The 118,368-nt window shown below is 35.0% G+C and overlaps 4 protein-coding genes and 1 long non-coding RNA gene across 8 annotated transcripts; 3 read left to right on the forward strand and 2 right to left on the reverse strand.

Annotated features, from left to right (window-relative positions):
• Positions 1 to 16,141: 16,141 nt before the first annotated feature.
• Positions 16,142 to 51,545, forward strand: LOC145589467 (succinate-semialdehyde dehydrogenase, mitochondrial-like). Its single transcript, XM_081646045.1, has 23 exons — positions 16,142 to 16,296; positions 17,066 to 17,197; positions 17,392 to 17,523; positions 17,700 to 17,813; positions 19,704 to 19,803; positions 25,642 to 25,690; positions 32,131 to 32,218; positions 33,142 to 33,252; positions 34,310 to 34,372; positions 34,527 to 34,637; positions 39,448 to 39,513; positions 39,597 to 39,674; positions 39,751 to 39,828; positions 45,267 to 45,333; positions 46,281 to 46,366; positions 46,657 to 46,689; positions 46,786 to 46,818; positions 46,971 to 47,071; positions 49,810 to 49,895; positions 50,080 to 50,186; positions 50,269 to 50,346; positions 51,021 to 51,088; positions 51,203 to 51,545. Exons 2-22 carry the CDS (start codon positions 17,066 to 17,068, stop codon positions 51,054 to 51,056), a joined length of 1,749 nt encoding a protein of 582 aa, XP_081502171.1. The 5' UTR covers positions 16,142 to 16,296; the 3' UTR covers positions 51,057 to 51,088; positions 51,203 to 51,545.
• A 2,760-nt stretch (positions 51,546 to 54,305) lies between these two features.
• On the reverse strand, positions 54,306 to 67,901 carry LOC145589468 (ribonuclease E/G-like protein, chloroplastic). Of its 2 annotated transcripts, XM_081646046.1 has the most exons (12): positions 67,728 to 67,901; positions 66,368 to 66,605; positions 64,965 to 66,280; positions 64,492 to 64,809; positions 64,267 to 64,308; positions 63,556 to 63,680; positions 61,992 to 62,139; positions 60,105 to 60,177; positions 59,010 to 59,122; positions 58,078 to 58,197; positions 57,662 to 57,817; positions 54,306 to 55,098 (listed from the first exon to the last, which is right to left on the reverse strand). In XM_081646046.1, the coding sequence occupies exons 2-12, from the start codon at positions 66,603 to 66,605 to the stop codon at positions 54,919 to 54,921; spliced, it is 2,829 nt and encodes a 942-aa protein (XP_081502172.1). In that variant the 5' UTR covers positions 67,728 to 67,901; the 3' UTR covers positions 54,306 to 54,918. The 2 variants fall into 2 exon arrangements, with proteins under 2 accessions (XP_081502172.1, XP_081502173.1); XM_081646047.1 differs by lacking the exon at positions 67,728 to 67,901 and having other exon boundaries at positions 64,965 to 66,291; positions 66,368 to 66,504.
• A 3,026-nt stretch (positions 67,902 to 70,927) lies between these two features.
• LOC145589470 (uncharacterized) lies at positions 70,928 to 77,257 on the forward strand. Of its 3 annotated transcripts, none has more exons than XR_014101684.1 (5): positions 70,928 to 70,996; positions 71,085 to 71,156; positions 71,948 to 72,066; positions 76,184 to 76,271; positions 76,373 to 77,257. It is a non-coding gene; the product is annotated as an uncharacterized LOC145589470 (long non-coding RNA). The 3 variants fall into 3 exon arrangements; XR_014101686.1 differs by having other exon boundaries at positions 76,830 to 77,257; XR_014101685.1 differs by having other exon boundaries at positions 76,191 to 76,271.
• A 4,700-nt stretch (positions 77,258 to 81,957) lies between these two features.
• On the forward strand, positions 81,958 to 93,749 carry LOC145589471 (ABC transporter A family member 7-like). Its single transcript, XM_081646048.1, has 18 exons — positions 81,958 to 82,140; positions 82,915 to 83,278; positions 83,366 to 83,442; positions 83,522 to 83,666; positions 84,486 to 84,605; positions 84,679 to 84,803; positions 85,847 to 86,005; positions 87,044 to 87,206; positions 87,305 to 87,430; positions 87,526 to 87,609; positions 88,472 to 88,839; positions 89,369 to 89,569; positions 90,048 to 90,157; positions 90,259 to 90,343; positions 91,505 to 91,633; positions 91,725 to 91,830; positions 92,081 to 92,169; positions 93,338 to 93,749. The coding sequence occupies exons 1-18, from the start codon at positions 82,063 to 82,065 to the stop codon at positions 93,635 to 93,637; spliced, it is 2,829 nt and encodes a 942-aa protein (XP_081502174.1). The 5' UTR covers positions 81,958 to 82,062; the 3' UTR covers positions 93,638 to 93,749.
• Positions 93,750 to 93,852: 103 nt separating this feature from the next.
• Positions 93,853 to 105,649, reverse strand: LOC145589472 (4-hydroxy-3-methylbut-2-en-1-yl diphosphate synthase (ferredoxin), chloroplastic-like). The gene is made up of 20 exons (XM_081646050.1): positions 105,438 to 105,649; positions 104,639 to 104,869; positions 103,830 to 103,987; positions 102,612 to 102,718; positions 102,382 to 102,482; positions 102,213 to 102,289; positions 100,809 to 100,928; positions 100,433 to 100,663; positions 99,801 to 99,917; positions 99,629 to 99,703; positions 99,462 to 99,539; positions 98,844 to 98,903; positions 98,661 to 98,723; positions 98,382 to 98,526; positions 98,125 to 98,263; positions 95,766 to 95,843; positions 95,513 to 95,672; positions 95,309 to 95,407; positions 95,096 to 95,200; positions 93,853 to 94,210 (listed from the first exon to the last, which is right to left on the reverse strand). The coding sequence occupies exons 2-20, from the start codon at positions 104,844 to 104,846 to the stop codon at positions 94,109 to 94,111; spliced, it is 2,223 nt and encodes a 740-aa protein (XP_081502176.1). The 5' UTR covers positions 104,847 to 104,869; positions 105,438 to 105,649; the 3' UTR covers positions 93,853 to 94,108.
• Between the last annotated feature and the right edge of the window lie 12,719 nt (positions 105,650 to 118,368).

Genomic DNA, 118,368 nt, shown 5'->3' on the forward strand with positions numbered 1-118,368 from the left:
ATTAGTTCTAACTATTATCATGATAGATTTTGATTGGAATTTATTGCTTGGTTGATGTTGGTGATTGAATTATGAAGCATGGGTTATCTATGATGGATTAATGATTGGAAATATTTAATTTGACATGTATATGAACCACACTTTTATTATTGGCATGATAGTGAGCATGTTTAATTAAACTAAAGGATTATTTTGGTTTGAAATATTGAAAATTAATTTTATTATGGTTCATATAATTTTTATTGATGTTATAAGCATGAGGCATGAGGAAAGAGCTATTTAAGTGTCCATGTACACGAGGAATAAATTATATATTGGTGCCGTAGTGTACTTAAGGTGTTTTTAACACCGAGAGATAGGAATTTTGGCGCATCATGCGTTTAAGGTGTCTTTGACACCGAGGTAGATTAAAAAGGGCTCAACATTAAATATTATGTGGTCACTAATTATTCAAGAATTAAATTGGTATGTTGAATTGTTTAAATAATTATAATGATTGAATTGTGTTATGGTTTGAGAGTCATCACCAAGTCTAATAATATGTAAATAACGTAAAGTGAAAGAGATTACGCACCAAAACTCTTGTAACGTATATACCTTGAGTATGAACATATGGGGGGAGTTATGGAGTTTTATATTTAACCATAACTTCTACTGGGAGTGCAGGACGCTGTATATTTCTTTTTATTATTATGTGCTGGAATTCCGCCACTTACGAGTGGTTCTTTTATACTGGCACGGTTAGCTCCCGTGTTAGTATCCCTTTATTGGGGTAGGTTGGGGGGAAAACCCGTTCGATGCGTAATCAATGCTAAATGAATAAATATTTATTTATTTGAGGGTCATGTTGTATGTTGTATGCTTGTAACAGGTGCAACAAGGTAAGTTGTGTGATGATAGGTGAAAGCATGTTAGTGTGTTTTATTTACGCTTATGTACTCAACATTGCTGATTGTGTGTTTGTATGTTTGTTTGGCATTGTCTTTACTTTGACCCTACGATGACGCATTTCTAATGGAGAGTAGTGGGGAAAAGTAGAAGGAGTTTTTCAAATGATGAAGCATATTCATGATTGGCATGAATGAAGAGCGAATCATGCTTAGTTTCCATAAGTTTATGATGTGGTTTATTGCTTTGATTATTTTATTATATTATGCTTGTGAGACTAACGCAAAGGTTTTAAATTGTTTGTGTAGACACCAAATTTTGATCCCCTATTTTCCATACTTTTTTTTTTACTTTCAATTAACTAATAAATTTTGTGTAATTTCATAATTATAATAACAAATTTAATTTTGCTAACAACAACCGCAATAATTAGACATAAGAGACAAATTCAAGTAGTGTTTATTTATAATTTCAGAGTATACAAAACCCTTACAATTTGTACTCCTAATTTACGAACAAAACATGATGTTAATTTGAAGCATAACTCGAACCTTGTACACTCCACGCCGGAAACTTCAAGTCGCCATTTATTCATGATTATGAAAATCATCAACGCCATCAGTAGCACCACTAACGCCATGATCAAAGCTAAATATAAATTAAGCATTCAAAAATGCTCCTCAAACGGAGAAAGGGCTTGACGGTTTTGGTTGCTGAGAGCCATGGAAAACGAAGAAGAAAAGGCAAGGGGTGTGTTTTTTGGGAAGATAAGGGGTGAATGGTGATTTTGGATAAGGGAAATCTCCCTTTTATAGGGAGTAAATCTTATCCGTATTTTTATTATATCCCAATCGTGTAATTGTTTAGTCTAATAATAGCAGTAAGTTTATCTTTTAAAAATAAAATAAAAACAATGTTATTACTACTGTTATATGTAAAAATTATTTCGTTTGGCATATCATGGTCAGAAGTATTAAATATTGACCCTCTAATCCGTATAATTTTAAAACCGCGACCCTTTCTATATTATCACTTTCTAACCCCAGACAAAAGTTTAGTACTACTGATTTTATGTATCCTATTGTTATTATTATTGTTCTAATATTTTCAATCATCTTTTAATAAAAAAAAAAGGAAATTAGTTCAAAACAATAACCACAAAGGACAAATGAGCATACTTTGATAATGCAAAAGCATGCATTACATTATCAAAGCATGCATGTAATGCATGCATACAAAATCAATTACCAAGGCAAGTAAGTCACGGCTCCCCCTTTCGTATTTTATTTTTATTTTATTTTTTTTTTGTTGTTTAAGTTCCTTAATTTCAACTTGTTTTAATCCCACCAATTTTACTTTGTTAATAATGTAATGATACTCCATTTTTCATCTTCTTCCTTCCTTTCAAATCCTCACCAAAACACCATTATAGCTATACCTTTATGACTCATCTCTTCTCTGTTCCATACACTCAGAAATAACAAGTGTAAGGTATACATGCTATTTCTCTTCCTGATTATTGCAATGATGACAATATTCGATAGTGGAAGAGTGGCTCTAAGCAAAGATACCTCTGTCATTACCACTCATTTGATATGTCAAATCCACGCAAAGGAAGAAAATGGTAAGCCATGGTTGTAATTTAGCAACAAAAATCAGAAAATGGTGTGATATGACAATACGTTGTATCACTGAGCCGTGTTTCTTCCCTAATGGTAAGATGATATGACTATCCACAATCAATGGCAAACAACAGTTTTCTCCTTGTTATTTTTTGATAAGTGGGTTTTGTAATAGTCTGATCTTGCTATGGTAAGTTTGAAATACGAAGAGTAAGTACAAGGAAATACACTCTTCAAAGGAAAGTAGTACCAATTAAAAATTGTATTAAAATTATATTAGTAATTTTAATTATTTTTTAATAATATTGTCATTTGTTTAGTCAAATTAGTAATTAAGTTTTGCATGAAGTGGTAGGCTAATGCTATTTGTCCTCTACCTCATTAAGACGAATTTTGGATACAATTTCTACCTAACTCTTGTATTCGTACGTATTTATTTCGTATATGCAATATATTATTTGTATTTTGTATTTTAGCTCCCATTTGCTCCTATATATATACCACCCACTCTTCACGAAATAGAAAAAAAGGATCGAAGAGAACTGCTAAAAAAAAAACTCATAAAAGAAGTCTAAATTATTTTGGCACTATAATTAGATATAAAAAAAAAAATTAATCAAAAATTTTTATTTTCAGTAAAAAAAAATATAGTAGAAGGACTTGGCCTCAAATTAAATCGGTCATATTTGACACTACTTTTACTAATTCCTCGGAATAGCTACTCAAAGTCAAAGGTAATATTTTCTTTCTTTTTATTTGTGATTTCATATTATTTTTTTACATAAATTTACTAACTTTTCTACTTTTGTATGTTCCATTACCTCCTAGGGCACTATACGTGCCGGTTTCCTAATTTGGAAATCAAATAGAATTTGACCGACCGCGAGCGAGTTTGAGAGTGAGTATACATGGTTTGTTTGATTGTTCCCCTTTTATGTATCATCATTATGTAGAGTACGAAATGGGAGCAATGATAATTGTGCAAAATGCATAAGGAAGCTCTAAAGAATGAATGATGGAATTCTTGCAAAGTACCATTTTCGACCACTTTATATTTTTATTATGTAAAAAATCGTTTTTCATAATAAAAATAAGAAATAAAATTTTCACAATAAGCTTATGTATTTAGGAGTGTATGAGACTTGGAATTTTATAAAAATAAATTTTACCCAATCCACAAAAAATCAGACATTAAGGCTTAATAACACCATAAGTTTCTTACTACAGGTCCATCCATTTTCCAATTTCGACCAATATCCTTTTTTTAATAATAAAATTTGAATTTACTACCTAGAAAGTAGAGTTCTTAAGCTTTGTAAATTGGGGTCACAAGTTTTCATAGGATAAATATTCTATTTTCTATGATTTTTACAAAATAAGGTATTAAAATATTAAACTGGTTTGAGGCTGTTCTTCCCAACCAAGAATACCTTTTTTATTTGGCATATCAAATGACTTCTAAAAAAGGAGAATTTCCTACAGAGCGTCTAAATGTTTGTTCTTAACATACCATTAAAAGGATCATGCCAATTTCGAAGTACTTTGACCATTATCACCCGATTCCCCATGAACATCCCAAATTGGAGTGATTCTAAAGAAAATTCATTATCTTTTTATTCAACAGTTGGATGGACCCCAATTTTTGATATGTTATAGAAGATATGTAGACCTTTCCAAAGACTTATCATATTCTCAAATCCAACCGTTATAACATAAGTTATGGTGTCCGAAAGATTAGGGAAATTTGAAACCCTTAAGAACTTTAAGGAAGTAAAGAATGAACATTATTATATAATTTTTGTCACCCTATTATATAAACCTCTGGTAAATATTCTCTCAAAATATTTTAAGTTAAGTCATTTGAGGAAGCTATAAATTACTCATGCCTCAAGTTAACATTAATCCAAAAAAAGAGACACATATGTATCATCTTAAGACTAAACCTTTTTTTTTTTCCTTCAAGTCTTCTTCATATCCTATATATGGCTATATAAAAGGAGCACTATAAATAATTTATTTATTTTGGAATAGAATGCCTTATACTTTTTAAAGAACTTTTGTTTAAGTTTTAATTCCATAACCGTTCGCAAGAGCAAAATTTCCTAATGCATTTCTCAATAAAGAGACAACTAACTTTTAATTAAGTAAAATATGGCTTTGCATGCTTGTATCATTTTATTAATAAAATAAATCTTTCGAGTTATGGTTTATGGCTTATATTTAAATAAGAGGGTAAAATTGAATATTCAATCATGACAGGTTACAAGATGATCTATTTGCCATAGAGAATTATACTTTTAAAGTTTTATTATCTCTGACAGATTGCTTACATAATCTAACATGATTAAGGTTTACAATTCACTACCTATCATTTAGATTTAAGCCATATAGAATGTCCATTTTGCATAAGTCAATTTCATACAATCAAAATACATTTCCTTCGTATTCTTCTCGATTCATACCAAATAAAAAGCCCTTTTAGCACACTCAAATAAGCCCATACAATCTCTTTTTGGAAGTTGGTCAACCCTAAATAAAGTCGTTAATTGAAACGCATTTTACAAACAAAAAAATCATTCTCCTCAAAGAAACTCCTATGGTGTCGCTGATTCTAGTGACTTCCTCAACCTTGAAAAATTGACCTCCATCTTGAAAGCAAGATTGCTCAGCCTCATTCAAATGACCCTACACGGATCGACCACCCCTCCCAAAAAAAATAAACCTCCTTGAAACCTCGTATGAAATTTTTGACCATGTATAAATGGACGTTAGTAAGAACTACGTAGGGTTTTAATCCAGGAGTGGATTCAAATCCCACAATGAACGGTACGTAGGGCAACTTTAATGCTCAAACCCACCATATATCGTAAGGTTTAATTCACTTTTATTTTACATTTGAGTGTGATTGTCAATGTGGAAACTTTCGTGTTTTTATGCATTAGTTTAAGGAAAAGCATGTGAATAACCATAACCAATTAACGTACTAGTAAGAGCCTGTTCATTAGAACAGAGGAAGAGACGAGTTCCAAACGTTCAATCTTCCTAACTTATACCCCGTACCTAGATCTCTAATTTCCTAAGACCATACTCATATAGTGCCTCACCTAATGGAGTCAATGTCGTTTTCTATTTGAAAACGATCATAAAAAAAGACTGTCTCTATTGGGCAAAAATAGAGTGGCGACTATAATTTCTTTTTCAGTCAAATTATCGACTTACGTGGGATTTTGACTTCTAATTCTAATTAGTCAAAAAATGGGTACCACAGTTTGGTTTTAATAAGGGCCTACGATGGTTCCAAGTTGTAGGTTGACTTCGTTTTACTTTGGTTTGACTTTACTTGCGTTTGGTTGACTTTTAAAGTCGAATTGTTTTGAATGTTTTTAAAGATAGTCTTCCGCTGTGTGTATTTGATAGTTACCTTAGCCGTTTTCACGGTGCCGATAATGTCTTAGATTTTCCTATTTTAAGTTTTAAAAAGAGCAAAACAGGTATTTTAAAGGAAATGAATTTTTAGGGTGTTACAGCTCAGCAAAAAAAGTCCTACCTATTAGTGCAAAACCAAATAACACACCAGGAGCAACACAATATTATCATGTAGCACGGAAATAAGAAACATAATATATATATATATATATATATATATATATATATATATATATATATATATATATATATATATATAATCATATACGAACACATTCTTTTTGCAATCATATCCATAAAAAACTAAATGACTTGGAAAATCCTTTTACATTTTCACAAGTACTGCAGAACAAAACTTTTAATTCTAATTTAATAACAACACTGCTATCACACAATGCAATCAAAATAAAATCACAATAGCATATTTATAGGACAACAACCATAAATGAATAAAGTTTCCAAAGTCTTTGACATAAATGCTAAAACAAAAAACAGGATAGACCATTCAAGAAAACACTTTGATTCAACTCTTTGGATTATTCTTTTTCTTGTTTGTGTTTTTTCCTAGACACCTATTACTGATTCAACCCCAACAATATACAAAAAAAAAGATCCTTTCACACCTTTAAACCTTATCTTCCTACCCTTAGACACTTATAAATAGACCCTTAATTCTCCTCACTCATTCACACCAAAAAAATCAGATAACTCTCTCTATCTCTTTAACCTCACGGCTGTCTCCTTCTCCCTATCTTTCTTTCTTTCATGCTTAAAACCAACATCGCAACCTAAAGCTAGTTGCTGCCACCAATCTCTGCTGTCCAATTATTACTGCTGCCACCAATCTCTGTTGTCCAATTAGTGCTGCTGCCTACCACTTACTGTCGTACCGCCGCTGCCTTTCCGCCACCTCGTTATTGCCATGTCTTGTTGCCAGCAAGGTGCAGTAGCACTTTGTTTCTTTCACCCTACTTTTGCCGCAAGAAACTAAAACAACAAAAATAATACCTTTTCCTTTTATTCCTAATCTTTTTTTTTTTTTTTTTTTTTTTTGAAACCCCTTTTATTCCTCATCATATTATCATTATGAGTTTCAATACTAATTTTATCAATATATTATACTTGTAACACCCTAGAAATTCCTTACTCTAGAAATACCTGTTTTGCTCTGTTTAAAACTCGAAATAGGAAAATCTAAGATATTATTGCCAACGTGAAAACGGCTAAGGTAACTATCAAAGACACATAGCAGAAGACTATCTTTAAAAACATTCAAAACGACTTAACTTAAAAGACAACCAACGAAAGTAAAGTCAAACCAAGGTAAAACAAAGTTAACCTACAACTTGAAACCATTGTAGGCCCTTAACAAAAACTGAACCAAATTAAAACCTTTGCCTTTGCGTTAGTCTCACAACAATAATATCATAAAATAATTAAAGCAATAAACATATCATAAACTTATGGAAACTAGCATGATTCGCTCTTCACTCATGCCCATCATGAATATGCTTCATCACCTGACAAACTTCTCTCTACTTGTTTCCACTACTCTCCATTAAAAATGGGTCATCATAGGACCAAGGTAAAGACAAGGCCAACAAACACACAAACACACGATCAGCAAAGCTGAATCTATATATTAACTGCAGATTTTTTTTTTTCAACATAAGCGTATTTAAACACACTAACATGCTTTCACCTATCAACACACAACTTACCTCGTTGCACCTGTTTGCAAGCACACAACATACAACAAGACTTCTCAATTAAGGAACTAATTAATTTATTTAGTATTGATTACGCATCGAACGGGTTTCCCCCTAACTTACCCCAATAAAGGGGTACTAACACGGGAGCTAACCGTGCCAGTATAAAAGAACCACTCGTAAGTGGCGGAATTCCTGCGCATAATAATAAAAGGAAAATACTGCGTCCTGTACTCCTAGTAGAAGTTATGGTCAAATATAAAGTCGCATAACTCCCCCCATATGTTCATACTCAAGGTATATACGTTCCAAGAGTTGTGGTGCGTAATCTCTTTCACTTTACGTTATTTACATATTATTAGACTTGGTGATAACTCTCAAACCATAATCATTCAATCATAATAATTATTCAAACAATCAAACAATACCAATTTAATTCTTGAATTATTAGTGACCACATAACATTTAGTGTTGAACCCTTTTTAAATCTACCTCGGTGTCAAAGATACCTTAAACGCATAATGCGCCACAAATCCTATCCCTCGGTGTTGAAAACACCTTAAGTGCACTAAAGCACCAACATACAATTTATTTCTCGTGTACATAGACAATTACATAGCTCCTTTTCCATGCTTAAAGCATCAATAAAAATTATATGAACCATAATAAAATTTCCTTTTATTATTCCAAACCAAATTAAACATATAGTTTAATAAAACATACTTTCTATCATGCCATAAATAAAAGTGTGGTTCATATTCACATGCCAAACGAATATTTTCCAAACATTAATCCACCACAAATAAATCATGCTTCACAATTCAATCACTATTATCAACCAAATCCAACTTTCCAATCATAATCTAGCATAATACTACTTGGGATTAAATAATCAAGCCTAGCATGTTACTATATCATCAAAAATATGCTAAGTACGCGAACGTACCTTGAATACGATCTTAACATCGCCACAACTAATAGAAATCACTCACTTCAAAGTCTCCTACAAACCAAAATTATCATATGGCATTAAAAATTTACTCCACACAAATTTCCAGCAATATATACTCTTATTAAACCACTCATAATTTAATTAAAACAAGCTGAAATTTTATTTAAAACCTCATACTTTAATCCCAATTAATGAGTAATTAAAATTCTTTAAAGAAACTTGTTTTTTTAAGCATACTACCCAAAATTCCAGCAATATATATATCAACAAAAACTTGTTGTAATTATGTTTTAAAACCCTTAAATTAAAGGTTTACACCACCCTAAATCATAATCCTTTAATAATCAATTATTTATGAATCTAGGGTTTCAAAATTGGGGCTTTTTAATTAGAATTAAAATCTGAAAATTAATTTGCACCACACTTAATATCAATCATCATAAAATTAGCACAAAACCCATAATTTATAATTAGATCTAAGGTTTAAACAAAAAAATAAAAACAAAAGATTAATTTTTTTTTCGAAGAAAAGGTGGTTGGACAGCAGGCCGGCGCCACTGCCGGCTGCTACCAGACTGTTGGTGGTCGCCGCTGTTGTCGGCTGGTGCTGGTGGTGGCTGGCGGCCCACTGTAGGTGGTGGTGGCCGGCGGTGGTGAACCGAAAAAAAGGGAAGGGGAAAAGAAAGAAAAAGAGAGAAAAATAAAGGAGAATGGAGAGATAGTTTACCTTGGGTTTTCTTCACTCTAGGCAAAGTTTAATTTGCCCAAGTGTTGAATATTTATACCCCTTTCTCTAGAAACCCTTCTTACCTAAACTTTCCCTTTTTACTCTTTCCTAATCCCTTTTCTAATTAAACTTTACTAAAATAAAACTTTTCTAAATTAAATTCCAACTTAATAAAATAATTAATTAAGTAAAACTTTCCTTTTATAAAATATTTTCAAACTTAATTAAAATACATAATTAAAATATCATAAATAATTCATTTCAAATTATTTAAATAACCCACAAAATACTTATTTTAAATAAAATACGTATAAAAATATGGGGTATTACATTACTACTCTTCACTCCAAAAAAAAAAAAAAATTATACTACTACTTTTTTTTTTTAATACTAACGTGATAATGTTAATACTAGCTAATATCACTATTTTTTATACGAACATAAATTATTGATAAGGTTAATGGTTTTGGTAGTTCATACACAAGTAGAGTAGAGTTTATAGTTTTTGTGATTACTTGTTGATCTTATATTAATTAAGATTATTTTAATTGTGTAGGAGGAGTCTCTCGATCATGGTCAAGTGTAATCGTACCTAATAAGTTTTTCGTGTTCAAGGTACGTATAGGTGACAAGCTAAGGTTCTTGATACAAGTATTTAATGCGAATGTTTCATTTTGAATGTTGAATTAAGGCTGCGTATGGAAGGTTTGAAATAATGATTTTCATGATGAATTAAAATATAATTTTACGATTTAAAGGTTTGATCTTTAAAAGTGTTAATTTTTTTAATAAAAGTTGTTTTATAAATCATTTGATTACAAATTATTGAATTAAAGGAATTAATTTAAAATTTGTAGCTCATTATATAACCGGGACTGGTTAAGTAGGACCATGAACTTTGTATGATCTGGTCTTTTCTCAAGTATAGTTTGACTTACTTGGGGGGGGGGGGGGAGGAGGGTTGTGTGCACACTTAGGTGAGGAAAATTGGTTTTGGAAATTTGTCTAAAGTTGGAAAGTTTACAAATTTGGAAATCTGTTGATTTGGAAAGTTTCTATTGATGGACATTACTAAACTTAAACGGTTTAATATTGGAAATCTAAATTTGGAATGTCTAATTTTGGAAAGTGATATTTGTCATGTTTAAATTAAAGTAATTATTTCGAAAGCATGTCTGCCTGATGAAAGTGTTTACATATCTTGCACTTATATGTACTTAGGGCCTGTTCACATTTACTTAATTTTAGTTCAGTTTAGTTCAGCTCCAATAAATTAAGTTCATTTCAGCTCCTAATTTCCCTCTCTCATAAAATATTCATTTCAGCTCAGTTTAGTTCTGTTCAGTTCAGCTCCAATCAGTTCAGTTCAGTTCAGTTCAGTTCAGCTCAGTTTAGTATATGTGAACAGGCCCTTAGTGTTTTTGCTAATCTGTTTTTCCTTTTGTGTTGGTTCGCCCTATTTGCCATTATTGATAAGCAGTCTTAATTTCAGGTGTGGAGTTGATCATGTGTGTTAGAATATATGGCAATATATTCTGGTTTGACTTTGTATATAACTAATTTGGTTAGTGTATATTTCATAGCCCAGTTTACAGCCTAATTTGTAGCTAGTCAATAACCAAGATTATCTCTTGTAATTGTATATTTAGACCCAAAGATAATCAATGCAAAGGCAACGATCAAATCACTTTCATGGTATCAGCTTAGGGTTCCGATCCTAGCATCCTCTTTCCCTCTCAAACGGCCCATCATCTCCTTCCTATTCCCCAAATTTATCTTTCTTCCGCTGCAAATTCTCCATTGCTGAAACTCCAAAATATCACCCTGCCTTTACGATTACAAACGTAAAGTCTCTTATACCGATTACCTTGGAATCCGACCATGGATTATACCACTCTTGGGCTGCTCTTTTAAAAGTACTGTGTCGGGTACATGATCTCACCTCTCACATCATTCCCCCTATGGATCCAACTGAACTCGCTGCATATGAAGAATCCAAGAAGGCAGACCCTGCTTATTGGAAACGGTTAGATGCCGCGGTCCTTAACTGGATTTATGGGTCCATTTCTCCCTCTCTTCTCACTGCCATCCTACTCAAGGATGATACCGCTCATGGTGCTTGGACTCGACTCGAGTCAATGTTCCAAGACAATAAAGCTTTACGGGCTTCTCATCTCGAACAAGAACTTGCTGCCCTTAATTTCGAGAATTTCTCCGACATTAGCGGATATTGCAATCACATCAAATCCCTTGCCGATCGTCTTGCGGATGTTGATGCTCCGATTCCCGAAACCCGTCTCATTCTCAAACTGACAGCCGGTCTTCCAGAAGCTTATGCCGGAACGGTTGATTTTATACAAAATCAGGAACCTCTTCCTTCTTTCGAAAGTTGTCGTTCCCGCCTTAATCTAGCCGAGCGTACCATCAAGAACCGCCTCGCCAAGGAGGGTGGCACCACCAGTCGTCCATCGACGGCTCTAGTGTCCTCCACCGGAAGTCAGCAGCAGACTGAATCCTTTGGGAACTCGACTCGGTCGAACAACAAAAATAGCAAGCAAAAGAAACCTTCTTCTAAGACTTCTAACAAAGGGCGCACTTCAGGTCCGGCCCAGCAGCAATCCGGCCCAACTCAAGGGCAGCCTTGGTTTCAGTAGGGCCCGTACGCCTGGCCACCATGGATGGGCCAATGGCCCAGTCCTCCTTGTCCATATCCAGCTCAAAATTGGACACCACGGACTGCTGCATCTTCAACTGGTTCAAGGCCGAATGGGCCCGGGATTCTTGGTCCACCTCCTCAAGCATACAATGCTCATGACAATGGTCCAAATCTTACACCCACTCACATTGAAGCTGCTATGCAAATGCTTGCCAATCTCAACCGTCTAGATAACAATTATTATATGGACATTGGTGCCACATCTCATATGACGGCCGATCAAGGTATTCTCTCTACCTATGTCAATTCGAGTAATAAAAATCATAACATTGTTGTTGGTAGTGGTGATTTAGTTCCAATTATTGGTCATGGTAGTGCTACTTTGCCCTCCCCGTACCCTCCATTTACCCTAAACCATGTTTTGCATGCTCCCAAAATAATAAAGAACTTGATATCCGTCCGTAAATTTACAACTGACAATATGGTTTCTATTTCCTTTGATCCTTATGGCTTTTTTGTGAATGATTTACAGACGGGGGCCCACCTAATGAGATGTGACAGTACCGGTGACCTATATCCAATCTTTCCAACCAGTCAAGCCAACTCCTCAGTCATACATTCAAATTTTTCTGCTCTTTCTTCCGATCTTTGGCATAATCGATTAGGACACCCCGGCGATGTTGTTCTTAGATCTTTAAGTAATCCAAAATTTATTGAATGTAATAAGGCTTGTAATTCTTTTTGTTCATCGTGTCCTTTAGGGAAACACGTTAAACTTCCTTTTTCTGATTCTATGTCACACACTGTTTTTCCTTTTGATATTATTCATAGTGATCTATGGACTTCCCCTATTGTTAGTTCTTCTAGTCATTGTTATTATCTATTGTTTCTTGATGACTACAACAAATTTTTATGGACTTATCCTATTGCAAAGAAATCTTAAGTCAAACATCTTTTCCAATCTTTTCATAAGATAGTCCAAACTCAATTTGAACGTAACATTAAGACTTTTCAATGTGATAATGGCACCGAGTATGTTAATGGTATCCTTAAAATTTTTTTTGAAAATCATGGCATGCTCTACCGTCTTTCTTGTCCTCACACTTCTCAACAAAATGGAAAAGCTGAACGTCACATAAAATCAATCAATAATATTATTCGGACCCTTCTTGCTCATGCTTCCTTGCCACATTCCTTTTGGCATCATGCTCTAGCCATGGCTACTTATCTTCTGAACATTCTACCAACCAAGGTCTTAGGTTATAATCTCCTACTCAAGTTTTATACCAACGTGATCCAATTTATTCGGCTTTACGAGTCTTTGGTTGCTTGTGTTTTCCTCTATTCCCTTCCACTACTATAAACAAGTTGCAAGAACAGTCCACCCCTTGTGTCTATCTTGGCCCTGCGCCAAATTATCGTGGTTCGAAGTGCTACAATTTATCAAATCATCATTTGTAGGCATGTGAAATATATTGAAAACGAATTTTCGTTCTCAAAATTTCACAAACCTAAAATTGTTGATTATGATTTTTTGGACTACAATCCATTAAATCATCTACACCATTTGCGCACCACTCAACCCAACATTCCTCCTTCTCCGGCCTAGTCCGCGTCATCCCATAGGCAGCCTGGTCCTCCTCTCTCTTCTAGGCCTTCATCCAACTCCAGCCCACCTTCTACCCCCCTGTCACACCTCAGTTTGTGGGCTCCCAGCAGTTCGCCCAATACACCCCAGTTTTACAACCTCCCCTTTTCGACAACCCACTCCTCACTTCCTCACTTCGTGAGGATCCCTCCTCCCCCCGACTGCCAGCGACCACTCCGACCCCACGGCCACCAACAGTCCCGCCTCCACCACTCACACTTTCGACCAGCCAGCTACCCATACCCATCCTATGACTGCCCGAGCCAAAGATGGCATTATAAAACCTAACCCAAAATATTTTTCCAACCTAAACACGATGACCACTACCACCATATCTCCTATCCCAAAGGACCCGGTAAGTGCTATCCGTGACCCTAATTGGAAAAATGCAATGTTAGAGGAATATAATGCTCTCATTGATAATCATACATGGGATTTGGTTCCTCGGCCTTCTAATGTGAATGTCATTTGTTCGATGTGGATATTTCGTCATAAACGAAGTTCTGATGGTTCTTTTGAGCGGTATAAGGCTCGTCTTGTGGGTGATGGCAAAACTCAGCAGCAGGGTATTGACTGTGATGAGACTTTTACTCCGGTTGTAAAACCGGCCACCATTCGTACTGTTCTAGCATTGCTATATCTCATTCTTGGCCGATCCATCAGTTGGATGTCAAGAATGCTTTTCTGCATGGTTATCTCAATGAAACAGTTTATATGCATCAGCTCATGGGTTTCCGCGATAAAAGTCGCCCTGATCATGTGTGTCTATTGCGGAAATCTCTCTATGGTCTCAAACAGGCCCCTCGTGCCTGGTATCAGCGATTTGCAGACTTTGTCACCTCTATTGGATTTACTAACAGTAAATCTGATAATTAACTGTTTATTTACAGACAGGGAACTGATATTGCTTATATTCTGTTATATGTTGATGATATCATTCTTACATCATCTTCTGACCGTCTCCGGACATATATTATGGATCTTTAGAGCTCCGAATTTGCAATGAAGGATTTAGGTCCTTTGAGTTTCTTTTTGGGCATTGCTGTGACTCGTGATGCTAATGGTATGTTCTTGTCTTAGAAACAGTATGCTACTTCTATCATTGACAAGGCAGGCATGTCAAACTGCAGTCCTTGTCCAACACATGTTGACACGAAATCCAAACTTAGTGCTTCTCATGATGCTCCATTTGAGGATCCTACTAAGTACAGGAGTCTTGCATGTGCTCTACAGTATCTGACTTTTACTAGACCTGACATTTCTTATGCAGTTCAGCAGGTGTGTCTCCATATGCATGATCCGCGCAATGCGCACATGGGAGCTTTGAAGCGTATCATACGCTACTTACAGGGTACTTTATCCTTTTGGTTTGCATCTGTATAAGCCCTCTATTAACAAACTTGTTGCTTATACTAATGCGGATTGTGGGGGGATGCCCCGACACCAGGTGATCTACTTCCGGTTATTGTGTATTTTTAGGGGACAATTTGATTTCCTGGTCTTCTAAACGGCAGCCTACATTATCTAAGTCTAGTGTAGAGGCCGAATATCGTGGGGTTGCTAATGTGGTATCTGATTCTTGTTCGATCAGAAATTTGTTGCTTGAGCTCTATTTTCCTATTCGAAAAGCAACTATTGTTTATTGTGACAATGTGAGTGCCATCTACCTCTCTGGAAATCCGGTGCAATATCAACGCACTAAACACATTGAGATGGACATTCATTTTGTTCGTGAAAAAGTCTCTAAGGGCGAGGTACGCGTGTTACATGTTCCTTCTCGTTATCAAATTGCAGATATTTTTACGAAGGGCCTTCCTCGGGTTTTATTTGATGACTTTTGTGCCAGTCTTAGCGTCCGTGATGCTCCCGCTCCGACTGTGGGGGAGTGTTAGAATATATGGCAATATATTCTGGTTTGACTTTGTATATAACTAATTTGGTTAGTGTATATTTCATAGCCTAGTTTACAGCCTAATTTGTAGCTAGTCAGTAACCAAGATTATCTCTTGTAATTGTATATTTATACCCAAAGATAATCAATGCAAAGGCAACGATCAAATCGCTTTCAATGTGCATACTTGATTTAGGATTGGGATCACCTAGTTAGGAGTTAATTTATTTATGAGTTAGACAAGTTTTTCATTGGAGTATATTGGAACAATTTTTAAGGTTATTATTATTATTAATAAAAGTCCGTTATTTTCCACTGTCATATTGAGTAGTTAAATAAGCTTTACGTTTTCACATTGCGGTAATACGTCCAAGTTTATCTCTATAATATTTGAATACATATAAATATAATATTTACGTAGAGGTGATTTAGGAGTGCCACAGAATAACTAGCCGAAGTTAGCTGGTCAAGGGACCAACCAATCACGATTGTAATTTTAAATCATTATAAAGTGCGATTCGGTCCATTAATGTCCCTAGATCGTATAAAGACCCAATTCATTTATTTATTGGACTTATCTGACCCATTTATAACTTGGGCATGCCTTTGAAAAAAAAAAAAAAAAAAAAAAAAAAACAAAAACAAAAACAAAAACAAAATAAATTAACACGAATGAAACGGATCCCCTCTCTCTCAGTTCTCCGTTGAAGCACACTCAACATCGTACTTGACGTTCTCCAACGAATACTTGTATCCTCCATTGAAGCAGCTTTTGAGGTAAGATATTTGTTTTTGTGATCATCATATCATATCAATTGGTTCTAAATAATAAAGATTAAGAAAGATCATAACCAGCGATTATGTTGCTAGAAAACAAAATTATGAGCCTAATTTGATAATTAAATCACTAAAATTATGTGATTTTTCGGGTTTTGTTTGATAATTGAATCAAATTTTGTTGCTAATGTATTGCACAACCCTTTAATATTAGGATTCAACTATGAAGTTAGTGAATTACACCTCTTCATCTGCATTATGGCTGATTATGATATATTATGGTATTTTACAAGAAAATCAGTATTTTACCGGCATTGCGAAATCGGTAATATGGGTTATGTGACTTATTTCTTACCTTACGCATTTCATTTTGGACTTGAGTCATGAATTGTTGATCATAAATTAGCCATTTTTCAATGATACTTGAAACATAATTGTGCTGTCATTTCTAGATGCAGGGTAAGATTTTGTTGATGAAATTCAAGAGAGTTATTGTGAAAATTCTATAGTGGTCGTTTAAAATATGACTACCATAATGTTTTTAATGATTAGTTCATAATTGATGTATTTTTCTCCAAGTAATTTATTAGAAGTTATGGTTTGCTATTGGAATACTTTGGTCATATTGATGGTTTTTTTTTTTTTTTTTTTTTGGTTGTTGTTGTTGTTGTTGTTGTTGTATGTGGGTGCTGGAAAATTGATATATCCTTGTACTTTTTGTTGGCATTGTATTATTGAATGCTAATATGAGGATGGCTTGTTTGTTTAGATGAGCGCTATAGGTAAAATTGTTGCTACGAGACTTAAAAGTTCAGGACTAATAAGAAGTCAAGCTCTGATTGCTGGAAAATGGACTGAAGCTTATAACGCACATACCCGTGCTGTCATTTCTAGATGCAGGGTAAGTTTTTCTTAATAAAATCAGGAGATATGGGAGAGTTATGGTCTGCTTTTGGAATATTTGGTCATTTTGATGTTCTCTCATTGCTTTTCATGAGTTAAAGTTTGTGGGTGCTGCAATAGTTGATATGTCCTTGTAATTTCTGTTGGCATTGTATTATTGAATGCTAATGTGATGACGACTTGTTTCTTTAGATGAGGACTAAAGCTGAAAGTGTCGCTATGAGGCTTAAAAGTTCAGGACTATTCAGAAGTCAAGCTCTGATTGCTGGAAAATGGACTGAAGCTTATGGTGGGCATACCCGTGCCGTCGTTTCTAGATGCAGGGTAAATTTTTGTTGATGAAATTCAGGAGGGTTATGGTTGCTATTGGAATACTTTGGTCATTTTGATGTTTTTCATTGCTTTTCATGTTTTAAGTTTGTGGGTGCTGGGAAAGTTGATATACTCTCTGTTGGCATTATATTATTGAATGCTAATATGATGACGACTTGTTCCTTTAGATGAGCACTAAAGCTGAAAATGTTTCTACGAGGCTTAAAAGTTCAGGGCTGTTAAGAAGTCAAGGTCTGATTGCTGGAAAATGGACTGAAGCTTATGATGGGAAGGTTATTGAGGTATGATTATCTTGATTTAGTGATTTCAAAAATTGTTGGTCTCTCAGATACTTGTGGTTTGTGAATAGGTAAGGTGGGTTAAGTATATGTTAATATAGAGTTAGTATGTTAGAATAACACTCAATTTTCTTTTGAAAAAAATATGCACATTGTTACCGTACTTATAGCTGAAAGTAAACATTCTGTTTTGACTGCCTTAATACAGATTTGGGAATAATCCTTTTTTGGGATAGAGATATACCAGTGAACACCACCTCCTCTGGCACTCTATAGGAATGTGTTATGTTACTTAAAAAATTAAAGAATTGCCAAACACAACACTAATAAATTCAGATTTTGATAATGCACAAACTAAAAGATCATTTGCACTACAAGTGGCTGGTTATGAAGTGGCTGAACACGAACACAGACCGTCCCTTTTCTCATTTAGGTAATTAACTTTGCCCACTCAGCACCTAACTTTGGTCACCTAGTACCAAAAGATCAATAGCACTATTAGAGCATCTCCAATGGTATACAAATAGGGACTTGCTTGCAAATTAATTAAAATTACAAGCATGTAGTTTACCATTGGAGTGGAAAATTGATGTAGCTAGATTAAGCAACGTTGCTCAAACAAGCTACGTTGCTTGATTTTTCAATGATAATATCACCCATTAAACATATGACATGTTTATAATAAAAACTATTTAAATTATTTATATTTCTTCCAAGCTACAATATGCTACAATTAACCATTGGAGCACCTTGTAGCTACAAAATATATTAGCTCCAATATTTGATGTGGCAAGGTAAGCTACAAAGTATTGTAGCTTACCATTGGAGATGCTCTTAGTGGCTGGTAAATATTAGTTGAACATAGAATATTCTTCTTTCCATCTCGGTACATTTTTTTTCTTAAATCAAAATGCTTGTCAAGTTAGTGTTGCTAGCCAGTATTATCCTTGACCTTTGTTGTTCCTTTGACGAGGCCACCTCATATTTCATTTTCCTTAATTAAGAAGCCGTGAAGGAGAATGGTGAAGATTATGGAGAAGTCACCCCATAGCCAAGTTTCTATGCAACTTGTGTGCTCTTACAGATTGGTTCTCATCTATCTGCCATATGAAGATAGTAAAGAAAGCATGGGAGTTTTCAAGCTGCATTTTGTCACTGTGGAACATGTAACTCAGCTGCCGGCGAATCAACTGGGTTCTTCGAATCCCGTGCGAATTTAAATGAAGGTTTCAAATGGTGGGTAGGACTAACAGTTGTCAAAATGCTCCATAAACTAACATGCATGTGAAATCATATATGGAGCAACCCAACAACCATGCTGAAGCACAAAAGCCAAGGTGTTGTAGACATTTACAAGTCAATGAATCACAATGGGGTGTGAACAAAATGGAGGATAAGATCTTTACGTACAAAGTAACAGTGATTTAAAAAAAAAAAAAAAAAAAGGAAAAAAAAGGAAAAAAAAGAAAAAGAAGTTAGGCAAAGATTTCATTAGAATCTCCAGGAATTAGCAAGCTTTGAGTCAAATTTGGACAACATTAATCTAGAAATGAGCAACTGTTGCCATGAACAGGGCAATATCCTCCCCCTAGAAGAAAAAATGTGCTGGATATCTCTAATGGTTTCATTTTTTTGTTATACGGTGCCATCTGAGTGGAATTTAGCTAAAAAATTGCCTATTCTTAATTGATAATTTTGCTATGAGTGCTGTCAGGCGGTCATTTTAGTGGAATTTTCGGATGGCAAGATAGTAGGAATCTTGTACCTATGTCATATTAGTTGTACTTTACTTGATTATCATTTAAGGAAGCAATATTTTTTAGTCTTTTATGTTGACTTGTATGGGCTTCATGAACTTTTCTCACAGCTAAAGTTTACACAATGTGATGACAGGTGACCAATCCTGCCACTGGTGATGTTGTAGCAAATGTTCCATGCATGGGAGGAAGGGAGACAAATGATGCAATATCTGCAGCTTATGAAACATTCAGTTGTATGTGACTTGAGTCTAATCAATCTTGCATTTTGTAACATTCTGAAATAGTCTTTAACTCTTTATATTTACAATTCTCATCTTTTAGAGGCACAGTGTGGTGTCTCTAAAACTAGTTTAACCGAGGTTGGGTATGGCTGTTTTGGATGTAGACTACATAGACATTTATAATAATTAAAAATTCCTGTGCTTTTTGTATTGTTATTGGTAAAATAAAAAGTATATAACAGTCCAAATGGCTTTTTGTCGTTTCATTGGTGCGGCAGTGTGTTAGAATCCGCCTCTTTCTCTATGTATCCCCTTCCCTTTTCCTTGTATTTTCCCTTATGTACTGTCTTTTAGGTCTTTCTTTTTACTTTCTAGACTCTAGGGAGAATTATTGTGTTACTGTCGTTTCAGCGTTCACTTGTAATCTCTACTTATTCAATATAAAGCTCTTTAGGGAGTGATGGTTAATGAATCAAAGCTCCCTACCCCGTTGCTATTGCTTTAAGACTTGTGTGTTGTTTTAAGCCTTTATAGATATTGTGCTTGACTTATTTTAAAGCATCCCCACCAAACCAAGAGACCCTCAAAAGACGCCTTCATCTCGTCGGTTCCGCTTGTGCCCGCTTCGAAATATCGGTCGTCACAAGCCCCGACTCCGCACTCGTTGTTGACGAGTACTTCCTTAAGATACTTTAGGTCCGTGTTGCTGTGTGCTCACGAACCTCTTTCATTGTAGGCTTGCGTCCTTGTCGCCAAAAGACAAGAGCACGCCGCACGATCCGGTGTCAAAACTCTCGGACCGTGACAGTTGGTATCAGAGCAAGGTTGCTCGAAAAATGGCGCATGACGAGATGCCAGAATATTTGTGGGAAGAACGACTTGCTTGGCTTGAAGGCAAGTCGGAAGAGTGGGCTATATTGGGAGAAAGGTTGCCAAAGCTCGAAGATATTATGATAAAACAAGCCGAGCAAATAGAGAGGCTTGCTTCGACAGTAGATGGGTTGACGGAGCAGCTTAACTTTGTGCAAGGCGTAGCTGATGAGGCATAAGATAAATGTGCAACCTTGATGCATGCCCAAAGAGGGCTCGGGGGAAGTGGAGGTGCCAGAATAAAACCTCCCAAACCTCAGACTTTTAGTGGCACGAGAGATTCGAAGGAAGTTGATAACTTCATCTTCGACATGGAGCAATACTTCCGCATATGTCAGTTGGAGGACGGACTAAAAGTAGATACTGCCACGATGTATTTAGTGGACGACGCTAAACTTTGGTGGCGCACCAAGTACGCCGACATCCAAGCTAAGAGGACGTCGGTAGACACTTGGGAAGATCTAAAGAAAGAATTGATGGCTCAATTCTACCCGGAGAACACGGAGTTCGTTGCTCGCACCAAGCTTGCAACCTTGCAACATAAGACCTCCATTTGAGAGTATGTGAAAAAGTATTCGGCGTGCATGTTGGAGATTTATGACATGTCGGAGAAAGACCGTCTATTCAACTTCGTGCGAGGTCTGAAAGATTGGGCCCAAAGGGAAATATGGCGCCAGAAAATTGATACCTTGTCAAGTACTCCGAAGAGCACTAGTGGTAATTCTCAGGCTAGCTCGAACAGTGTAGGGAACAGATATAGGAGTGGGGGAGAGGACTCGCGGAAGAGCGGAGTCGCCGCATCCACAAACAGAGGTGGGTCCTCCGGCTCATCATCATGGAACAAACCTCTCACTTGCATACTCTGTCGTGGACCGCATAAATGGTTCGAGTGCCAGTACAAGTCGGAAATAGACAACCTCTAGAAGAAACTCTACTCAATGTCCTTAGAACCTACCAAGGGGGATGACAAAGAGGAGGAGGTAGTCAGTGAAGAAGAACCCTCTAAGTTGGGGCAGTGTACTATATGTGTGCAATGGGAAAAGAGACGCCAAGAGATAAGAGTCGAGCCACTAGCCTGATGTACGTAGATGTCTTTATCAATGGGAAGAAAGCCCGGGCGATGGTTGATACGGGAGCTACTCATAATTTCGTCACAAAGCGTGAGGCAAACAGATTAGGCCTGAAAGCCGTGCATAGTGGAGGTCGAATGAAGACCGTGAACTCTGAAGCACAACCGACTTGCGGGGTGGCAAGGAATGTGAACACGAAGATTGGGGAATGGAGTGGGACTCTAGACTTCACGGTGGCAACAATGGATGATTTTGAACTGGTTATCGGGATGGACTTCCTACACACTAGTAAGGCTGTCCCGATGCCCCACCTAGGGTCCTTACTTGTGATAAGCCACCGACCATGCCTCTTGAGGACACACGCTCGAGCTGAAGAAGGAAAAGAACTGAAAGGTCCCCTCCTCCCGGCGATGCAACTCAAAAAGGGGATTAGGAGAAATGAGCCTACATTCCTCGCTACTCTCTCGATGAAGGATGAAGAGGATGAGGGGGACATCCCTAAAGTCATAAGAGAGTTACTTGGGGAGTACTCTGATATCCTTCCAAGGAGCTCCCAAAATCTCTTCCCCCTCGAAGGGCCATCGATCATAGCATTGAGTTGGTGCCTGGTGCTAAACCACTCGCGAGAAGTCCTTATCGGATGGCCCCTCCGGAGCTCGCAGAGTTGCGCAGACAATTGGATGGGTTGTTGGAAGCTGGATTTATCCGACCTTCCGGAGCTCCCTATGGTGCACCGGCCCTTTTCTAGAAGAAACAGGATGGAAGTTTGAGATTGTGCATCGACTACAGGGCCTTGAACAAGCTAACGGTGAGAAATCACTATCCGATTCCCTTGGTGGCAGACTTGTTCGACCAGCTAGGAGACGTTGTATACTTCACCAAGCTTGATCTAAGGTCCGGCTACCATCAGGTTCGAATTGCTCAAGGAGATGAACCAAGACGGCTTGTGTCACCAGAGCGTTCGAGTGGTTGGTCATGCCATTTGGGCAAACGAATGCTCCTGCGACATTTTGTACCTTGATGAATCAAGTATTCCACGACTATCTAGACAAGTTTGTGGTTGTTTACTTAGACGACATCGTAATCTTCAGCAACACCCTCGAAGATCACTTAGAACACTTGAGGAAGGTGTTCGAGAAATTGAGACAGCATCATTTGTTCGTGAAGCGAGAGAAATGTGTTTTTGCGAAGAAAAAAGTAAGCTTTCTTGGACATTTCGTAGGAGGCCGCATAAAAATGGATCCCAAGAAAATCCAAGCCATTAGTGATTGGCAAGCTCCAAAGAACGTCTCGGAATTGGGGTTAGCCAATTACTATCGTCGCTTCATTCAAGGGTACTCTGATATAGCAAGCCCCTTCACAGAGTTGTTAAAGAAAGACAACAAATGGGATTGGTTAGAGAAACAACTAGGGGATTTCCTCAAGCTCAAAGAAGCAGTAATGAAGGAGTCGGTTTTAGCGCTCCCTAACATCAACAAACCGTTTGAAGTTGAGACGGACGCATCCGATTATGCTTTGGGGGGGTCTTACTCCAAGGACACCCAATCGCTTACGAAAGCCGGAAGTTGAGTAATGCAGAAAGGAGATATGCAGCACAAGAAAAAGAGCTTTTAGCTATTGTTCACTGCTTGAAGGAGTGGAGACACTACTTGTTGGGCTCGAAGTTTATTGTTCGCACCGATAACACGGCAGCTAGCTACTTCCTCACCCAACCAAAATTAACGGGAAAGCAGGTTCGTTGGCAGGAGGCACTTGCCGACTTTGATGTGGAGTTCACTTATAGACCGGGAGCAGCAACAGAGTTGCTGATGTTCTGAGTAGGCGTGCTGATCTTGCCGCGATGTACAAGCTAGCACCCATGACCGCAAGTAGTATCGCCACATCTGTTAGGGATCAAGTACGAGCTTACCTACCAGATGAAAACAACAATTATGAAGATGATTGAAGAAAGGAAGACAAGACGCTTTTGGATGGAAGATGGCCTCATCTTCACCAAAGGTACGAAGCTGTTCATCCCTAAAGTAGGGGGATTAAGGAAAATGTTGTTGAAGGAATGCCACGATACACTATGGGCGAGACATCCAGGTTGGCAGAGGACTTTAAGCTTACTCTCCATGGGGTATTATTGGACCGGGATGAAGGAAGATGTCATGAGCTACACCCGGACCTGCTTGGTTTGTCAGCAAGACAAGGTGGATCGTCAGAAACCTGGAGGCCTCTTAGATCCTCTCCCTGTGCCGTCACGTTCATGGGAAAGCATATCTATGGATTTCATCAGTGGTCTCCCCAAAGTAGATCAGTATTCAGCGGTAATGGTGGTGATCGACAGATTCTCAAAATATGCCACCTTTGTTCCCTTGCAGAAGGCCTGCGGTGCAGTGCTGAGGAGACGGCGTCATTGTTCTTCAAACACATTGTGAAGTATTGGGGTTTGCCGCAAAGCATCGTCAGCGACCGAGACACAAGATTCACGAGCATATTCAGAATTGTTCAAGCTAATGGGGTCCGACTTGAACATGTCTTCAAGCCACCATCCCCAATCTGATGGGCAACCAAAGAGATTCAACGGTCTCTTAGAGGAATACGTGAGACAATTTGTTAGCGCCAATTAGAAGGATTGGGTGAAACTCCTTGATGTTGCCCAACTTTGCTTCAACGCCGAGAAGAGTACCGCATCCAATAGAAGCCCATTTGAATGGGTGATGGCCCAACAATGTCTCCTGCCTCACACCATAGCAACATCCGAAGATGGGAGAAGCCGCGAAGCACGAGAGTTCAAGCGAGAATGGCAGCAAAACATGGAAGTTGCTCGTGCTTACTTAGAGCGAGCATCGAAGAGAATGAAAATGTGGGCTCACCAGAACAGAAGGCCGTTGGAATTCAGTGCAGGGGACATGGTGATGGTGAAAGTCGAGCAACTCAAGTTTCTTAGAGGAAGGGATCGTCGACTGATCAGAAAATATGAAGGCCCCATCTGCATCACCAAATGGATTGGGAATAATGCTTACAAGGTTGAACGCCTACGTGGATGAGGATACACCCCGTTTTCCACGTTAGTCGCCTCAAACCATATCATCCAGATGCAGAAGATGACAGCCGCAACACCAGCAACCGCGCCAACATCAGAACCAGGACGAGAACATCCCCGGCAATCGAAGAGTGAAGCTGCTATTTCTTTTTCTTTTAAGTGTAAGTTTGTTTGTAAGTCGACGAGGTCGTCGACAGCTTAAGTGGGGGGAGGATGTTAGAATCCGCCTCTTTCTCTATGTATCCCCTTCCCTTTTCCTTGTATTTTCCCTTATGTAATGTCTTTTAGGTCTTTCTTTTTACTTTCTAGACTCTAGGGAGAATTATTGTGTTACTGTCATTTCAGCGTTCACTTGTAATTCTCTTCTTATTCAATATAAAGCTCTTTAGGGAGTGATGGTTAATGAATCAAAGCTCCCTACCCCGTTGCTATTGCTTTTAGACTTGTGTGTTGTTTTAAGCCTTTATAGATATTGTGCTTGCCTTGTTTTAAAGCATCCCCACCAAACCAAGAGACCCTCAAAAGACGCCTTTATCTCGTCGGTTCCGCTTGTGCCCGCTTCGAAATATCGGTCGTCACAAGCCCCGACTCCGCACTCGTTGTTGACTAGTACTTCCTTAAGATACTTTAGGTCCGTGTTGCTGTGTGCTCACGAACCTCTTTCATTGTAGGCTTGCGTCCATGTCGCCAAAAGACAAGAGCGCGCCGCACGATCCAGTGTCAAAACACTCGGACCGTGACATAGTGCCTTTTATGTTGTACTTCAGTTCCCCTGGTCTATTTGCCTATAAAAAACTGAATTAGTTCTTGCTCACTTTTTGTTGATGTCATGTCTTTGCTTAATCCCCTCTTTGATTTCTCTTTTGTTTGTTTTTCCTTTAGCATGGAGCAAAACCACAGCAGCTGAAAGGAGCAAATGCCTACGGAAATGGTATCAAATTGTTTTCTATCTCTTTCATGTTTGATGTTCTTCAATCAATGTCTATGAAAATAGTACCAGACTGTTTTCTGCTTTCATTTATGAAGCCACATTTTGTATAGTTTTGTTTTGAATTGATATTATAAAAAGTTTCCAGATCTAGGTATGCCTTGGCTTTATGCACAACAATTAAATATGTCCAATGGTCAGACATAAAGTTGGATACTAAAGTCAGGTATGGACAAGGGTTTTGGATTAAAGAGTATTCTTTCCCTAATTGTTTTCTTTGCCTCTATCATAAGTTTACAATTTATGATTTTATTTCTATATTTTTTTTTCCTAGACTTCCAAGTGGAAGAATGTAATCTAGTTTCTTGATTTTCTTCTTTGGGAGAGACCCTAAAGAGTTGGAGCTATTATAATCGACAATTTAGAGCTATTGGAAAATGTTACTGTTTCAGAATTTTGGATAAGATGGTGAGATTATGGGCACTCCGCTGGTCTTTTCATAAATCTTTTTGTTCTCATTAGCAAAAGCTTCTGCATGCCTTGCCATTTTCTTAAGTGCTTACGCAGCTTAAAGCCTTTGTTTGGAAAGATTGTTTGGGTAGGCTTAACACCAATGATGTTTGCAATTTGTTGGCCAGTCAGGAAGATTACCTTGATGTGTTTGTTACTGTGTTATGGTTGCACTTCTATCACTTCCTGCATTGTGATGTGCATGTCGATTGTTGGAGTTCATGGGTGTTTAGTGGGATCTTCCTCAGTAATTTGGGAGTTGTTTTGGTAAGACATTGGAAGCTGGGAGTCTGGGAGGAAATTCCATTTGAGATCAGCATATGAAGCTAATTATTTGTGTTGCTAACTATTTTGCACTTAGTACAGGCAGTCGAGTTTTGCAGGTTATACTTACTTGCCTTGCTTCACTTTGATGCTACTGTAGTTTTATTTTTTATATTTTTGGGAGGGTGGGGGGGGGGGGGGGGTGGGTTGGATTTTGGGCCTCTTCTTTCAGTTCTTTGATAATGTCATGCATAGCTGGCATGTTCTCATGCTATACTGCTGTTAAAGGATACCTATAAATCATTTACTTGAAAGATTCTTCTTACAGTTCTAATGAATTTTCCTTTATTTGGAAATAATAAGCCACCATTGTAGAAACTAGAAAGATTGTCACATCATTTTTTTGATGTTCAGATTCTTTCATGGGCCTACTTAGGAACTGATGCTTGGATGTGTTCTTTGGGAGCCTAAATTGGGTAGTTAATTATAGTCTGTCAACATTTTGATAATTCTGAAATAGAGTTTGTAATTTTGTATGCAATATTCATAGTTGATATTTGGTGATCTATATACTTTTTATTCTGGAAATTTTTTGTTGTCTCAAAAAAAAAAAAAAAAAAAAAAAAAAAAAAAAAAAATGATTCTGTGAAATTAGTAGTCCAATGTAATCCGATGTAATCAGGTATAAAAGATTGTTTTATCAAAAAAATTTTAGGACAAGGGCAAAAGAAGATTGCGTGAAATTAAAAGTTGGAATCAGTTTTATTAAGTAAAAGTCGATTTTAAATACTTCCATCGTTCCTTCAATATTGCTAAATGAGGGAGTGTGCAGAATTTGAAAAGAGGGATAGGGGAAAAGTCACAAACTTGTCCATGTGATCGAAACCATTATCCAAAACAAGTATTAATGAGGGTATATTGGGTATTTGTAGTGGGAAATGTTATATTTATTTTCCTTAAATGGGTATGTTGTAATATTTGTGAAATTTCCTTTGTAGGTAAACTTTCTCGTATGTTCTAAATTTTAAATCTGATGTTCTAAACTTTTACTCAGGGGTTCTAAATTAAATCAAATGTTCTAGATTAGTACTCACATGTTCTAAACCATAAATTAGTTAAGCTTAATGTTATAAATTTTAAATAACTTGTTCCAAAATTTTAACTTATATGTTCTAAATTTTAAAACGGTGTGATCTAAAATTTTTAATTATATGTTCCAGATTTTAAAGCGTATGTTCTAAATTTTTACTTACATTTTCTATATTTTATACCAGGTGTTCTAAATTTTTATTCACATGTTCAAAATGTTAAATCAATCAATCAATCAATCAATCAATCAATCAATCAAAGCCTTAATCCCAAAAGTGGGGTCGGCTAACATGAACCAAATTTGATTATTCCGTGTAGTCATCAACATAAATCTTTCTCCTCCATCCCTTACGATCCAAAACTTCATCCTCACGTAAATCCATGCACTTCATATCCTTCCTCACTCCTTCCAACCAAGTCATCTTTGGTCTCCCTCTTCCTCGTTTAATCCCTCCATGGTCCCACTCTTCCACTCTTCGCACCGGTGCACCCTCGGGTCTCCGTCTTACATGTCCAAACCAACGCAGACGATTTTCCCTTAATTTATCTACAATGCCCGCCACACCTACTTTCTTGCGAATAACCTCATTTCTGATTCTATCTCTTAAAGTGTTTCCACACATCCACCTTAACATGCGCATTTCCGTAACCTCCATCTTTTTAATATGCTCTTTCTTAGAAGCCCAACATTCTGTACCATAGAGCAACACTGGTCTTATGGCAGTCCTGTAGAATTTTCCCTTCAACTTTAAGGGAATGCTGCGGTCGCATAGCACTCCCGTGGCCGCTCTCCATTTAAGCCACCCTGACTTAATCCTGTGGGTCACGTCTTGATCAATGTCACCATTCTTCTGGATGATCGACCCTAGGTACTTAAAACATTCACTCATGGTCAAATCCTTTCCATCCAAACTCACCACTTCATTGCTTGTCCCCCTCTGAGTGCCAAAACGACATACCAAATATTCAGTCTTACTCCGACTTAGCTTAAACCCTCTAGATTCCAACCTTTGCCTCCATTGCTCCAACTTGACATTAACCCCATCCTTAGTCTCATCCACCAAAACGATATCATCTGCGAACAGCATACACCATGGAACCTCATCTTGAATTGGTCTAGTTAATTCGTCTAGAACCGTTGCAAAAAGAAAAGGGCTTAATGCAGACCCTTGATGCAATCCGATTGTAATAGGGAAATCTTTTGTCAACCCTCCGCATGTCCTCACATTTGTTGACACATCCCGATACATATCCTTAACTAGGTCTACATACCTTCGTGGGATACCTTTCTTCAACATTGCCCACCAAAGTATCTCTCTTGGCACCTTGTCATATGCCTTCTCTAAATCAATAAAGACCATATGAAGATCTTTCTTCTTTACCCTATAAAACTCCATCATTTGTCTTATCAAATGGATTGCCTCCATAGTAGATCTCCCAGGCATAAAACCAAATTGGTTATCTGAAATGCTTGTGCATGCCCTCAACCTTTGTTCAATCACCCTTTCCCACAACTTCATAGTATGGCTCATAAGCTTAATTCCTCGATAGTTAGAACAATCTTGAGCGTCTCCTTTGTTTTTATAAACCGGGACCAAGGTGCTCTTCCTCCAATCTTGTGGGATCCTTGTAGCCGTCCATATCTTGTTGAAAAGGTTTGTTAACCAATCAATACCAATCTTACCCAAACACCTCCACACCTCTATCGGTACCCCATCAGGGCCAACCGCCTTCTTAGGTTTCATCTTCCTCAGTGCAATCTCCACCTCTACTCTCCTAATCCTTCGCACATACTCCATGTTGATTTCTTCATCACTCATAGAGGTATCTCCTATCACAACTCCATTACTTCCATTAAATAATTCATCGAAGTACCCCTTCCACCTGTCCTTGATGCCCTCCTCTTGCACTAGGACCATTTGGTTCTTATCTTTGACACACTTCACCATGCCAATATCCTTCCTTGCCTCTTGTCTTCTCTTTGCCATCTTATAAATGATCCTTTCTCCCTCCTTGGAATCAAGCTTTTCATAAACCTCCTGATATGCCTTTTCTTTTGCTTGGCGAACAGCTGCCTTTGCCTTACTCTTAGCCTCCTTATACGCTGCAAAGGTTTCATCACTCCTACATTTTCCTAAGGCTTGATAGCATTCCCTTTTTTGCTTAATTACTGCTTTCACCTCTTCATTCCACCACGAAGTATCTCTCTGTACCGAAGTTCTTCCCCTTACTTCCCCTAAGACCTCTTTGGCCACTCTTAGGAAACAGTTCTTCATTCGTAACCAGGTCATGTCCGGATCCACCTCTCCATCCCAATCCGCTTCTTCAATTACCTTTTCTGTAAAAACCTTAGCTTTTGCATCCCTTAGGGTCCACCATCTTATCCTTGGTTCTTCTTGTCTAACTTTTTTCTTCGCCTTCTCTTTCAGACGAATAGTCATTACCAATAGCCGGTGTTGGGTGACCACACTCTCCCCTGGGATAACCTTACAGTTTATGCAACTTTGTCTATCTATGCTCCTTGTGAGCAGGAAGTCTATTTGAGTTGCATTTGCTCCATTCCGAAAAGTTATCAAGTGTGAATCCCTCTTCTTAAACCAAGTATTAGCCAAAATTAAATCATATGATTGGGCAAAATCCATAATAGCTTCACCACCGGCGTCCCTCTGCCCATACCCAAAGCCTCCATGGACACTCTCATAGCCATCTCGGCTCGCCCCAACGTGCCCATTTAGATCCCCTCCAATATATAACTTCTCTGAGTGGTGGACACCCTGCACCACCTCGTCTAGGTCCTCCCAAAATTGTCGTTTCTCTTCTGCATCTAAACCCACTTGGGGAGCATAAGCACTGATAACATTCACAATCTCCTTGCCACATAGCAACTTCAGCCTTATCAACCTATCGTTCTTCCGATAGACCTCGATCACCTCTTTTGCCAACCTCTCATCGAGAACCACACCAACTCCGTTCCTAGCTCCACCATTCCTTGTTCTGTGGCTCGTTTCTTGCCCAACATACCATACCTTATACCCCAAAACCAAGCCTCGAGCTCCTTCTCCTGTCCATCTTGTCTCTTGGAGGCACATGATGTTCACGCGTCGTCTTTTCATTACTTCTACCAATTCTGCTGATTTTCCCGTAAGAGACCCCACATTCCAAGAACCAATCCGCAAACTAAATTCTTTTCTCCCACGCTCCCTCCTGATCCCAACTCCAAGTCCTTGATTATTTGACACCACAATTGGGCAATATGGCGCGTCGCTTCTGGGCGACGACCTAGCAACCCTTACATACTTATCACTGCACCCGGGTCTGGGAAGTGCAGCGCGTCGCTCAGTAGGGAACGCCCCAATGGCACGCCCTTGCTCATTTGACACCACACTCGGGCAATGTGGCGCGTCGCTTCTGGGCGACGACCTAGCAACCCTTGCATACTTATCACTACACCCGGGTCTAGGAAGTGCAGCGCGTCGCTGAGTAGGGAACGCCCCCACGAAAATATCTGTTTGGCTCATGTCATGGGATGTGACGAAGTTTTATACTGGCTGTCACTGGCCTACCGTAACCCTCCTCCTTTATCCAGGCTTGGGACTGGCAGCGGGAAACCCACTGGCGGAGTTATATTTCATATAGCAGATTTTCAAAATGTTAAATCAGATGTTCTAAATTTTACTCATATGTTTTATATTTCATATAGCAGATTTTCTAAATTTTTACTCACATGTTCTAATTTTTAAATCAGATGTTCTAAATTATTACTCATATGTTCTAAATTTTAATTTGAGTCACATGTTCTAAATTTTAGATCAGTTCCCATATAAGTCTGAATTCTCACATATGGACCTATTCTCACCGGATCCCTCCCATATATATATATATATATATATATATATATATATATATATATATATATATATATATATATATATATATAACAAACACTATGTAATAGTAATTAAGTAAAAATAATTTAATTATTAATATAAACCAGGTGAAAAGAATAAGGTTCTACATAACCATTGACTTGAAACTTGTTAATTAAATTATTATCTCAATCTATTTAAATTATGCCATTTTGAATTACTTTATGTAGACTCTTGTTTCTAGGAAAGTTGGAAAAATAAGTGGTGAAAGAAACAAGGTGTATAGAGTAAGAGGGATGGAGTAAAAGGTGTGAGTGTAAAAAAAAAAAAAAGGTGGATAAAGTTAGAGACTGTATAAAGGTGTAACTAGTGAGGGGGTAAATAGTGAAAGGATTTTACAGAAATTGGATCAAGCAGAAGTAAGTCGAACTTCTAGAAACACCCTAAAGCAGATAGTGTATCAAACTTTCTGGAATAGGGATATATTTTTTTTTATTCTGGTGCATAAATAGTGTATGATGGATTATTGCATTATATCTACTTCCAAATTGTTCGTGAATTTTTAAGTTAATATGGCATTATGTTTATTGAATTGGTATTTGTGCCAGGCTATGTTTTCAAACAGGGTCTGAAAATAACACTTATTATTTTGTTTATGGCAAATTTATATCTTTTGTGGCATTGTTTAGTTTTCTTAACAATTATTTCATTCAGGTATGATTTGCTGATTGCTCATAAGGAGGAGCTTGGACAACTCATTACATTAGAGCAAGGAAAACCCTTAAAAGAAGCAATTGGTGAGGTAATATTTTTTTTCCAACTTTTGAATACTTCTGTAATCTTTTCCAACTCACAATACAAGAAGAAAACACCTTCTAACTTTTTTTACCCAAATTGTGCACACTACCACCCCTTTTACCTCACTAACTAGTTGCTCCCCCAAGCCAAGCTTGGGACTAGTAATAGATGGGGCTAAATTAGGCCAATAATGTGGTTAAAAAAAAAAACATTATAAGGGAATAGGCAACAACATAGCCACATAGGTAGCCAGTAGGAACAAATATATCTAAAATCATATAACGGCTCCTTAATATAACAAATGCCTTTGTCTTCAATGTGCATATAAGTGTGTCATGGAACATTACTAATAGACAAACCAATATCTAAATTTATTGCCATATCAGGAACTAACACACAATTCCTCACAAATCAAATATTAGTCAAGCACGAAATCACAAATAGTTGGATAAAAGTTGGCGCATGTTAGAGTGTCAAAGCTACCATATATCAATTCATGGTCAACTAGTTCATGGTCATCCCTCCAACCATAACCATGTTGGTTCTTATTTGATCATCTCAATGATTAGTTTATCAATATTCAACCGTTATATTTTTTTTATTAATATGCAACTATAGATACTTATGGTGAAAGTAATGCCTAACAAACATGCACAGTCAAAATAGAAATAACATTTAAGATCGGAGGAAGTAGTATTTTTTAAATTGTACTACATTCTTTGAAAACGGTGTCTATAGTATGTCAGTTTGTGACAATAACCAATCAAAGGGTATTTTTTAAAATTGCTATTAGTTCAAATAGGAACTCCAAGCTCTACTCGGGGATTTTTGTAGAAAATTTTATTCAATTTCTTTTTCCAATAACATTAACTTGATTACATTGGGTGTATTATAATTTTGTAGCAACCACTTAATTTCTCATTGCAGGTTGCTTATGGGGCTTCCTTTATTGAATTCTTTTCTGAGGAGGCAAAACGTGTATATGGTGAAATCATTCCTACTCCACTATCTGATCGACGGTTGTTTGTTCTAAAACAGGTATGTCTATGAAGTCTAAATAAATTATGCCACTTTTTTTTTTTTTAACAAAATATCAGATAATATAAATATGTGTTGTAGTTTAATGTTATTTGCTTGTAGTGGAATTTTCCTTTCAGAAAGTAAGCACATAATAGGTTATGAAGTCTTTAGAAATAGGAACAAAATTGGTACAAATGCCTTACAGGCCATATAAAAGTGAATCCTTTCTTCAATATATTTGTAAGATTAAGATTAAGGGACTAGATAAGATCTAGAATTGTTTTTGAAGAATCAACAATTAACACTCTTGATAGTTTGTACTTTGTAGATTTGAAGATATTGAAACCATTATTGTGAGATATGTACCAATATTTGGTAGAGGATTTTTGCATATGGATTGTACAACTTATCCCACATTGTTTTACATCTGTTGCAAGTTTGTTTTTTGAGCTTTAGGAGGCAAAGGAGAAGAAGATGTTGTGGCGTAAGCAAAATGCTTTTATGGCAGTTCTATGGTGTTTATGGTTAGAACAGAATGCACTAGTTTTCAAGGGAATCACTTGTTGGATAGGATAAGTTATTAGTTTTTTTATGGGCTAAAGCGGTAGGGGAATATCAGTGTTACCCTGTGAGGAAAATATTAGAATGGTTCTAATATATTGCCCTGTTATTGTACTTACTGCTATTTGCAATTTTATTTTATTTTATTTTTTTAAAAAAAAAAATAAATAAATAAATTATTTTTTCTGTTAGAGAAATAACAGTGGAGTCATTATCATATAGGTTCCAGTCTGTGTTTCTATTGTATCTCATTGTATATTGCATCCTGAGCTCTTCCTTTGTCCCATGTAAAGAGTCTCATTTAAGTGTCTCTTTCCAGTAGGAATTCATTTCACTAGTACACTGTTTTTCCTTTACTGGTCTTAGTGGGATAGGGGAAGTATGAAGTTATCTTGTGTGATTAGGTCTGAGAGTTGGATATCGCTGTGCTGCTGTTGGATTGTTTATACCCTTCTACATTGAAATTTTCATTTGATGCTGTTTCCTAACGAATCGCTGAAAATCTTCTCTGCAGCCTGTTGGTGTTGTTGGAGTCATAACTCCTTGGAATTTCCCACTGGCAATGATTACCAGAAAGGTCTCAAACTCTCTCATGATTTATTAGATGCCTCTAAGCAATTACTATGAAGTCTGGGGAAAGCCACCTTTAAGCAACTAATTGTTGATCAATTTGTTCATTTTTATTTTTGATTGATCTGTGATAAAGTAACATGTTCTTTTAACATTATCAGGTAGGTCCTGCTCTTGCTAGTGGTTGCACAGTAGTGATTAAACCATCAGAGCTTACTCCATTGACAGCTTTGGCAGCAGCAGAGCTCTCCATTCAGGCTGGGATACCTCCGGTAATTACTTTGGATTGGGTGTTTTGTTTACTCTCCCAGCATCTTAATCATTCACTCCCTTATTTTATAAAAATAGTCAATGTACTGTAAAATCAAACAAAAGGATACGAGGACTTGCACTTGCACTTGCAGTTTCAATTAATACTAATAATAATTGGCACTTCCTGAAAAGTGAAAGCTGAAATCACCAATCTAGTCAAGTATGTTATGCACTCATACTGCAAACAAGAAATAGTCAAGTATGTTGTGCACTCATACTGCAAACACGAAATTAAAAACATTATGCAGAGATACTCCCTCGACCCAAAATTATTTTAACACTTTTCATCTATTCTGAATCAGTTTTCATAAATACACTTCTAGTTTGGGATAGAGCCCACCATAATTTATTACTCTCTTAGTCTTTCTTATCCACTCCGTACTCTCTCTGTTAGATTTAAAAAGTACACCCCAAATTCCCAATATCTCGTGTCACATCTACCTTTTCAATAAGATAACAATAGATAACCAAACAATTTATCACCTAAATTTATGCCCCATGATAAGTGCAAGGACTATGAGAAAAAAAAAGATAGTAATTGGTTTCTATTTCAAAGTCTAAAAATTTGAACATTCAAGACGAAAACTTGTCAGTTATGATGATTTCCCAAATTGCAGACAACAGCACTCAGCTTGAGGAACAAATTCACGATAGAAGAATGTGAGCAGTAAGAGGGAAGTTGATACACGGTACCGGAGTTAGATGAGTCCAAGCCTCCAGAAAATCATGGTCAAATTGGAGTGCATACATATGTGACTCCTCTGCTCTCTTGTACCCGCTGATTGATGATAAGGACAGTCCCTAATGATATGATACTTAAGCCAGTCACCAAGAGGAGGAAGAAGACAGACATGCATACAATTTCTTGTGATCCAACATCCACATTGTAAAATGAGAAACCCACCAAATAAGTGTATGCAGATTTATTACCCTCATCAAGCTGACACATGTAAAAAGGTCTTTCACAGCTAAACCAAAATCCTTAAACTTGTAATAACAATACCTGAACAGAAAACATAAATTTACGTCAGAAACTGCCTGCCAAAAAAGTGCTGGGTTATTAAACTAAGCATTGATGAGTGCAACACCAGTTAGAAAATCATCCATGTACCTGATCAAAATCAGATTCATGACAACTGCATTTCAGTAAAATAAATTTGCATATGAAGGTTTTAAACAAAAAAAAAGGTTATCGTAAATAAAAAATAACTTATGTGCTTCAAATTCCGTAATTTCTAGTTCTTCAAGGGCTAAACCTCCAAGTAAAAGTAACCTTCAAAAGAAAAGTCTTCCCAAAAAAATATTTAAAAGACTCAGCCAGAATCTAGGAACTGGTAGTTTAGCATCTAGTCAAGACTAGCAGCCATGATGGAAAATACAAAAAAAAAAAAAAAAAAAAAAAAAAAAAAAAAAAAAAAAAAAAAAGAAGGCCTAAGTTTTAGCCAGGATTATACTCACTCTACCTACTATGATTATCATAGCAGGAGCATCATCACTTGATGACAAGAATAGTCAATTAGTCATTATTGATTGGAAAGGACTAATCAAATTATGGAGAAGAGGTCTCAACTTAGAAGAGATTAGCTTGTTTATTAATTTGTAAATTGTATTACACAAGCCTGTAGGACGGAATTAGACCGGCTTATTCATTTTCTGAATATAAGAGATAAAAGATTTATTATTTATTTCTTCCATAAATGAGTTTGTCCTCTATATGTTGTTTTTATGATTTTTGAGAATTTTATATCGTCTGGTATATGGTTTCTTCCTGTAATTTAATCATTTTTCCTTGCTTTAAAAGTAACATTTTATGTTTTACTTGTTTGGTATATAAAATAATTTTCTTATAATGAAGCTAGTAACAGGGTAAATTCATAGTTAGAGGTTCTTGCAATAAATTACATATTTAATTTTATAGATTATCCCAACTTCCAAGAAAAAGAAAAAGAAAAAATATCCCAAACTTTTTGTAGTCTTCTTTGTTGAATTTTCAAAACACTCAAAAGATCAAACCCATATCGACTTAAATGTGCAAGAAAGAGGCAAAAATAGATTGATTGAATTTTTGGTGCTTACAAAAAATAAAAAATAAAAAAATAAAAATAAAAAAACATGTAGGGGGTTTCAGATTTTCCCTAGAAGGTGTTTTCACGTTTGATTTTCATAAAACATCTTAAATTTGGCTGATGAACACTTGATATGGCAAATAGTTGCTCCAGGATGAACTGTTCTAAGTTCCCTATGTTTCTGTTTGAATACAAATTCAGGAAACTGGAATAAAAGTGTTGATGTGGTGAGTAAATATAAGAAATAAGTGGATAATGTAAGGAAGGGAATAAAGGTAGCTGAGTGTAAGAAAAATGTGGAAAAAGTAGGAAATTTTTTTATTAAAAATTCATGAATTCATTCCTCAAATACATATAAATCTTATCGATTTTGTGATTTTGTGCAGCCAAATTAATCCCTTGGAAAGGAAAGTCAATGGAGAAAAGATTTAGTCATATTATTTTGTAGGAAATTTTGACTTTTGCTACCTCTGAAACACATGCATTTCACTTTTGCTACTTGGGAAAATTTTTATTTTATTTTACTACCAATCAATGACACTTTGTTAAAAATCGCTACCACTTAACGGAATCAGTTAGAGTTCCGTTAAGTTAATTTTTTTTAAAAAAATAATAATAAAACAAAAATTAAAAATTAAAAAAATAATAATAAAAAACCAACCACCCCTTAAAAAAGCCCAGCCACCCTCCCCCTGGCGGCCGGCGCCGGTGACCACACCTACCCCATTTTCCACACCTACTCCCTTTCCCCCACCTACGAATCTCATCCCCCCACCTACCAGCTATGTTGCACCAATACGGGTACGGGGACATATATGGGTACGGGGACGGAAAACGGCAAATCTAAAAATTCCAGGTACGGGGACGGCGATTTTTTAATTTAAAAATATAAAAAAAATATGGAGCATTGTAAACATTTTAATGCAACAAAATAAAATGTAAAAAAAAAAAAAAAAAAAAAAAAAACAGATCTCCCACAAAAATGTTAACAATTTTTATTTTAAAATAGACTATTTAATTGTACTCCGTATGATGCAGTACTACACTACTAATACTCTTTGTTATTTTATTTTTTTTTACGAAAACTAAGTACTACTGTACTACTAGTACCTTTTTTTTTTTTTTTTTTTTTTGGAGGAATAGAACTACTAGTACCTAATAGAGTAATAGAGTAATACTGAGATATTGACAAATTTAAAAAGCATGCATTGAATTTTTTAAAAAAGAGAAAATGGAGCGGGTCCAATAAAATACTCCATTCATTTTTTTATTTCTCTCTCCTTTCTCCTCTCTTCTTTCTCCATCCTTTGTTGAATATGTTGAGGTTCACCATTTTTAAAGCTCCAAGACTCCACCTTCAACCTTTTCACCGTTTGCCATTTTTGAATTTTGAAGCTCTAAGACTCCACTCATGGGGACGGTGTTAAGCCTCACGCGCGTCCCCAAAAACGTCCTCAAATAGTCAACCCGTCCCCAAAAAGTCAACACGTCCCGAGGACGTCCAAGCCGTCCCCGAGGCATATCCGTACCCGTAACGTCCCTGGGATGGGGGACACCGGCCAGAAGGCGTCCCCGTGCAACCTAGCCTACCAGCCACACCCACCACACGCACCACCAGCACCACTACCCAAAAAATTAAAAAAAAAAATCCCCACCCTAACCCTAAACCCGCCTAAGTCCACAGCCACCACTAACCCAGCGCCACCCACCACACGCACAAACATCACACACGCACAGCCACACCCACCACACCCACCACACGCACCACCAACACCACTACCTCCACACACGCACAGCCACACCCACCACACGCACCACCACACGCACCACCACCACCACCATCACACACGCACAGCCACACCCACCACACGCACAACCACACGCACCACCACCAGCACCATCACACACGCACAGCCACACCCACCACACGCACCACCAGACCACCACTACCCAAAAAATTAAAAAAAAATTTATAATAAATTGATGGAAAAAGGTAAACATACCTTATGAAACTTTTGGTTTATATGGTTAAATTTGACCATGAAACCCCCAAATTTGGAGTTTTCATGGTCGAATTCGACCTAAAAAACCATTAATTGGTTGTGCCGTGGTCGAATCCGATCAAAAGCCCTAGGGGTGGGTGGCGCTGGACTTCAAAAACCGAGGAGAGAGAATGAGAAGGGAGGAAGGAGGTGGAGATGAGAGAGAAAGAGGAGGGAGGAGGGAGGCGGAGATGAGAGAGACCGGAGGGAGGAGGGAGGTGGAGATGAGAGAGAAAGAGAAGGAGGAGATTCAGAGGAGAGAGAATGAAGAGGAGGCTGGGTTTTTAAAAAGAAAAAATTTATTTATTTATTTTTTTTTTTTTTGGTGGCTGACGGGGAGGTAGTTAGGGTGGCTAAGGAGGGAGTGGTGGCCGAAAGGTGTTAGTGAGGGTGGCTAGATCTCACTAACGGAAATACTAACTGATTCCGTTAACTGGTAGCAATTTTTATAAAAATGGCATTTGATAGGTAGTAAAATAAAATAAAAATTTTCCCAGGTAGCAAAAGTGAAACGCATGTGTTTCACAGGTAGCAAAAGTCAAAATTTCGTATTTTGTATTCTATAATAAACGTTCTCGTGTTGTAGAGTTGAATGTTTCTACTGAAGATATCATATAATGTTGGATCACTTCTGTAAGGGTGCTTTTCTTTCTACGTTTCAGGGTGTAGTGAATGTTGTCATGGGAAACGCTAAAGAAATTGGGGATGCTTTACTGGCCAGCACGCAGGTTGGAATTCTGATAAAGGATTTTTGTGTCTTTCTCAGTATTTGTTGTTACTGAATGTATGATAATGCTTGTAATTTTGTAAGGTGAGAAAAATCACTTTCACAGGTTCAACTGCTGTGGGAAAGAAATTAATGGCTGGTTCAGCCAATACTGTAAAAAGGGTATGGTTAAATTTTTATTTTTGTCTGTTTTGGATTTGTAGGTTGATATCCTAATAATCTCCATTATTTATGTTAGCTATCCCTGGAACTTGGTGGCAATGCACCCTGCATAGTGTTTGATGATGCAGACTTGGATGTGGCAGTGAAAGGAGCTGTAAGAATAAATTTTGCTTTATGTCATTTTAATTTTTATTTTACAGAAGTTGCAAATTTTATCCAAACAGTAAAGATACATCTATCTCTTTTCTGCTGGAATTAGTTACTGATTTTGAGGCCTTTTTAGATTCCTAGAAACTTGGAAAGAGTGATCTACATGTGTTGCAAGGAGTACAAAAGGGGTTAAAGTGGGTCCATTAGGTGCTTTAACTCAATATGTTGTAGGGTTTTGAAGCAGCTGTTTAGCCAACCAATGAGTGCCACAGAATTCATTCTTCGATCTGAACCAAGCAGAACTTGACTCACTGGATTAAGTAGATTCTCTATAATCTAGGTCTCAGTAGACAGAATTAGTCTGGTAAAGCTCTAGGAGTTTTGTTTTCGAATTAGGTTTTCTGAATTTTATTATGTTTTGCTCTGGTGGGCCTCTTGTTTGTCTAATCTACTCACTCCGTTTCCGAAAGTTCTTAACATATACTATTTGCGTACAAATTAATGTAATTGAAGAGAGTTTTGATGTGGTAAGTGGATGTTAAAAAAAGGTTAATAAAGTAAGAGAGTTTGTTAAAACGTGGGTCTAGGTAAGAAAAATTAAGAGAGAAATCGGAAATGTGTAAATACTGTGGGAAAGTGGAATTTTGTTAATTAAGAGAGATATGGTAGATAAATTTAGAGAGAAAGTGGAAATGTGTAGATATTATGGGGTAAGAGGGGTGAAATAATAAAAGGTAATAATTACCTGCTCTCTCTCTCTTGTTGTTAATAATTGTCCTCGGACTCCTCACCCATGTGCAAAATTTTGCCTTCTTAAATAAGTGAAAACTTAGGGCCTTGGAGCATTCGTTTAGGGCTGGAGGGAGTACAATATTGGTGTTCAGATGTGATTGGCTAAACAATCCCAAGTCCTTAACCAAAGCAACTTCCTTCTTTGTCTCTCTCGGTCCATCCAATTCTCCCTTCCTCTTTTACAGTATTAGGATAGGAGGAAAGTACTAAAGATCTCTCTCAATGCTAATTTCAATATCAAAACGTAGTATATTTTCCCCTTCCTTTTTTAATTAGGCACTGAAAATTGTAGATCTAGGTGAGAAGAGGGGATGAAGTATGGAATTCAACATTGAAAATACATAACTTGATTTTTGCTTTAGGTATAAGGGTGAGAAAGGAGAGGGAAAAAAAAATAAATAAAAATAAATAAAATAAATAAAAAAAGAGTACATGTTTGGCTAATGATTTGTCTAAAGGGTTGTGAGGTGTGTAGCAAAATTGTTTCTTTCATGTTTTAAGGCTTCAACATCATCACAATAGCTTCTCCAAGCACCAAAGGAAATAAATCACAATAGAGAAGTCATGGGATGTGATTTGAATTTAAGCAAAGATTACTTGCCACGGTTTTAGTATTGGGAAAAGGCGAAGTAAGGATGCTTTAACATTAAATGGTAAGAAGTTTTCGTGCACATAAGACTCTCGATTTGCAAATCGCCGATCGTTTGGAGGAAAGTTTAGATTTCCTATTTCTGGGAAATTGTTGTTACTCTGTGAATTATCATCACAATCCACTTTCTTTAAATCAATGTCCCAATCTCGCTCCTCTAAATCATGACTCTCACTCTTAGTCCCACAAAGTTAGCGTTCTTTCGAAAAATTCTTCTACTAAATAACTATAGAAAAATGGTGAAATTTTCTGAAGAAATCAAGGTCTCTTTGGCCAAGATCGAGAAGTACTTATTTTTTAAAATGATGATCTTCCTCCTAGTACGGTGCGAGAGTTGGTTCTGTTGTAAAATAAGTGTTTCAAAGGCTACAAACAATAGAATGAATAATGTAATTGTTTGATCAAAAGCAAGATGGTGTGGCAGTGACTTTGTCACTGCCTTCGAAAACGAATTCCAGTGCAACCGAGGTGCACATTGTATTGCCGGTACGTTCCCTAAGGTTACACACCACTCTCACTCAAAGGCACTTTTGGATGAGAGGTGGAGTCATATAAACTTATGCCCAAAGAACAAATGTGTTTAGATAGATTTTTTTTTTTTTTTTTTTTTCTAGGTATGATGTGTATCTAAGAAGAAGATAATCAAGTTTCCTCAAAAAAAAAAAAAAAAAGAAGAAGATAACCAAGCCAAATTTATAAGGATGGAGTTTCAGAGGATGAATCTAGACATCAAAAGGTGATAAAATCACCATAAACATCCACTTCAATGGGAGGTTAATAGAGAATCTAAGAGATGAAGGAAGAATGCCAAAAGGTGAATGTATGTAGACATGAAAAAGCCTACTCCACAATCCACTTGTGGGCAATCGTTGTTGGCCACAACCTACTTGTGGAGTAGGCTGATTTATCTTGTAAAATAGATATAAAAAGTCTACTCCACTACCCACTTGTGGGAAAATGTTGTAGGCCACAAGCTCCTTGTGGAGTAAATTAATCAACTACCAAAAAACATGGTTTTTACTCTCTTTAATCCAACAGGTTCAAACGAAATGAATGGAATGATTCAAAGTCTTGTGGGAAAACAAGGGAAAATGGTTAGTCCTAATGGAACTCCTTTATACAAGGAGAAGGAATTTAAGATGGATGTAGAGTTGAAGTATTTGAGGGAAGAACTCACTCTTCTCCGTAAGACGATTGAAGAGAAGACATCTCCATACTTATCAGGAGATCGTACGAAGGTCCCTGAACCGAAATCATTCGATGGATCTAGGGATTCAAAGACCCTAGAGAGTTTCATTTGGGATTTAGAGCAATATTTGAAAGTGACCAATCGGGGAGATGGCGGTAAAGTTGATTTGGCTGCAGTGTATCTTTTCAGGGATGCAAAGCTATGGCAGAGGTCTTGTCATGAAGCAGATAAGGTGGTTAGAAAGGATCCCATATCCTCATGGGATGTGATGACAGACGAGTTTATAAAGCAATTCCTACCTAACAACACATCTTGGGTTGCAAGGGATAAGTTGAAGGACCTTAAGCATACTAGTATGATTCGTGAGTATGTTAAGGAGTTTATGTCATTGGTATCAGCAATATGTCCGAAGAGGACAAGTTATTCGAGTTCATGTTGGATTTGAAGCCATGGGCTTAAACCGAATTAAGAAGACAAAAGGTACAAGATTTTAATTATGCGATAGTTGTCGTGGAAGCGTTGGTTGATTGGAACCATCAAACGTTTCTGATAACAAAGGCCGAAAAGATAGAAGCAATGATCATGGAAAGAAGAGAAAGTTTGGAAAGAAGAAAGGTTTCCAAAGTGGTGAAAAGTCGGGTCAAAAATCCGACAACAAAAAGGAGAAATACTCTTTGAACACGAAGTCGCGTTTTAGCGATGGGTGTTTTATTTGCAAAGGGCCACACATAGCCAGAAACTGCCCAACGACAACAACTTTTTACATTGTTGGGCGAGTCTAGTGACGACGACGAGTCCATGGTTAAAGAGCGGGAAGATGATATTGCATTTAGGATGAACACCATGAAATTATTGAGTGCAATCAAGGAAGAGCAAAAAGAACCCGTTGATGGTTTTATGTATTGTAGGGTCACTATAAACGGTAGAGATATCTGGGCTATGATTCATACTGGGGCTACCCATAATTTTCTTAAGGTGGGTTAATGCAGAAGACGGGTTTGAAAGTTTAGCCATCGTTAAAGGTGGCTACCCATTATTGATGATATTAATAAAAGCATGATGTTGTGTTAAATATTGAGTGTTCTATTGTGTTCTTTATGTTGTGCTTTCATATAGAAGTTAAGTGTGAAAGTTAGGCTGGTTAGTTGATCTAACGCGATCATAGTGAAACGAAAATTCGCTATGACAATTTGGTATCAGCACCAAGCAACGCACCGCTTCACAAGCGTCGTGTCGAAGAAAAAATTGTCACAATGGGTGTTTTATTTTATAACAAATCATCTGTCCTCGAGATGATTGCAAAGCGGTGCGTTGCTTGGTGTTGTTACCAAATTGTCAGAGCAAAATTTTGTTTCGCTGTGATGGCATTAGATCAACTAACCAGCCTAACTTTCACACCTAACCTATATATGAAAGCACAATATAAAGAACACATTAGAATACTCGATATTTAACACAACATGTTTTTATTAACATCATCAATAATGGGTAGCCACCTTTAACGATGGCTGAACTTTCTAACCCATCTTCCGGACTAACCCACCTTAAAATTATGGGTAGCCCCAGTATCAATCATAGCCCACATATCGCTTCCGTTTATAGAGACCCTACAATAAATAAGACCATTCTTGTTGTTCATCCTAGGTGCAACATCATCTTCCTGCTCTTTCTCCATGAACTCCTCGTCGTCACTGAACTCGCCTAACAATGCAAAATGTTGTTTGTGTTTGGGGCAGTTTCTGGCTACGTGTGGCCCCTTGCAAATAAAACACCCATCCCTGAAACGCGACTTCTTGTTCGAAATGTTTTTTTCCTTCGGATTTTTTATCCGACTTTTCACCACTTTGGAAACCTTTCTTCTTTCCACGATCCTAGTTCTATCTGTTCCGCCTTTATTATCAGAAATGTTTGACAGTTTCCAATCAACCAATGCTTTTGCGGTAACTGTCATAGAATTCAAATCTTACTTTTTGTCTTCTTAATTTTGGTTTGAGCCCATGGCTTCAAACCCGTCATGAACTGGAATAACTTATCCTTTTCGATTTGTTTTAAAAAAAAAAAAAAAAAAGATACCACATTGATTTTACAAGAAAGATGGGGATATTCACCATGATGCTCCTCATAGAATTTAGTTTAGGTGGCCCAAATACAGATTTTCCCTAATTTTTTCTAGTTTAGTGACTGTTTATAATGTGTTCCTAGAATAATTTCCTGCCCTTTCTTCTTGGCCTTTGGTGAATGTGTATTTTTATACGTAATAATGTATAGAAATAATACTTCTAATATTTTTATAATTTTTTTTTTTTTTTTTGCCTCTGTTGGTATGGGCGCAAGATTTAGAGAGAGTAAAATGTGGACTTTAAAAAAAAGTCCATGTAACTACAAACAAAGGAGAGAGAAAAATGTGGGTAACAATGGTTAGTATCAAATTTCTATGCCGCGAAAATGAGTATATGATGTGTGAACACATGCAAAGAGTGTAGAAACTTACCAAAAATGGAAATGTTGTTGTTAACTTGGAACTTCTCAAAAAGGGAAACACTGCAATAAAAAATGAAAACAAAGAAAGTATGAAGTATAACTCATCTATTATTTTGTTCGCAACTTTGCATGTTATGTCTTGTATGGCTGCAATGTTATGATATGTTCATCTACGTAACATCTTTTTTTTTTGTTTAACTACCATGTAAATTTATTATAAAGCATATGAAATTGTTTTGAAAGAAAATGTACCCAAATGCATGATCTAATTTGCACTTTTGTCATATGCTCTCTTGGTCATGCTAACGAATGTTTTGGTTATCTTTCGCAGCTAGGGACTAAGTTCCGTAATAGTGGACAAACATGTGTATGTGCTAATAGAATCCTTGTTCAAGAAGGTATGGTGGAATTTATCCTAAAGTCTTGGCTTTGTAGTGTGGTGAGACTAATCTTGTTTTGTTGTTGATATTAATGATAATATATGCCAATGGAAAACATAAATTAATAAAAACTTAAAAAACACAATCTCCTTAATCAGCGAACTTTTGTTTAATGTTAGGGGTGATATTAATTCTATGTGTGGGATTTTTTAAGATCTTAGAGTTGGGACAAGCACTAAGGCTATCTAAGAAACTATTAATTACTATCATGGTGATTAGAATTTCAACATTTCAAAAGGGCAAGGGGCATTGTTACAAGGGCAAGCCCCTCATAACTTATTTTTAGTCCTGGATGTCTGTGGCAGTCTATACCACCATGCTTTAATTTTGATGTCCTCATATTGCAACATTAGTATGTGACATTTTACTGTGACATTGATGAAGCAACAATTTCGGCAATCTAGTGTGGTAATTTATGGCTGTTCATCGTGCATGACCCTTTTCCTCGAGAGAATAGTAAAGTTTCAAGGGATAATAGTTTCTCTGTATAAGCTTTTTGACTTGTACCTTGTTCATGTGGTTGAATGGCCTAAATATATTTGAAGCGTGACCAAAACATGAAAAAGTCCCATTGAAAACAGCTGATTGTACCAAATAGCTTTGTTAACAGCTAATGCTATCAATTAACTAAAGCAACCAGAATATATCCAGCTGTAAAACAAGTTTTTTAAACTAATGGCCAACAACTGCTTACTTGACAAGACCTTAATTTTTTGATAAAAAATGTAATCTAACCAAGTAAGCAAAGCCCGAAGCATCTTGAAAGTAGAGAGTGAATGAATTGTAACATCTTTTTTTTTTTTTTTTTTTTTATTTGGTTGCTACTATAAATACTCATCAATCAAGTTAAGGCTTGTCGCTCAATCCTTTGTGTCAAAGCCTAAAATTTTCATCAAAAACTGCAGGTATTTATGATAAATTTGCTAGCGCTTTTTCAAATGCTGTCCAGAAACTTCAAGTAGGGGATGGATTTGTTGATGGTGTTGCTCAGGTGATGTATTATCTTACTTTGTGTTGAAAACTTGAAATTGATTGTTAGGTTTATTTGTTATAATTTCTAGAGAAAATGTGTGGTTCTTTGACAGATGTGTTATTTATTTATGTTGCATTATATATGAGTTAGTTTGAGGTCCACTAGGATTTTACTTGTAAGATGACCATGCTGAAATACATGCAAATATTCATTTTGTTTTTATAATGGCAATCTATCTTAGAAGCTTGGTAAGCATATAATTAGATTTTAACCAACTATTGTTAATTAAGTGTGCCTAAATGTTGCAGGGACCTCTCATTAATGAAGCTGCCGTTCAGAAGGTAATTTTGCTATCAGGGTTCTAGAAATGGTTGTTGGACCTTATGGAAGATTACAAGGTCACTTACAATTTTTTTTTTCATGACATTGGGGTATAGGTTGAAAAATTTGTTCAAGATGCCATCTCAAAGGTAAACCATTCGCTTTTTATACACGCTAGCATACTTCCCTTCCCCTCTTTGTTCTTTGTTCTGAAGTGTATCCCCCCTCCCCTGGGTACCCAAACCTAACTGTACTTTGTATAGCTTCAGTAACTGAAAAGTATCTTATCTTACTTTTGAAGGGAGCCAAAGTTCTTCTTGGTGGTAGAAGACATCATCTTGGAATGACCTTTTATGAACCCACAGTAATGGCAGACATCAACAATGAGATGCTTATATCTAGGTACTTGCTGAATCCTTGTGGTTATTATGCTCTCGTTCAATTCATGTGTGTGGGGAGTTGGTTGGGCAAGACAACGATTGGACATCTAGGCTTCAAGAGAACAATCATTTCTTGTGAGCGATAATGTTATGTGTACCCTAAGTGTCCACTTTGAGGAAAGTTGCACAAGTAGTCTATTCCTGCCCTGAAATCCTGGTAACTTATATTACATTGATTTTATGACCATATATTTATCTTATTTATTTTTGTACTTGCAATACTTTCATAAAACGAAAATGTCATGTTACTTGCAACCAAGCCAACTTTAGTAAGTTTTATATGGAGAAAAGGGAAAATTGCCCTTGCTTGAACGCCCTTTCTACTTCCACTGTCCTCCACCCTTCTTCATTCCACATTCCAGGTCCTACCTCCCACTTACGTGATCCACCAGCCATTACCAGTTGGTTAAACCAGCTAGCCCTCTTCCCCTATGTTAGCTAACTCACCAGTCAGTCAGTCTAGTCCATCACCACTCTCCTCTTTTTAACTTCCCAGAATTCGAATTACCTCCCTTGATGCCCACTTAATAGGACAATTAAGGCTAAGTCAACAGACCTCTACCTTACCTTATGTTGGCGCGTGACAGTTAGCATGTAACATGAACTATGAGGGAGATAGAGGAAGTAGCCTATTTACCAACATTGTTACCACCTTCAAGGCTTCAACCTTATCACATCCACAACAGAGATGAGGAGAAAGAGAGAAGGGGGTAAGTGAGGGAAGGGGAGAGAGAGAGAGAGAGAGAGAGAGAGAGAGAGAGAGAAAGAGGGGGGGGGGGGGGGACCACGTGATATCTCTTTAATGAGCCAAACTACTAACTTGGGTAGAGGAGGGTGTGGTTTGACTACCAAGAAAGAAAGATGACATCAACCTACCCTTTCCACTTTCTCTTTGGTTTGGCTACAAGCAAATATATGAGATGTAGCTTTTATATTATTATGAGTATATTTCGTTTAAATTCGAAAATCGCTCTTGTATTGCAGCTACTAGAGTAAACAATATAGGACAAACGTTCGCTTAGACAAAAAATTTAAATACCATGATTATATTTTTCCTCTCCCATTGCATATCTTTTCGCTTTTGTGGTTACAGCTCGTTTTCCAGAGATCGATGTGAAAGGATAGGCAGAGCGAGCAAAAATATTAATATCCTTTTGGTTTTCACTTATACATAGGATTTAAAAAACAAAGGGATTGTTCGGAAATGTTTACTTACCAATGTGTTTGGATTGAAAATTAGGAAGGTGAGGGATGAGGAAGGGAAGGGGAGGGTAAGAAAGAGAGGATAATTACTAGCTCCTTTTTTTGAATGAGGAGAAGAGAAGGGAAGTAGAGGTATCACCTCCGCTAGATTCTTAAAGACCCTTCTTTCTCCCAACCCCAATTACCACCTCCTCTTCTGCCTCTTTCGTCGCCATATAGAGAGCATCATTTGCTGCCTCTGCAAATTCCTTTGTTTGGCTCTTTTTGTCTTAGAAGAGGCCACAATGGAGAATTACAAGGGAGCAAACCAAGAACTTGTCAATGAGTGACTCAACAAAATAAATCATAGTTTCAAAAGGGAAAATGATTGCGTTGTGGAGCAAGAAATAATATGGTTAATTTACATTTTCACCCTAAGTGGTTTTTATGTGTCCCTATCCCTTCCAAATCATTCCAATTTTCTGGAGATTATATTTATTGCACAATAAAAGAAATAGATTTCTTCCATCCTCATTCCCTCCATTTCAAACATTCTCATACCTTGCTATCTAAACAATGGAAAATGTTTCTCTCCCTTTCCCTTCTTTTTCTCTCTTTCCAAATCCCTTTATCCAAACAGTGTACAAGAGTCTTTATTTTAGTTTCATCAAATTCATGGAACAAGATTTGAAGAAAAGGTGTCTTTATAAATTTGTTTCATTTTACTTAGATAAATAGGGAAATTTATTTATAACTTCATCGTGGCAAAGGTGGCTGATACTTCTAAGACTTCAACCAAGTCTGTCGCAATTATTATGAGGCCCTATGCAATTGAGATAAAACTAGGCCCTCTCTTTAATGAAATGGAAGAGAAACTAACGATGTATAAATATCTCGTAATTAAATTTATATTCTCAAATAAGTTAATAATCAATCGAGTCATAACTTTAATAGCATTCTATTTATGAAAAATTACAAACTGAATAGTGCATTTATACTTTATAACAATTTTGAAAAAAAAAAAAAAAAAAAAAAGAGAGAGAGAGAGAGAGAAACATAAGAAAAAAATACAAACTGTATGTGTCTTGTGAGGATAAAAATTCAAAAGCAAGAAAGAAAGAAAAATAATTAAAGTGTATTGTGGGAATTGAACAAGAAATCTACAAGACTTTTATTGTACCATTGAACCAAAGCACCTCAACTTATTATATTGCACAACAAATTTAATACAATAGTTTACTTATTTGAGGCCCCAAACAAATTTGGGCCCTGTGCGGTTGCATAGACTAAGAGTACTCCAACAGTGGCACCTAGATAATAAGATATCCAAGAATATTTTATACTATCTACATATTTTGTGGCAACCTAGATATGAGGATAGCTAGTTGTTGTGAGGTTTAAGATTTAGACATTGTTTTTACACTATTGGTCCACTTTAAATCTTGATATGCAAATATGATGAGTAGATTGGACTCTGGAGTAGACTATCACATTCCAATCCTTTGGTTAAAATTGCAGGGAGGAAATCTTTGGGCCTGTTGCTCCTCTTCTTCCCTTTAAAACAGAGGAAGATGCTATTCGCTTGGCAAATGACACCAATGCAGGTTTGTTTATTGATTATAGTCTTGTAGCTTAGACAGCACATCAAATTACTCTGCAATATGTGTGCATTATTTATACAGAAATCATAATCTATGTACAGAAACCTAACCCTGAATGTCTTTTCATAGTTCAGTGGTGTAGACTGATGTTATTTCTTTCATTTGTGGTGTGGATTCCTCCATTCAGGATTAGCTGCATATTTATTCACAACAAATATTCAACGTTCTTGGCGTGTTAGTGAAGCCCTTGAATATGGAATTGTTGGTGTTAACGAGGGATTAGTTTCCACGGAGGTCTGTATGCATTTTCAAAGTATTCAAAAGATAATAGCTAGTTTTTTTTTTTTTAATTCAAAGAGCAGCTAATGTGCAACAGGTGGCTCCATTTGGAGGATTTAAGCAGTCTGGTATTGGACGAGAGGGTTCTAAGTATGGCATGGATGAATATGTTGAAGTAAGTTACATGGTTTAGCTTTCCTTATGGAATCAAATTTAACAAGTTGATTGTGATTAATGATTATATGGCATTTTTTGTCCGTTAATGTGGTGTTAATCCCGATAAAGAATGTTAAGCGAAATAGATAAGTTACGCATAGAGACTTTGATCTCAAAAATCTATTGCAAGAATTCAGTGCTTTGTGGACCAAAGAATGTTTCAACTGTGCTACTCAGCTGAAAGAACTTAATAAGAGGTTATTTCTGATTAAATTGATTAAAAACAGTTGCATGGGTATCTCTGCATATTAGTTTAGTTAATGAATCTACATTTTGATTTTGAACGAGTTCACATTTATAATTGCAGCCTGAAATGGGGATTCAGATCAGATAGTAGGCTCTTCATGATCACTCAATGAGATGAGAGTTTGTCAGCAAATATGCTCTAATAAAATTTATTATTTTAGGCTTCATGATGATCAGACACATGATAAGAGACCAACTACGTAGATCATTGTTCCGCGTAGCTTAGGTCAAGGTTTAGTTACAGATGTTGCAGAATTTTATAATGTGGCTTTCAGTCACACTTTCTCTCTGTTCTCGATGTTTAATATTGCAGATAGAAACATAGAATTTGTTTAATTGATCATTGATACTATCCAATTGACACCTTTTCTATGCATAATTTTTCAGGTTAAATACGTATGTTTGGGTAACATGCATGGTTAAATTAATTGGGACAAATGCACCTATCATTAATGGTAAGCTCTAGAAACTTATTTGAAATGTATCAGTCTTTGAACTATTTTGTCTTCTGTGCGAAACTTCTATATTTACTCTGTTGGAGTTCATGACGTTTTCATAATTTTATGCAGGTTCACACACCTTGGTTATTTATATATCTGGGGAATCATGCAATTTGGTTTGGAACGTACAAAATGAGCATCAGTAGAATGACGTAGATAGTACAAAATGAGCATCGTGGGCCTAGTGTGGACTTCAAGTTCTCCAACTTGGCTCGAATAAAGTTTGCTCGCACCTGTCTCTTTAGTGTTTTTTTTTTTTTTTTTTTTTTTGACATTGGAAAAAGCAGACTCTTGTGTTTTTTTTGTAGTGTAGTTGGTTGTTTTTGTTTTCTGTATTTCTTTAATTATACTCTTTGTCAAAAAGAATGACATAGATATTTGTTGAGTAATTGTTATTTTTAGTTTCTTTTGAGTGACTTGTATATTTTGGGAATGATTCTAGGGTGGCGTAATCAAAGAAACTTGGATTACGGAGTACCATAAGCCAAAAGTGGGTCTGATCCTCGGCCACACAAAAAAAAAAAAAAAAAAAAAATTGTCCTTTATTTTCTTTTTAGCAAAAAATCATATTCATACTTTTACAAAATGTTAAAAATCTAATTAAAATCATATACTACCTCCGTTAACAGTTATTTGCAACATTTGCCATAAACAGATGTTATCTATTATGTGTAACTAATGTTTTTTTTTTCCTCTTTTAGTAAGTTTTTTTGTAAAAAATGACCAAACTACCCTCACTTAACCAACTTACTCCCTTAATCATTTCACTAACTATACTCTATTATAACCTACTTAACTCATCTAATCTTAAAAATAAAAAAAATAAAAAAATAATAATAATCAAATCAATTCAAATCTCTCAACATTCATCGTCATCATCAAATTTCTTTCTCCTCCTCCATCATCAAAATCTCACTCCTCCTTCATTTTCCCCATCTTTTGTCCAGATGTGGAGGTGGTCGCCTAAGGATTTCGTGGGTGTGGTGGTTGTGGGTGACACGAGTTTCGTGGATGGTGGTCTAGGTTTTGTGGGTTTCGTGGATGGATATAGGTATTGTGGGTCGTGGGTCTGGGTCTAGGTCTAGGATTTGTTGTGGTTGATTTCCTAGGGTGGTAGGTGGTGCAGTGTTGGGTTTCGTAGGGTAGTGGGTGGCGTGGTGGTGGATTAATAAGTGGGTCTAAGTTTCATGGTGGTGGTGGATTAGTTGGTGGGTTCTGGGTTTCGTGGTGGTGGGTTCGGCGGGTTCTGGGTTTTATTATGGTGGGTTCGGCGGGTTCTGGGTTCGTGGTGGTGGGTTCGGTGGGTTCTGGGTTTCAGTGGTGGTGGTGGTTTAATTGGTGGGTTCTGGGTTTCATGGTGGTGGTGGATTAATTGGTGGATTCTGGGTTTCGTGGTGGTGGGTTCATCAGTTTTTGGGTTTCGTGGTGGTGGGTTCGCTGGGTTCTGGGTTTCGGTGGTGGTGGTGGTTTTCGGTGGCTTTTGGGTTTCAGTGGTGGTGGTGGTGGTGGTGGTGATTCTAGGTGCTGGGTTTGGTGGTTTATTTTGGTTAAATATGGGATTTTTTAAAAAAAAAATTGGATTAACACTTAAGTAATGACCTTATATTTCAATAATCATGATTAAAACTTTTGCCTAGGAGTCCGTGCTACCCCCTTTGTTGCAAATAATTGTTAACGGATGTAGTATTATTATTTATGATAATCAGAATATGAAATAATTAGAAATTTTTTAAGAGAATTAATTAGCAATTAAAATTGTTGATGCTAATTACTCTCTCTTAGGGTTTACTTAACCCCTTTCTATCTCCTCTCCATCTTTTCTACCGGTCACCGGAAATGGTCGCCGATAGGTTTTCGAAAACATCAAAATCCGTGGTGAATATCACCATAGTCTTTTATAAACATCTGAATGGTATTCGTATTCATGGATACTATCAAAATTTCTCTATCTTATTGTTAGATTTACCCCCTTTCTCCCTCCTCTAAACCACTGGGATTCGTACTCTGGAAACGGTAGAAATCACTGGAATTCACTTTCTGGAAACAGATAGCCCTTGTATAGAGTTCATCATATTCATTGTGTTTTGGGTTTGTGTAAAATTTCGACAGATAGATTTTTACATCTTAAAAATTGTAAGATTTGATATGTTCTATCTAATTAGATTTTTTCAAAGAGGTGAATTGGATTAACTATGGCGTTTTTTGTGCAATTTTAGATATTCCAGTAATGGTGGTCAAATCACCTGAAGGGGATGATGAACAGTAACGAGATGGAATAAGGCATGGAGTTCATGGAACCTTCCACCTCCTAACTAGGATAATACTAACACCCTACGATATAGGGGATATATACAATTAAGTAACAAAATATAACAGTCTTCAAAAAAAAAAGTAACAAAATATAACACGGTCAAAGAAGTGTCCTGATGGGACTCCAGTCTCGCTTAAAACTCTAAAGCTGCACACTTGGTTCAAAAAAAAAATGGTATAGTGAAGTAACATATTTGGTAGGTACCATGTAACATTCTCTCCCTTATCTCTAAGAAAAAGTAGGAACTACGTTTTAAAAAAAAATAAAAAAGATTAAATATTAAGTTAAATTTACCTAAACAAGTGCCATTTCCCTTCTATATTCCTTCTGAGTGAGTGATTATAATCGACAACAAGTGTATGTAACAATTTAAAGTTCCTCTTTACAAAAATTCTAAGTAGAATCACCTCTGCTCTATTTTCAGTCACTGAAGTTCGAGCAACACCTATTGCATCTTTTGGTATGGTTGTGAAAAACTCGGCTGGAAATCCTCCATAGTTTAGACTTAAGAGTAGGGCCAACCAAGTACTTTGACAAATGATTTCGTAGGTCGACGACTAGGATTCAGGAGAATGAAGTTTAAACCGGGAAAAATTCCCAGAAAAATAATCCCTAAGACTAACATAAAAACCAACAATCGCAATTAATTTATATATAAGCATATAATCACACAAGAAGGAGCTACAGGGAATTGAAACGGGATATATATGTGTGTATAATCAATTAAGTGAATATGTCAGTGAAGTGCTTATGGTAAACTCTTATATGTTATGTGTCATCACGTGTCCATATCATGTTAGCCCACATTTTTCGAAGTAGTAACAATTTAAAGCAAGAACAAAGCTTCACTCCACATTAGATTAGGTGTAACATTTCTAATAGCTGAAGTATTATGTTACAGTTCATACTTAGGCAAGTCACAAACTAATGAAAGAATTCTTAGGCAAGCCGAAATTAGTCATCTACAAAACCAGATATTCTTTAGACCAAAATCTAAACCCTAACTATTGTTTTTAGTTTGAAAATTACATTAATTTACACGTAAATAACAAAATCAAGGCAACCAGTGAGCCACTCTATACATGCCATTTATTACATGGTTTCAGTACATAACTCAAAATTCAAGCTTTAGCTTGGACTTGTAGCAGTTATTTAAGAATTATTGGCTGCTCTGATCTTCGCGAAGCTACAAATTCAAATATGTTGGCTTAAATCCCATATAAACCCTGAAAGGGCAGACAAGTACAACGACAGGAGAGGTTTTAATTTCCTCAGGTTTTTCACTTGTCTTGCCTGCTTGAGTTCATCACACCTGCATAGCTACCCATCATTTGCAAAATCTTCTTTCACCAAAATTTGATGTTCTTTGATGTTCATTGGATATTATTTTAATCTTAAGTTATTTCGCGTAGGCTTTTTTTTCCTTCTCATCTTTCATCTTTTAACAGAGAACAGCTTCGATAAAAATTCATGGTCATAATTTTCTTCCTGCCTTCCATCTCTTCACAGGGAACAACTTAGTTCTCTTGGTGGGTATAATTGTAGCAGCTTCAGCTGATTGAGTGGCCACACCAACTTGTTGCTGGTTAGTAATTCCCTTTTCATCAGCAAGTAATCGGACCTCAAATGCACCCCTCGCAAAATTTCTTGCTACCTGGTAAAGTGATGCATGCAGCAGATGGTCAAATTAAGAACAAATTATTTGTAGTATAACTAGTTTATCCTTAGTAATGTTAAAAAAAATAATACTATAGTAAAAATAAACTCTCAGAAAAAATTTATATTCCAGTTTCATATACGAAGTATATTTCAATTTAGGTTCAAAGATGTGAAAATTATGGACAACATATAAAGTTGACTGTAAAATATTTCAAGATCCATGGACTTATCACTAATGGATGATAACTACAGCAACGAATATGCAGCATATTGAATAGATTGGAGATATGGGACTCATTTTTAAATCAGTCAGTCAAGTTTAGCATTGGTTTAGTTGAGGTGGGTCATAGCTACTGTTTTGCTGCACTTCCTGGTTCACTCATTAACATACAGAATGGGAAAAATTCGAATCTACGCTAACACATACATATGACCTACATAGTTAAGAACACGCATACACTATGCTTCAGCATTAAGGGGAGGGGCACTTTAGGTGGAATCATCATAATGATGTTATCGGTAGCTGTAGAAGAAAAAATATAGTTAGTGAGTTGAACATTGATGAGAGTGCACGGAGAAATTGCTGGGCAGAGAGAACCAACCTCCTGAATGTGCAATTGGTGATTTCCACCATGACTATCATCAATACGATCATGTCTTTCAAGCTTTCACCTAATCTAATTACCAAATTATTAATCAATTTTTCTTAACCTTCTCCCTATAATCTACTGATATAAGTGGTTATCGGGTTTTCCATTAATAAAATTAATGCGCAAGAACAACCTTTTTCCTGGATCTATGTAATTTGTGAATGACATATTTGGGCTTTCAACCCAATTCGCCTATTGATTCAATGCATGATATAGGTGTGACACAATAGGTTCAGTTAAGAGAGTAGACTTAGCTGACTCTAATAGTTGATTATTCTCATTAATTAAAAGCAGCCTCAAGCTAGACATTCCATGCTTTCTATTATAGTGTAGAATATTAAACTTGGCTGCAGAACACATTTGCTTCATGGAGAGTATGTAACCACAGGATTGATGGTTTAGATTTGTACCCGTCATGGGGAGCAGTTAGGGGGTGGCATGAAATATTTAGGTGGGAAGGATATTTCAGTAGAAACAGACTCCTGTCCTGCTCTCCTTCATTGTCATCTCTAAATTTCCTTCCATCATATGTGGCTTATTGTTTAGAGACAGACTGAAGGAAACCTTATTACAGAGTGTAATAAATCAAGTATGAAGACTGCATGCAAGTGAGTAACAGGGTGTCAAATGTATAAAGTAGGGGGGTAAAAGTAGTTTTATCAAAGGAAATATCAGGAGACTATAGAGCAAATTGCTGCCCCAAGTTCAGATATAATAACCAAGGATGAGATCATGCCTCTAATCTTGATTGCTAAGTAAATGGAAACCTAATAGGAAAGCCTCCTACATAATGGCTATGCAGAGTAAGTGTCAGATTTTTTTCGTTATGATCACTGCACTGTGTCACTCAGCCATCACAAATTCACAATTTGACATGGATGTCTTTAGCTCTGAATTGTTGTTTACAATAGTTTTTAAGATTATATTGTAAAATAATACTTCCTCTACTTACAACACACCTTCTTGGCATGCTATTTGAGGAAGAGATTAGAAAAGGTAAACGGACAAAGTAAACTTAATAAATTAAACCGCAACAATTTAACACTTTCTGTTTATTGGTGATAATATTTATTTAATTAATTTGTTCGTTCACTGTGATGGACTCGGTGCACCTGGTGGCCACACCCAAACCTCCAATATGGGTCTACACTCGAAGGAGTAAATAACTTGAGATACAAGACAAAGGGGGAAGAGACAAGCAGCAGCATGCCAGCAGCAAGGGGAAAAGGTGGACAACATGGCAGATGTGGTAAAAATAATCAATGAAACACTAACACTTTGTTAGGATAGATGGAAATGGAAGGAAAAGAAGAGAAGAGAAATGGAGGACAAAAATTTAGTTTGGGTAAAGAATTGGGAGGAGGAAGGGGAAGGAGAGGGAGAGATCCATTTTTCCTCTCTTTTATTAAGCATAATCCCTCCAAAATTGGAGAGATTTGGAGGGAAAATAGAGCATAGTAGTGACCAATATAATTGATGTTAGGTTAACTTGTAAAAGTGCTTAATTATAAATAGGATGTGGAATAGTAGTAGAAACCTCAAGTTGCTAAACTAGAGATTAATAGCCTCAAAATATCTTATGGCCCTTTTTAATCAAGTATCAAGCTTCTATCTTTATTTATTCTCTTGATAATTTTCAATTACATAGTCTGAAATATCAGTCCATTACCTATTCTAATATCGTTGTTAAGTTGCGTGCCAAAATTGTTTGTTGCAAGTAAAAAGAAATCAAGTATATGTATTTAATGAAGTTTCATCTCAAACATGTGTATATTTGCAGCTTAAGATATTTAGTTCCTGGTATGCATTTATAAATTTGAACAAGTTCCTCTGCAAACAGTCAGGTGACAATGACAAATCTATCTTTCCAACAGTCAGTATGACCAAATAATAGGAAATCAGCCATACCTTTAAAAGAATCCAAACTTTCAAAGAGCTACTCAAAGTTGCTAGTCTTGTCCTTTTCCCTGATGTCAAATAGTCGGACATGTAACTATCAACTCTCAACAGCAATCTGGGCCAGGACTTCGGGTTCTCAGGATCAGCTTTCTGGCCTACTGTTGCCTGATAGAAAGAAAGGCGACGAATTAGATTAAAATGGATATAAGAAAATATTGCAAATGAAAGTAGATGAAAGGAATTAAAGTTTATCCTCTCCTCCGAACAGCCTAATGAGGATGTGAATTAACAGCTTCGACAATCCTTTGTAGCAAGTTATATGAAGGAAAAAGCAGATTCGAATCCTACGCCAAATAGACCTACTTGGATGTTTTCCTATACAGGTGAAGCAAAGGAAGAAATCTTTAACGAAAAACTTTACTTACTAGCAAGCGGCATATTTCATGCTCAATCTTTGAGAAGGAAGTTTCTAGAGCCTCAATTCTCCCAGTACCATGACAGCAAGTGCATGGTTCACTTACCATAAATGTCACACTTGGGCGTACCTGTTTAAATTATGTTAAGAGTATAACAGTTAGATAATAAAGTAACTTATAAACTACAGCATTTGCGACTGAATTTTGAGCTGCATTCATTGTACAAATAATAAATTTTGTTTCACTAATCTTACAAGATCACAACCACATTGACCTTTTTTGATTAAACTTTCAACAGTTGTTTACCAGCGAGAAAAAAATCATGGGAACTCTATCAACACCTACTTTATATACAGCAATTTTTTTCCTTTTTTCTTTTTGGAAAGAAAGAACCTCCTAAAAAGATTTCTTGTATACAATTGACTTCATGACTTTTTTTCCCTACAATTCAGTATACAGTATACACCTTGAAATACCTGATTAGACCCTTCACTAGTCGCTTACAGTATACACCTTGAAGTACCTGATTAGACCCTTCACTAGTCACTATACAGTATACACCTTAAAATTGACCACTAAATATAGTAACCATCTTGCTCTTGATTGACAAACTGATATTCAACTTAAGGTCAAATTTTATGGCAGTGATTTACAACACAATAATAGTAGTTCTAAGTTTTTGTGATAAAAGATCCTTGAATAAAATTCTATAAGACAATGTTATAAAGCTATTTACCTAGACAAGGCTAAATAAATAACTCCATTTAGGTTTTACAAAATGTTTCATTCAAAAAGTCAAATTTACAAAAAGATTAAAAAAAAAAAGACACAATGGAGTAATAAGATAAAGAGCCTACGCTGAACCTTTAACACAAAGCCAACCTAACACATTTTTGGATCAGGGATATATGAGGAATGAAGCATTAACATTCAATACATACCCTCTTTCTGGTAATCTCCATAAGTCCATGCTTGGACAATTCAGAAACCTTAACGATTGAGCGGTCCCTCTCGACTGCTTTCTTCACTTCTTCATAGACTAATCTTTTGTTTGCTGGAAAGAAGGCATCAGCCAGAAAAAAGAAAAAATCAAGGGAAAAATATATTGGCAAGTTCTGATTCTCAAACAGGATTCCCTTTATATAAAGTCCTATTGTCTAACCATGTTTTCCAGGACTTCAGAGAGGTGATATTTTGTCTAATTATTATAATGGAGGGATAAGCAGAGCAAAAAACCGGCCACCAGAACTGAAAAGTAATTATAACGCCAGGCTCAAATTTGTAAATTTTGCAAACACATCACCAATGTGTGTAGTTTACTTGTGTTTTTACATTATAAAGTAAAGTAAGAACAATAATCAAAAGTAATGATGTTTAACTATCAGCTCAATCAATAATTTACAAAATAAAAAAAAATAAAATAAAAGGTTGACAAACATATTTATATAATAAAAATAAACACTACTATTTCGTTTACCCTGCATTTAGGAGTGGGATGATCAACAAGTTGTAATGAAAACAACAAAAATTGATTCTCAAGAGTTCAAAGAATAAGGAATAGAGGGCAGAGGATCTCAATGATTCAATAGTTTATGTAAATTGGTGTCAGGAATAAAGTGTCTTGACTCTCCTAAGTTCAGAGCTGAAAGGGTTCCTTCAGAAGACAAACAAGTTCCATTAAGATTGCTACTATTTCACCCCTCTTGTGAAAAGCATTGCTATTTAGATGACAAAGAGCTGCCACAGAAGTAGGATTCTCATTTTCTGCTGGTCTCGTTACAGTCAGTTGGAAAAGTGTAAGACAACGTGATTATACTTTTCAAGAACTGAGGCTAACAACTTGATATTGCCTATCGAGAAAGTCGACTTAATCAACAAAGAATATAGTAAACAATATGTTTATCCATCCCTGCATTCTGAATCTGCTTAAAGTTTGCATAATTTCATACCATTATCCTATTGCCAAGAAAATTACAAAATGACAACACACATCAAGAATTTATGGAGAGAAAGAATCATAGCAGAGGTTTACTCACAATCATCCATCATATCAATAAAATCTACCACGATGATGCCACCAATATCCCTGAGACGTAATTCCCTAGCAATCTAGGGAAAAAAAATGCTGTTAGAAGTATTCTTACAGAGAATAGTATTTTTTACATCTAAGTGGTTCTCTTCCCTTTCACCAATGAAACAAAAGAAGATGATTGAATATTTTAATATGATGCAGTTTTCAGTCTAACAGTGTACAGTAACTAATTCTCTGAAGGTATTCTATAGCACTATTGATAAAGGAAAACTAATTCTAGTATCCCTTTCACCAGTGAAACAAAAGAAGATGATTGAATAGTTTAGGTATTTTGTAACACTATCGATGAATTAAAATTGATTCTAGTTTAGTTATGCAAACATGAATAACATTTAAACTTCAAGAGCTTTAAAAATAGAAAATGAAACATCTGGAGACAGAAAACTGTCACATAAAAATAAGAATATATATGCAGCCCTTAAGCTAAAAGAAGAAAGAATAAAAATATATAAAAACAAAAAAAGAAGTTAAAACAAGAAAGATACAAGAATTATCAAACAAACACCAGTCGACGTGTAATTTTTTCATAGATGTCTAAACTAATACAAATACATGAAACATATTTAATGCTTATGCTTACAGTAAATACTGTAAACTTAATCAACAAAAGGAAAAGTTAGCTAATCACTAGACCTGGTTATTGGGTAGGGTAGCCAATGATAATAGAATCAGGGCCAAGCTTAAAGGGTTTATAATGGACAGAGCCTTAAATGGACAAGACCCTTATTGGGTACGGGCAATATAGGGCCAAAATGTTTTTCCAATTTAATAGACAAATAAAATAGATGATATGAAAATAATTACATAGATAAATTTGTATTCAAATATACTTAATAATGGCTTTGTTCAATATTTATTTTAATAGTTATTTTGTTGGCCCGCCCATTACCGACCCGCTATTGACCAACGATCGGCATTGGCCACACCCATTATTGACCTTGTAAAATATGACCCTCTTTGACCCCACCCGCCCCGCCCTGCCCAATAACAGGTCTACTAATCACACTATGATTAAGAGTCCCACACTCACATAAACACATTGATGTATAAGATACCATCACAAATTTAGAATTTACATAGGGGGGTGTTTGGTCAATAACCTTTTGGAACAAAAAGAGCTTTTTGGAGCAAAAAAAGATAATTGACCATTTCCAAAAGCTCCATAGGGTGTTCGATTAAAAACTTTTTAAAGAGCTTGACCCAAAAAGCTCTTTTTTAAAAATCTCATATGAAGATTTTTGAAAGAGCTTTTAGTTTCTTTGGTTGCTTTATACCCTAAAAAAACTAATTACTACCCAATTATTTACCAAACACTTTTAAAAACAACTAAAAACCCTCCGTTCCTCAAAGAAGGTTACGTTTGCCTTTTTTTGACGTTCCCCTTTAATGGTTACGTTTCAATTATTACTTAACATTAACATAATTATTTTTTTTACACGTTTCCTTCATACATACATGTTTTCCATGAAATTACACCATTTATCAAAATATTTACATACTTCCAATGTAACCGTTCTTATTCACATAAATATTTACCTACTCTCAATGCAAATATTCCTATTTGCAATGTTCATTTAATGCCTTAATACTTGATGAGTGTGATATCTAATCATTGTTTTCCACCATCTTATTTTCTTTATTAACCTTGTAAACCCACCAAACGTAACCTTCTTTCGGGTTTGGAAGGAGTAATTGCCTAACAAGGCCATGCAACTCGTAATATAAATTTGGTTTTCATTTAATTTCGTTTAACCAAAAATGCAATATTTCCTTTTCAAGCACAAAGCACCAGCGAGTAAACTTATCAGCACAAAAGTAGAGTGTCACACACTTGTTTCGCGGCAGCAAGGTTGACATCAACAATAGCTTTCTCTTGTGAAGCCCCTTGACCAAACATCCCATGTCCTCCATTCACATCAATAGAGACTAAAGCTTCAGTTTGTTCGATTACCAAAGATCCTCCATTTGGAAGAGCGACCCTGTCAACAAGATGCAATCAGCACAATTTGGGACCCAGCACAATATCACATACAAAATTTATCTAGAGCACTTGCCTTACTGATTGTTATGTACAAATTTGGGACCCAGCACAATATCACATACAAAATTTATTAGGAGCAAACAGTTTGACTTAGAGGCATTTATTGTTCACAACTAATGGACTTTCCTGATACAATTCTCTGCTTTTTTTAACATATGTATTTAATTCTCTATACATAACTCACGCAATTTCCTATGACAACAAGAACACACAAATCAATCACATTACATAACAGACTTCCAGAGTTGTCTGAGAATATATGTAAGCTGGTGTATGAATTACTAATCGGAAATTAAAAAGATTAATTATACCTTCTTTCTTCAATCACTCGTAAATTTTCTACTTAGAGGATTTTCAACATCAACCACTCGTAGAATTATTCCATATATTGCTGCTCTCCTCCTATTCTCTTTTTCTTCAAAAAGTAGACTATCTCCAACCCTTTTTCTTTACAACAATTAAGTTTTTTTTTTCTTTTTTGTTGTTGATATGTGTTTCTCCATTCGTGAGAGTTTTCTTCCCAATTTTTTGGGTTTTTTTCTCATTTTTTGGGTTTATTATTCTCATCCACGGTTTTTTTTTTTTTCTCTCCTAGTAGGAGGAGATTTGGATTCATATGGGCTAAGGTCTTGTCAACAACTCCTCAATTAGAACATTAGTCTAAATTGAGAAGGTCTCTACTTGGAAAGATGCAAAGATTTCAAAGTTTCACTGCTTGCGTCAAGCTTGAATTGGTGGAGTATGAAGTGTGCCGAGAATGCAAAAAAAATGTTAATCGATATTTAAAATTTATGTTCTTTCTCTGAATATGTGGTTTATAGATCTATATTCTTATTGTAGATGTCGTACGGCTAATTATTAATGATATTATTCTTCTCGTCAAACAACAACAACGAAATATCAACCACTCATTTAGATGGGGAACATACAGAGAAATTGCAGAGATGATCAGAATTTAATTTGGTCTTCACCAAGACCCTTCTGAATTTTGGTCATCATTCTCTCATTCCTCCTTTCTCTCTACATCTCTCCTCCATAATACCCAATAAAGATTTTTATCAATTCTATGATAAATTTCCTAATTTGTTGATGACAATGCACTAAAATTATTTTGACATAAACCAAGGGCATAAGCACATAACAATGGCAACAAGACCAATTCAAAATCCCACTACTTGCAGTTAACCCTAACAAGACAATACCAGTAAAATGGTAGTTCAGATTGAACCTACTAATATAAGCATTCTAAAAAACACACATTGAGAAGTAAGATCAAGTCCAATAATTAGATGTAAACAAACACAAAAATTACAACATACCACACCTTTGGAAAATTGACTCTTGGCATCCTCACCTTTTATTAAGAATATTATTGATCTCCTCTTCAATGTTGAATTCATCAAACAAAGGAACATTTTTCCTGTGTAGCTCGACTCTATCACAGAGCTCCGGAGCAATATCCTGCAGATAATTGGTAACCTGAAAAGAACATCAAATAAGAACAAAGTCCGACAAATGACATCTTAACTTGTTTAGATTATCAAGATACATGAATAACATATTACAACAATGATAAAGAATTTATTTCTACACTATATTAGGCAAATAAGTTGTTTCAGAACAGCTTAAAACACCGCTTCATTCTTACCTGAAGAATCGAACGAGAAAGTCAATAAGCCTCAATCAATTATGCATTCTGTAAGAACCGGTGTTCACAAACACGTTTTATTTCTATTCATCTGTATGGTAGATGATCAAAAGCTTGGAAAGATAAGATGAATGATTAATGATTGACCTAACCTCAGATCAAATACAAATTCTATTGCCCAAAGAAAATAGAGAGATATCAACTACATCTACTAAACTGCTATAGCAACTACATGGCCTACATCCAGGTAACATATACAGTCGAATAAATATGCAAATCTTCCATATAATAGGGCTATCAAATTTAAAACTTAGAGCTTGTCCATCCACACCTTTGGATTGGGGTGTAATATAACCACGACAACGAAAACATATGTAAAGGGGCAACTAAAACAAATTCGAAGAGTGAGTTTCATACCTCATGGTATGTCCTTGGGGAGTCTACTACCATTCTCTTAACCTGAACAGAATAAAAAAGATAAGACAATAAGGCATGTAACATTTGATTATGAAATAACTGTTTGCAGCATATAAGTTCATTTAAATACTACTAGGAATTGGACTACCAGAAAAACATTTCAAAATGTCCATAAACAAGCATAAAAGATAAAATTATAGGGAAATTGTATCAAAGGCAGCAAACCTTCTCATTAAAATAATCCTGGACAACAGATAGTGTCTGCCCCATTGCTTGGTGCAAAATAACAGGTACAGCACCTTCAACACCTTCATCTGCTGCAAGTGCTGCAGATTTTGCATGTTCAACGATATTTCTCCATGTTGCAAGCAACCCTTCCAAGTCCTTTCGCAATTCTTCAACAGAATGACCAGCAGCAACAGTTCGGATGGTCACACCAAAACCAGGGGGCTGCAAAGATTTTGCTATGACTCTCAAGCGTGTGCGTTCAACCCCAGAAATTTTTTTTGATACTCCAATACTCTTGCACCGGGTGATCAATACCTAACAGTGAAAGGAAAGAAGTTTCAAAATTTTCAAAAAGAGCACAAAGTTTTATGCATTTATCCACCTTAAATGCTTGATAATTGATATTGATAACAAAAATACGTCAACAAAGAGAAACCTTGGGTTTAAAATGTATCTTTTGCAATTCTTACCCAGAATCTGCTCCTAAGCTTTGGATAAGCAGTCAATGTCGGACCTTTTTTACCCAACCCCTCTTTTACAACTTGCACAAGTATCTTAGTGCCTTTGCGAACATTAGCCCACATTTCTTCTGCACTGTGGATGTCATTGGTGCTCCTATGTTTTTTCACCACAGAATGATGGGAATCAGTTTGAATTTTTAAATGGTTCCCATTCACATCCAGCTGATATTCAAAGTTCCCAAGATTTGAGCCAGTTCCATTACTGTTAACCTGAATAAGATTTCCCGTTTGAACTTCATCGAATGTATCTTCATTCACATGTCCCTCAAATTCTTCATCCTCAAAATCAACCTCCACATCATCATCAGCAAGTTCATCATCTTCTTCCAAAAATGCTTGTTTAAAATGACTGATGTCTAAGTTCTTCTCAAGCACGGATGATGGAGGGCAAGTTACATCATTTTCCTTTGAAGTATCAAAGAGTGGAAAAATAAAAGGTTCCTTATAATGCTTAATGTCCATAAGAGAGGGTCTGGAACTCCCTATATTTACAAATGCACCACCCATATGAGGAACAAGTTTTGTAATTACCCCCAGGTAAACACTATCACATTGCACATTACTTTTGACAGGTTCTAATAACAACTCAACTAGATTTCCATCTTCAAGTACAGCTATCCTTTGCATGGTACAGATAGAGCAGTTGATTAATATCTCAATAGAAACTAAACCCACTGGTGGAAGCAGATTACTTTCTGTTCCAGAAAGCAGCTTTTCTGAAATAATTTGGTGTTGTTCCTGCAGTTCTTGAAGACGTGCCTCATCTTGAGTAGGCTCCTCAATGATGGGAGTTTCAGCAACTGGGCTGACACTAGTTTCTGAAAAATCGGGAATTGGATATAGGAGCCATGGATCCTCAACAGGATGGTCCCTCTCAGAGAAAGACCAGGTAGAACTGAAGTCACCATCAACTTGATGATACATTTTTTCACTTTCAATGAAGTACTCACCTCCGTATCTGAAATTATTAGACGATGACTGTGACATAACATGATCATTTGGAAAGTTTTTCAAAGTTCCTTCTCGATCAAAGGAATCAATATGAGCATTGAAGTCTTTTTCAGCATATTGAGAGATAGTACATGGCCGCATGAACCAGGGCTCCTCCAAAGGTTGATTCCTTTCAGTAAAGTTGGTCTCTTCATCATTAAGACTATCCGAGTCTTCACTTCGAATATAGTATCCATTGGTAACTATAAGATCATCTAAAAAGGGCTTTTCTCGTAGGGAATCACTGTCAAAGTATTCCACAATGTCTTCTTTATCTGTCAAAGCGCTGAAAGCATTAAGTGTTAAGAAGCTTACTTAAAGAAGAAATTTCACATGTCCAAATACAAACACGCCCATAATACCTTTAAAAAAAGCAGTTACTGAAGACTGGACAGGAAGGTGTTGTTCTTGAATTAATGAACCTTGTAAATGAGGGTTAAGCCTCGTCTTGTAAAATCTTGCCAAAGTCACCCCATAATGTCTTTCATGTACATTATTTGACAAAGGAAATCGAGGTTTCACCCTCGAGATTGCATCATAACAGGTCCATCTACCGTCTCTTATAAAACAATTGTAATGACAATTCACTGGACAAACCATCTGTTACATTGAAACAATAATATGGTAAGGAAGCTAAAATCCAACAGACTCTAAGACCCATCCCCTGAGCTAGGCAGGAGGCGCAATACATTAAAGAGGTGTAATTTCATAGTTGAATCCTAACATTAAAGGGTTGTGCAATACATTACATTAGCAACCAAACTTGATTCAATTATCTCGAAAAATCACATAATTTTAGGGATATTTGATTCAATAATCAATTAGGCTCATAATTTTCTTTTCTGGTAAAATAATCGTTGGTTATCTTAGAATTTAGAACCAATAGTTGAGATTTCGAACCCTACACTTAATGCACTAACAATTAAATTAGATTAAACCCTAGATTGTGAAATTGGTATGATAAATGGGGGATACAAGTATTAGATTCAATGAGTACGTTGAATGCGCTTCAGTGGCGTACCCAAGAAGGAATCTTACAAAAAAAATTGATCATATATTTAATTAAATATTCAATACATAAGTTCGAATTTTCAACATTATATATCTCAGCAAAAAATGTAGCAAGTGTCTGTAATTAATGTCAGCAAACTTCCATTTTCCCTTCCTTATCCTAACCAACAGTATAAGGGTGGTACAACAAGCACCTGAAAACCTCCTCCCCTCCAAAACACCCTAAAAAATTAGTCGTCGATCAAACACTTCGCTATACATCCAAAAGCAACCCCCCACCCAACACCCCCCCCCCCCCGGCCCCGCCCCAACCCCCTGCAGTAATGTTAGTTGAAAATTATAAATTCCATGACTAAATCCTCCAAATGAACCTTAATTCTCTTTCTTCTAGTCATATACACACTCCATGGATCATTAGTTGAAAGATTTATCGCATTCTGTCCTAAAAGTAAAGCAACATTATAGATAATTTAAATCTGTAGGTGCCAATTCAAATTTTCATTCACCAAAAGCAATTGTCGAAGTGTGAGATGAGGTTGGGCAAATGAGATTATCAATTAAAAAAACAAAGTAAATTTTAAGTGAGTAACTTGACAATTCACATTAAATTATTCAATTTGTGAATAATACATCAAAACCAATAAACCAAATCAGCAATTACCACTAATTTGAAAAAATAAAACAAACAAATTAAGAGGAGAAATGACTGACGAAGAAGAAATGTGCTGGGCTCCGGGCTCCGGCGGACTGCAGGCGACTCACCGGGTAGGTGTGGCGGTGGTGCAGGCTGCAGAGTTGCGGTGTGTGGGCTGTTGGTTGAGGTTGCAGGGGTGCGGTGGAGCAGTGAGGGAAAGCTTATAGTTCTAGTGTTGCTAATTCACAAGGACAGGGGATGGTCAAGGATTAGGAAGTCAGTGGAGAAGATAAACAACAGCTGATTGTTTTCTTTTTTTTTTTTATATACGTAGTATTTCAATTTTTTTTTTTTAATTTCTTTTCCCTTTTTCTATTTATTTGAATTAACTTGTAAAGTATTCCTTTTTAAGAAATCTAATATCTAATACTTATATAGTACTCCCTCCGTCCCTAAATTACATTCCTCTTTAGAAATGTACAGGGGAATTAAGAAAGGATGAATAAGACAAATAACAATAATTAAATAATGCAATGGGAAATACAAAGATAGATTAGTTATTACTCATGACATGTCATCAATCCTGGCAAAAAAAAAAGGACCAATCACATGCTCCTAATTAAAAAATTTTAACCAATTATATTCATTGTAATTTGGCACATGGATTATGAGTGTGATTAGGTAAGCATGAGTGAGAAAGCATTAAATATAAAACAGAAAAAGAGAGTTGATTTACTAAAAAAAACTTACCAAAAATAGAAAGGAGGAATATAATTTTGGAATACCAAAAATAGAAAGGAGGAATGTAATTTAGGGACGGGGGGAGTATATACTAAAGTAAGGACACTTGGCATGATTTTGTGAAAAATTTTCCCTCCAAAATGCACTACTTTTAAAAAAATAAAAATAAATTATATTTAAGAAGATTTAAAGGATAGACATTAATAAATTCAAATTAAAAATAAATAAAAAAATAAATAAAAAAATATTACATAAGTCATTTAATTTCAACTAACTCTATTTCAATTGACTATTATTGTATCATACTTTATAAATCCATGCATTGCACTGGGCCAAAACTAGTTTATTTTAAGGTGACACTTTTCTTTATGAGTAAGTTTTATACTTTGTCTTTTTAGAGACTCATTAGCTTATCATTCTCTCTCCTCTTCTTAATATGTGCCTAAATTAAACGTGTTAAAAATCAAGACAGAATAAATACTCTTTTGGGTTAATACTCTCTCCCAACTTTTAATCACCCCATTCAATTATATTAGGACTCTTTTATTTTTCTGACTCTTAGGTTTTTAGAATTAGTTTAGAATTCTTATTATTTTTAGAATGAAAAAGTGAGAAAAATCATAGAAAAATGGAATATTATTTGGTGACAAAGATGATTTAGAGATTCAACCATCAATCACTTGAGCATTTCTTATTCTCTCTCTTTATTGCTTTAATTTACTTGTTTTTCCTAGTTCAATGTTTTATGCTTTGCTTGTTATTTGTTTTGCTTTTTAGTTGTTATGGTACATTCTATTCACCTGATTTTTACTTTTCCGAACTTATCTTATTTTATCTGAACTTATTAATCCTTATTAGAATTTATTTTAGTTATAAATTGAACTCCCTGATTAACCCTTATCACAACTTATCTGAAATTATTTTTCCTGAATTTATCTTATATGAACTAATTAACCCTTATCTAAACTTATTTTTCCTAAAATAAGTGGAAACAAGGTGAGCAGAATCGAAACCTTAATCATTGTATGAATCTTAATTGTTTTTGTTAATAATCTTACTTAATTAGTCTTATTAAGTTTGTGGTTTTGTTCTTTGTTTATCATGTTTAATCTTTTATTTTTAGGCTAGGTTATAACTAGGGGAGGAGGAGAAGAGTACAATGACAATTGATTTCAAATGTTGATGATTGATTGTTGATGATTCATGCTTGTGTTGTTGGGTAATTGGTTTAATTCCTTAAGGCTTTTTCGGTTAATGGTTTCAATTTTTTGCACACTCCTACTCTAAACACCCACCCTTCCCTTTACAACATATTCATGCTTATTCTTTTTTTTTTAAAAAAAAAATGGTTTACTAAAAACTCAATACTTAGACAACTTTAATGGGGTTGCCAGGCCCCCACCCCAGTTAATCTCCATGATAAACAAAAATAATTTAATAGTGGTTTTGAGCAAAACCGCTATTTAGTCTTAAAATCGCGTAGCAATATTTAGGCAACATCGCTACCTCAAGTAGTGGTTTTATCCATTTTCACCGCATAAATTACACTTTTCCCGTGATAAACAAAACTTGTCCATGGTTAGGAGTTAAGAATGACTGGTAACTTTCAAAAAAAAAAAAAGTGATCAGTAAGGCCTTGTTTAGTTCAATTTATTTTCTTATTTAGAAAAAATAAGTTGATATCAAATCTAATCAGAAAAAATAAGTTCAGATCAGATCATCGTTTTATGTGTAGTTTTTTATCGCTAAATATCTTTAATTTCGTAGTGAAAAAAATTATGAAAATAACATATTAATTCCTCTGGGTTTTTTTATTGGAGCTGTTTCTTTTATCACGCTTGTCGATGCACAACTTTAACTTTCAATAATTCTCTATAAGTAAAAATTGTAAAAGTTATATATTATGATAGTATTTATTGATACGATTCTAATAAGATCTCACATGAATATGGTTTTTCCTTGCATATTATTCACAAAACACGGTCAAACGTGGGGTAATGAATAGTGTAAAAGTCAAAGCGGGTCAAGTGAAAAAGAACGGAGCAAGTAATAAAATACACATTATTATGAATCTAACAAGACTCCACTTAGGCCCTGTTCTCTTCACCTTACAAAAATAATATTAAGTAAAAATAATTTCAGTTCAGTAAAAATAAGTTCAGTTCAGTAAAATTAATTTCAGTTCAGTAAAATAATTTCAGTTCAGTAAAAATAAGTTCATTCAGTATAATTCAGTTTTCTTAAAGAAGAATTATAATAGAAAATCAGTAAAAATAATTACAATTCAGCAAAAATAATTTCAATTCAGTAAAATTAATTTAAGTTCAGTAAAAATAATTTAAGTTCAACAAATATAATTTTGTTTCACTAAAAATAATTTCAGTTCAACAAAAATAAGGTGAAGAGAATGGGGCCTTAGTATATTTTTTCTTTGTATGAACTTGTTGAGGCTGATTTATTGCCTCCTACTGCCTAATAAATTCGCTGAAGGCTTCCCGTCAAAAAAAAAAAAAAAAAAAAAAAAAAAAAAAAAAAAAAAAGATTAAACTTTGGTCAAATTAGACAATAAGATAGGTCAAATTAGATAAGCAAATAATCGTATCAGGTAAACAAAACAGGAGGCAGTAACGTCTTTATTTGATTTTGATTTTTGTATCCTCTCTTTTATTTTCTTTCCTCTTTCCTTTTTATAGGATGATTTTTAGAGATTGCTCATCTTCAACCTCACTTCCTTCGTGGATTTTCTAGGTTTCGACGACAAATAGGTAAGCCAATAATTTCTCATTTCTATTTAATTTTTTTGTTTATGGTTTTTGTTCAGTATTTAGTGATTAGGCTTAGGATTCTTCTACTGACTAACTTCTCCGTAATAATCTAATATAGTTAGTTTTTTATTTTTTATTTATTTTTTTTTTAGGGAAATCTAAAATAGTTAGTTCAGAAGGTGGTTTGATTTGATTTATGAAAATTGAAGTTAGGTGTTTCTTTTGGGAATTCTTCGTGTGTAATTGTAATGCATTTTTAATGTGGAAAATTGAATTTTGGACATTGTTATTTCTTTGAGCAAGTTAGATACGGAGTATTGATTTAATGCCTGTAAATTTGTGCCTTTTAATTTCTAGTTGTGCTTTTTATGCTGTCTATGTTAAACAGATTTCTATGTTTAGTTATGAAACCAATTTTTTTTTTTTGACTGAGAAAGTTTATTAAAATTGAATTAAGGAAGGTGTATTCAGCCTTAATTCTTCTTGTAATGGAAGGATGATGCAGTATCGAGCTTCATATAATCGTATCTAAGAGGAGCTTGATCTGTAGGTTTTCGGGTTTAAAAAAAGTGGTTCAATATTTAGGTTTAGGCTTTGGTATGTGCTGAATTAACAGTTTCAGTGATTTATTTTGTATAAAGTATTCTTGAGTTTCCGAAAAAGTTTGAATTTGGGGTAAGTGGATTTACATGATTGAAAGACGAGGGCTTTGCCTGTATTTAATTGCTTATCTGCAATCATATTTGCTTCTTTTTTCGATATATATTAATCTCTTTGTATTTATCATGTAGATGCTCGGAGATGAAAACGGAAAAAGAGCCTGTGGTCATTCATACAAAGGTGAGAATGAAGATTATGTGGCCAGGTTTCATCCGAGATTATAGCACTGGAGGATCTCAACATTGTTATGGTTTGTTTCTTGTTCTTCCCTACCCCCCTTTAACGTTTAATTCTGCTTACGTAGTATAATGGGATTGATGCTTAAGGCATTTCCTTTGTCTTACCTCTCCCTGGCTATATCTTTGTATTTTTATGTTTCAGTTTTGGTGAATTGTCGTTGTTTGTTTCTTTGATGTAGCCTACATGTGGCCATGATTGTTTTCTACGAGCCCAAAGTCATTACCTCAATAATTTAAAGAGAAAATAAAGACTACAGATCTAATTGGTCAGTTAATCACATAGTGTTCATCAGTTTTAGTTAAGTTAACAACCAAGTTACATCCAATTTAAAATTTAATCAATTTTAAAGCTGTTAAACTTCCAAGTTGTCGGTGATCGAGTCACAGCTTATTTGGAATTATTTTCAAGGTAAAGCTAGTTTTTCAAAGCAACACGCAGTACAGAAATAGGGTTTTACTTATTTCATTTGATGATAAATATGACACAAGAACATAGTTACACACGTTCTTGCACACACATATTAGCTGCATCACAAATTTACAGCATCACAACCACATTATAAATGATTTTGCGCTTACCGTGATTGAGAATTAGACCGCAATAGCCGATTCCACCTCATCCCTGCAAAAGTCGTTAGCGACCATGCTTGCGATTGTGACACCGTATCCGAGATTTAAAACCACGATTAGAGTGGGTAATAATGTTTAAATAAGGGTAAAAGTATAACTTTGTTAACAAACTTTAATTTTTATTGCGTCAAGTATCATGCATTTTTTAGGAAGTGTTGCAAGTAAAAATAGTGGAAATATAGTCCTTACAATTGTACTTTCTTAACCACTAAATAAAAAAAATTTAAGTATTATTGATCACATGCATTTCATGTTGTCATCCTCATCAAAGGGACCACTAACACCCTTGTAATTTATATATAATTTAACATCCAAAAATATTCCTAAAAAATAAAGAAGGATGATTTGGTTATGTTGATGCATGGTAAATGAGAATGATTGTGAAGTTTGGAGGGATTATGTGTGTTTTTGGATAAAATTAATGGTAGAATTAGATAAGAAATAAGTGGTGAGTGGTATATAATTAAATAAGAATAATCTATTGCATTAATCCGTAATCATATATAATCATATAATAAACTAACATATTGGCGATATTAGACATACAAAGAGTTAAGAAATCTTATCACTCACATTAGAATGTGAAAGTGATCCATGTGATGATGATAAGAGTAAATACTAAATAGGAAATGGATCACTAATCACCTTTCAATTGAATCCACCTTAATTTATTATTTTATCATGTATTAGTTTTTTTTTTCTCCATTTATCTATTCAACCACTCACCATTTATTTTTTATCTCGTTCTACATTGAATTATATTCGAAAAACACAAAATATCATTTAATATCATCGCTGACCATGCATCCCAATAATCAAGATTATTTTTCTGTTATTCTCCTTTGTGGAAAAATTAAGGGCTAAAATTATGTTTAATTTTTAAATTTTTTTTAGTGAACCTTAAGATGAAGACGACACTTTTCATTAGATTGGAAAAAGATTTATGGAGGTTTCCAGCGAGACAAAAAATTGTGTGATTTTGGTTGTATTTCGATTCTCAAAATAATTTAAAAGTATTATTTATTAAAATTCTATGTATTTTGATTATAATTAATAACAATTCATTATTAACTGTTTTTATTCATTATTTTACTTTTGCATTTTTATTGTCCCTACCCTAATTAATCTTCACACTAACTTAAAAATAGAGTATTTGATTTTGTTTGCTTATCAATTACTCTCTATGTATCGGCTTAATTTTTTATACTTTCTTTGTGATCGTTCCTGTATTAAATTTTACGCTTTTATTTTGGATAATGACCCTACTAATCCCTTATATCGAAATAATAAACATAATTTGTCTTTTCATATACTTCTCTCCGTTTTCCTAAGTTTGACTCATTTTTCATTTTCATCCGTTTTTCTAAGTTCTACTCACTTAGTCACTTTTACTTTACTCCATGTACAACTTTTATTTATTTATTTTTTATCATTCACAACCCCACTTAGGTGAGGCCCAATATCGTTTCATAAATCTCTTACTCTTTATCTCTCTCTTCTTTGATACAAAAGTACCAACATGCGTGATTTGCATTTCCACTTTTCCTTAATAGTTTGCGTAACTATTATTAATGTTAAGTAAATTGTTGTAAAATTAATATTAATATATGCTTCCTCCATTCCTTAAAGACTGTTTCATTTGGAATCTTTGGCACTTTCCAATGCATTATTGTAATAAAAGAATATCTCTAAGATATGTATTACAAAAGTTGACATGTTTGGAAACGAAATATCGAGACACTTTTAAAAAGATCTAAATGGGACAATCTTTTAGGAATGGAGGGAGTTATATTTCAATATTAATTTTTTTTATATATAATTAGATATATATTAAAGGTCAAACTTGGATCGCCAAACATGCCTAATTAACCACTTTAATTATTCTAAGATAGGTAAGTATTTTTTCTATATAAATCTTTTCTTCCACTATGAAAAAATTAGTTTCTACACCCTCACATTCAAATTATAAAACTCTGTAATCAATTTTATTTTTCAACAATGCAACATCTTATTATTTGATTTCAAAATCTGCTTTTATAGTGAAATTACAATTACAACCAAGTAACCTATCTTCTATACATAATCTACTTCTAATTTGATTAATATTCTCACTATTCTCAATAACCTAGGACTTGGTTTAGGATTATATAATACTTTTTTAGTTTTTTAATAGTTGCATCACTTCCCTAGAATAGAAATGTCATGATACTTGCAACACATTATAATTGGAAGTTTTTTTTTTTTTTTTTTTTTTTTTTTTTTTTTTTTTTTTTTTTTGCTCTTGGGTTGAAATTTGTACTATTACCCTTATTTTAATCTCATGACCTACTAAATTATACTCCTAACAGTCTCTCACCCTCATTTTAAGTGTATTTAATCATGTGAGCACTTTTCTTAACTATCGTGAAAAAGTGTGTTACACGTATCAAAAAACAGAGGAAGTATAGTATACTTTGATTATTGTAGAAGGTGGTTTGATTTGATTTGTGAAAATTGAACTTTGGTGTTTCCCTTATGAATTTATCATATGCAATTATAGTTGCTCAATAATTAGCATTTTTAATGTGAAAATAGAATTTTGACCTTTGTTTTTAACCAATTTTGTTGATTATTTTAAATTTGCATTTTTATTTACCCTCTCTTAATTTAATCTTCATACCAAATTACCAACCTTAAAATAGATTTTATTTGACTTTGGTGACCTATGAATTACTCCCTATGTATTGGATCACTTTTTACTTTTTTTTTAATACTTCGGTTTCATATTGTTTGAATCAAATGAGTTTGCACAGACTCCTAGTCAAAATTTGTTCATTAGTGTTAAATGAAAAAAGAAAGAGAGTTAATACTTTCCTTATCATTATCCCATATTAAATTTTACACTTTTATTTTGTCTACTAATTCGTTCATATAAGATAATTAACACAATGTCTTTTTGCAATTTACTTGCAACCAAGTTGAATGGACCACAAACCAAGGAAAAGGTGAGAGGAGATGAAAAAGGCAATATTACTCTCATTAACCCATTGCCCACTAGAAATTTGCACCCAATATTGTCAATATCTAACCTGTATCTAGCATCCTATTCCAATCCTGACCAACACCAAGATCCCTTAAATCATCCCATTGGAATACAAACCAATTCCTTGCATCTTTCGTGCCATCCTCATTGTCTAAGTGATTCTGTCGTTAGTAGGTGGTGCGTCAAGTTAGTTAATTGGTAAAAAAAAAAAAAAGAGAGGTGAGTCTTGGATGCATTTTCACTTGCTTGCTGTTAAAAGACAACCTATGTTGCTAGTAGATGGTGTGTTTGGTACTTATTAGGAGTTCAAACTAAAGACTGTTCTTTCATAGACTTGTATCGTCTAATACAACTCAAGTGCAAATAAATAGAATTTTCCTAATATTCTTAAGATTTGACCTAGGTATTTATTAATTAAGTTCCATTTCTAGTTTGCCACTTCATATATTTCACATGCATGGTTTCTCATCTGTTAGACCACAGGATAAGAGAACTAAAGAGAGTAATGGAGATTTTCTGGTGACCTTTTAATGCTAATATCTCGCGAGGGTAATCTTTGGCCAGGTTAGCACTTTTCTTTCTTCTGTATAGGCCACAGCTCCCTGGATTGTTGGTATATTGTACATTTTAGATCGCATACTCAACATGTACTGTTGCTGTTTCAGGCTTTCAGCTATAAGTTTTTATCTGCTTGCATGTTGGCTGAAGTTGGAAATATGTTAAGTTAATACTGCTTTCAGTTTAACTTTGTTCCTCACTTCCCTATAATAAGTGCTCTTTGGCCTTAACTGTCTTTTCATCCTCTGTTATTTTGTTCAATTCATTGTAAATCCAATCTTTTAAAAAAGAGAAATTATATATTGACAATGCTTATTAGCCCAAAGTTAAAGATTCGATCATGAAATGATGTTATTCTGTGATCTGACAAGGATAATTTGTCAAATTGCATTTTTGTAGTATGCTAGGAAACAGAATAAGATACAGAGGATGAAAAGATAGTATTTTGATGTCTCAAGATTTTAGACTACATTGAAATTGATTTATGAGAATATTTTATGTTTTATCAAAATAACACTACTCTTTGTTTTTGCTGCATTCGATAACTCATTTTTTTATATTCAGAAAGTGTTGAGCAGTTTGAAAGTGGAAGAATTGTTGATCATTGGAGGTTGATGCATGGCAAATGTGTTTTTTATGCTTAGTTTCTCTATTTCAAATCATTATATTTGGTTTGTATCTACCCATCTATTGAGAATGAGAAAGTTGATGCTGGCATAGTCGCATAGGAATTATTCATTAGCTAAAGCACTGTTGGTGTGCTGTGAAATGTATGTGTATCGCCGGATCAGTGTATATTTACCAGTAGTGGGGTTTTATCAAGTACTCTGTAGTCTGTACTAGATAGGCTATTAAGCTCAATTGGTAGAGCAATGTGCCTATAGTTGCACATGATGTGGTTTCGACTCCCACATAGTCTAGATTAAGCTTGTTTATTACTGATTACAAGCAGGAAAGTCATAAAATAGTAACAATTGTTACGCTTTGGCCAATGATTCTCTTGGTAGAGTTTGAACTTGTGACGTAGAGCCTTTTTATCTCACATCTCATCTTCTTTTTTTTTTTTTTTTTTTTTTTTTTTTTTTTTTTTTTTCTCTTTCTTCTTACACATTCACCTTAATTTTTTTTTTTTTTTTTTTTTTTTTTTTTTTTTTTTTTTTTTTTTTTTAATTAATTTACATTCCACAGTAAATGAGTACTACTACTCCCGTAGTTTTTTTTTTTAGTTCACATGGCGATCGTATATATACTGTAAATATTTCAGGAAAATCAAGGGAGGGAGAAAGATGAGCATTAAAAGTAGTAACTAGTAAATACCATGGAGGCTCCACCTCGGGACCCACCCGCATACCCGATTTACACATCATGGAGCTTCTTAATCTGAAAACAGCATGCGGCTGGGATTATTGCTATATTGAACACTACTATTATATGCTTCTTCTACGTAATCAGTTATCTCTTATATAAAATAAACATTAAATTTAAAAATTAAGGTCCAATTCAAACTAAAATCTTAGGGCTTGTTTGGCATTGTTTTTTGTTTTCAGTTTTCGATTTTCTGTTTTTTTGAAAATAAAAAACCAAAAACAGAAAACAAGAAAAAGGTGTTTTCACTTTTCTGTTGCCAGTTTTTAAATTTATCATGATTTTAATAAGTTTGCCTAATTTTTGTTTTATTATATGACATATATCATATGAGTTTGAAATCCAAAAAACTAAAAAACAGAAAATCACAGCGATGCCAAACGATCCCTTAGTAAAATATGTATGGTTTTTTGACCTAGAAAATACAAAGATTGTACTCGAAATCTCAGATATGCAAAACGCAATACCTTACGTCCTTTCGTACTTGCTTTTTTTTTTTTTTTTTTTTTTTTTTTTTGAGGAAAACTCGCTTATTTATTTAGTTGCATCATAATATCGATTATCGAGTATCATTTAAACAAGTACTTTAGATCTGATGAAAGTATTATGATATATGGTGATATACTTAAAAGTCAGAGAAACTTTATGAACACCGATCCTTTACAGCTTGTTTAATTTGGATGGAGAGAAGTGGAGGGAAGGGAAGGGAAGGGGAGGGAAAGGAAGGGATGAGTTTTCCTCTATTTGGATAGCAAAAATGGGAGGTGAGGGAATTGGGAGGAAGAGAAATGGAAGGAAATTATTTCCTTCTACAATTAAGAAACAAATCTCTCCAAATTAGAGAACATTTGGAAGGAAACTGGTTTTTATTTTCTCCACCTTGCTACTGTTTGTCGTCTCCACCACCTGTCGTCATCTTCCGCCGCCATTTCCATCGCAACATTCACCGCCATATCTGGTTTTGATTTACAAAAATCGATTGATAATGAAATCTGATTTACAAATTGATTATGATCTTCAAAAATTGATTTTCTGGAAAAAAAAAAAGAAAAAGTTTTGGTTTTAATTTTCAGAAAATGCGGTCTTCTTTTTCTAAAACCAACATTCAGAAACTTTGTTTTGATTTTCGAAAATCGATTTTCAGAAATTTTGGTTTTAATTTTCAAAATCAATTTTCAGAAAATTTCGTTTTGGAAAATTATAGGAAAGAAAATTTGATTTCCAGAATTTTTGATTTTGGAAAATTAATATGTAAGAATTTTATATTTCCAGAATTTTATATTTTGAAATTTTGATGTGTGAATTATTGATTTTGAAAAATTGAGAACTTCAATTCATATTATCACAAGAACAAACACATTGATGTAGCCATGGGTAAAATTAACAGGAACAAGCAAATTCTCTCACTCTCTTTTCCTTCCTTTTCTCTGTTATCCAAAAGAGGGATTTTGTTTTCTTCACGCCTCCCCTTCCTTCATCTTCCTTCCCCTCCCTTTCCTTCCAAAAGTTCTATCCAAACACAGTGTTAATGAAATATTCTTTGGGTGTTAATGAAGCTTTGAATTGTAACCTCAAATTTAAGCTTTGAATTTGTTACTTGGTTTTTTTAACTTAATTGGCTATAATCCTTTATCTTCACTGCTCCCATTTAAAAATATCTGCCCATCCTAACCAAATCGAGGGGAAAAAAAAAGTAGAAACTGCAAAGTATGTTCTGTTTACCTGGACGATATGTAGAAAAAATATGTCCACAAAAAAAAAAATGAAGATCCCTGTTAAAAGTGGGATTGTATTGGAATAATCGGAATGTAAGATTGTTTAGAAAAGACGGAGCAAAGGTGAGATTATTTATTTCTATTTTTCCTTTATATAATAAAAAAAGATGGTCTAATAAATAATGTCAACTGCTCTTGGACCGGAGGGAAAAATATTGGTAAGAAAAATATGGTCAAAATAAGCATATGAATTGTGCAAAATTCAAATTGTTTAGATTATTACAAAACGAAGGGAGTAATTAAAATAAGTTTTAATAAAATCTAACTAGTGTGTGGCCCGGGCGATGCTCGGGTTGTTACTTTGAACACTTGTAATTGAATAGATATATTCATTCTTTATTATTTATTTATTCATTATTTGTTTGTTTTTAATAGTTTTGCATTAAATCTTTGAATAAATTATTTATTGAACAATTATTGACTATTTATATAAACATATTCTTTGTATAAAATTTATAATGTAATAAAAATAAGAACATAATTATTATCAAAATAACATAATCGATTTTTTTTGTAAGAACTGCTGTTCTTAAAGGTACAGATCTCCAATCCATATATATATATATATATATATATATATATATTTATGAGTCGAATATAAAAGCATGATTATTTTATGTAGATGAGATGGTAAGTCATCTAATGTGTATTTTTGCGGTTGTGGGTTTGAATCTCATGATAGGCATTTTTCAAATATGAATATGATAACGTGGTGAGGGTGCCACGTGGCACATAAACTGCCACGTGGCACATAAACTGCCACGTGGCACATAAACATTAGTAAATTCAATTAAGTTCAGAACCAAGTGAATTTAACACCATTAACACAACTTTTCACTATAACCTTTCAATATCTCAACACTCAGAATCTACGCATTTCATTTATTAAAAAAAAATAAATACCAATAACTATCTATCCAACTAACTTAATAATATATCTTTAGCAAATAATATATCTCGTGCATTAGTACGAGAATGTTCTAGTGTCACTAACTTAATAGATTAGTTTCTCTCAATAAATACTTTTATATGTATAATTTTCTACTCTAGCATATTATTAAATAATACAAACAATTTAGTGTGTTGAATTGTTGATAGGTATGAAAATCAAAATCTTACAAGTAAACTTGAAAACTTTTCAAGGTGTTGAGAGTAGCCCATTGATTTTATTTTGTTTTGATTTTTTGATGTTAAGTACTCCTAACTTAAGTTGACAAAATGACAATAGTTGTATAAGTTGCATGGTCAAAAAAAATTGCATGGTCAATAATGATCAAAGGGAGGCTTATTAATCTTTCTATGGTCAATTCATCATACCCAAATGAATTTTTTTATTAGGTATCAACTTCAAAAAAGGATGATTCTACATTTATACTTCGTATTATTCTTTCATATCAACTAAAAAAAAAATTGTTTGCCTAAAAAAAAAAAAAAAAAAAAGAAATTGGTCATAATTAATTAGGATCTAAGAATTTGTATTACAAAGTATGAAAAAATGGATAAAGGGAGCTTAAATTAAAGTGCAACTTTCGTGTTCAATAGACAAAAGTCAAAATTGGTCAAATTATAGAGAAGCCAACCGAGTAACAACTATAATGAAATCAGATTGACTCAAAAGTTGATCATGTTCTTAGCGATCCCAAAGTATCTTCAAGTCATTTTATTGAAGGACCTTAGCAGTGTAAAGTGGCCTCATTTATTGCTGGTTTGTGGGGGTAGATTCGATTTTAGTTCTACACAAACTTTCATATGTGATTAGCCACACCGTGTGGCCAGCCACATTTTTTTTTTCTGAAAGAATGGTCGGGGTTTCAGAGGTTACTCGGTCAATCAAGGGTAACTTGGTTAGGGGTTGTTCGGTCACTCGGTCAAGGGTCACTCAATCGGTCAAGAGTTACTCAACTAGTCAGGGGTTACTTGGTTAGGGGTCACTCAACTGGTAAGGGATTACTCGGTCGGTTAGGGATTATTCGATCGGTTAGAGATTACTCAGTCGGTCAGGGATGACTAGCCACACCCAAAAGTTGTTGTTAGAACAAAAATTGTTGTTATTTCAATATGTTATTCTGTTTATTACTTTGTTTCATTAAAGTTTGCTTGTTTTGGGCTTTGCAGCTCTCCTTCACCAAGAAAAAAGACACAAGATTGAGGTCTTAGGCCTTGTTTTTGTTCACCTTATTTTTACTTATTTCAAAAAAAATAAGTTAAGATCAGAAAAAATAAGTTAAATCATAAAAAATAAGTTCAGATCAGATCATCGTTTTATATGCAGTTTTTTTATCGCTAAATATCTTTAATTTCGTAATTAAAAAAATTGTGAAAATTACATATTAATAAAATACACATTATTACGAAATTAACAAGATCCCATTTGATATATTTATTCCTTATACATTATCATACATTTAATGTTAAAATTTAGTCAAATTAGATAATCAGATTAGATCAAACCAAATCACATCAAATCAGATCAGCAAAAATACCGTGAATAAAGCTTATGAAATTATCTGCGCGAACTGCCCGAAAGAGCATCCGATATGTCGCGTAGGAAAAGTACTTCTGTACTTGTATATTTTAAAGCCCCAGAAAATCACAACTCTAATTATAACGGTCAAACTCATCTCCTCACTTTGAGTTTATTAGTTTCACAGAATTCCATGACAATTCCTTCACATGGGCGCGCCAATTTTTCTACCCAGGCCAATGCTCTTCTCCGGAAAAACTTAATCTTTCAGGTACCCTTTTTATGCTTTTTTAATGGGTGCAATTCATCTAATTCATTAGTAATTTGGTTCAGATTTGGGTTTTTATGGTGTTTTCAATTCATGGGTATTTTGTTAAATTATGTGGGTATTTGTCACTTTGCGTGATTATTACTATTTTAATGGAGATTTGTTGAATGTAGTGTTATTGCAATTATTCTTGATGGTGATGGACCTAATGATAGTGGTGGTGTGGTGTTCTTCTTATTGGGTTTGTGTGGTTTATTGTTTATATTAGTACAATTTGCTATGTCCTCCTTTTGGGGTTTATAGTCACTGATAGTGTAATTATAATTTGAACTAGTGACGTGACAATGAATTCGGCCGGTTGGGGGGTAAGTAATCCTTATGGTGGTAAGATGTGGCTGAATTAGTGAATATGGGTGTATATATTAGTAGCTGAACCGTGAAATGTATGATAAATGAGAATATTTTGTGAGATTTTTAGCGTTAGATCATTTTAGAATTGTTAGGTGATCCATGACATCTGAAAGTTTGAGAATATTCAGGATCTTTTTTTTTTTTTGGGATGTAATAATCATGCATATATTATACTCTATATGAAGTATATTGTAGGCATGATAATATAATATTGCAGATTGCTTGCTTCAATTCCTACATCTACCTGTCCCTTATCAACGCTTAACCTTTAGATGTCGAGTTATTTGAAATTGAAATGGTTATTATGTTTGTGACTTGTGAGTACTTACTCTCTTAACGTTACTGTTGTCTGGCTATACACTGCAGAGACGCAATAAACGTTCGAATTGTTGTCTCGTAATATTTCCGGTTTTACTTTGTATTCTTCTTTCTGTCTTGCAACGAGTGATAGACAATGAATTAAGCAAAGAAAAGTTCAAATGTGGTTGTGCTCAAGTTAATGGTAAAACTGAATGTGGGATTCAATATTCAACATTGGATCAAGCTTCCAGCTGTCCAATTCCTAACCCCCAAAAATGGCCTGCATTGCTTCAAGTTCCAGATCCTCAAAGGCGTGCTGTGAGAACTAATGGTTTTACATTGCCAGAGTTACCTAGTAAATCATGTAGACTGACAGGTACTTGTCCTGTTACTGTACTCGTGACTGGGAATAATCGAACATTGGGGCAAGGTATATCTCCTTCGTGTATATATATTTTTTTTACTTCTGGTTGTTTCTTGGAACCTGGTTTAATTATGTGATTTTGGACCTTTCTAGGCTTGGCCAGCAACCTGTTTCCAACATCCCCTGTGAATACCTCCAACCTTTTACTTAGTTTGGCCAACAATGTCTTGGTAAGTGGTTAGGCATGCACTCTGTCTCCGCTAATTGCTATGGAAGAATATCAAATATTGATGCATTAAACTGCTCCAGGGATCAGCTTCGAAGCCTGGAACTCAAAATTTTCTTGATCCTGCTTACACCTCAGGCCTTCCCCTGTACTTTGTTCAACCACTCTGCCTGTCGAGCTTGTCATTTTCATTGCCTGTAGATATTGTATCGTCAACTTTACAGCAAGGTACTACAAGCCTTTTGGATTTCTATAGCTGATTGTATATAACAGTGAATTCTGTCACAATTTTAACTCTTTGATTCATTGATGATGGGGGCAACAACTAGATGTATCATTATATCTGTTATGTGTCCTGCAATCTTCAGGAGAGATATTGCTATCATTTTATCTGTTATGTGTCCTGCAATCTTCAGGAGCAATATTGCTTAAAATCTCATATCATGTTTATAATATTGCATCATTTCGTATGTTAAACGTTCTTTCAAAATTTCTGTCTCCATCTTGATAGAAATACATATCCAATTGATAATTACAAAATTACAGAGAAAGAGAACCGCTGTGCTTTAAAAAAAGGATATATCTCTTTGTTAACTATGAAACAATTAAAATGATGTGAGAATTTTAGCACCAACAGTTTCATGAGTTTCACAATCTAGTATGCTGAATATTGGTGGCCACCAATATCCTTCCTATAGTCAACACTCAAAACTCATATTCAATTTTCTCAACTTAGGATTATGAAATTAATTTGTGACAAGGTTTTGTAAAAATAATTTTTTGCACGACTTGTAAACGATATTAGAATAACTTGAACTTGTCAATAACCATGGTGCCATGTACTTTTGGTGATTCCCTCGATGACAAAGACTTAATGACTGATATGCCGTAGACCCTTCAGGCAATGGAAGATTCGTTAAAATAGGAATCCCATTTATAACAAGTATACAATCTTATCTTCCCTAATGTTATTTACGCAGTTTTTCTCTCTTCCCTCCTGAATTATGGTGCACCATTCTGAATATATAATTGATGCTTTTTATACAGATGTAGAATGTGCTCAAGGTCTTTCTCTATGGCGCAACAGTTCTTCTGATATAAATCATGAGCTGTACAAGGGTTACCGTAAAGGTAACCCAGAAAGGAAGATAAATGAATTTGTCGCAGGTAGGTCTTTAACAACTTTAATTGTCTATGATATTCTTCTTTGCACATATTTATGTTTTTTTTCTTATGACAGCATATGATATCGTCAACTCAGACATGAACAACTTTAATGTGAACATATGGTATAATACAACATACAAGAATGACACTGGATTTTCTAGAATTGCATTGCTACGTGTACTACGCTCTATAAATATGGTAATTGCTCTGAATTCACAGTTGCTTGTTTGTCATTTTAGACTCTATAGTCATTGACATTTTCTCTTTGTTTGTTGACCTTGTTGGATCTTTTATTAATGTTCTAGTATGGTGGCTCATTATGTTCTTGCCAATTATACTCCACTTTTATGTTTTCGTGTTTCCAACTCCATGACCATGCATTGGAACTTGTTCTCCCTCAACTGTAGTGACATGATTTGTCCAGTCCTTTACCAGTCTATCTTATACAGGGTTGGAAATCTGTGGACCTGATATGGATGAAAGTTTAACTGTTAACTTTATGGCAAGAAAATTATTCATCTAACAATTCAGGGTTGCTGCTAACCTTTGGGAAACTGTTCTGTTTGATATGTTTTTTATTTGTTTGTTTAATCTTGTTTATTTTGTTTTCTTTTTAAAGTGGAAAAAAATTCTCATCACACATATTTGTACTAATTTGGGACATCCAAAATTATTTTTTACCTTCCTTGAAGTAGTCATTGTATATTTCGGAATGTTGTAATGTAACCTTCTTGGACTATTTGATGGGAAGATTGTGAAAATGATTCAATCAGTTAAAAGAATTTTATAGGGAGTAGGGACTCATATTATATCTTCATTATTAAGGGATCGGGACAATTTGACAACTATTTCTAGACTGTGGGTGTAGCTAATGTTTAATGTAGTATGTTGAGTCTCTAATAATTACAATCTACTTTATTCAACCAAGAGTAAGGTTTTTTTGCATGGATGTATGAATTTAGCATTGAAACTGAAGAGTAAAACAGTTGCAATGGCAATTTCTTATACCATCTACTAATTATCTATACATCCTTCTAAAAAAAAAAAATTATTTATGGGATTGAGTAACTCGAGACTTGATTCTTTGGTACCATTAATCATTGTCACCTAAGATAAGAGTTGAACTCATTGTGGGAACAGCCTCTGCACTTAGCTTAATCTCAAAGTTACAATTAACTATACTTTTTATGTGCATTTTGGTTATTTCTGTAAAACTTATACATTCATTTTTTATATTACAGGTGTCTAATGCCTATCTACAGAGTCTGTTCGGTGCTAGTACAAAAATTCTTCTTGAGTTTGTTAAGGAAATGCCAAAGCCTGGAACCCGACTAAGAATTGATATTTCATCTCTTCTCAGTGCTCAGTTTTTCACATATGTTATTATAGCACTATTTCCGGTAAGTATGCATGACATTTGCTAGTGTTGGCTTACAAGCATTCCTCTTGGAGTATTTCTTGGATTTTTTTTTCTTTACTTTCTTGCAGCCATAGTTCTATAATGTTTGAAATACTTAGCTATTGGTCTAGAATGTCTGATAAGTCCAGTTTAATGTAAGATATACTTCCTCAGTTTCTATTTAGTTGACGTGTCAATTTAGGCACACATATTAAGGAGAGGAGAGAGAGTGACAAAGCAAGTGGGGTACACTAGTAAATGCAAGGTATAAAACTTACCCAAAAAAGAAACGTGCCAACTAAAAATAAACTTCCTAAAATGGAATACGTGTCAACTAAAAAAAACCGGAGGTAAGTAAGTTGTTTTTAGCAGATTGAACTGGATATAATGTAATGTGACTATCAGAGCTTATATCTTATTGAGGGAAGCAAATTAAAGATGTTATTGGAGCACCATCTGACTTGTCTGGTGAAAGTTTAGCTAATAAAATCACTCCTATAGTCCAAATTCAATGTTATATAACACAAAGTAAATATATAGTGCAAAGTAGTTTTGTCATCATGTTTGCATGAAAATGCTCTCTTTTCATTTAATTTCTTTCTAGAGATTTTAAAACCCAGTTTTGATGCCGGCATAGTATAACTTCAGGTTTAGACGGCAATGTGTCTCTGAGAGTGTTCAGGTTTCTTGGCATAGAGCCAAAGACCATCAATAAGAATCTTAAATTCTACATCCTCCATATTTTAAAGTTGTTCCATTTCCTATTCAGTAATTGATTTAAATCGCATATGCCCATACTATTTTTTGTGCATGCCCTTACTTTTTGCCTCATTGTCTTTCTTACTATTTGGATTCTCACACGTGCTTACTTGTAAATAAATATTTTCCCATCAATATGGCAAATTCTTAGTTTCTATACATTGCATGTAGTGGTAGGTGTTATGCATGCAGCCTGACATAAGAATTATGTCATGATGTTTGGCAAGAACTTATTGAGAATTCACATCAAGATATTTAAGAATTCTGTAAATTGGCACAGGTTGTATTGACTGCTCTGGTTTATGAAAAACAACAGCGATTGCGTATCATGATGAAAATGCATGGGCTTGGTGATGGCCCATATTGGACAATTTCCTATGCTTACTTTCTAGTTTTATCTGTAATCTACATGACCTGCTTTGTGATATTTGGATCCCTTATTGGTAATTATAACTTAACTCGATTTTTTAATTCTTTTTATATTACACGGCAAGTGTTGTGCTATATTTGATCCTCATGCCCTGTGTTGTTTTCTCTGTAGGACTGAAAATCTTCACAACAAATGACTACAGCATCCAATTTGTATTCTATTTTATCTATATAAACTTGCAGATTTCAATGGCATTTCTTGTGGCCCCTTTGTTTTCGAATGTTTTAACTGCTAGAGGTTAGACCCTGGGCTCAATGCTACCTTCTTTTGATGCAGTGGTCTACTGAACTGTCTTCTTGTGGTGCTAATGTTTTGTCACCAATTTCTTACAGCTGTTGGGTACTTACTGACGTTTGGCACTGGGCTGTTAGGAGGATTTCTATTTCAAAATTTTATTCAAGATACTTCATTTCCAAGTACGCTAATATTTCCTCTGTATTTTTTTAGTTGACACCTTTCTATTATCACGCTTGCCAACGCATGTTTTTAACGATTAATATCTCTAATTATCAACATTGTAAAATCATAAAAAATGGATATTAATAAAATATACATTGAAATGATTTAAATAAGATCCCACATGAATATGTTTTATCGTATCTATAAACCACAAAAGCGAGTCAAAGCGTGTTGTGTGAATAGTGTAAAAGTCAAACGGTGTTAACTAAAATAAACGGAGGAAGTATATGGTTCTGTTTATATTCAACAACTTTATTTTGGCTATATGTCATTATTTCTGAATAGTAGGTGCATATCTATTATTCTGTCAAGGTATAATTCTTTAGCATTGTGAAACCCCTTTTCCTCTGGAACGAAGTTGATTGCACATGTAGGGGGTTGTTATGATTAACACATAATGTATTTGATGGATTCAGTGGATTTATGTGTAATGTATTGTATACTATACACACTAAACCTCATTGACATGAACTATGGTCCAACTACAAGTCTACAATCACTTGAATGGGTTTTCAGTAACCAATTTCTTGTCAATATGTGTTTTTAATGAGTAACCCATGTCATTGAATGTATTTAGTGATCAAGTTTGTTCTAATATATGATACAAATAAGTTCATGTCATTGAGTGTAATTTTGCCTAATGATTAATACTGAGTATGATTGCATCTAACAGCATAAGAAGCCATATTTGGGTTTAATGTAAATAATGCGTGGGTTTATATTGCTTTATCAAACTTGGGAATATGCATCGATTCTTGGTTGTTTAATCTTGATATCCATATGTGTTGTGCTATTCTTTATTGACCTTTTTCATTACAGGAGGATGGATTATTGTTATGGAGCTATACCCTGGATTTTCTCTGTTTCGAGGTTTATATGAGCTTGGACAATATTCTTTTCTTGGGGATTATATGGGAACCCATGGTATGCGGTGGGAAAATTTGGGTGATAGCATGAATGGGATGAAAGAAGTTATGATCATCATGTTTATTGAGTGGCTGGTCGTACTCCCTATTGCATTCTATGTTGATCAAGTTGTATCATCTGGAAGTGGTGTGAAGAGGACTCCTCTAATTTTCTTCCGCAGCTTGCTGAGAAAGTCCAAGTCTGTTTCACAGAAGCATAGTTTACAAAAGCAAGGATCAAAAGTCTTTGTTGAGATGGAGAAAGCTGATGTTGTGCAAGAGGTCTTTCTGTTTCTTACCATTATATGCACAGCTTTGAAACGTGGGGAGAAATTTTCATACTGGCTTTTGAGTTTAGTTGATTTTGCATCATCTTTTGAGTCTCTTTTATGGTGGCCATTAGTTAATTTATAGAAAACATTAGGGTGTTATGTTTTCTTTCCCTAAAGATGACTTGTTATGTAAATAACAATTCATTGTTTTGGTCTTCTAGCAGCTCTTCCTTAAGCTTTAAGCTTTAAGTTCAAGTTTCTCCTTGGTGCTGCATGACTCTGTCTAGCTTTCCACATTTTGGATGTCAGTTTGCTGAAGCACTCAAATGCAAATTGTCAATAACGGGTCTTTGTTATTATAGGAGTTCGTAGATAATTTGAAATATGAATGCAACTACAGTATTAGGCACCTTGCATGTGTCATGTGCTTAACTTAGTTACTTACAAAAGAATAGGAAATAGAAAATAATCAACAGATGTCTTTAGTTGCGATCTTTTAGTTGTATACTTTTGCTCATGATTTTTTCTTTACCAAACAGAGGGAGAGGGTGGAGCAATTGTTGTCAGAACAAAGTTCTAGCATTTCCATAATTTGCAACAACCTGAGAAAGATCTATTCTGGAAGGGATGGAAATCCTCCAAAGCTCGCAGTCAAAGGAATGTCTCTTGCCGTGCAACGTGGTGAATGCTTTGGGATGCTTGGCCCAAATGGTGCTGGGAAAACGTCCTTCATCAGCATGGTGAGAATACTGTTTGTACATGACTTCTTATTTATGTATCCCCTTTTAACCTATGTCTGATAAGATAGAATTTTTTTAGTCTGTGCTTTTCTTATAACACCCCCCCCCCCCCAACAAAAAAAAAAAAAAAAACCAAAAAAAAAAACCCTGAAAACATTGCATTATCAAGTGTGTGCTTTTCTTATAGTATGTAATGCCTGTTCTTTTTTTCAATTATCATTGTTTGCTCTTGTATCCAGCAAAGTTCGATACTAAAGGACCTGAGGTTTATTTTGGAAATAACAAAATATATTAAGCACTAAACTATACATTAATAAATTAGCCGAGATTTATTTTGGGAATACAAATATGTAAGAAGCACTAAACAATGTGAGTGGAAATAAGAATGAGGGACTTTTTGTTAAGATAATACACTTATGGACAGATTGTTTACCGAATGGAATAAACGATTATTAATGTCTGTTTTCTATTCCTTTAGATGATTGGACTCACAAAGCCGACATCTGGTGCTGCTTATGTCGAGGGTTCAGACATTCGTTATCAAATGAATGAAATATATACCAGCATGGGTGTTTGCCCCCAGCATGAGTATGTTTTTGGTCTTTAATCCTTGTTAAGTATGTGTTATTTCAGTTGTATTCCAAATATTTACAGATATGGACTATGCCTTTTCACTCTTTTGAATTTAGCTTACTTTGGGAGACATTAACCGGAAGAGAGCACCTGATTTTTTATGGCCGCCTTAAGAACCTGAAAGGTTCTGCCTTAATGCAGGTCAGTTTGTTTTGGCAACAATGCAGGTCAATGTATTATATGTAGTCATGTTGGTTTTTGGCAAAACTTTTGTCAAAAGAATCTAGATGGTCAAAAGACTTGAATACTCTATGTATCTTGATTAAGAATACGAAGGCATTCTTGATGAAACATCTGTAAGGATAGAAGAGTCGCATCCTGAATTACATTCCCCTAGGAATTCAATTATCTTAGTATTCTCTTTGTGTGTGTGTGTGTTTGTTTTTTTTACCCCTGGCATCTTTGATTGAGCTTGTAATTTGTGAATTACAACCACTTTGGCAGGATTGGATTTTTTCTAGTTAGCCCACAGGAAAAAAGAAACAGCTATAATCCTAAAGGCCTTGTTGCTGTATTACGAGGGCCCAAATATGGTTAAATCAATCTTTTTCTCGCCAATGTGGGACTTGGGAGTGTTATGCGAGAAATGCACGCACGTCCATCATTTGTACTATGAAAACAACATCCTTGTTACATATTTTGTTTTGTGTGTGGAACTGCTAGTTGAAAATATAGTGTCATTGCAATACGGATGGCAAGTTCGTACAATTTTGTGGATTCCGCATCATACCCACCCCAATTAGAGCGGGTATGGTTTGACTTTGGTTGGTAAGGGTCGGGTATGGCTGTATGAAAATCAAAAGTTCATATCCGCCATGGTAATGAGTAAGTGATAGATTAAAAGTTCTACCCTTCCCATATCTTTCCACCCCGCCCCACATCTACTCGCCTGCTTGAACCCCACCATGTATCCACAACTATTATACGGAGTAATTTTTCAAAAAAAAATATAAAAATTACTCCCAAGTTGAATTTGGATGGGTAATTGGCAGATAATATGCGGGCATAAGCGTGGATATCCACTCGGGGTGGTAGAGCAGTTATGAATTTAGGTTTATGCTTACTTGGGTAGGTAAGGATGTTGGATATGAAGTGCCAAAGTGGACATCCACTTGGGTGGTAGAGTGGTTGTTAATACCTACTATGGTGGATATGTAATTATGTATCCATCCCCATCATAGGTGGTCAGTATAAAAATTTTAGCTGGGTCTAAAATATAAGGTGGGTATGGGTATGGGAAGACTAGCAAAGCTGCCTTATTGAATGTAATTTCTTCATGTTGATGTGATTATGTTACTGCAGGCAGTTGAAGAATCTTTAAAAAGTGTCAACTTATATCATGGTGGTGTTGGTGACAAGTTCGCTGGAAAATATAGTGGAGGAATGAAAAGGAGGCTTAGTGTTGCTATTTCCTTGATCGGTGACCCTAAGGTTAGCTTTTTGTTCCCAGGACTCTGTTGCTTGTACCTCTTAATCCTCTTATGACTTGAGGTGGTCTAAATGATACTGTTACTTATTTAAGGTTGTTTACATGGATGAACCAAGTACTGGATTAGACCCTGCTTCAAGAAATAATCTGTGGAATGTTGTGAAGCAAGCAAAACAAGATAGGGCAATTATTCTTACAAGTACTCTCTCTCTCTCTCTCTCTCTGCAATTATGTATGCAAGAAAGCTCCTATTAAGATTTTGCTGGTCGCTCAAACTCTTATGTATATCTATCGTGTATGTACTCGACGAGTACACACACATCCTATATTTTTGCTTTAAAACCTAGTGTCTGATTTTATGAGTTTGATTGTTTATATATCTGGACCATAATGGTTAATCTTCTGAATATGATCCCCATTATTCTCTCTGTTTTTTATTCTTCTTTTAGCACATTCTATGGAAGAGGCAGAAGTTCTGTGTGATCGGATTGGCATTTTTGTTGATGGCAGCTTGCAATGTATTGGAGGCCCTAAGCAGGTAAATCTCTACTTCTGATGTGGAGAAGATATTAATGCCAAAATTACTGTAGTACCTTTTAGGGGATGTTAGATGAAGTCCAGAAAAGTACTTTATTTTTCCTCGTGCTTAGTTATGGAGCCGAAATCTGTTGAACTAGAAATAATTGTGTGCTGTAAGACGGGATAGTGGCGGGAATCTCTCCAAATGGCCTAATATCCATAGGTCACGTGTTATCCTTTGGCCATCCACAAAGCTAAGTACATATAGTGCGCTACTCTACATAAAGCTTTAGCACCTGCAAGGCGTCACTTCAAAGCAATAATATTACTCTATAAAGTACGCTTCTGTCTTTGTTCTCGCAACTCATTTAGACACAAAGAGCACATTATCATGTATCCAAGCAAATGGAGAGGCCTTACTTGACTTCAACGTGTGTATGGAGCAAGCGATCCACACATTTGACTAGTGTCAGAAGGTCTGCACGTGACAAGTAACTTCGTTATAAAGGTTATGACTTATGAGCCCAGTACTATAAACCTCATGCCTTACCCAAAATTTCTGCCAACACCTTATGGTCCAACGACCAACACCAGCATATCTCACACAGTCAAACCCAGGGTGTTGCTTCAAAGGAACTAAATTTCGACATTATGTTTATCTGATCACTAATCAATTATTGTCATACAAGTATTTTGTAAGGTTTTAGTACAAAGGCATGAGGCATGACCATCCACAATTCAGTGCTGATTCATAATTCTAAGAATAAGTCTTTTACATAATTTCCTTTGTGCTGAATGGATTTTAGCAAGCTTCAGGTAATAGATCTGAAGTTCTGAAGTCTTGGTGACTTCATAAGTGAGACAAGTTTGGAGCAGATTACACTACATTTTTCAAACAACAAATGTGCCCATAATAACAAGATCTATCAGGCTCAAGGCTTGAGTATAAACTTCAGTGAGTTCAGTCACAGAATATAGTTAACCCTAATTGGTGGTACATCAGTCACAGGACGTTGTTAGTTTCCCCTGATTTGTGGTACATCAGTCACAGGACAAAGAAAGTTACCTTCTCAGGCTGGACCTTGTTAATATGAGATTCATTAATTGACATTATCATCATCATGGTTTCTTACAACAATTTTTTCTCTAAGATACATAACTAGTGTGTTGTTTTTGTAATATGGCAGCTGAAAGGAAGATATGGAGGATCGTTTGTGTTCACCATGACAACCTCTGCAGAGCATGATGCAGAAGTGGAAACAATGGTGAGAGGCCTCTCTCAAAATGCTCAAAAGATATACCACATATCAGGAACCCAGAAGTTTGAGATCCCCAAACATGAAATTCGAATTTCTGATGTTTTCAAGGCAGTTGAGAACCTGAAGAAGAGATTCACAGTCCAAGCATGGGGTCTTGCAGACACCACTTTGGAGGATGTATTCATCAAGGTTGCCCTTGGGGCTCAATCTTCTGATATCCTCTCATGACCATATAGTTAGTTCATCAAGTTTTGTTTGTGTTGCATATATTAGTTTCACAATTAAGTTACTGAAGACGAGATTCACAGTGTAGGCTTCCTTTGACAGCAGTTTAAAGGATGGTTGTCCATGAGGCTCAATTTTCTGATCTCTTATGATTATAGAATAGTTTCACAATTAGTTTTACATACCAAATTACCAATAGCTACATTTACACAAATATATAGATTACAAAGCACAAGCAAGAACAATTTATGTAATGCAACTGTGTATTATTCAAATTACATTCATATATAAGAGCCTGTACAGCAAGAACAATTTGTCAATTTTCCTAATACTTTGTAATAAATATCCCCCCCCCCAAAAAGTGACACGGGGATATATTCTTATAAGTTAATCTACAATATGGATGGGACTCTGAAAATTGCTTTCTTTTTTCATGATTCTAAATCCTATAAAAAATCCTCAATAATTATTTGTCTACTCTTCCACTGGAGGATCCACCCAACGCCCATGCTCTTTAATTAGATCGATTAAAGCATCTGTAGCCTGCTCCATTACTATTCCACGTTTCACTACCGTCTGCAAGAAATGGGGATTGTTTTGCAGAGTTATAAACTAATTATTTACACAATTTAATAGTTATGTAATAATGGCAAGCCAGCAGAAAATTTATACAGCAAGCTTTTTGAAGAATAGTATACAATAACATATGTTTAGGGAGGAGCCACAACAGTGTCATAAATGTGAACAAGGAGAAGAAACAGAAGACAGACTAGAAAAAAGGGATGCGGCATAGCTTTAACCTCTGAAGCAGCAACTATCCACTTCTAAACATATTTATTACACCTTGCAATCTTTTGTTCAGTCCCCCTTTGTTGAATAAGCAGTTAAATTGGTCTCAGTTCAGATGATTATTTTTCCATGTTCAGTGGAGGGCCGCTTATATATTGCATGTGATAAATTACTTCACAGCTCATACAAGGGCAGGCTACTCAAACTATAGGAGTAATATGTAAACAAACACCAAGCAAAGGACTCCCACAACGGGGCCAGGCTAGGGTTGAAAACACAGAAACTGACAATTCTGACCCATGCAACAGGTTTTTGTTCTTAACACGACACTAGGGGATTAATTGGGAATTGTATGCATTTGTACATAAGAAAAATTTTGATTATTCAATGAAAACAAAAGCTACATTTCAGAGACAATGACAAGAGGATGCTGGAAATTCTAGGTCCAAAGCCACATACATCTAACATTCTAACCCAAATCTGGGCCATAAGCAGGACCAACAAGAGTAGGAACTGTAAATAAAGTTTGTTAGTATCTTCCATAAAGAAGGATTTTCGAGATGCCGGAAAAAAGAGATGTAACACTGTACAACCTCACTAAGAAGGATTCCACAGAAGAATCATATGAAGTACTCTGTAACTAAATAACTCAAGTCTCAACCATTGCCATACCTTGCCAACATAGAGGTCAATTTTTCCAGGAGAACCACCAACATATCCAAAGTCTGCATCAGCCATTTCCCCAGGACCATTCACAATGCAACCCATGATTGCAATCTGCACAAAACAAATCGCTCATAAAATAAATTTGACTGCTTAATCTTTTTTACTAAGTATTTTGATAGTCGTACAAGCATCATTTGATGACGAGTTTTAGAAAATTACAGAAACACCAGGTAAGTGCGATGTCTTCTCCCTTATTTGTGCACTTATTTCTTGGAGGTCGAAAAGTGTCCTCCCACAGGATGGGCAAGACACATATTCCTGGACCAAGGAACAAAAACATAAATTGCCTTCAATTTTCTACAAACTATAGAAACTAACTAAAAAGTACTAAAGCAAAAGAGCATTTCTCATGAGAAACTTTACCGTTTTGGTATTTCTCATTCTGCAACCTTGAAGCAAGTTAAAAGATGTGTTTCTCAGAAATTCAACATCTTGGTCAGGAGCTTCCAAGAGTACACCGTCTCCTAACCCATCTACGAGAAGACATCCAGCATAGGTACCAGCACGAATGACTAGATCATCCCTGATAGAGAACATAAAATTAGACAATATAGAAAATACGGGAAGAGGAATCTTGTAATGGTGCCTTCAAATTAGAAATTGTATTATGAAATACCTGTGAATCCCAGAGGGGAACTGGATGTGGTGTATTACAGGGAAGTTCAAAGAAATATCTGATAGGTACTCAAATAGCCTGCAATGATGTGAACATCTAAAATGATTAACCCAGATCTCTAATAGTGAAATGAGAGTGGAAAGAGGGCAACAAAGGTTACAATAGGAAAAGAGTGGCATTAGATATGAAGCTCAAACTCGAATGAGTTTCATATGTGGCAATGGACCAATGAGTCTACCACTAATAAATTCTTACCTTACAAACATGATGACACATTCATTAGAATCCAAAGATATGAGCTTATGATTTAATGACTCTTTAAAGTATCAATATTCCAACAGATAGCCAAAAAGGAAGTGTCCAAGTTATAAAACCCATCTAGACTGTCACATATCTAGCATAAACGCTGTAGCTGGAATAAAGAATCGAAGCATAATATTACTCAGTATATGAAACAATATACAAGTAGCAAATTTTAGTACCAAATTGTAGCAACTTAGCCCATTTAATCTTGTGACCCACGAGAGAAGAAAATCAAAAGGAATACAGTAAAGCCTCATTTGTAATACAATACAAGTATTACACATGACTGCATCAGTTAAAATTTGAACCAATTGAGTTCATTTGAAATGCACACACATGTCAAATTTAACTAAGTGATTGATCAATTTGTAGCTAAGATAGAGATATACCGCTAAGAAAGGAGTCCATAGCCTCCATACAGTTCATTACGAGACATTCATCACACCATAGACACACCGTTCAACCAATAAATAATCATGACAAAGTCGTAGGGATTATATTAGGACTTCTCATATTTCAAGAATCACATCCTCATATAGTTACAATGTGCAAGGATAGTAGTTATTGGTAAGTGAAACATAACAAGATACAAGAAATTGACTCTTGGATATCAGGTAAAATTCAAACAAACCAAACTATTTCCAAGGGTCACACCTATAAAATTAACAATTTAATAATCACCCACCAATGACTTGTCTACCGCATTGAAAATACAGAAGAGTTTGTACTCAGTTACCCACCAACAACTCGTATGTCACAAGTGGCGGAACCAGGAATTTCAAACCGCGGGGACAAATAAAAATCGCTTAGTTAGAGAAAAATGTTTGAGCATACATATACTTGAATAGTTAAAGTATTACAACTCTAAATTTCCGAAATACAGAGTACTTAGCTACATAATCCAACATCATGTACAAACTCTTCCTCCATTAATATATGCTTATTGGTTTAGAATTTTTGAAAAATTCAAACATTAAATAATGTAGCTAATTAAATTCACAGTTCATAATTCTCTATTGTAACCGGAATTTGGGGGTATTATTCATGCAAAACTTCAATTTGAATTATTCAAATAAATATATAGCATAACTGTTAAGAAAAAAATGAAAGGAATACTATATTTTACATTATAAAATAAGGGAAAAAAGAAAGAAGATGGCTGCAACAAGAATTTGGGGGTATTATTCATGCAAAACTACAATTTAAATTATTCAAATAAATATATAGCATAATTGTTAATTTTTAAAAAAAAAAAAGGAATACTATATTTTACATTAAAAATAAGGGAAGGAAGAAAGAAAACAAGGTCTGATCCCACGTCCTCGCTACAACAAGTCTCTATTGTTGGAACTTTGACCGCTGCTCTATCTTATTTAGTATAAATCATTCAGCAAAATGAAAAGCATATAAACAGTTTTATTTTATTTTATTTTTTTTTAAAGTGGGGGGACAGCCCCTTGCTGGCTCCGCCACAGTTTAGCATTTGCAAGATTTCAACTTAGGATTATCGCATAAACAAATTTCACACTGACATTCCGGATTTCTGGCACAAGAACAACCAACTTAAATGCAGCAATGAGAAGTAAAATCCTTAATAAAATTTTGCATAATTGATGCCTTAAAACAAAGAAGCTAGCCTGCTATACATACATTTCAGATCATATAGCCGAATTAATACCCTTTCACTCTTTCAGGTGTAGATAGCTATGAATCATGTAATTTTTTAATCTACTAGAAAAAGAGAGTTAACTATGAAAGCCATAGCATCAATAAGGCTTTTTCAATAGAAGCTAGCTTTTGTACTGTCTCTCTCTTCCTCCTCATTTGCAAACAGATTTTCCTCTCTCCGATTATGCTCTACTGTATCTTTCTTCTCTAATTAACTACGGCAGTTTATTTGTCTTTGTGATTGCCTTTTGCATTATCTCACTCTTTATTACACAAGCTCTGATGATCAGACTTCATAAATGGTAGATTTGCTAAATTTTAATGTGTTTTTAGAAAGGTCAGTCAAGTTTTCTTTAGATAATAATGTAGCTCACGAACAAGAAGATACCTTCGAGCTGCATGGATTCTGCTGACTTTCTCTTCACTGAAAGGCAGTTCATGCAGAATCATTGTAGCATCTATGTCTTTAAGAATCTCCAATTCTTCATAAGGTTCATCGCCCCGCAAAGACACAACTAAGCGCGTTCCTGGAAAATTAACAATCTTGGAGTTTAATGGAATACTCCAATTCATGAAAATCAGCGTATACAAAGAAATAAGAACAAAAGGATGGGGGATGGAGAGGGGAAAAAAAAAAAAAACAACCTTCAGGTAAAAGCTTGTGTGCACCAGTTGATAACTCCTTGAGGTTCACCAGGACAATCGCATTAGGCAGGGGCTTCGTAAGTTGCTCAGACAAAGGGGTTATAATCCCCATACTTATATCAATCAACCTCTTGAGGGCTAGCCGCTAATCATAAAAGGCAAAGCAGATCAAGTCATTGATTTGCATTAAAAAAACTTGTTGTAAATTGACGCTTTCTTGAGCTGATCGAATTAACAAACTAAAGAAAGAAATAAAGCGCCAAAAAGGTGACTGCTTACTGCATCAGCATCATCTACTGGGGGAAGCTGCCTCAGTAAAATGGAATCTACAGTGGCCAGATCCTAAATTGACAGATATATGGTCAGGAAACTACCATAGCAATTATAAAAGTTATCAGGCAATTAGTAGAGCAATCATCCTTGGCCTGAGTAATTAAATTTCTAATTTCAGTTCTAATTTACCTTGAAGGGCATGCCAACAATAAGCTTTGCAGCTAGGGACTTGTAAAGGAGTTCTGGCGTCTGAAATTATATACAATGAACATAATTAGAACTAAGGATTCAAAGTAGCTGACGAAATGTTTGTTAAGTTCTAACTCAATGAACTTATAAAAGGTTCTGGAATTTAGTATCTGGGACAATCAAACCACATTTTGAAGAAATAATTACAAGAATACAGATAAGTGCATAAGGCCTTAGAACCCTTTTCACGTCACAAAGGATTTAATGAAATGCTTACAGTTTAAAAGATGAGTGCATAAGTTCATGAGAAAAAATGACACAATTATCCTACCAAACAAAAATAATCATGGAATATAAATAAAACTACAGCGCAGCTACATGATTGAAGTATTACAAAGGACAAAGTCCAACAATACTAGAGATACCTGATAAATGGCATATACTAATTGTCAAGAGAGACTCAAATAAGAACTTTTATAGATTAAATATTGACTTGTAACAGAACAATGATTACAGTGTACAACTAAACTTAATGAGCATATACATACTCCTAAAATATACACAAAGACACTATAAAAAAAACAAACACAGAATAACATATCTGATGGAGAATTTCACCTTCAATTGATCCAGGGAAACAGTCATGAGAACAGAACCATCACGGTGAAGTACACCTCTGTAGTCTACTTCTTCACCCTATGCACAACAAAAGAAAACATATTCAGATAATGAATGAAATAGTAACTAAAGACTGTGCTAACGTATAAAAAGATTCTTAAGAGGACCTCTTTTTGAATTGGCAATTGACCGGTTCTGCGTTGAAACTCAAAATAATGCCGATGTTTTTCTTCAAATGGTGCCTGGAAGAAAATTATAGCCCCAAACAGAATATTTATTAAATATTCAAACTTTGTACTCTCCTAGCATCAAATCAACCCCAGAAAACTTTAATCTTACCACTCCTTGTTGAATTTCAGCTGCTCTCATTCCGAGGTTGGCCAGCCTATTGCAGGGGTCTATTTCCTCTTCTGGGGCCTCTGTTAACGAGACCCTGATTGTGTCTCCCAAGCCATCCTACAGAAGTAATATCTCCTAAGAGTTATGACAATAAACATCTCATATATTGCAACTCGTTGAATAGATACAAAGAGTGTAAGGATAAAGAATACAGTTCTTTGCTGAAATAGTGAAATGAGATGGAATCTCATACTTTAACAACCTTGCTCTTCAGTAGAGAACAGTCCAGCACACTAGTACAGTATTTAAGTTAATGATACCTTTGGAAAATTGCTAAAAGTAAAGAACACATAGGAAGCAAATATCTGCGATAAAACTCATTCACCTTGATTCAGTACAATGCACCTAAGCAACAAGTAATCTAAACTTATTGAAGTTCCATTTTTTTTTTTTTTTTTTTTTTTGAGCTGGCTAAATAAGTGTAAATTTTATTTTACAATGGATATATATGCTAAAAAAAAACACACATCTCCTTAAATTATATCAATTCCTTGATACCACTGAAATTTGATGACATTAATCTTTCTGTGGGGAGGACATATATCAGCAACAAAAAAATTCTCATTCTGTACCTGAAGAAGGGTCCCGATCCCGATTGCAGATTTCATCCTACCGTCTTCGCCTTCGCCGGCTTCTGTGACTCCCAAGTGCAATGGATAATCCCATCCTTGCAGATACATCTCTGCAACCAATAACCGATAAGCTTCAACCATGACAACTGGATTGCTTGCTTTCATGGAAAAGACAAAATTATGGTAGTCTAATTTCCGGCATATTCTTGCAAACTCAAAGGCGGACTCAACCTGTTTCAATGTCACAGGCGGAAAAAACAAATGAATAAAAAGAAAAAAGGCCAACCTCGACATTAGATTTAGTTCACTTTGATCCAGCACCTATCTTACTCTATACCAAACTACAGATGAATACATAACAGCATGTGATGCTTACCATTCCACGTGGAGAATCCCCATAGTAGCTCATAATACGATCAGAAAGACTTCCATGATTTGTCCCAATACGCATTGCTCTGCCGTACTTTTTACATTTCTCAACCAATGGAGTAAAAACCTGGAATAATGTTGAGAAACAAAGAGTACAGTCAACATATTAGGCTAATTCTTATCCTCTGCCATGAACATTTTTGAGTAACATGAAAACATAAGAATCATCCATATGAACAAATATCTTAGAACAAATTTGATGCTATTGTGAATTTACCAAGTACTTCCTCTATTTCCAAATTCCTGCAACACAGCCCCCTTGGCAATTGGCACACAGTTTAAGAAAGAGGATAAAGAAGGTAAGAGGACAACTTATTAATTACAAAACTTAAAACCTTAATAAGGCAACTCCTTTATTGGTATTTAGGTTATTTTAAATGAAGTTCTCCTACTCTCTGAATTTTCTCTCTCTTCTTCCTCGAACTGTGTACCAGGAATTTGTGTTGCAAGTAAAATGAAAAATAGGAAGTACTATACACCAACATAATAAAAAAAATAACAATACTAACGACTTAATCCCAATAAATTAATTAACTAATCAAATATACTATGTAACAATATATACTGTAATTAATAAATACAAACAAAACCACAATATAAGAAAATTGAATAAACAGCAATTCTATCAATACAATGATTTTTCATGTGTGTTGTATTATATGTATGTTTATCAAAGCTTAAATCTTGGTTTGAAATTTAAATGTGAAATCTTGAAATGTAAGTTGTGCATAAATCCTGTTATTAGAAAGTAGGATTGGACAAAAGAATGCACTTGTCACCGTGCATTTAGAATTCCTCAGACCCAACCTATGGGGAAATCCAATTAGGTGGTATTACTGCTTTTCTTTGTATAAAGCAGGTTACAGAAATTTCATATTTCTAATATATCTTTGTCATTATTCCAATACACATGTCTAAAGAACCTTCAGAGACACAAGATAAGATAAAAAACAATATTCATATCTTAAAACAAGATAAATAACAGTAGCTCTGAAAGACATCTTCTAAGAATTCCCTAACCTCCCTCCAACGAAAGCTTTCAAGAATTGAGACATAGATCTTTGAAAAAGTATCTATGAGTCTATGGCAGCGCACCTTATTACTATATTGATCGTTCCCTTGAGCAATATCAAAGATGGCACACCCAACAATGGTGGATTGATATGCATGCAACCAAATTACATTAACTTTAGACAAAACATAACATAATAGACAGTGGCATCAACAACTTTCAGAGTAGAACTTACAATCTTCATAAACTTTTCACCAAGAAAACAAAAGTTATCATCCCTCATTTTTCTAACTTTGTTCTATTGTGCATGTTTTGGGTGACAACTGCATGAGATTTTACCTGCTCTATATGATCAAGTTCCTTCTGATAATCCTCATCTGTATACTCTAGAGTCTCAAACTGGGCCCTTCGATCAGCTGGCACAATGCCCACAAAGTAAATTATTTAATCAATATTATGGGGCTTACATACAAATACTATAATTACAGGACCAATGCTGAGAGTATACCAAAGTTTCCAGGATTGACACGAATTTTTTCAAAGCATTCAGCAACACGCAATGCAACTGAAGGAGCAAAATGAATATCGGCTACCAAGGGAATATTGTAGCTGTAAAAAATACATAAATAATAAATTAAAGCAAGTTGATAGATAATTTCATATAAATCAAATTGTAGATCAAAACTGAACAGACTACACAACCAAAACTAGGGAAAATTAAGAGAAGCAAAGCTTTACTTTTTCTGGACAAGCGTGTTCTTAATTTCAAAGCAAGCATCTGCCTCTTTCTTTCCCTGCACTGTTATTCGAACAATATCAGCTCCGCTGTCCGCAATTTTCATGACCTGCCAGTAAAAGTGAGGAAAAAAGACCGGCTCTAAGAACTGAAGAAAATTTTCTAACTCATATAACGAGTGCAGAATCTGCAATGGCCATCTATATGTACACGACACTTCAAAGTTTTTCATGCCTTTCTAGCCATTTGTATATCAAACTCAAAGTAGACCAAGTAAATTTATACATAACTGAAGCCTGACTATCACTAGGGGAAATCTGCACCCTATGCGTAAATAGAATTTATTTTCAAAATAGGATTTTTGGTCAACTATATTCGTATCTTGAACTTAATTTTCATTATTTGTTAGTGGCCATGATAGATTTAAGTCAAGAAGACAAACCAGAGCACAATATTATAAAAAGGATAGCACTTTCAGAAAAGACGCTTAGTGATCATATGCACCCCTTATTAGTTTTGCTCAGATTATTAATGAATTCAATGGTAGATTAGCACGAGAATTTTAAGGCTACTGCTCCAACAATCGGCTTTCTTAACTAAGTGCACTTAAATTCCAAATGTTGAACACCTTGGGTGCCACAATTGAGAATTTAATTCAAGACAATTTTCAAACAACTGACAAAGAAATACATTAAGCCATCACTAGATAAAGGATTGAGGACAGTGATCAGAGATATGAAATTATAAAAGATAGTAGTGATTACAATATTTATTTTCTCATTAACTTTTGATCTGATCCTCAACTGTACTATCTCATCTCTCAACTGACATACAACGGGTCAAAAAACAACTACTGCCTCTGTTTCATATTATTTGCATTGTCAAAAATGGATGTTTCATATTCTTTGCAACAGATGATTTCTTTCCTTTTTAAGTAGTTGTTTCTCTCTATCTCTCTATCACAAGCATCTCTATCTTTCTCTCCATTTAACACTCATAGACAAAATTTGCCTAAGTCTATACAAACTCATTTGTTGCAAATAATATGAATCAGAGGTAGTACAAGTATTAGATTATTCAAGACAAACATTCACTCCATTAGTCCAGCAGATGGAACAATATCCACCGACATAAGAGATATCTATCTTTCCAATATAAGATATTTAATTCAAACTGGCCACATACTAATATTAAGCAACAAGAGTATAGTGGCAGGGAACCTGTTCAACTGTTGCAGCAACATCTTTAGTATCCGTTGTTGTCATTGTTTGTATTCTGATTGGGTGGTCGCTTCCAATGGCCACATTTCCCACCATCACTGTGCATGTCTTCCTCCTCACAGTTTTATATGGAGATTCACAATACTTTTGCCGAGGTACTGCATCCAAATTCAAGACGCATCAACTAAATCAGTGTTGGGAAAACGACATCAATCTTAACTTTTCAATGCCAGATCAAATTAATACCCTCAACATAGATGTTATATTTACAGAAAAAGTAAGCAATGGGTTCATGTAAGGGATAACTAGACTCAAAATTCATACATATTTCTTTCCCCTCCATCCTTTCTCTTGTGAGACGGAGACGTAAAATGTTAGGGAAATCTTGCATCATTGTTAATTATATGTTCCTAAAAGCTACATAAAAGAGTTGGGCAATGCACAGTATACTCTTTTCTTTTCTCCTACCAAGACTTTTGAAAACAAAAGCTAACAAAAACTATGGTGAATAGCCAATACATTTGGCATAATTGAAAAGGATATAACTGCAAAGTCATCTGCAATTATTCAAACTTAAAAAGTAATGCATCAATGGATTTCACCAGAGGAAATTCTTCTGCAATCAGTCTTGTTATCAATGCAAGTGAATAATATGTTCAGAACAAGTTATACTCTGGTAAACCAAAAGAATTAACAAATCATCCCTCGAATTTCATTCTGTCAAAAATGGAATCACATATGACATTCAAAGAGCCAGATTTTGAGAAAATTCATTTTGTCACTGCAATAGACTGACAGAATGGTTTTACCTAGGAGACTGCTTCCTTCTGATGCGGGCTGAAGCTCAGCAATATCAGATCCCTGGTTCGAACTCTTAATAACCGAAAATTTACTTCTTGAAGGCTTAACCCTCTTGATACTTGAAATCCTTACAAAATCTACATGTTTAGCAAAAGCCAAATGATAATCCTTGTTCCTAATATGGCAAACTGGAGCTTGAATTATCCCCGTCGCCATCGCTCAACCTAATCAATTTTCTCCTGCACAATTTACAAATCCACCAACACGAAACCCCCAACAATTAACATCAAATACAATTAACAAACACCAACCAATTCCTCAGTTGCATCAATCATCCTAATTTCCTCCTTCTGATAGGATCAATTGGCAACTTTTGAGCCCTAAATACTTTATAAATCATTAATTAGCCAAAATCAAATTTTAAAAAACATGGGTATTAAAACACCACGAAATTGAGTGTCGCCTTTTTCTTTGATTATTCATCTGTACACCCAAACTAGTAGTACTGAAGTTCATCTTTGATGCAAAGTGCTCAAAATTAACATATCAAGCATTTTTTTGTTTGATTTTTTTAATTTTAATTTGGTGTTTGGCAATAACATACCACACAATTCTTCAATACCCAAATCATAATTCAAAAAATAAATCAATGAAAAAAATTCTCAAAACAAGATAAACCTCCAAAATTCTACACCAAGAAAACAACAGAAAATGCACAAAAAGGATTACCCTTTAACAAGTTAAACAAGAATTTGCAGCAAAAATAACAAAATAAACAGTAAATTAAGTTAGTGAAAGGCAACTTACAATTACAACTGAGCAAGCAAAACAGCATAAACGATCAGGAAAACAAAAATTAGTGGTGGGTATGATGCAAAAGTGACTTGTTGAATTGGGAAATTAGAGAGAATTAAGAATGAGAGAAATTTATATGAAAATTTTTCTGGGATGAAAATGAAAGGAAGCAAATAAGGAAGAAGACAGAAGTGTATTTGCTTCAGTACCTTAGCTGATTGTGCATGCCACACATTTGGGTAATGCACTAATTACAATATTAAATATTGTCATCAAGGTCAATTACTATCATTTGGAGTCAACTACTATCATCATTTGTCCTAAACTTAGGCCCCGTTCTCTTGACCTTATTTTTGATGAATTGAAATTATTTTTAATGAAACAAAATTATATTTGCTAAACTTAAATTATTTTTACTGAAGTTAAATTAGTTTTACTGAAATGAAATTATTTTTGCTGAACTGAAATTATTTTTACTGATTTTCTGTTATAATTCTTCTTTAAGAAAACTGAATTTTACTGAACTGAACTTACTTTTACTAAACTGAAATTATTTTTACTGAACTGAAATTAATTTTACCGAACTGAACTTATTTTTACTGAACTGAAATTATTTTTACTTAATATTATTTTTTTAAGGTGAAGAGAACAGGACCTTAGTAAACCCCTATACGAAATCATGAAATGAAATGATGTTTTTCCCGTTTTCACAAGTGAACGATAGTGAGAACGCCTTTTTTTTCATTTTAGTTGACTAAATGTGTGACTGATTTAAGATAGCAGGGTTGATGTTTCAGTTTCGATTCAGGTTAAAATGTGTTCATTTGGTTGATGGATCAGTGTGGCTCGATTTTGATATAATTTCAAATAGTGGGTTGATTTCGTTTGATTTATTTATGTATATTTTTTTTTATTTAGGTAGAATCGTAATCGGTTCGAGACTTCGGGCTATAATCGAGTCAGTTTGGGAGCAGGACCACAATTCGGTTAAAAGCTTTAACGGTTTGAGTTAATCGAGTAATGGGTCAAATTGGGTTGCATTATAACAAGTCCTACTGGTTGGCAAGTCGGTTTGGCTCTGGTGAAAAAAATTTACGAGGCATTTGTTATAAGGGAAAGGAATGAGGGAGGATTAGGTAGGGAATTGGAAGATGGGATCTGGATAAATAATTCTTATACCAAATTTGTATTGCAATATTGGAAACAAGTATGGGATAAATGACAAAGTTACAAAAGTACCCTTACTAACTGTCCTTCTCCCCCCCATACATTCAAATTCGTTAGAGCACCAGCATTTAAGAGGATTATAATCCTTTTACAGCATGAATATCAAGGAGGATGGATTTATCCTCTCATTCATTCTCTCTCCGTACCGTATTTTGACACCTCATACTCTATATCTTTCATCCACCTCATTTCCCACTATCTTTTTCCTCTCTTCCATCCTCTTCCATTTATTTTTCCCACATCAAAGGGTATCCTCTTGATTTCGTTAATGATAAGATCTAATAATAATAATAATAATAATTAGTATTCGATAATTAGCATACATAATAAAAATTACCATACTTTACCAACATTTTGATACAATAACACATGGAATTAGGAATAAAAACAATAATTGATACACTAAAGTACAACGAATATAAGAAATTAAAGACAAATAACTAATTATCCTCCTTTTTCCTTACCGATTACTAATATGCCCAAATCTTGCCCACAAATGTTTTACCAAATCTTGTTTAAGTGACATATGAGTTTGTTTATCGTGGAGATTTTCTGGTGTTGCCATTAATGTGGTTAGATTAGGATTTTGGTAACGCGAGGTTACGGTGAAAGTCGTTGCTCTTCGGTTTGAAGTTCCCGCTAAATACTCGAGTTGTACAGCAGCAAATTCATTAGGATCCCAATAGTTAAGATAACTATCGCGCTCATCTTCCACGATCATATTGTGCATGATAATACACGCCATAACAATTTTCCACAACACTTCGACATTCTATGCCAAAGCAGGTTGTCTTATAATTGCAAATCGAGCTTGCAACACTCCAAATGCATGTTCTACATCTTTCTAATACTCTCTTGTTTGGTAGTAAACAATCGTTGTTTAGGGGTTAGCGGTGCAGTTATCACATCTATAAATGTTGCCCATTTTGGGTAGATCCCATATGTGAGATAACACCCCTGATTGTAACTATTTCCATTCACGGTGAACTGAATTTGTGGAGCACGACCATTTAAAATGTCGTTAAAGATGGGTGAACGTTGAAGGACATTTGTTGTAGGATCTAGGTGTTCCAAAAATGGCATGGCATATCCACAAATCCCAAGATGCAACAACTTTTAAGATAACCGTCGCTGTTTTTTATCGCCCTTGATACATCCCCTTCCCACCCCGCTGGACAATTTATCCACTCCCGATGCATGAAGTCGATACTTCCCAACATACTAGGAAAACCTCTTCCCTCTCCCTCTCTTAGAAGGCGATTCATATCTTCAGGGGTTGGTTTCCTCAAGTATTCTGCTGAGAATTCACGAATCACTCCGACAATGAAGTGCGTGATACAATGCCTAACCGTAGTTGCCCCAAGCTGGAGGTACTCGTCAACTTGATCAGCTGCGCAGCCATATGCTAACATCCTTATAGCCGTCGTGCACTTTTGTGTTATAGAAGCACCCAAACGCATACTAGCATCTGGATGTTGTTGGAAGAATCGACCAGTTTCACTTAGTTAATTCAATATCTTCATAAATAGAGGTTTTCGCATGCGAAACCTACGTCGAAACTTATCATCACCATACAATGGTTGGTCGCTGAAATAGTCAGCAACCAACTGATCATGTGCTGCTTCACGATTACGTGGTATAACTTCCCTTCGTTTTCTCTGACGTGGAACATCTTCTTGTTGTTGTTGCATGGTGGTATTAACCACATATATTAATGCATCTTCTATGATTTGTTGTTGCCGATTTCCCTCAGTAAAATTAAGCAACATGTAGTCATAGATTTCATCACTAGAAGTGGAAGAATTTGAATTACTACTGATTTTAAAATTAGTAATATGTAGTTGTAGTTATGATAGTGAAAGTGTTGTAAGTGAAATAGGTCAATTTATAGACAATTGAGATAAAAGTTACAAAAAATGATTTGCAATCTGGTAAGATAAGATTTTTTACCATAAGATAAGATTTTCTAACAAAAGATAAGATTTTGTTTACAGTGGATAAGATTTTGTTGGATACGAAAAAAAAAAATTAGATAAGGTCAGATTTTGTGACAGATAAGATAATATTTTTTGGCAGATAAAATGAGATTTTTTAACAGAGGATAAGATTTTTACCAGAGGGATATGATTTTTGGTAAATAAGGTAAGATTTTGTTATAGATAAGAATATTTAACATAAAATATTTTTCATGTGACAAAACTTATATAAGCTTTACTTAATAGAAAATTACATTTTTTTTGGTAGAAACATAATATTATTACTCCAACACATAAGATTACAACATCTAATATCATTTTAAAATACATACGATTAAAATTACTACTACATACTACGTACGATTCTTAAGTACTACAACAAGTCTTAAACATAATATTGTTAGCTGAAAGACAAACTGTTGATACAAAAAAAAAAAGATGAAATAGTTAATACATAAAAATAACAAGTACTTAACTTATATCTTTACAAAAACCTATTACTAAACTCCTCTCTAAGCTTCTTGTACATTTCGGCTTCAAATTCATTGAGGACGGGTTTTTCCATCAATGAACGTAGCATGCCGAATTTCATCTTGTAGGGAATATTTCAAGCATCCCACACTTGAGCCCCACTGTGTTCATACACTTAAGCATGGTGGCATCCAAAGGGAAGGAAGCTAGAGTAAAAGAGTTGCCAACAAGTTTTAGGAACTTGTAAACCGTTCACAGGGTGAAGGTTACACCCCTTCACGATGCATGAGATCGCTAACTCCATAGGTCTGGAACCATGACTGGATATTCGGGGATGAAGGTACAAATCCAACCTAAAAGAGATTGAACCTGCCCTAAATAGGCCTCTACTTTATTCTTCTCGTATTCATATGCGCTTTCTGACTAACATACAATCATTTGATTAACCCTAAACCTGTTCATCTATGTTGGTTGAAATTTAATGCACAAACAAATCTATTATTGACGATCACTTGAATTATAATCATATTAGCCTAAACAAGATTATTAATCATCTATTAAGCGTGATTACAAGTACAAATTCTCTTTAATCCTGCAAGAGAGGGCGTGATCAAGCAATAACAATAATATATATATCAAGCAACATGATATTATAACAACAATCATCATCATCTCAATAAAGCTTAATAATAATAGCAAGATCCTAGGCATGATACTAACAAGATTAATAACAAACCCTAACATGTCACTAAGCAATAAAGATCAAAGATTTATTCCTAGCATGATACTAACATGATATAAAGAAAGAATAGGAAGCATCATAGAAACATGCATGATATTAGAAATATCAATTATTACCCTAAACATGATATTAGGAAGCAATAACACATCCTAACATGATACTAGGAATCAAAATAATCAAAGCATGATTTCTATATCAAAATAACAATTAAAGCAATTACTTACTTCGATGCCTCGTATCTCTTTCTAATAACAAAATACACGCGTTAGTAACTTCAAGGAAAATAATAAACAATTAAATTAAATAATTGAAATAGGATTTGGGACCAAACCCTCAGAAATTATAAACCTTTCACGTCTAGGGCGAAGGCAACTTCGAACTTGGCTAGGTGTGTCTAAGACTTGTGAATGTGGAATTTTGTAAGAGGGAAGGTTTAGAAAAAGAATAGAGAGAGAAAGCTTCTAGCTTTTAGAGAGAGAGAAGAGATGATTGTTGATTGTTAGTGAATGAATGAAAATGGGGAGATATGACCCCTATTTATAGAAAAAATAGTCTGGAAACAAATCAAGTCTTATTTGGAATAAAACTGGCATCTGTCGCCAGGCGACAGACATCAGCGCCAGGCAACTAGATTAGCGCCAGGCGACAGATGTTAGCGCCAGGCGACAGACTTTGTCGTTTGGCGCTAATTAAAAGATAAACGCGCTTGAACGCGGAATCCTCTTCTTAATATGATTAAGCAGCAAACTCCGTGTTTATCAAATTAAAATCAGGTTTATCATAAAACACTTATTTTATTAAATAAACTCTTTAAAATACAATTATCAATCCTGGCCTAATACTATTAGAATTTGAAAGAACCTTCTAAATATTCTAGAAGATTAAAATCAATCCTAATAACCTTAGGAATAATAATTAATAGGCCCTCCTCTAGATCATTGGGCCGCATGTAAAAATCATTTCGAGCTCAATTTAGTATTTTGGCCATAACTTCCTCATTATTTATCGGAATTGGGCTTATAATATATCGTTGGAAAGCACTTTTTGAGTCCAATCCAACTACACTATTATTGGACCCTTATCATGGACCAAACTAAATTGGACCGGCTATTTTCATAAATAGAGTAAGAAAAGAAATGGTTAGAAAGAGAGACATTTTAATAAAAACATTCACATCACAAGACTTTTCCCACTTTCACATCGTTTGATAATCAAATGACGTGAAATATATTCATCACTGGGTTCGGTTTTGGGGAGACACATTTGGGTGTCTACACATCTCCTCCTCCTTTTGCTTTTTCCTATCTTCGCTCTTTTTGCTTATCAAGTCGATCATTTGTTCTCCTTGATCAAGCCGCTTATCACTACATTCGTCAAGAGTTGTATTGAAACCTTCTGCAGCTAAACTCCTTTTTTTTATTATTATCCGGAGGCCACTTCCTTCCAGCACCCACACTTGGTGATTCTGGCTCGGATCGTTTCCCACTTCCCTTGCTCTCCAAAGGAAGCTGTTGGACCATATGTAGGTCCCATTTAGGAAATTTTTGCACTGTTTCAAAACAATGCATCAAAGTAAAGTGTTTTCCATGATTGAGTTTTGCATAATACTCATGGGCACGTTGGACAGCGTCCTCGCCTGAGTTTCCAATTTTTGGGTCGTCGTAGGATATAACCGTACGCCATAACCCATTTTGAAACCCATTTGTTGATAAAATCCCAACGTTGTTGCATGGGCTTCATGGTCCATTCTTTTATCTCTTCAAAGTTCTCAGCCCGTGCCTCTTCGTATAACTTCCCAATCGCATCCAATAACCGGCTTTAGTTCGTTTTGTATTTATGGTAACATTCCCACCGACATTGATGTAGCCTAAAACAAGCGCCTTATCTTCAGCTATACTCCATGCACTAGCTTTTTTTATCATTTGGGTCTTCTCTAGTAATGTCAACAACATCATCATCGAGATCTTCTAGATGTTGAGCTTCCCGTATATCTTCTGTTAGAGAAGCAGTGCTACTAACATTTACTTTTGGAGATTGATCCATGGTTGGGTAAAATGTTAGGACATGGGTTTTTAATGGGACATTTTGTGAAGATGAACTCCCATGAATTGGTGAGGAATTTGAGATGTATAATTCGGGCTTATAGGTCTTTGGTGTTTACCAAACCATTGTAAAGCAACTTAAAATTGTGGATTATTGAATATACTTGGATCAAAAGAGGGAGTATTTGAATTGTATTAAGAATTCAGAAAATTCATATTTCTTCCATAATTAGGATTATTTGGATCCATTACAGAAGAAATTTTTAAAAATAGTGGAAAGAGAGGAAAAATATGAAAATTTAAAGTGCATAAAAATGGCCAAAATTAGGTCCATTTCCATTTTATAGAGAAAAAAAAAATAAAGCTGTTGGTGAAATCAGTTTTTTAAAATAAGTTACCGTTTGTTATTAATTATCATTATAATACTTTTGTGCTAGTAAAATCATGTAATTTAACAAATATAACAAATTAAAAGATGCCACTTATCAAGCAATGGGAGGTTGATTTTAAATTATTGTCGTTGCATCTTTTTTGCCATTTTATAGTTCTGATGTTTTTGTCAGATGATTTATTTTTTCCTTTTTTTATTTAACAAAACGTAGTCGTTTGTTTTTGTAACACCCTAAAAATTCCTTTCCTTTAAAATACCTGTTTTGCTCTTTTTAAAACTCAAAATAGGAAAATCTAAGACATTACCGCCACTGTGAAAATGGCTAAGGCGATTACCAAAGACACACAGCGGAAGACTATCTTTAAAACCATTCAAACAAGTTAACTTAAAAAGTCAACCAAATGAAAGTAAAGTCAAACCAAAGTAAACGAAGTCAACCTACAACTTTGAACCATTGTAGGCCCTTTTTAAAACCGAGCAATACCAAAACCTTTGCGTTAGTCTCACAAGTACAAATAAATAAACAATATTCAAAGCAATAAACACAACATATTCCTGTGGAAACTAAACATCATTCGCTCTTCACTTATGCCCTTCATGAACATGCTTCATCACCTGAAAATCTTCTCTCTACTTGTCCCCACTACTCGTCATTAGAAATGGGTCGTCGTAGGGCCAAAGTAAAGATAAGACCAACCAAACACACAAACACACAATCAGTAATGCTGAGTACATAAGCGTAGATAAAGCACACTAACATGCTTTCATCCTATCATCACAAAACTTACCTTGTTGCACCTGTTTACAAGCATACCACATATTCAATGACCAACTAATACATAACTAATTTATTATTTAGCTTGATTACGCATCGAACGGGTTTTCCCCTAACCTGCCCCAATAAAGGGGTACTAACACGGGAGCTAACAGTGCCAGAATAAAAGAACCACTCGTAAGTGGCGGAATTCCTGCGCATAATAATAAAAATGGAAAGTACAACGTCCAGTATCCCCAATAGAAGTTATGGTCAAATATAAAGTCGCATAACTCCCCACATATGTTCATACTCAAGGTATATACGTTCCAAGAGTTTTGATGTGTAATCTCTTTCACTTTACGTTATTTACATATTTAGACTTGGTGATGACTCTCAAACCATAATACATTCAATCATAATAATTATTCAAACAATCAAACATACAAATTTAATTCTTGAATAATTAGTGACCACATAATATTTAATGTTGAACCCTTTTTAAATTTAACTCGGTGTCAAAGACACCTTAAACGCATAATGCGCCACAAAACCTATCTCTCGGTGTTGAAAACACCTTTAGTGCACGAAGGCACCAAAATATAAATTTAATCCTCGTGTACAAAGACACTTAAATAGTTCTTTCTTCATGCTTAAAGCATTAATAAAAATTATATGAACCATAATAAAAATCCTTTTCAATATTCCAAACCAAATTAAACATTTAGTTTAATCAAACATGCTCATTAACATGCCAATAATAAAAGTGTGGTTCATATATAACATGCAAAATTAACTATTTCCAATCACCAATCCAATAAATAACTTATTTCAACCAATCATGCTTCACAAATAATTCACCAAAACCATTCTTAATTCAATCAATCCAATTCATATCACCAATCTCATTTTAATTCAACCATTCCAACCAATTCCTAGCATGACACTAACTTGGTATCACTTAAATAAATCCTAGCATGTTTCTACACGCTTAATAAATTTCAAAGTACGCGTACGTACCTCAATTAAGCCCTTAAAGTAGCCGAATACACTACAATAAATTCCGGAACCAAGTCTCCTACATAAAGGGGCAATAACACTGTATTACTTCTCCTTGTATACACAATTTCCAGCAACTTAAATCCACTGTAAACAACTTATAATAATCTGAAAATTCTAGTAAAACCCTTAATTAAACTCCTCTTTAATGGGTAATTAAACCCTTTTCATAAAACCATCAAAAGTAGTACTTTAGGCAAAATTCCAGCATTATAATTTAATCAAAAACCCATTAAAACTTCATCAAAACTCCATAAAGATACAATCTTTAAGTTTTATTAACACTTACAACCAATGGGTATATAAAACCCTCAAATCAATTGTGAGTTAGAACCCTAAAAATCAACACTTTAATAATTAAAACCCTAACTTTTAATACTTTATAAAATCTGAAAATTAAACACTTTATAATCTAAAAGTTACAATCTTTAATCATCAAAACATAATTATAGGACATACTAACCATGTTTAGACAATTAAAATTAATACCCAAAAATATATAATACATAAATTAATTAAAAACAAGGAGGAGAGAGGAGATGGCTGCTCATGGTGGTGGACGTGGTGGTTGGCCGGGTTGCTTGTGGGTCGCCGGAAAAAAGTGGTTGATGGTGGGTGGTGATGTGGCAGCGGGACCGACGGTTGGTGAGGTGGAAGCCCATGCGTGTGGTGGGAATTGGTTTCCCCAAATTTCCCACGCACAGCAACCCAAAACCAAGGGAAAAGAAAAAAAATAAAGGAAAGAATAAGAAAAAGAAAAGAAAGAAAAAATAAAGAAAAAGAGAAAAGAAAAATAAAAGGAAATACTTACATTGTTTAATCTGATTTCTTTGAGCCTCTTTGTGTGGGGAAATTTTGGGGTTTTAAGAGGTATTTATAGAGTAGAGAGTATAAGGTTTAATTTTGGGCTCAATGAATAAATGGGCTTGAATTATAAAACATTTGACCCATAAGGGTTCAAATGAAGGGCTGGGCTTATTTAAATGAAATGGATTATTCCAATAAGAGTATGTAGAAATAGTTTACATATAATATTTTAAACAAGGCCCAATAATTAGTAAACGTTTGACCCAAAACATATATTTTACTTTTATAAAACCTTATAATTAAAATACTTTAACCTTTTAAAATATTTAATTAAAATACTTAAGCCCTTAAAATATACTTTATAAATACTTAAATACTCTATAAAAAATACATAACAGAGTATTACAGCTTTGTTGTTTGCTTCAAACGCTGCATTTATGCTAGAGCAATTGGTCAAATTGGGTTGAGTTAATCGAGTAATGGGTCAAATTGCGTTGCATTATAACTAGTCCTATTGGTTGGCAAGTCGGTTTGGGTCCGGTTAGAGTTGGGCATGGGTCAGGCCGGCCCGCGGGCGGAACGGGCCCGACAAGAGAATGGCACGGCACGAGCACACTAACAGCACGGCTAAGTACGATGATCGAGGAGTGGGCCGTGCCGTGAACACAATTTCAAAAATTTGGCATGGGCACGGCACGAACCCGCGGGTGGCACGGTATTTTGGCCCCACAGCACAGCCCGCGAGCACGGCACGTGGCACGGTCAGGCACGACCCAATATGTTACGTAGCACGCCAGACATTGCCCGACACGGCACAACTCATGCAAAACAGCTACTCATTCAGTGGTTCAAATAAATTAATAATAATAAAAATAACATAAATAATAAAGAACTATAATAATAAAAATAAGAATATTAAAAATAGCAATGATAATAAAATAATAAATTAACATAAACATAAATTAATTAAATTATTTAAATAGTATATCCATTTTAAAAATTGTTCAAAAAAATATGTCGAATTTTTTTTAAATATATATATTTGGGCGGCACGGTGACCGGCCTGGCAAAGCATGCTAGGCACGTGGGCCGTGTCGTGCCATGGGCTGGGGTGTGCCAAATGGTTGCCCGGCAAGGCACATCCCACCAAAATATATGTATGCATAGCAGGGCACGAGCCACCACTAGGCACGACGAGGCACGACCCGCGATGGTCCGGCACGACACGATGACCACCTCTAAGTCCGGTGAAAAAAATTTACGAGGCATTTGGTATAAGGGAAAGGAATAAGGATGGAGGATTAGTTAGGGAATTGGAAGGTGAGATCCGAATAATAATTTTATACCAAATTTGGTATGAATTGCAGTATTAGAAACAAGTTTGGAATAAATGACTAAATTACAAAATTACCCTTACTAACTTTTCTTCTCCCCTCATACTTTCAAATTTGTTAGAGTACCAACATTTAAGAGCATTATAATCCTTTCCTTTTTCACTTCCTTATTAATGTCAACATTGCTAAAAGGATATAGTTAGAAAATGAAATTGCTCTTTTCCTTTTGCTGAAAATGATGCAAAACCTTCTTGGCTTGTGTGCCAACAATTTGCCAAATTGGCAATTTTTATTATTAAAAAAAAAAAATGAAAAGATGGGGATAAAATTCAATGGTGTTAGTCATTTGTAGGAAACTACTCCCTCCGTTCCCTTTTGTTTTTTACATTTTCATTTTAAATGTTCCTTTTTTTTTTTTTTTTTTTTTTTTACATTTAGTATCTTTCCATTTCTAGTCATAACTTTTAGACAAAATTACGCTTGTTTTACAATTTATTTACTCAATTGTCCTTTGGTTTTCTGTGTGAAATTGTACTTTTTGTACGATTTGGTTGGTTTCCAATACTCATTATTACTTTCTCTTTCCTCTTTCTTCTACTTTCTTCACCCACATGTACAATATTCCTATTTTTAGATAAAATTCTACTTTCAATGATTGAATTGAATTATTCCAAAACACATATAATTTACACAATTTCTTAATAACCGCACAAAATTCCAAACGTCAAAAACAAATGGAAACGGAGGGAGTAGTATTTAACGGTAATATCTCAAATTGTGGGAAATTATTGTTCATGATTTTAAAGTGCAATTATTTTCATATAGAAATAATATCTCGAACAGTCATATTTAAAAAAAAAAAAAAACAAAAAATACCAATGGTAATAATTTTTTTCCCCTCTATATAAAAAGGAGTGTAATTTGTGCGTAATTTGACATACTTTCATTTTTAGCATTTTGTTGTCATTAGTCTATACATTCCCAAAAATTTTCTATTCTTACTCATAAACTAGTATAATTATCCATTTTAGTTTCAATATCACTTTCAATTATTTTTCAACATGGATTGTAATAATTCAAATTACGGGAGAAATATGAATTTCCAAAATAATCCAAACTTCCAATATAATCAAAATAATCCTCCTTTTGATCCAAACCTTATGAGTAATCCTCGATTTTAAGCTGCTTTCCAATGGTATAGTAGTCAATCAAGGCTGATAAATGTTAATAACATGCCTCATTTTCAATCCTCTTTTCTTTTTCCTCAAAGTAGCTCATCATCTCAACAACCTACAAAGATGCTAGGGTCATCCTCAACCAGAAATACAACAATATTTACTGTAACTTCCGGGCATTATAATCTTGATAATTTCGGTAGATTGATAGATTCAAGAGGGGAGATTCGCGATAGACAAGTCTATAAGTCCATGTGGCCGTAAAGAACGACTTGGTTGAGCATTTATGGGCAAGGTCTATGAGCTCGGATGAAGATTAGCCTTAGAATAATTTTTAATTATGTATGTTATTTTCTTGCTTATTTTCATTCGTATTTTAATGTTTTAATTCATGTGTTTTAATTCATGTATTTTATCCTTTTACTAGTTTTTATATTAACGTGTTAATGTGATAAAGTATTAGTTGACGTATTTTATGTTCATTATTTAATAATAATAGTAATAATAGTAATAGTAATAATAGTAATAGTAATAGTAATAGTAATAGTAATAGTAATAATAATAGTAATAATAATAATAATAATAATAATAATAATAATAATAATAATAATAATAATAATAATAATAATAATAATAATAATAATAAAGTATTAGTCATTCCCTTCTCCTTTTCTTCACTTGGGGAATTAGAGAAGGAGACTGTTGCACTGCTTAAGTGGGTTCAGAAATTCTCGATGACGTAAGACATTGGGGTGCGTGCTGCTGCACATATATTTACTAGGGTAAGATTTGCTATAGCTAGAGGAGTGGGCCTAGATTGTATCTGTCGTTTTTCCACTAATTTTTTGTAGGTTGTATGAATTCGTCTGTTTTTGAGAAATAATAATAATAATAATAATAATAATAAGGATTTTTTAGAAAATAACACCACAAAATAACTCAAATTTTGATTATAACACCACAAA

The sequence above is a fragment of the Chenopodium album genome, chromosome 17 (genome assembly GCF_948465745.1).
Source record: "Chenopodium album chromosome 17, dcCheAlbu1.1, whole genome shotgun sequence".
NCBI classification, from domain to species: Eukaryota; Viridiplantae; Streptophyta; class Magnoliopsida; order Caryophyllales; family Amaranthaceae; genus Chenopodium; species Chenopodium album.

Excerpts from the sequence above, each read along its gene's own strand:
- LOC145589467 (XM_081646045.1), top strand. The coding sequence starts at position 17,066 with ATGAGCGCTATAGGTAAAATTGTTGCTACGAGACTTAAAAGTTCAGGA. Across the intron at positions 39,675-39,750 it reads CAGCCAATACTGTAAAAAGG|CTATCCCTGGAACTTGGTGG; the intron begins GTATGGTTAAAT and ends TATTTATGTTAG. Across the intron at positions 45,334-46,280 it reads TAGAATCCTTGTTCAAGAAG|GTATTTATGATAAATTTGCT; the intron begins GTATGGTGGAAT and ends CAAAAACTGCAG.
- LOC145589468 (XM_081646046.1), bottom strand. The coding sequence starts at position 66,605 with ATGGTTTGTCCAGTGAATTGTCATTACAATTGTTTTATAAGAGACGGT. Across the intron at positions 64,309-64,491 it reads AGGATTATTTTAATGAGAAG|GTTAAGAGAATGGTAGTAGA; the intron begins GTTTGCTGCCTT and ends TATTCTGTTCAG. Across the intron at positions 57,818-58,077 it reads ATGAAATATGCCGCTTGCTA|GCAACAGTAGGCCAGAAAGC; the intron begins GTAAGTAAAGTT and ends TCTTTCTATCAG.
- LOC145589471 (XM_081646048.1), top strand. The coding sequence starts at position 82,063 with ATGACAATTCCTTCACATGGGCGCGCCAATTTTTCTACCCAGGCCAAT. Across the intron at positions 87,431-87,525 it reads GAATGTTTTAACTGCTAGAG|CTGTTGGGTACTTACTGACG; the intron begins GTTAGACCCTGG and ends AATTTCTTACAG. Across the intron at positions 90,344-91,504 it reads AAGGTTCTGCCTTAATGCAG|GCAGTTGAAGAATCTTTAAA; the intron begins GTCAGTTTGTTT and ends ATGTTACTGCAG.
- LOC145589472 (XM_081646050.1), bottom strand. The coding sequence starts at position 104,846 with ATGGCGACGGGGATAATTCAAGCTCCAGTTTGCCATATTAGGAACAAG. Across the intron at positions 100,664-100,808 it reads GGGATTCTCCACGTGGAATG|GTTGAGTCCGCCTTTGAGTT; the intron begins GTAAGCATCACA and ends ACATTGAAACAG. Across the intron at positions 95,673-95,765 it reads TTCCCCTCTGGGATTCACAG|GGATGATCTAGTCATTCGTG; the intron begins GTATTTCATAAT and ends GTTCTCTATCAG.